Source organism: Pagrus pagrus (assembly GCF_965226575.1).
Source record: "Pagrus pagrus genome assembly, chromosome: 4".
NCBI lineage: Eukaryota > Metazoa > Chordata > Actinopteri > Spariformes > Sparidae > Pagrus > Pagrus pagrus.
This window is the reverse complement of record NC_140188.1, coordinates 15,765,840-15,892,907: the sequence shown is the minus strand read 5'-3', so window position 1 is coordinate 15,892,907 and position 127,068 is coordinate 15,765,840. Positions and strand designations below refer to the sequence as shown.

At 41.8% G+C, this 127,068-nt stretch overlaps 8 protein-coding genes and 1 long non-coding RNA gene across 20 annotated transcripts; 2 read left to right on the top strand and 7 right to left on the bottom strand.

Moving 5' to 3' along the window:
• Positions 1-10,674: 10,674 nt before the first annotated feature.
• Positions 10,675-24,446, bottom strand: pde9ac (phosphodiesterase 9ac). The gene is made up of 20 exons (XM_084350937.1): positions 24,260-24,446; positions 23,682-23,852; positions 21,703-21,773; positions 20,433-20,510; positions 20,207-20,250; positions 20,041-20,095; positions 19,730-19,800; positions 19,525-19,612; positions 19,355-19,436; positions 18,981-19,055; positions 18,805-18,891; positions 18,552-18,656; positions 18,350-18,432; positions 17,928-18,084; positions 16,873-16,986; positions 16,510-16,614; positions 16,232-16,360; positions 16,048-16,143; positions 14,062-14,144; positions 10,675-11,448 (listed from the first exon to the last, which is right to left on the bottom strand). The coding sequence occupies exons 2-19, from the start codon at positions 23,748-23,750 to the stop codon at positions 14,094-14,096; spliced, it is 1,560 nt and encodes a 519-aa protein (XP_084207063.1). The 5' UTR covers positions 23,751-23,852; positions 24,260-24,446; the 3' UTR covers positions 10,675-11,448; positions 14,062-14,093.
• A 3,328-nt stretch (positions 24,447-27,774) lies between these two features.
• hepacama (hepatic and glial cell adhesion molecule a) lies at positions 27,775-36,070 on the bottom strand. The gene is made up of 7 exons (XM_084350772.1): positions 35,800-36,070; positions 32,991-33,338; positions 32,402-32,683; positions 30,180-30,270; positions 29,859-29,926; positions 29,659-29,729; positions 27,775-28,583 (listed from the first exon to the last, which is right to left on the bottom strand). Exons 1-7 carry the CDS (start codon positions 35,900-35,902, stop codon positions 28,218-28,220), a joined length of 1,329 nt encoding a protein of 442 aa, XP_084206898.1. The 5' UTR covers positions 35,903-36,070; the 3' UTR covers positions 27,775-28,217.
• Positions 36,071-39,405: 3,335 nt separating this feature from the next.
• Positions 39,406-43,523, bottom strand: LOC311255520 (neurogranin-like). 3 transcript variants are annotated; one of them, XM_084350076.1, is made up of 3 exons: positions 43,363-43,523; positions 41,721-41,925; positions 39,406-40,366 (listed from the first exon to the last, which is right to left on the bottom strand). In XM_084350076.1, the coding sequence occupies exons 1-3, from the start codon at positions 43,375-43,377 to the stop codon at positions 40,311-40,313; spliced, it is 276 nt and encodes a 91-aa protein (XP_084206202.1). In that variant the 5' UTR covers positions 43,378-43,523; the 3' UTR covers positions 39,406-40,310. The 3 variants fall into 3 exon arrangements, with proteins under 3 accessions (XP_084206202.1, XP_084206203.1, XP_084206204.1); XM_084350077.1 differs by having other exon boundaries at positions 41,721-41,922; XM_084350078.1 differs by having other exon boundaries at positions 41,767-41,922.
• A 160-nt stretch (positions 43,524-43,683) lies between these two features.
• On the bottom strand, positions 43,684-49,102 carry LOC311256189 (uncharacterized protein; the record flags this gene model as incomplete). Its single annotated transcript, XM_084351038.1, has 4 exons — positions 43,684-45,394; positions 46,637-48,353; positions 48,492-48,596; positions 49,089-49,102. The coding sequence occupies 4 exons, from the start codon at positions 49,100-49,102 to the stop codon at positions 45,299-45,301; spliced, it is 1,932 nt and encodes a 643-aa protein (XP_084207164.1). The 3' UTR covers positions 43,684-45,298.
• LOC311255519 (sperm surface protein Sp17-like) lies at positions 49,005-49,874 on the bottom strand. The gene is made up of 3 exons (XM_084350075.1): positions 49,475-49,874; positions 49,302-49,381; positions 49,005-49,180 (listed from the first exon to the last, which is right to left on the bottom strand). Exons 1-3 carry the CDS (start codon positions 49,626-49,628, stop codon positions 49,133-49,135), a joined length of 282 nt encoding a protein of 93 aa, XP_084206201.1. The 5' UTR covers positions 49,629-49,874; the 3' UTR covers positions 49,005-49,132.
• Positions 49,628-54,904, bottom strand: LOC311255518 (uncharacterized protein). Of its 3 annotated transcripts, none has more exons than XM_084350074.1 (11): positions 54,848-54,904; positions 52,974-53,279; positions 52,786-52,839; positions 52,638-52,673; positions 52,391-52,507; positions 52,259-52,283; positions 52,100-52,140; positions 51,959-52,009; positions 51,731-51,840; positions 49,898-50,361; positions 49,628-49,666 (listed from the first exon to the last, which is right to left on the bottom strand). In XM_084350074.1, exons 2-10 carry the CDS (start codon positions 53,257-53,259, stop codon positions 50,230-50,232), a joined length of 852 nt encoding a protein of 283 aa, XP_084206200.1. In that variant the 5' UTR covers positions 53,260-53,279; positions 54,848-54,904; the 3' UTR covers positions 49,628-49,666; positions 49,898-50,229. The 3 variants fall into 3 exon arrangements, with proteins under 3 accessions (XP_084206200.1, XP_084206198.1, XP_084206199.1); XM_084350072.1 differs by lacking the exon at positions 54,848-54,904 and adding an exon at positions 53,387-53,517; XM_084350073.1 differs by lacking the exon at positions 54,848-54,904 and adding an exon at positions 53,387-53,517 and having other exon boundaries at positions 52,391-52,504.
• LOC311255517 (uncharacterized protein) lies at positions 54,401-110,423 on the top strand. 4 transcript variants are annotated; one of them, XM_084350070.1, is made up of 103 exons: positions 54,401-54,442; positions 54,556-54,664; positions 54,825-54,912; positions 55,210-55,398; positions 55,881-55,986; positions 56,081-56,314; positions 56,407-56,508; positions 56,697-56,888; positions 57,036-57,143; positions 57,689-57,881; positions 58,001-58,137; positions 58,537-58,761; positions 59,334-59,475; positions 59,627-59,750; positions 60,132-60,323; positions 60,454-60,591; positions 60,741-60,923; positions 61,022-61,216; positions 62,021-62,169; positions 62,260-62,428; positions 62,550-62,684; positions 62,838-62,990; positions 63,578-63,779; positions 64,046-64,186; positions 64,295-64,480; positions 64,635-64,706; positions 64,829-64,955; positions 65,043-65,176; positions 65,544-65,741; positions 65,844-65,993; positions 66,603-66,782; positions 68,224-68,340; positions 68,935-69,084; positions 69,180-69,332; positions 69,553-69,762; positions 69,964-70,068; positions 70,660-70,804; positions 70,927-71,138; positions 71,286-71,504; positions 71,696-71,802; positions 72,564-72,717; positions 73,167-73,266; positions 73,497-73,669; positions 73,910-74,146; positions 74,301-74,488; positions 75,000-75,120; positions 75,445-75,595; positions 75,800-75,939; positions 76,507-76,653; positions 76,987-77,115; positions 77,524-77,679; positions 78,743-78,859; positions 78,957-79,118; positions 79,271-79,489; positions 79,771-79,941; positions 80,257-80,391; positions 81,978-82,193; positions 82,879-83,057; positions 83,683-83,785; positions 83,875-84,033; positions 84,155-84,317; positions 84,998-85,101; positions 85,181-85,360; positions 85,439-85,636; positions 85,993-86,172; positions 86,326-86,517; positions 90,117-90,266; positions 90,387-90,490; positions 91,507-91,709; positions 93,410-93,630; positions 93,770-93,916; positions 94,017-94,181; positions 94,618-94,769; positions 94,984-95,152; positions 95,358-95,466; positions 95,932-96,068; positions 96,184-96,309; positions 96,600-96,779; positions 97,340-97,564; positions 97,708-97,828; positions 97,983-98,182; positions 98,279-98,491; positions 98,590-98,735; positions 99,175-99,302; positions 99,444-99,588; positions 100,526-100,658; positions 100,789-100,950; positions 101,046-101,172; positions 101,263-101,474; positions 101,581-101,743; positions 102,276-102,364; positions 103,541-103,701; positions 103,812-103,926; positions 104,816-105,012; positions 105,097-105,145; positions 105,236-105,388; positions 105,500-105,835; positions 105,976-106,073; positions 106,159-106,265; positions 106,362-106,441; positions 108,407-108,435; positions 108,525-108,656; positions 108,958-110,423. In XM_084350070.1, the coding sequence occupies exons 6-103, from the start codon at positions 56,104-56,106 to the stop codon at positions 109,510-109,512; spliced, it is 15,669 nt and encodes a 5,222-aa protein (XP_084206196.1). In that variant the 5' UTR covers positions 54,401-54,442; positions 54,556-54,664; positions 54,825-54,912; positions 55,210-55,398; positions 55,881-55,986; positions 56,081-56,103; the 3' UTR covers positions 109,513-110,423. The 4 variants fall into 4 exon arrangements, with proteins under 4 accessions (XP_084206196.1, XP_084206195.1, XP_084206194.1 ...); XM_084350069.1 differs by having other exon boundaries at positions 97,702-97,828; positions 105,503-105,835; XM_084350068.1 differs by having other exon boundaries at positions 97,702-97,828.
• On the bottom strand, positions 105,024-106,407 carry LOC311255521. Of its 2 annotated transcripts, none has more exons than XR_014622380.1 (3): positions 106,341-106,407; positions 105,572-105,705; positions 105,024-105,321 (listed from the first exon to the last, which is right to left on the bottom strand). It is a non-coding gene; the product is annotated as an uncharacterized lncRNA (long non-coding RNA). The 2 variants fall into 2 exon arrangements; XR_014622381.1 differs by having other exon boundaries at positions 105,572-105,702.
• A 4,805-nt stretch (positions 110,424-115,228) lies between the features above and the next one.
• Positions 115,229-126,855, top strand: scn3b (sodium channel, voltage-gated, type III, beta). Of its 4 annotated transcripts, none has more exons than XM_084351499.1 (7): positions 115,231-115,653; positions 115,743-115,971; positions 117,644-117,816; positions 117,914-118,142; positions 122,352-122,490; positions 125,136-125,219; positions 125,832-126,855. In XM_084351499.1, the coding sequence occupies exons 1-6, from the start codon at positions 115,642-115,644 to the stop codon at positions 125,197-125,199; spliced, it is 846 nt and encodes a 281-aa protein (XP_084207625.1). In that variant the 5' UTR covers positions 115,231-115,641; the 3' UTR covers positions 125,200-125,219; positions 125,832-126,855. The 4 variants fall into 4 exon arrangements, with proteins under 4 accessions (XP_084207627.1, XP_084207626.1, XP_084207625.1 ...); XM_084351498.1 differs by having other exon boundaries at positions 115,740-115,971; XM_084351501.1 differs by lacking the exons at positions 125,136-125,219; positions 125,832-126,855 and adding an exon at positions 119,728-119,773 and having other exon boundaries at positions 115,229-115,653; positions 115,740-115,971; positions 122,352-122,436.
• The last annotated feature ends 213 nt before the right edge of the window (positions 126,856-127,068 follow it).

The window sequence follows — 127,068 nt, the reverse complement described above, 5'->3', positions numbered from 1 at the left end:
AGGATTGCAGGAGCTGAAATCAAGCTGCTCTCCACTGCTCTGATGATATTTTCATATCTTCGCTCCCCTTCTTTTCTTCCCTCTAACTGCTTTTCCTACAGTGTGTCGGAGCAGCGCTGCGGCGCTGTGAGCTCTCCGCTGTAGGCCGACTGAGGAGATATCCCCTTACACATGTGGGGCTCTGGGGCCAGAGTAACCCTTTTGGAGCACAGGCACGCATGGAGGAAAAGTAGGGTAAGGAAGAGAAAAGTTGGATGATGATGGGGACTACAGGAAAGGCAGAGCAAGTTATATATATAGAGAGCACATTTTTTACCAAGGGGGAACCAAACGAGCTTTAGAAGAAAATACAGAGGGAATACTAACAGTCCTAATAGTATATGAAAAGTAAGTCAGTGGTTGAATTTACTCAAGTACGGTAAGAACAAATCAGAGGCGCTTGTACTCAACTTAGTACTACCACGTCATACTTGTACTTCACCAGGTTTGGCCCCACCTACCAACCCAAAGCATCAATACTTGACGATCTGGGAATGACTGTGCTTTCATGTGGTCTCGGAATAATCAGAAAAAAAAAAGTTTCTTCCAAGTGGGAATATTCACGTGAACACCCTTCCTAGTCAGACCAACACCTCTGAAAGTCGGAGAACATTTTGATACACCATTTGCAGAGTTGACGTCATATGATGCTGAAACATGGCGGGGGAGAGTAAACATTGGGTTGACGGTGGAAAACTTTAATCTGAGTCATGTATTGCATTTACCACTGGCTCACATATAATCTGTAGTATGGTATTTTAGGCTGCAACTGTTAATCGCTCGGAGCAATAAAATGCAAAACTTTTTTGGCGTCCATGTTGCGCGCACTTTGGAAGAACCGCTTCCCAACTCGGGGAGTGGGAATCAACAATCAACTAGCTAAGTATGACCTTTAAATGAAATATTGTATCTGTGTTGTTGCCATTCTTGGCAATGCAATTTTTCTAATAAATAAAACAGCCATCTACTTACATGTGACTAAATATATTTATATTGGCACTTTTGCTTAAGGTAAGGACATGATCACATCACTGGAGACTGGACACTTGTTAGTCCTTATTCAAGCACACGAGAATAAAAACACGAAGAAGAGAAGAGAAGAGGAGAGAAGAGAAGAGAAGAGAAGAGAAGAGAAGAGAAGAGAAGAGAAGAGAAGAGAAGAGAAGAGAAGAGAAGAGAGTCTGCCAGCGAGCTCATTTGCTTTATTGCTTGATGATCATTGCTTACATAATCCAAAGTACACACATTTTTGAATGCTGTTTAGTGATTGTACATCATTAACTGTTACTCACTGCGAGAGTGGCATCCAGATGTTTCCGTGTCATCACTAGTGGGGGCAGAGTTCAAAGGAAAAACATGGTGAAATAACAGAGGAGGGATCGTTTAACCCCTGCCTCTCCAAGGAAAGCATCACACCCCCACACATGACTCCCTTGTCCCACACAATCACTTACATTACAAAAGAATTCCATGGAAATTCCCATAAAGTTAATAACAGAGAGAGACGGGGAAAGAAAGAGTAGGAGATAGAGGAGGGCTCTTTTGAATTGTAAAAACAAATAAACATGTTTGGGCTTATAGCTGGGCGCATGAAACCCCACAGTGAGAATCTTTCCTGGCAGAGACCCAGCAGGAGATGAAAGACAATCCCACTTTAAACACATGCGTAGGAACGTATCATTTATCTTTCCCCATTATGGGAGGACAGACCTGTTATGATCTAATAGCTGAGGTGGAGCTACCTCTCTCGTTCTTTCTAGAAAAGTCATTTACAAATACTTTGAGCATCCACCGTAGGCACGCATAGTAATTTTAGAGCGCAAGCTTTTATGCAGCCTGTGTGTAAACACCTGGCAAACCTTTTCACAAACATAAATACATCCATCTCCAAGAGCCCTTAATAGAAACTAAAGCTACAGTCTGAGTCTATTGTTGGTGGGAATACGAGGAGCTTCAAGGTAGATGATACCGGGCCAACAATCTCCAACAAGTCTGCCTTCATCAGATGGAGTTGATTAAAGTCTGAGGAAGCACATGACTCAGAAAACATCTGTTCAGGATACAGAGAAGATCTCCTCGGTATTTAATTAATCAGACTCACTGGGTTAAAGCAGAAATTACTGCTAATTCTCTGTAGGGGGTTATTTAATAAGGTTGTTTGGAGTCACTCAGAGGTGAAACACTAGACACGATTTACACAGCAGTTAAACCTCCTTTTATACCGATAAGACCTGCTCATATTTTACTCTGTTCACATGCTGCTCTGCTAAACACCAGCTTCACTGACTCTAGCTGTAGTTACAATAATCTGCAGTGCATCTATTATTATAATATCGGTTACAGTATGACAATGACTGGGTTTACAGTGTGACCATCCTTGAGAGCTGCCACAAGTCATAAACAAGTGTATGTCATCGTTTGCTCAGGTGTCTGATATCCCAGCCCAGTCGCCAGAATAAAATGTCATCATTGATGTAGGTTTCATTTGTATCATATCAAGATTTCTAGAGTCCGTTTCATACAATGTTGCATGTATATGAGCTGACTTCCTTTATCAGGTGGAGACGGGGGTGGCGGATGGTTACATCAACAAAATTGGGTAATTTTCCAGTCATATTTGTGGTGACAAAACCAGGTATTTTAAGCCAAGACATGATCTTTTCCTAACACTAACCAGCCTCAACCCACCAAGACATAAAGAAACAGGAACAGAAGAACAGTAGAGTTCAATGTGTACATGATTTGCAGACGTTGTCCAGAAGCAAAGGCTGACATCCAATACAATAATCATTCCAATATTACACAAATACTGAGTCAGTATCGCTTTCTTGCTCAAGGTCTTTTGCAAAAAGCATTTTCAAGATTCGTTGTAGAGCCATCTTCTGCCTCACGGTGAAGCCCCTTGCTCTGAGGTGAGGTGAGGTGAAAGTCGTTCTTCCAAATAATGGAGAAGAAAAGGAGTCAGCCAGTTTGAGCCAACAGAACTGAACTCACATCGTGTGCTGTGAGCGACTCTGAGTCTCTTAGAGTCGCTTTTAGTTTAAAGGGAGCTCTGACTGCCAACGTGACACAACACGGGCTTGACATAAACTGAGAGAGAACAACAGAAACAAGAGGATCTGACTGCTGATTGTGTTTATGTGTACAAAGACAGTTCCCTTCAGCTCTCACCGCTCTCATAGCGTTAGTAAAGCATCATAGTTTGGAGTTTAGGGTCAGTGACCAAATCGGCTGTATCTGACGAGCTAATAGAGGCATTCCCAAAGCTATAATTTTAACCTGTGTGACAAGCCATCCAATGACCGGACTACATGCTGGGACAATATCAAAGAGCAGTTTTTAATCACCAATATATAAATGGAAAGCTCAGAAAATAATCTTTTCATAGTGATTAACATCACTTAAAGCAAACCGTAACCCAATTCCACTCCGGACTGAGATTACCGAGGGAAGACTTTAAGGGCACTTTCTGTCGGCGGCCCTTTTTTTGTACCCATACTCAATATGTCCATCTGTCATTAGGCCTGCTATTCACACAGATAAGAGGCCAGTGTAATTGCCGTGTGGCCCGGCAGTCACGGCATGGCCGCTGATGTTCTGCCAGCACACAATCAAGATGCCTGCTTCAGATTATCACGCTGTAAACAAACTGATGCGGGCCTCTCCCTCAGTGAATTATCAGGCCTCTTTCATGCACTGGGATTAGCTTTTCCGACTGTCAGCTGCCAGACTGGGCTCACTGCTTCTCTCCTGACATACTGAGGGTATGTGTCTGGAACAAATGAATCAGATCAACAAAAATACAAAACTCAGCCAATCAGCACCCCATGAGACTATTAATTACTACGCAACATATTTGTAATTATGGACCCGACTATGTTGCTGAATCTTTCATTCTTGTCTGGTTCTCTGTTGCTCTAGTCCACTGGGGGAACTATTAATTTAACTGCCTCTTCCCAGAAAAACAGCGAACCAGTAAAATGTCTGTTTTTGGAAGGCTGTAAACTGTAAATGAGGGCAGACATTAAGCCTATCTTTTATGACAGTGATGCTTTCGCTTTTTATGTGTGCAGAGTTTCATTAAACTAACTTTAAATAGTAAATATAGGATAATTGCCGCTGCTTCAACGTGTACAGAATGTTTAAGCATGGAGAAACAACCACAGGGACTGTGACTGCAGCGTTTTACAGTATTTTGTTGTGCAAAGTTTAAGTGGAAGAAAATGTGCCCCGAAGTTTCACAACAGCTGTGACAACTTGTGGAAAACAAATATCCTTCCATGTCTCAATTTTTTGTTGTTTGCATGCTTCTAATATTCACTTTAAACCACTGAGCTCCAATCTGCTCTTATTTCTCTCCGAGAAAATAAATATGCATGCAAACATACTGTATGTGACAGGCAGAAAAGAAATCCAGTTTGATCAAAAGGAAATTAAATTAGGCGGACATTTGTTATGTCCATCTTGTTGCCAAAGCACAAATGACCTTTGCAGCCACAAAGTACAAAATCTGTATAAAGTTCAGCCTCTTGCGTAATACTGATGAAAAAAAGGACACATTTCAGGACAAATACAAACGAAGAGACCGTGCAGGCTTTGTAAAACCACTCTCAGACAACACACATCACTAAAAGTAACTAATATAGGGGTCTAGCCTGCATGAGGCAACTGAGAAAGCTGAGAAAACCGACTAAGCGATGCTGGTATTCAGGAAAGGGATACTCGAGCTGCGACAGCCTCTGTGTACACAGCTCTTTGGAAATCAGATAAGTTCAATATTTACTTAAGCCAATGTTGCCTTTGATAGTTCAAACTGCTGTGACCTGGAGATCAGACTGTAGGGAGTCAGGTTGACATGTGATATTATGATGGATGATGCACACAAATGTGTAAGTCAAATTACAAACACACCGTAAAGCGTGTGATCAATGTAAGCGCTGCATGGGCAGTGATTTCGTGAACGTGTCCTCGCATGGTTTGTGCCTTTTATTTCACCTGCATGTGAAAAAGGAGGGTGAGGACGGTGATGTAACACACTTTCTGACAAATGGAGGAGTGTGGGTGTTGCACGTCAGCTGTTGGTGATGCCACTACCATGTACCATTTATCACGCCTAGGGCCTTGTTGCCACTAGGGGGGCCAGACAGATGGGAGGAGAGCTAGCTACTTTATATACATTTTTAACATACCTTTTACATGGTTAATCAACATTAAAATATTACAAAAATCTGAAAGACTTATATTGTATGAAAACGTAAAAAAAAACCCAGATACCCTAAAATACATAATAATAATTATTATGTGGCATTTAAGTAATTTTCTTTATTTACCAAATATCAACATGTGCATATAGTGGAGCCCCCTGAAAAAAATCTTTCTAGAATAATCCCTCCATTTATACGTTGATGCTGTTGATGGCATTACAATGAATTGACTATTTCTTTTTTCCCTTTCTCTCTTAAATGAGTCATATTCTGCTGATAGCACTTTACAGCACCATTAAGTTTAAGACCTGTTTTATCAGGATGTAGTGCAGGTGTCTCAGAGTCCTGTGGCTGAATGCGTGAGGTCTTCCTCCCTTGTAAAAAAAAATGTAGCTGTTAAAGCAACTTGTGAGTTTTTGGATTGGGTTATTCTCACAACTAAGACCAGAACCATTAAGAAGGATGTTCCAGGAAAGGCGAGAGGTGGGAGTTCATTACCAGAGGCAGTTACTTGCCAGTCACTGCCATGGTGGATGTGTTTTTTTTAAAAGAGAAAGAAGAGAAAAACAGTTGTTTTTGTGCCCAGATTTGCACCATCAAACACCACTCTTTGTTTCGTCTGCCACAAAGTCGTCACTGACACAAAAATGCAGCACCAGAATTTAGGGTCAACTCTCGCGTCTGACCTTTGACTTCTTGCCATTCTTGTCAGGGATGTAACTGTCTTCAGTAAATCTAGCTTGTGTCCTCACAGTCCAGCACTCACACAAGGAGCCGGGCATTCTTGAATGTGGGAGTCAAGGGAGAATGGGACATCCCTCATGATTTAACTGCCTCTTCCACAAGCGGGGCTTTGTCTGGATGCGTGTTTGCTCACATGAAACAGGTCTGGGCTTCGCTGTTGTCTGGTCAGCAGGGAAAAAGGCTTGTGCGGCTGACTCATTGCCCTGACCAACGCCACAGTCTAATCCGTGGTGCGACAGAAGATAAATGCACGTGTTTACTTAGACTTTGGCGGTGAATCCTACACTCTAAACATGTGAGCATGTTTAGATTGGTGAAACAACTGTGAGACAAGCTGGAAGTACTCTATGAAGAACAGATTAATGGACAGTAAGGTAGTAAAACAGGTAGTACTGCAGTTAGAATTTATTCCACAACATGTGTTTTGTATTTTGCCCAGGTTCCCATGAAACTAGGCCATGGATCATCCACGGCTTCCTGCTGCACACACACACACACATGCACACACACACACACACACACACACACACACACACACACACACACACACACACACACACACACACACACACAGTGCCCTTTTACCTCAGCACATGCTGGGAGGATTTCTCCACGGTTAGATCCGACCTGGGAAAGCAGTGAATGAGAAAAGGAGAAAACATGGGAGGAACGGAGGAAATAGAAAGTGACATTTTCCTCAGTGGCTGCCAAAAGTCTTAACTACACCTGTAAATCTTTTTCTTTTAATGAGGATTTTGCAAAACTCGCATGAAGTTACAGCAAAAGAGCTTTTCAGAGATCGTCCCAAGATGCCTTTTAGATTATATAACAAATGAGAGAAAGGGTTTCAATTTAAGCACTTTCCCTCTCTACTCCCTTTGACATATGACTGACTGATTATACTGCGGTCAAGTCAAAACAGGCTCATCTCACAGCAAAAACATTTAGAGGGCAGTACACTGCAGACACAACAAACAGCTCGTGCTTTTCCTCTCCTCTCTGTGCTGCTTTGCAAACTGAATATTTTATCAATTCTGATCAACATTCCTGTATACGTCTTTCACACAAGCTCTTGACCTGATAAGCTGCTGGAAAACTTTGAGGATCAAATTACGTTTCTCTTTCTCAAGTTTCAAAACTTTCCCCGCAGCTCAGGATCAGGATTTTAGACCACCAGTGGAGATCTGTGATCCATGATTCAGAGCTCAGTTGAAGCTGTGTTTGGTACCTGTGCAGTGTAGAGAATTTGCATCAGTGCGAATGACAATGCTTCTAACCTGTGACAGCCTCTGATAAGGATGCAGAGATCTGAAAAGGATTGTAAGTATTAATAATTCATTAAATAAAGAAAAACATTAATAACTCTCAATTCAATCTGTGCCAACTTGAAGAAAATGAAGAACGGAAAGTAAATTAACACAGCCCTCATTGGACAACACGAGAAAATAAAGGGAATATAAGAAATAATGACAATTAAAGCCACTCTGGATTTGAACATTTCTAAATTTATCGCCATAAAGTGGTAGGTTTCAACCTTGATGAATGCCTTCAGAATAATTTAAAACAAAAGTAAAACCCAGCTGAACAATTAAAACATTTGAATAGTGTTTTCTGTGGCTCTGCCTTCCAAACGATGTTGGCTCTGGGATTAAAAGTCATCTTATTTCGGCCTCTTGTGCTCCAACTTTGACTGATTTACTTTTATACGTTTCTTGTGAGTCTCCCAACATTATGGAAGTGCTGTACCAAATCACAGGACTGCCACTTTAACTAGCAAGGACACTTTGAAGTGTTTGGAGCTCCCCAGGCAGAATGTGTACTGTCACTGTGTGCCACTAGCAACTGGCTGACTGTCAAAAGTCATCACCTACCTATGCACGTATGTCACTGTAATTTAATGACACCACTGCTACCTTGAATTAATGTTTGCATGGATCATGTACCAAATCCCGGATCAAATGTCCCTGAAAAAGTGCCACACCTTCCTCTGCACGCTAACGTTCGATATCGTGCAAGCCCAGTGAAAACCACTTGCTCGTTTAACCACCATCAAGCTTTTGCTTTTGTAGTAGGTACAGTATTCACTTTCACGTCGACAAACAGGCCCATTGAAGTTTTGTGGCAGTTAACCATGATGTGACTCCCAGCCTCAAGGCAAAGCGAACGACTAAAGGGTTGCGGCTATCAGTTACTTTAATTAGCGTTGCACTCATGAAAACATTTAACAGTCTACTGAGTCACAAGGTAGCGTCGTCTTTTGATGTGGAGAGGGGAAGAGGTTATGAGCGTCCATGCGTGCACCGTGTTCTTATTCACTTACAGAGGAAATAGAACCAAGAACCTCAACAAACCCTCTGCAGTTCTCATAAACAAGCAAGAAGCACTAATATATATTAAAATTAGGGCACATTGTCTCAGCCTGTCGCAAAGAAGCTCCTTTAATTTACGAGTTGCAGCGCTTTTATCATCGGCCATGCAGCAGAGCGCCGGGATCATTTTTTGATAAGACAGCGTGTTGTTTCATCAGAGCATTCCTGCAGGCTAATGTCAATACACTCTGTCACGCTATGTGGAGGAGGTGATGGGTAATTACATTCATTCAAAGAACACTCGTACTAAGATGTTTACTCACTTTCTCTTTCTCAGCTGCAACAATAAGACTGGTTGTCTACTGTTTTTTTTATTGCTTTGAGATCATCAACTTATAAGTAGGGGTTGCAGTAGTATGCACAACAAAAGACAATGACATGTGAATAGGCCTTTTGTGATGCATGCTGTGCTCTACTCTGTATTATCAATGTGATTTCATCAGAGCTGAGTAGGTGGTATTCTGTGTGTAAAATGAGGCCAGCAGGTGAGGCAACACTTGTTCTGGAGAAATTGGCAGCATATCACAAAAATCCCCGTAGTAATAAAAACAGTACGGAGTAGCTGGAGGAAAAAAAACACCCAGATCTGATACAGCTCAAAGGGAAGCTGTGGAGTGAGAGAGGCGTGGCACAGGTTGAGATAAATGGCACCTTTGGGTGGTACACAACTGCATAACTAGTCATATTTCAACACATGTCGACTGTATTTAAGCCCTCGAGTCTAAAATATGCCAACGAAATGAGTTTCAATCAAATGATGGGCAGATAAGCATGAATGAGTGGTATGCACACTGATTTATGATGTAAAGATCATGCGGCCTTAAACATGGAGTCAAATTCAGCATCAGTCTGTGTTGTCAAAAGAGAAAAGTTTTGGGTATGTTGTGGTGTTGTGTTACATCCAATTTACCCATACAGACACATCTCCTATTTACGTGAGGCTTTAAATTATGTGTCATTGTTATGTTTTTAAAGATATATATAACATTTTTGTCTGAAAACGAATAGACCTTAGTTATATATCAGAGTATGGTTGAGTTGTGTTTTTACGTATCCCAAATGTTTCCAACGATGTTAAAACCACCGGTCATCTGTCACTATAACTGCCGCGAAAAAAAAACATCAGGTGATGCATCAGAAAGTAATGCTGTGACACTTGCTGTGATGTGTTATGGTCTCTGTTCAACACTATTGGCGTTTTTTTCCGGATTTGTATCACATGGTCTTCATCAGTGACTAGAGCTCACTGTATTTTATGAAGATGGATCCATTTACAAGCAAGCTCAGTAGCTGCTATGAGTTTTTCAAAAAGGATGAGGAGCCCTTGAAGTAAAAATGGATGAAGTCATAACAGTAACTGAGCTTGCACGGCAACAGATCCATCTCCATGACAACTGAGCAAACTGATGAAGATGAAATGCAATACGGTTGAAAGATCCAGGAAAAAGCTACTGTAGGTGTTATTGTTTCATGAAACTACTATTTCCAAGGTCTTTCATGTTTATTTGCAGTAATATGTAACAAGTCATGTGGAGGAGCACGGATGTGGGGTTATTCATGCCCACCAGTTGTACTATAATTTATTATGTTATTAGATAATTTAATCCTTTGGTTACTGACGTCAGCAGGCCAGTTTTCAACTCAATTCAACAAGAACGTGCTTCACTCTATGTGATCATTGTATGGTCCTCTTAAGGCACATTGACTGTAAATTATCATATAAGTGCATCTTTAACTTTCCTCCCGGCCACAATATGTTGTTTTAAAGGAGACCTGTTATGCTTTTTTGTTATTTCCTTTCCTTCAGTGTATTATAGGTTCTTGTGCATATGAAAAGCCCACGTCCGACTAACAGGAGCTCCTTTCTCCTACAGAAAACACTGCTCCTGAAAGTCCTTCTTAGTAGCCCTGCCTTTAATTCTGTGACTTTGTGACATCACACTACTTCACCATGTCACACATTTGCATAATGTATGCCTATATTCAGAGTAGAAGTGAAACTAACTCTGAAAACACACCCGGAGACATGGTGAGCAGTGCTGGCTCAGTGCTGGTTTTTGGGAGGAGGGGCCTTAAAGAGACAGAAGCTAAGACAGAGCATTTCAGACGGAGGGGGAATACAGTGCTGCAGCACGGGTCAGTATGAGAAAACTGATATGTTTTTTGAGCATTAAAGCTAGTAGTAACCCAAAATTAAATTATGAACCTGAAATGAGCATTACACGTCTCCTTTAAAATCCGTTCTATTTCATAAAGGGACTGGAGTTGACCTACTGTGGAAACACAGTTGCCCTTATAAGAAAGAAGACACTGGAATGTGTGTTGTGTAACCTTTATGTATAAAGACCGAACAGACATATAAACCACTGTTTTACATGTATTGTGAGATATTAAATCCTTTTTACAGAACAAATTATGTGACACCTTGGACAATATATGCCTCTACTTGGCTCTCTTTTGGTAAAAGGTGTAGAAGGTAAGAGAATACACGTTGACTTGTGATGGATTAATAAACTGATCTTTGTGTGTGAACAAAAAAATAAAGGTGCAAAGCTGCATTCTTCTTTGGAAAACACCCAGTGGACCATATCAATCAAAATCTTATTGCTACAGTGAGGTGAAAACATCCCAGTTTGGTGCATTTTATTTTTCTACTGGAAAAATTGGGATAGAATAAACAATCATTTGCAGATTGCGGTAAATATTTTACTGCACCTTTTGTCCATGAGATCTATTCTGCAGCCATTTTTTATAATGCATGGTTATCAATCGTTTTAGTATGTTTTTTGGAGAAACTGGTCCTTTATACTCTCACGGCACTAGGATATTTAAAAAAAAGTAGGGAGAACAACATAAACACCATAAATATATATATATAAGTTCACCAGGTCCCTCTCTGTTACATCCAGTGCAAAAGTCTAAGTCAAAGTTCAAGACATGCCACCATGATGCCTAAGTTTAGTTCAGTATGTAGCCGAGCAGTCTCTTTTCTCTCCATCTGTCATCTCCTGAATGCAGCGCAGAACGTCTTCACTGAGGCCTCAGTCACTTTTTTTGAAGTCTTTCTTCAATTTGAATACAAACGAAGGCTCCTGAAAGAAAGTAAGGGCTTGGATCAGGCAGAGAAACTGCGGCATGTTAAGGACAAGGAGACTAAAACTAGGTTTAAAACGCAACTCATTGACTGAGAGCTGTGCCTAGATCAGCACAAATGACGCCTGACCACCAAAAGTATGTTGTCCACCACAGATAAAGGCTATTGGTCTGAAGTTGCCTTATAGAGCTGTGAGTGAGGATTGGCGTCCTTGTTTGGGAAGTCAAAACTTGCTCAGAGTCGATAGGCAACTTCAGTCCAATAAAAGGTTATAGTTCATGTGCAGAAAATGTTGTGTCTTGTCACTGTAAAAAACAAAAGGTAATGGAAGTTTAAGAGGGAAACGAATAAGCGACAATTTCAGCACTTTGTTTTTAGTCCTGACCACAGAATAATGTCATACTAAGTCATATATAAGGAATAAAATAGAGCTAAAATATAAAAAAATTTGAATATTTGTACTTGCGAATTGTGCTTGCTATATTTAATTCATTCTGTCCTAATATTAAAGGTCCCATATTATAGCAAGTGAGATTTCCATCTTCTTTTTTAATTATCAAACAGGTGTAGGTGCTGTAAAAAACACTGAAATCATACAAAGCACTCAATCCACAGAGAAATACAAACAACATATATTCAGAAAATTGCCTTCAAATGAGCCGTCAGGACTTCTGTAAGGTTGTAATGTCACATCTGCACAGCACTGCCGTGGTTGCAAAAACACCAGGAAAGCTCACTGTAACTAATTTTGGGCTGTTTCAACATAAAAAAATTATAAATTTAAGTGCTGCTTTAAAACTTAACTTGAATAATTAGTTCAAAATTACTTTAGTTTGAGTTTTTTTGTGAAAACAAATTTTAGTTAGCTGAACTTGAGAAAACACGTTCAAAAACCTTAAGATATTTAGTTGAACTAACAACTGTTCAGTAACACTGACAAATATTACGAACAAATTTAATTTCCTTTTACATTTTCTCAGTTTGAATATTGATTTAACACAAAGAACAGCAGCAGCTCTTCCTACTGAAGCTACTTTGTTCCAGCATTGGTCCAAAGACATTACGTGGAACTGCTCTCAGCTAAGTGTGAAAGTGTGAGGCAGTAATGACTGAATTCAATACTACCTTTTATCATGTTTCACATTGTTTTCGTTATTGTAAAAAACAAACTACCATGACTTTTGTTAAATGTATTAAAGACACAGAGCCAGCTAACATTACATGTGATTTCTTTAAAGTATGAAAAAGAAGGTTCTAGGGACAGTTTTAATTATCAAACATTGTATGCTCGGAGGTCTGAACTCTGTTCGATCATGTCATTATAATAAGCTCTGAAATGGTCTGACAACAAAAAAGAAATAGTTGAATCCACTAATTCCCTGTATGGTTTTTCTTTGTGATGTGGAAAGTGATGCTCAGGTCTGTGAGAGCTGACCAATCAGAGCAGGCTGGGCTTTTTGAGAGGGGGGCCTTAAAGAGACAGGCACTAAAATGGAGCAATCAGACAGAGGGTGACAGAAGTGGTGGAGCAATGGACAGAGAAAAATAATGTGTTTTTTTTATATCAAAGATGTCATATTATGCTAATTTTCAGGTTCACACTTTTATTTGCGGGTCCTGGTAGAATAGGTTTACATACTTTCATTTTCAAAAAACATTATTTTTCTCATATGGTACCTTTTTACACACCGTTTTCACACTGTGTCTTGAACGCTCCGTTTTAGCTGGGGAGTGAGACATCCCGCCTCTGTTCAATCTTTGCTGAGAGTTACACATGCGCATTACATAACTTGCAGGATGTAGCCAGTCAGAGGCAGTGTAGGGCGGGTCATGCCGAGCAAGGTAGTGTGATTTAAAATAACCCTGCTACAGCAGTAGCAACTGTATGTCTGCTGACTGACTGGAGTGTATATATAGAATATATATATATATATATATATATATATGTTATAACGCCTGTTCCTTAGTGAGGAACACAAGGCTCAACTCCAAACCAGGCAATTCAGGCAGTGCAGGAGCAGTGTTTTCTGCGGGAGAGAGTGACTCCCTTTGGTGTCGTCTTTGGGCTTTTTTACTTTGCATTCCTTTAACATTCACAAAAATGCTAAATAACACAATAAAGGAAAGGCAAAAAAAACCCAAAAAGCAAAATATGACCTCTTTAAAGCATGTAAACATTTTCTGACAGACACCCAGAATAAACCTGAAAGTGAGCATAATATGGGACCTTTAACTTTAGGAATTTTTTAAGGGGTTCTTGAATGAGCTGTTGAATTTTTCTTCTTTGTAAGCTGTTTAACTTTGAAACAACCGTGGCCTTCACACTTGCCAAGAATTTCTCCCGTTGAACCAATTTATCTTGAGCCTACTAAACAGGATTACCCTTTTGGGTTTCCTTTTCGTGAGAATCTTGATATGAACTCCTTGGTGTTAACTTAAAAGGTGAATCCAAAGTGATGAAAGTGCTGCACATTCACAAAGGTCTGGCTTTTGAAGAGAGAGTTCAGTGTAGAGGAGAGTTGCTGTGGAGAGGCCAGAGAGAGGCAGAGACAGAGCGCACTCATGACACTAACACTAAAACACAACCAAGGAGTCCGTTGCTTTTACTTACACAGATATCACTGCACTCACTCACTGCACAGCTTACTTCTTCTTCCCGCCTAATGACATATTTTCAGTTTTTTTCTTCTGTGCCTCATTGAACAAAAGACACACCTTCATGTTAGCAAGTGGTTTTGATGGGCGTGTGCATGCATGTGTGTGACCCCACCCATGAGAAACAAATTGCACAACTGATAATTTGTAGTGTTTGGTTACTCCAGGTGAAAAGTTTAAATGACACCTTGTTGATTGACTTGGATTTGTTTTCCTATTGCCTCCTTCTCACAGCAGGAAACCTGTAATACTGCCACTGTTTTAACCGCTCAGACCACTTGGGTTACTGTAAGTTCTTTCAAGGCTCCAAACTAAATTTAATTATATAAGTCCCCACAGGCACAATGGCATGTTTGCAACCACGCAGCAGTGTCACTTTTGCTTGTGATTACTGCATGTATGTGCAGGCTCAAACCAGTCTTATTCCCAGCCTTTTTTCCCCTGAGGTCACCAAATGAAAATTTCCCCATATGATTGTTGCCAACAAAAAAAAAGACGAATAATATCTTGATGACACTGTAATTTTGCAGGAAACAAAAATTAAGAATTTCATTTAAAACTTATTCCTTACATTGTTTATGCTGCTTTAGTTTTACATTACCAAATTCACAAGCACAACCTTATCATTTTGGGAAACACGCTTTTTCACTTTCTGGCGAAGAATTATCAACATCAACGTCAGTTTTACAGCAGTTATGTACATGACTAGTCCTTGGCTGGGACCCGTAACTTCCTGGAGTCTCTGCTGGTTGCCTTATGGATCGAAGGATAGAGGCTGACCAGATTGTAAAGCATTTGGCAAGTGTCTGATTTGTATTTTCGTGCTATTCACTTAAGTGTACCACATGTTCATGTATTCATGTATACAGGCACTGCAGCCGTTTTCTTCGAGCGCACCACTCAAAACCATGGACACCGTGAAAGCAGCTTTTTTGTTACTTACGAAGGAAGGGCGAAGTCTCATGGAGCTTTTCAGAAAAGACCAACTTTATTTTTGGCATTACAGCTAACTGTTAGCATACTGACAGGTTCTGTCAGAATGAGCTGCAGGATGATTCATCGGCTAGCAAAAGCCTTGACAACGACACAGTGATTGACTGACACATATTGGGTTAGCTAACAATGAGTGGGACAGGACATGATAAATGTCTTTGTAAGAAAAATTGTGGTAAAAAAAAACAATTTTGGTGGGGAATTTTGAAGACTGGGAAATTTCTAAAAAGATTTTTGTCTGGACTTGGGTCACCCAGCTTGAATCTGGGACGGTCCCGGACAAACATGGGACATCTGGTCACCGTACTATGAGCATTTAATTGACTTGATTTGACTTGAATACATCGTTGTTTGTACAGATTACAAAAAAAAGTTCCACAGAACACTGTTTGAAGCTAGAAAGGTGGCAGGGTCCGCCACATAATAAACAAAGTAAAATAGTATGAAACTGTGCTGTTAAGGTCGCTTTGTTTATTCAGTCATGAAAATGAAGAGTTTGTTTATTAAGATTGTTAAAGTCAATGGAGATATTTTTGTACTAATAAAAATGTAATCCACAAAAACTACATAGTGCACCTTTAATTAGTGAGCTTTGGAGGTGCTGGACAGAGCGAGGCTAGCTGTTTTCTCGTGTTACCAGTCCTTGTGCTAAGATAAGCTAAATAGCTGCTGCATGTAGCTATATATTTATGGTGCAAACATGACAGTGGCATTGATCTTCTCATCTAAGACAGCAAATGAGCGTATTTCCCAAAATGTTGAACTATTCCTTTAATTTTTTTTGTTTTTTAAAGTAGCAATCTGGCTCATATTACAGTGACTCCAGCTTTGCTACTGACCCAAAAAGACTATTTTTATGTTATGTTATACAACATTGTTGATAGATAGATAGATAGATAGATAGATAGATAGATAGATAGATAGATAGATAGGGCAGAATAGGTTCTACCTCTGTCATGGCGTCATCGATCTGTTTCAGCTCCTCATAGTGGTCACGAGAGTCTCTCAATGGTTGAACCATGATCTCCTCAATCTGAGGGAAAAGCTGTTGGACACCACAGTAAGAGCATTAATTGTTGTTAATTAATGTGGGTGTATATATAAGGGAGCGCATCTTACACACATTGTCCTACCTTCATGACAGTCTCAAACATTGGGATGAGGACAAACTTGATGAATCCGATCTGAGCGGTGGGTTTGGTGACTTTGTCTCTGTCCATGAAGGGAGCCACGGGGAGACCCTCAGACTTCTCCCTGTCGCTCTGGGAAGCACACATGGAGATATTTTTTATTCAATACAGCTAAATTCACCTCTCATGGGTAGCAATGTACTTTTCCCTTCACCCGAGTCGACATGTAGGATTTAGATAGTGGATTTCTGGAGTTACGTGAATGCTCTGGTTGAAGTCACCTGCATGAAGTACTCCTCCAGGAGGCAGTCCACCCATGGCTCAGCTACCTCAGTTGGCCTCACTTCGTTGGAAATATCGCAGCACTTGATCAAAACCATCTTCAGCTAAAAACACAAACACATATGAACAAACATACACGGCCCTCACACAGGATAAAGAAGCCTATTCATCATGCATCTACTGTATCTACGTGACTGCATTCCCAATTACACTAATACAGTCTGTTTGGCTCCTGCTGATTACAGCCCGCTCAGCAGATAAAGGCCTGCTTGTGTTCAGGTCACATCTCACGTGCAGTACAGTAAGGAGCTGATGTCAGGTGGAGATGCAATGTGATCTTACGAGACTTAATGTATACATACACATGTCACATGCTCTTCATTGGTGAAGTCAAAGTTGTCCACTTTTTGTTTAAAGGAGTCGAGTATCTCGCCATGTCGAGCCATGTCAGTGGCCAGGATGAGGGTGATAATTGCCTGGAAATAAAAGACCAAAAGTGTTTGAGATGTTTGCATGCTGACATTTAAGTGAAACCAAATAGTCTTCTGATTGATATGTAAATATGTGTCAAAACCATGTATTAAAGGGACAGGTTCCCCCAAAATCAAAATACATATTTTTCCTCCCATCTGAAGTGCTATTCATCCATCTAGACTGTTTTGGTGTGAGTTGTCAAGTTTACGAGATACCGGTGTTGACATGTCTGCCATCTCTTGAATTTAACAGAACTGATAGCACTCAGATTGACGGCACTGATCACAGATTGCAACCTACAGACCTTGTTGTGAGCAGTTTCATGGAGTTTACAGGAACTTTTTTCCTTCCGACCACATGCCTACCATATCTGTGTACACCTATGTTTTATTTGCCCAAGCACGTTTGACCCCCAAAGTCCAGTTCGTTTGACTAGCGTGAGTGCACCATATCATGCACATGCATGAGCACAATCATGGGTACGCAACGTGGCACGTATGTACAAGTGGTGCAGGCCGTCGGGGGGACTGGGGAGGAGGGACAATCATGCTTCAGCACACTACAGAGCAACTGGGCCAAGTGTGAGTGTGACCTTAGCCTGTTTTTTCCCTGCAGTCTTTGTCAGTTCATCTGTTTCCAATTTTCATAAATGTTTACATGCTGCGCTGTCATGACAAGCTTCTTGTCCAAGAGTAGATGCACACTTCCTTTTGCGTGATGATACAGAAAGAAAATAGTTCCTACATGATTATCTCAAGTGACTGGGTCACGATTTCTGAAAAGAGTCATTGCTGTTGAATTTTTCAATTTGGGCGTCTAGTCTTATATTCGAGAGAATACCTCTCCTGTCGATATCACCAAAACTTTGCAACTAGACTTTTGGGGTGAACTGTCCCTTTATGATAAAACTAGACGAGCGAGAGCTTTACATTCCACATCTCACCTGTCGGATCTGTTTGAACGCCTCTGGATCCACATTTGCAAAAATATTGCACTCAGGAAGAGAGAGGATCTGGAAGGCCACGGCACAGTGATGGTTCTCCAGCGGGGAGATGTCGTTGTAGCGCACTGCCAGCTCTGTGCGGGCATTGATTTGGTACCTGATAGACGACACAGGTGAGTGAATTGATTGACTGTACTCCCATGAAGCTTCACTGATAAGAGGTCCTCGCCTTCCCTTAAACTCTGACAACACTATAATCTGCTATCACCGTGTTTTCATACCTGAACTCTCTCCATGCCGAACTAGTTTCACAGTTCATTGACAACAGTGTTGTGCCAAGGGTGTCAAAACACACTGGGGTCAATGGGCATTTGCATTGCTCTATCTGTCAACACCTCGACAGACCGAATAGTGAGTCTTACGTGTTGTTGTAGCCAGGGTGGTCCAGGTCGTGACACACAGCAGCTGTCATTAGAATTCCCATATCGGTGAGAGTCAGCTTCTCCTGGACAATGGAGTAAAATGAAAGGTGATAATGCTAAATGTCCAGACTGGAAATGTATTGGTTGGTATTTCAAAGGCAGATGGTTGCAAGAAATGGTGTTTAATCCCATAGCCACAAACCTGCAGGTTGCAGAGGTGAATCATGCCGTACATCATCTGACTAACGCAGAAGCAGTGGCGAAAGTTGTGGAAAGGGTTGTTACGGTAGTTCTCCTGAATTGCCAACTAGAAGACAGAAAATTATCAAAATTCATCAAAATCTTCTAGCACTGATTCGATTCTAATCAACACTTCTGCTTTTAAGTTAAAATCTAGTTTGAGATCTGCAGTGTGCACTGCAGGATACAGTATATCTCCATGTGTGCTGTCTTACCAGCCAGCGTTTGAGTGTGATGGGGTTCATGTTGAATTCCTTCACCAGTCCCAAGTCATGGTACATATACTCCAAACAACTCAGCATCTGCAGCCACAAAGGAAGAGAAAAGAAGTTCAGACATGCGTCACCTGGATCACGTGGAATGGGAAGTGAGTTATGGAGAGACAACAAACCTCATTGTGTTCCCAGTGCCAGACGTCAAATGTTGGCTTCTTGAGCGCTTCAATCGTCTCCTGAGACAGTGTGTACTGGATAAACGAAATAAAAAACAAAGCCATCAGAACTACCAATTTGTAAGACAGTTGATTTTAGATTCTCATTCCGAACTCGTCAAATACTGACGCTTTGGGTTTCTGATCTCTTAAAATACCGACGCTTTGGGAGAGGGGCCAATCCACCTACAATCCCAAAGTGTCAGTGTGTGACGAGTTCGGAATGAGACTCAAAAATCAACTCTCTTACAATTAGGACCTTTATGAAGACAGTATAGAGATTTAAAGTTTGCTCTGTCTAATAGTAGTAAAGATACCAGTCCCAGTGGACATACCTTTGGGTAATTGGGGACATCTCGTCTAGGAGTGACCTTCTTCCCATCGTCTGAGAAGTTGTATTTGCACGGACAGTTTACCCTGAATTTCAAGGGAAAGGACATTTTACATTACATTTGATAGTTGTAGACACATGTTGCAATATGTCTAACTTTGGTCTTCATTTCACCTGCCACCACCTCTTGAAGTCATCTCATCTCGTAGCTTCTTCAGATCATTTTTACACCTCTCAATCTCCACCACCTTCAAGCCCTCCACTGAAACAAGATGGCAAGGCATATCACAGCTTGATTTCACTTGAGGAACGTGTTTGCATTATCTGTATTTCATTATGTAGGTTGGGCATCCTTTTGTTGGTCAAATGTACCACTTACGTTCCACTCTCTTCTCCAGCATTGCTAGCCTGTTGGTGACCTCAGTCTTCAACTCGTTGATGCGAAAGGCTCTGTGAGAGGAAGGCACATGATAAGAATAGAAAATGATAAGACAGTTGCGTGTATTTCACACAGTTCAGTGGTCGTAACGACAAAATAAGACAAGAATTGTCTTACTTAACTTGCCTCTATGGGTTGCAGCATGTGTTATCATTGAAAGTCACTGGTGTCGGGTATGTGTGTGAGGTATGTGGGAGGGTGGGGAGGGACGGGCTTCAACTATAACATAACATAAACAACTGAGGTGTTACCTGCTGAACTGCTCCGCCACCTGGGACAGCACATTCTGAAACATGTCCTCCTTCTCTGCAGACACAGATACACTGCCGATAAATCATTGTGAACAGCGCTAACCTTGTCAAGGTCTGGTATTTTCAAGCTCATTAGTAACGGAGAATAAAGATGTTTACAGCTTACCTCCAAGCTGACCAGTGGACAGAGGGACAACTTTGTACAGAGAGCTGTGAGGAAACCAGAAGAACAGTTATTATTTTTAACTCTCAACATCAGCCTTACTATTCCTTTATACTGGTTTTATTTCAAAGAGGTTCATTTATTAACTGATTTTGGAAAATATGAAAAGAGAAATTAAATAATAATTTGATTTCTATACAAATTCAATCTAATAATACTGGTGTGTTACTTTGGAGAGTTGGTGGGCATGGTGGGATCTATGGAGACCAGGGCGCCTTCTGGGTCCACCATCATGATGGCAGTGTTCCTGTTATGACAGGACAGAAGTAAAAGTGAGAAAGGTGGAAGTTTTTCATCTTGAAAGGCAGCTGCAGTTGTGAGATCAAGCGATCATGGGATCTTGCAAACCCATCGTTCCAGGTTTCAAGCTGTGGCAGAACACAAAATGGTTGAACCATTCAGCAACCAAAACGGCAGCTACAGGTGTGAGAAGTGACTGTTTGAAAACAACAATGGTAGCTCCTTTGGTATAGACGCTGCTATAGCATAAATCATATCAGAACTGGAGAGTTTTTTAATTGGAAGTAGAGCAAAGAACGGCACTGAAGGCTTCCCTCGATGGAAAATATGTTTTTGCTCTTCTCTCAACTGGCTGGTGGGTGTAAGCGATTTTCTTCTGTGTATCTTATGCTTGAAGGTCCTAGTTGTAAGAAAAGTAGATTTTTGAGTCCCATTCCCAACTCATCAAATACTGCTGCATTGGTATGGTGGCCGACCCGTCCTACAATCCCAAAGTATTTGACGAGTTGGGAATGAGACTCAAAAATCTACTTTTCTTACAAATAGGACCTTTAAAGTTAGCCTGTGATAGACAGATGGTTCACCCGATCGCCTGCCAAGCATTTTCTTAAAGTGCCTGCCCTTTTCCAAACAATTTCTAGTTGCCTCCTTTCTGATGAAGTATCCCTGTTTTCTACAGTTGGCTAGATTTTTTTTTGCTATGAGTGAAGCTGCATATATGCCAAGAACGTATCTTCAAAACAAAGTCTCCAGAACAAGGGAAATAGAAGAGTGCCGACTGAAAGAATGGTGTAAATGATTTATTTTCCTTGATAACAGAACTCAAAGAACCATGACGACAACCCCTTCACTTTTGTAATTGTCTGCTTTGATGTGCGTCTGCTTATTATTACATGCAAGTATTTGTTGTGTGTTAATAGCTGTTTTGCTGCATGATAATGTTGCTATGTTGTGTGATGTTTGTGTGCAGCTTTATGTGACGGTTCTTTCTTCTTTATAGTGACAACAGATGCAAATTAGCTACTAACTCTGATGCAATTGCTTTTAATTGTGAGCTCTCCCTGTAAACATAAACAATAAAATAAAACATTAAAAGGGCCATAATGTCCAGAAATTATATTCAGTGACGCGGATAAATAATGAATATAGATAAATAAATAAACCAATGAAAGAACAAACAAATTAACAAAACCACAAACCTGGGAATGTTAGATGAGGAACACAGAAGCTCCTTGATGTCACATGGGCTGCAGTGGCGACTGAACACCACCTGTGAGGAAAACATAGATCTTTAATCGTTTTTTTTTATTCAAATACAAGAATGTTTCTGGTTTTGTATCAATATGCATATGAGAAGAAGCTCACATGGAAGTGGTACCAATTATCAATACGCTACATGTTCAGGAGTAACCTCCTCTGTGGCCCACAAATCCAACACAGTGCGATCTGTGTCTACGTGGTTTCCAAAGGCACACCTGCACACAAACAGCTGCTGGTTTTGATATAAGGCCTCAGTTGTTCTGACGGGGTCGGAAAGTTATCAGATTTCATGTGTTTTCCAGACAACCGAGTCACATGGGAGTGAAAAGTAAGGGTCGGTTCGTTTTATGGTTGAATAAGGTCAAGTCAGCAGAGAGAGCAGTGAGGGGAAGAAAAGGACAGCTGGAGTGTGAGAGTTTATGGAGCTCTGGAAGAAAGCAACATTATCCACGCCTGTCATGCAATCAGACTTAGTACAGTACAAGTATAGAGAGAGTGCTGCTGCGTGAGTGCAAAAACTGTGATCTCACATCTTGAAGGGAGCAGGTGTAGCAGACAAACATTCAGCCTCAGGCCGTGGGCTCGGGGCTCTTGAAAAGACATGTGTCATCGCCAGCTCTGTACTTGAAGCACTCTACATCACCAGATCAGCAAGTGCTGCATTTATCCGTATCTCAGTATGTCTGGAACGCTGAAACATGAAACTCGAGCCTCGAAACATTTGTCACGACTGTTAAAATGATGACCAAGCTGTTGTTCTGCTGTCGTTACAATTAAAAAGCTGAAAGAAGACAGCATTTTATTTCATTTGCACTCCACATTTTGTATTTTTTATTATTCAATTTAATCAACACCGATTAAAGCTTAAATTCTGCCTCTGGAAACCTGATCTTAATCCATATTTTCACTCGAATACCCAAGGGCTGAAAGGCAGCAGAAATTACTGGTGGTGTGCAAGCTGTTAACAACAGGTGTTTGGTTCTGTCAGTAACACCTGTAAGGCAAACTGCATCGTGGTTTAATTGTAGCACCTCCTCAGGTGAGGTTAGTCTGCAGGGAATACCTACTAGTGACTCAAGAAGGTTGCCATAGTTAAAGTTTATTATGGTTGGTTTTGTCATTAAACAAATCATTAAAGGGGCTCTGAGGAGCCGTTCTGTGCAGGAAGCCAGTCTTTAGTTTATGTTAGCGAGCTCCATTTCTAAACTAACGTTAGCTACTGTTGCTCTCTGTTAGCGGAATGGAGAGAGGCACTGAGATGAGCCATAAAGTCACATCCTTTGGACTGTCGCTGAAAATCTGACCCGAGCCCATCACAAAGAAATCTGCAATCCAGCAGCATTAAACAACTGAAACAGATCATCCACAGGCTTGTATAGGCAATCGAGAGAGACAGGGAGGGTCTTGTGTTTTTGCGCACATATGACCACTATAAAAGTGATTAATACATATAAATTCCTACAAATTTTTACATAGAGCCCCTTTATATCTCTAAATGTCTTCTAATCCAATAATCCAATCATATATTTAACCATTACATTTATTTTTACTGGATTAGTCTGAACTATGATTAATTTAAACATATTTTGGATGGTACTGCCTGCACAATTAATTGATTTTCTCTACAGTTAGACACCTAATATAACATTTCCTATATGTTTATACTTTAGATACAATATTCCAACAACACTTACAGTGTAAAGTTAGCATTTTTTGCTTCATCGAACCATTAAATCTGTTTCTGTTTCCTTTTATTAATCCCATTTACATTATATGAAACTGTTTACTCGGCAAAAAAAAATTTAAAGAAAAAATTCTATATTCTGTATGAAGCCTAAGTTTTCAGTCACAGAATTTAACAATGTAAACAATATTAAAGTTTGAAGAAAAATAGCGTTTCCACTGGATTCGGACCCACCTTTTGCACTTTCCCATCCACATCCAGGTAAATGGTTTTGGGGGCATAGGAGGAGGAGCTGGAGCCCATGTTGACCTCCCTCTCCTCTCTTACACCCGCAGAGTTTCTGGGTTAGAGTCCTGACTGGCAAACCTGACGAGCCAACAACCAGGGTCTTTTCACAAGGAGTCACTGAAGAAACAAACATTGGGGAAGACACACACTTCATTTCAGTATATTCATGCAGATAATGCCTGATAAATACAATTCAGGTGAGCATGCTCAATTTAACTGCCAGCAAATTTGACATTACATAATTTTTTATACAAGTTTTTGCTGTTGCTAATGTCCAGTTAAAAAGTAAGAAAAACAAATAAAACATATAGGAATACAAATGCCAAAACATTATCCTTGAAACTAAAACACTCACTTTTTAAAAATGCTAAATAAACTGTAAATTTACATGTATTATATCCATGATACACAGACAGTTTTTCACGCTCCAATCAAACAGTAAAACATTCACCTCCAATTAATCATTAAACATAATAAAACATATAAAATCGCAGTCAAAGCAACAGCAGACCCGTTTAACTCACAGTGTCAGCGGTGCAGCTTCCCCTGTGGAGACCGGAGGTAATGTCTCAGGTGCTGAGGATGCAGCCGACTCACATGCAGACTCACACTCGAACGTACAAAGGGAGAGCTACAGGGGAGGAGAGAGAAAGAGAGAGAGAGTGAGAGAGGATGTGAGTGATGAAGAAAGAAGTGAGGAAGGGGATGTGTGAGGGAGCCAGAGGGGTGAGGAGTACTATGAATATAACTGGCACTCTTACTGATTGCCAGGGGACTGTTACTATGGAAAAAAAAAAAAACAGACATGTCTTAAGTGGTGTAGGGCTTTTACCTGCCCCCGTCACAAACTGCTTATCTACATAGTCTGATTCACTGAATCTCATAGAGGAAAAAAGCATACAAGTACTGTGGCTTAATCAGATACTGAACACAAATCGTTAACTACACAGATATCTGATAGAAACCTAGGTAGATTATTATATTACACCTGCGTTCTGTTGAAAACAGCAGTTGTTATTGGCCCTAAAAGGCACACAGTGCACAAACTAAACACTGATTAGAGCACTCAATGATACATGGAAAATTATATCTTATCAGACGGACTCCACTTCTAACCCTAATTTCAAGTGTTTGTTTGTTCTTTTTGTCAGCCGCTGAGTGCTACTTTATGTATGTACATATGTGAATGTGTGCTATGATTATTAGATATGTATTTGTGTTTGTTTTCTCTGTATGTGTAAGTGTGTTCGTGTGTGTGTGTGTGTGTGTCCACTTATCCACTTTGTTGTTGAGAGCAGGTCCAGCAGATGGTTCGGTCAGATGAACTCAGCAGAGCACTTTAGGACATTCTGAAGTGCTTTCTTTTTTTAACAACATACATACAAATGTATGTATCAAAACATGTTTTGATGAAATGAATAATGACATGTTAATAAATTGCTAAAGGCCTGTCTTGTCATTCATTGTGGATAAGGAAAACTTCACAGATAGGGGGAAAGGGAGACATCTCAGGAAGAGCATCAGGAGAGGTGGAAGAAGTATTTAGATCTTTAAAGAAAAAGTGACAATACATTAATGTTACTCCACTGCAAGTCCTGATTTCATAATTTAGCCTACTTAAAGCTGCTATAAGGAACTTTCATTTTTGTAGATTCTGGCGGCCCCTGTGGACAAAAGTGGTATGAGCACCGCTAGGGTCACAAAGATCATGATCCTCCTATCACATGCATTTGTTTTGAAAGCGAGTGAACAAAAAGACACAACATGTTACTGTGCAAGATTGATAAGCGTAACATGACTAATGTGAAACAAAGTAAACGTTGTAAACCGCTAACAAATGTGGTTGCTTGGTAACTTTGTTGAGCTAAAGCTAAAGTTATCAACATTTCCTCATAATGCTTGATTTCATGGGGAATCCACCTACATGACAGGCATTAAGTATGTCTATTTAGAAATTGCAAATCTACCACTCTCTTCTCTGTATTTTTGCTTTTTTGTAAAATACTGTACCTAAAACAGTTATTTAAAGGGTAACTTCACCAATTTTACACATTAAAGTGTGGTTACAGGTCTTGGCGAGTACTACTGGATAGGTGAAAAAAAATTGTTATGAGCCAAAAGATTGGAAACCATTATCTTAAATTATTGTATTACTTGTATTTATCATATATTTAAATATAATTGGAACAAGTAACTGTAGCTTTTACATAAATGTAGTCGAATAGAAGGTACAATATTTGCGTCTGAAATGTAGTGGAGCTAATGTATAAAGCAGCACAAAATTTACTAGGGCTTTACTACCTGTTATGAACTGCAGGTCCTGCTCTGTGGAGACAAAAGGCTGGATAAGAGCTTCCCAACAATAAAGTCACCCTCCTCTACTGGGAATTTCACATCAACAGGCTGGTGTGACAAGGACATTAGTGAGAAGGCTCGGCCAGGCAGGAGGAGGAGGTAATTAATTAGCGATGTAGAGCATCATACATCATCTCCATTGAACTGATAGGACACCTTCTCCCCACACATGGACTCATACACATGTACTGTATGCACACAGATGTGATCCTGCTCCCCAGTGTCTAATTACTGCCTCGGCTTCCAAGCCAGGAGAGGTGGAATACGACGGGGACAGACTGTGTGACTAATAAAAAATGTGAGATCAAAATAGATTAAAAGCAATTTCCAAGCTTAATAACAATGACCTGCTTTCATTATCTGAGGACATTTAATTTTCCACTTACTGTAAGCCACAAGTGATTATGCGCGTTTGTGTGCCCATGACGCTGTATGCGTATTCATGAGTCTCTGTGCCGAGGAATAAATTACGTTTCAATCAGAACAAAGCCCAGATCAAAACAGGCGGATCTGATTTGCTTATGTAACCACAAGACTCATCACACCTTCAGTAATGGAAGACACATTGCAGGATAAAAGCAATCAATAAAATCATGCAGATTTTCATGACAAAAGATGTCCAGCTGGACCTCAGAAGGGAACACATTATCCTGATAATAGTGACGGACCACGCCACTGTGTGTGTGTGTGTGTGTGTGTGTGTGTGTGTGTGTGTGTGTGTGTGTGCGTGTGTGTGTGTGGATTAGGAGAGTCTTTCACAAGCTTGTACCTCACAACTGAATACAGTTCAGCACAACCTTTAATCATTCATGTTTGTGGTCTTTTTATCCCATGCTCCTTGCATGTGCAATGGAGAAACACAACATGTAGCCTAAACCCAATATTAAGTAAAAAGAAAATTAGCCATTTGATAATTTCCAGGAACAATTTGTCCATAATCAAGATGAGTGTACTTATGAAACCAACTGGAGCGACAGTTTGACAACAAATGGCTGACTTAAGGATTCCTCTTGTCGTTAATTTGCTCACAATTTCTACCCTTATTATTCTTCTTTGAGCTTGATCCCCACTGACCTTCAAATGTCAAGTAATTGAAGCTTAAGAGGCACCTTGTCATTAGCTAACCAGTTGCTCATGGCTCCCATCTTTTGGAAACAGTGGTAACACATCCAAAGCATAAAACACTGCACAATATATTTAAAAAATGTCAACTACACTTTATGGATTAAAAAAGCTAATGAAAATTGGTAATGTTGAAATGTATTTACAGGTAAAACTTTCTTGTGGTAAGTTTGCATTGAAATATAGGATTTAAGGAGATGTGTGGGCGACACCTAATGGACAAGAAAGGAATTACAATCAATTTTTTTTCTATCCAACTGTTGATGAACAAATTATTTAGAAGTGCACTGTGCTGTGCTTTGGCTCTGATGCAGCAGGTAATCTGCTTAGTAACTAGTGACTAATTTAATATCAGACACTTTAAGACTTTTACCCAAGTACTCTCTGTATGGGTGACATTCACTTTTACAAAGGTAATATTTTAACACAGTCTTTACTTTTACTCACGCATGATTTGTGTTTATTTTTTACAACACTGCTCTCTTGTGTGTGACACTCTAATAACAAGACAATGTATTTATACTGGTGGAGAATGTGTCAAAACTGATGACAAACAACAAAATATTTAAACTGTTTTTTATTACCTTAGGTTGTACGATGACCTACTGTTGAATAAGAATACACTTTGTGGTTTAATTGTCCAAAAGAAAAACCTGATCCATAACTATTAACTTACATACAATATGTACAGGCACTTATCAAAAGTTCCCAGTAGAATTTATAATTCGTCAAGAAGCAAAATATATACCAGAGCTGTAAATTCTTTACCGGTTCGACAGGATATAATTTTCTCATGACAGGATATCATCAAAAGACTACAGAAATACTGTGCATAGAGAAATAGATGATAAATAATGGAATATAAAGACACAGTTAGCTGAAAGTGAACTCATCTCTTATCCTAGTGCATCGAACCCTTTATCTCTGTGGCAGGATGCAACAAAGACCAACAATCTATACATGTACTTTACAATCACAGAATGAACACATACATCCAAGCAGCTGTCACTGCTGTGTTGGACACTGAGTCTGATCACAAGGCTCTGCACACTCCGCCTCTACAGGCAGGTGGCTGCTGGTGGGGATTCCCACTGGCGGACGGGCTTTTCTTATCGGACTGAAACTGCGTGGAGAGGAACCAGGGGAGTGAGCCGGTGAGCGGATGGGGCGTAGGGGAGGACCTGGGAGGGGTTGTGCGAGAAGCTGTGCCAGTGGAGAGGGGCTGCGGGGGTATCTGCGTGGGGCAGTCCAGACAGGCCGCTCAGTTCTGTTGTTGGAGGGGGGAAGGACCGGAGCATAGGTAGCAGGGATATTCATTTCTGATTGGCTGACAGCATTGCTAGAACATTCTTCCAAACGCTCCAGAGTCTCCTGAAATGAGATTGTGATACACATGCTGCAGTCATCATCAAATTTGGTGTTGTAATGATTTCATCTTAATGGAGCCATATAAAAAATCTAATGTTTTTTGGCTTTACGGATGGCAATGTGGGTCCACCATTTTGTTCCAGACTAAAATATCTCAACAACTAATGGATGGATCGGCATTAGATACTGTCCAGACAGTCATGGTTCCCAGAGGGTGAATCCTAATGACTTTGGTGAGCTTGAGGTACACTAACCATTGTCGTGAAATTTGGTACAGACATTCATGCTCCTCTCAGGATGAATTGCCACAACTTCAGTGATTGTTTAACTTTTCATTTAGGGACATCATCAGGTCAAATTTTCAATTTAACTAGAAGGGCACTTCAAGAGCGCAAGACCAATGATCCATGCTTCTATGATATGCAAATCTGCAAGCACAACCAATATATGTCTGGCTATATTTACAATTGTACCTGTTCTCCCATGAACCACTGTCACACTGAGTGCATGAACCAGCAAATGTGGATGATGATGGAGTCATTGTATTTCTACAGTTGACTATGTTTTTTCACTACTGAACTTTACTACCATCTACTGGATTTTAAGATGTATGCCATTTATTCAGCCAATGCCAAAGGCCCCATCGTAAAAAATAATTTGTGTATCCACCCTACGATTTGGATCTGCTCCAAAATGTACTGGCTTCTTCTTTGGCCCATTCAGTTTCATGAAAATTGGGTCAGTTATGTTGTCCTGCTGTCGAACAAACAAACAAACAAACAAAAAAACTGAACCGAAAACATAACCTCCTTGGCGAACGTTATAATAATGATAATCTCATCATCCTCTGCTGTGCTTTGTGCTAATAAGGCAATGTAAGCAACACGCTAAACTAAGATGGTGAACATGATACAAATGAAACATCAGCATGTTAGCATAGACGCTTCAATGGCAGTGGCTAGGATGGCTCTTTGTCTTGTTTCATTGCAACGCTGTCAATGGCTCCTTTTAAATTACATTCAGTTTAAATTTAATATAAATGCTAAATGCAAATTTAGGTCATGAAAGAGTGACTTACATCTTCAGTGAGAACATAAAGAGGCATGGGACTCCTTCGACCGAGTGTAGATGGTTTGGGAACAACATCAACTGCAAAAGATAGATATTCATTTTAATATTGTGTATTGTAAATACATGTTTCAAGACTAATTGCAATATGATAATAATATATATATAGGTGTACACATTTAAAGATGATCGACTGTAACTGTTGCTCACCATCATGGCCGTTTTCACTCTGCTCCACATAGATGGGAGCTCTTTGGGGGACGGGTCGATGCTTCTTTCTACAGCGGGGAAAAATAAACAGCGTAGAAAATCCAAACCGTGCTGTTAAATGACTGTTCACATGAGCTACAGGTCACTGTGTTCGTACTTTTTCACTAAATGTTCAGGTGACACCGTCGACCTACTTATTGAGATTCTAGTCACATCCTCAAGTGCATTATCAAAGCCAAGAGAGGTGGGGAGAGAGGAAGAAAGAGAAGGGGGAGAGAGAGGAGAGGCAAAAGAGGTGCAGGAAGAAAGAGTAGCTCTCACTTGGAGGGTTTCCAACAGGCACACACTGTCACCAGGGTGATTAGGAGGAATATGCCACCGGTGGACAGGATGATGTATAGCGAGCTCCGTCCTAAACCAGAGTGATACAGAGGGGTAGATGAGAACAAGAAAGAAAGAAAGAACGATGGAGAAGTTTGTGTCAGTAACAGCCAGGCATTAACAATGAACCAATGACTTGTACCTTTGCTTCACATTTAACTTGACCTGCTTTGTAGATAATGGAAAGTTTGCAGGATTAGCTGAAGTGTGTCTTCTAGGAAATACATTTAGAAAATCCCTTTTTTCTTTCCAGCTGTAAGCTTATAATGAAACATGACCAGGACACGGAGCATCCAGAACATTCGATTCCTTCTTTTTTGCGTGGCTTTTGCCAAGTCTTTTGAGACTGCTGGCATGAATAAGGTGCAGTGAAGTAGCACATTAGGGTAGTCACTTTGAGACTTTGTGCCGTGCTGCGATGCATACAGAGGGAATAGAGAGCAGTTTGAGGGGCCTGTAGCTGTTTCCTCATGCAACACATCACAGTACAGCAATAATGAAGTGAGGATTACTGAGGTCCACTGAGGCAAAGCGTCCTCCCCACCTGCCTTCTTTTTCTGCTCCGTCCTCATAAATAACTGTCCATTCATTGGATTAGATGGCCTCTCCCTCTCTCTCTCCCAGCCATGACATGCGGCTCTATACTGGCGCCCAGTAACAGCCGCTCTGGGCCAACTCTGCTGCACTCAGCCTGGATTTGCACTTGTTGTAAACAACATTGTTAGAGAGGCAGGCATGCTTGTGTATGGGTCAGCATGAGATGATAATTGCTTCTGCTAGCTACTGAATTGGATGGCTGTCTAACAATGAGCTGAATATGAGCAGTTTTTATAATTAGATTCTGAGGATATGTACAGTATACATTTTCATATGGGTTGTTATTTATCAGAACTAGAAACCAGTGCTGAACTGTTATTCAATTCATTTACTCAAGTACTGTGCACAGTCTTAGAGTACTGAACTTGAGTATTTTTATTTTATACTACTTTACTTCTACTTTGCCAGATTAATGTATTCAAACTTTAAAAAATATGATGATCACAATGATGTGTAAAATAGTTTACATTAAATCCACCTCAACCAGCTACAACAATAAATTAAAATTCATGTCGTGTCATGCAGTTCAGCTTATCTGTGAAACTTAAAACTAAATTATGGAATCACCCCCAAATGTATACATATTTAAGATTAATGGCCAGCCTGCGTGCTCAGACTTGCCAACAGTATCTCTTCTAACCCACTGCATGTTTTAAATGGAGAATACCAATTACATTTATTTCATACATCAGTCTATCCTGTTGTTAAACCAAAACGAGTGTGGCTAAACAAGAGCTGGATCTGTATGTCTATGGTTATGTGTCATATGTGTAACTATATGTCTAAACGGGGCTGCTTTAACTATACAAAATAAATATGATAAAAATAATAAAAACTGACAGTAAAATTGTATATTATCGCATTGCTTCGCATCGTATCATATCATATCGTATCGCATTGCATCGTATGGCATCATATCGTATCGTAATCTGCACAAGCTAATGAATACCCCATTTAATACTTAAAGAACATTTTGCTAGTAATACTTCTGTATTTTTACTGAGGTAAAATCTTGAAGGCAATTTTTGGCCGGACCTCTCTCCAAAGAGCTGCGTGGCTAGAGAAAGGTCTAGCTGCACGAAATCTCATTTTGGTATAGGGGAAAAAATAATCCAGCTTGTCTGTACTTCTTTTAACCAATCACAGTTTTCTTGGGTGACGCTAGAACCCAGGAAGCATCGATGGTACCCCCACAAAACAGCATTGGGGAGGATCTTGTTTCACACGTGGGGAGGCGAGCCCTGGCATTAACTTGTGATTTTCTGTGTGTAGGCCAAAAATGCAAAGCCAGTGAGCCAGTGTTTGGTAAGTCCATTCTGGCCTACTGTAAAACAAGGCGCGCAACATGGCACACTCCATGGAAGAGGACCCTGCCCCCTCTGTAGATACATAGTAATAAAAAATGTCTCATTCTAAGTAAAAACAACAACACAAACATTTTAGTTTCAGGTGATTATACAGTTATGAAAACTTCTTCCACCTCTGATGTTACTTTACCACCATCTCTTTATCCTGAATGTAAACATGTATAACTTGAGGTCCTACCGGTGTAACATGCCACCTACTGTAGACAGTGAGCTTGACAGGTATGCTCTTCATGCTGCTGATGGGGTTCTCCACCGTGCAGGCGTAAATGTCATCATCTGACATCAGGACACGTGCGATGGTCAGCACCTTTTGGTCATGTGAGAGCAGCAGTCGTGAGTCATTGCTCAGCACCTTGCCTCCCTTCAGCCAGCCGTAGATGGGCTTTGTGCCGTTATCGTGGGAACAGTGGAGGTTAAAGTGCTCGCTGTACTCCAGCACAGACGAGGCCATCATCTGGATGTAAGGTTTGGACACAGGAACTGAAAATGACAGGACGAAGACACAGGGGGGATATGAGAGGCTGGTTGAAATCTAGTTATATATATGATAAGTGAAATCCCAGTTAGTGTCTTAAAAAGAACACAGCCAACACTGTGAATCACTCTGTATCGTGATCTGAAAAACAAAACTCCAGTATTACTATTACACTCTCCAGGGTGAGATCATGTATTTTCAACCTGTATTGATTTTCTTTTAGCTCTTTACTCCTCTTCCAAGTCCTGCTCATATTGCTCAGATGTTTTGAAATATGAGAGACGTCAGCTCTGTAAAAGGAATCCTGCATACCGTCCACAGTGAGCTCAATGTGGCGCTCTCCAGTGAAGGTGTCATCAGTGATGGAGATCTCCACCTCGTACGCCCCTTCGTCTGACAGCTGCAGGTTGTGAAGCAGCAGAGACCCGTTCTCAAACACCAGGATGCGGTTGCGGTACTCCGGCCTCAGGTTCCCTATGATGTCTGTTCCTATGGACTGCACGACGGTGATGGGTTTCTCTTTGTCCCTCTTTATCTGCCACTTGATCACAGGCTTGTCGGCGCTGCTGCTGGAGTAGCTGACCGACAAGAGGGCCTCTTTGCCTACCGTGCCCCTCACCACCTCGGTTTGGCTGGTCACATTCACCCCTGACACCTCACCTGGAGGGAGGGAAGAGAGACAAAAGGTGAGATCTTGAACGGAGGGGCAGATAGAGAAGGATACAAGGATAGTAAGAGGTTGACTGGGGACACTGAGTAAACAAAGGGCGGTCACTTTGCAACCTTTGATGCTCTGCCAGTGGGCAGAGAAAAACAATAGAGGGCTTATGCAAAAACACACTAATTACTGCTTCACTAATTACTACTCTCCCTACAGGAACAAGTATTGAGGGGATGTATACAATGGCTCTATGCACAGACATTTACTGTACGCAGCTACAGTGAAAGTATAATATTAAGGTTCATTTTACTTGAATATTCCTATTTGTGAGACTTACTGTTGAATTATGTATTAAAAATATTGGACTTGTTACATTTATTGAATTTCAACAGTCACTCGTTCATTCATTTGTTGAAGTTAAAGTTGTTAAAGTTTGAACGCCCGTTCAGCATGTTGGTTTAAAAAAGTCAAACGAATTAAAACATTGAAATACATGTTGATGTATCCATAATGTTATACGTAAACTCTACTTTTATTCTTAATTGGTAATAACCACCACAAAATGCTCAGATGGTAAATGACCTAAAGCATCAAACGTGTAACAAGAAGACTTTCCACACCTTTGAGGTCAAAGGCAAGTGTGTTCTTTTCAAATCACTTTGGTGGTAACTGAAATAGAGAAATGTATTATTTTTTCGTTACGCCTTTGCTGTTTTTCCAGCATGTTTTTCACCATTGCTAGAAACTTTGGAAACTACTATATGAGACACAGTAACATTATTAATCATCACTTTCTAGGAAAACTCCAAAATGCACACATTTTTGATGTAAACGATAAAACATTTAATACAATTCAGAATAATTGATATCGATAATTTGATTCCATTGTCCAGTCACTCGGCTCCAGCTAATTAGCTAACTACATCTACAGTTAGCAGCAGTTAGCAGTCTGTTGATAGGCCCCCTTTGCTTGTTTGGAGTAATAACTCGACAGGTTGCCAATTCTTACTTATTGCACTTTAAATATAAAGTTAGACTGAATCATTTTATTATAAGAAGCTGAAATTCAATCATTTATTATACCTTGATGCTGTCACTAAGGGCCTTCATCCTTTATGCATTAGTCCATGGTGTTAGTCCTTTATTGGAGATTATATTGAATAGAAATTCGATACATTTTTGCATTAAAACTAAAAACTAAATAAAAAAATTACTCATCTTACTTTATCTCACACATGTGAACAAATTCAATAAATGCACACTCTTGCTTTTACCCAGGCCTCATGATAACGTCTTGATCACTAATCTGTTTCTCAGAAACACCCGAGGAATTCCTCATGACCCCTAATAGAGAACAAGTAATGCACTAATTTTGATTTGTGTTCCTCAATTATCCTCTAGCCCACCCCCCAGCCCCCCTGCAGGGATACAGGGATAAGGTATTACAGCGTGAGCCAAATTTCATCTTTTATAGACGAACCCTGTCTGGGAAACCAAACACAGCAAAGCTATTATGTTCACAGTGGAGGTTCCTATAACTCAGCTGTAGCCGGACACATGGAGGCCTAAACATTGGCTGCATGCCTCTGAGGGGCATCCTACTGCTAGGCCTCAGTGATAGAAAAGATCAACCCAGGAGAGCGGGAGGAGAGAGAGAGAGAGAGAGTCTGCACTGTTCACTATTCTTTGCAGCGAGGCAGTTAGCAGGGCATCGCCTCATTGCCGTGGTAACCATTTGGTGCGCCTGACAGGGGTTGCCAAGGCGATAAGACAAAGGGCATGATTGTTGGAACGAGTTTCCTCCCTCGAAAAGAGTGAGAGAGGCAGAGAGAAAGTCTTTGTCACTGGTGAAGTTGGAGATTGACACAGGATTCAGTGATTCCACCAAAACCAGCCTCACTGGGTAAACTGGGCCCATGGTACGGTCATTCAGATGAAATATTTTCAAACCAAAAACACCACATTCTAATCTTTTGACACCATTTTTACCCCTTGAATGAACTCATCTAAAGCTTCCCACACTCAGAACAAAAAAAAAAAAAAAAGCAGACCATGCCCTCTTCACCTGCTCTCCACAAAACTGGATATCACCACACTTAACCTAACACATCCCCTCCTTACACACCTACAATGGCCACTCCAGGCTCCTTTGAGCTGGAGATGGGGGCCCAATATAGAGCGCCACCCATGAACGAATCCATTGTGCCGCCAGCCCGTTGAACACAAAAACATCTGCGACTAACTTAATCTGGATTAACTTCAAAAAGTGTAAGAACTTGTGTTTTGTTCCGGGTTTTAGTGACAGAATTAATATGAAGAAAGAGGGTGAAGCAAAGACTGTAAAACGCCGTACAAAGACGTCAACTGAAAGGATGATTACTGACTCACAATTAAAGAAAAATCCACCTGTTTTGTCGTCGTCAGAGAGGTTTTTTAGCCCTGACAAATGTTTGGACTTACCTGCGAAGAGAAGGAGGAGGAGGAGGAGGCCAAAGAGCGTCAGTAGTGGAGGAATGTCTGTAAAACTGTCGCCCGTAGAGGAGGTCTTCCTCTCCACCTTCATCTTGTGTCCTGGGCAGAGTCTTTCTCCCACTCAGTGAGCATGGTTTATCCACCCTGGGCACGTCTCTGCGGCTCAACACTCTCTCCACTGCCTGACTGCCTGCAACACTGGCCTCTGCCTGGTCACACTGAGCCCCACTCTCCTCACAGCACCCCAGTCACAGCCAACAACAGCCAACTGTGTGTGTGTGTGTGTGTACAGTGTGTGTGTGTGTTTGTGTGAGACAGAGACATAGTGTAGATGAGCTCCTCTCTTCCACTCCACATTGCCCTTTCAGAGAGGAGCTCAAAAGACATAGTGTTTGCCTTTTTTTTGGCGGTTATTTATCTTAAAGTGTCTCCCTGTAAAAAAAATAATAAAGCGTTGCCGTTCTTACATGATTTAAGAGTTGAATTCAATATCGAGTTGAGCTACTTCGCAAGAATTCCTGCTGGGAAGATCCACTGTACTTCAGCCAAAACAGTGGCTCTGAGAGGAGCCCACTTAAAGGCTCTGAAATGTCTGAGTTTGAAAAAACAACTCACTTCCCCCCTCTTTGGCCCACTTTTGTCACATTGTGTAAACTCCTCTCTGGACTGGAGCCTCACAATAAACTCACCATTTGTCACCGGGCAACCAACCGACCTGCTGTTGACGCAAACACATTTGCTGCTAGTTGCTACAGGAGCTGTCGGGTGCATGATTCATGGTAGCTTACCTGCCTGAGAGCTACATATGAATATGAGCAACACATAAAGGAAAGAAATGAAAAATAGAGTGTTTGTACCTTATTTGTCCTCCAGGTGGTGTAGAAGCTACATTAAGGTACAGAACTGATGGAGATGTCAGGAGGTAAAGCTGCCAAGTTGTGGATTTTTCACTGTAATGTTGTTATTGAAACATCTAACATGAGTGTGAAAGAAAAGGAGTGCATCATATGAACAAAACAAGAGGAAAACAGTCTTCAAGGAAAAGACCGGAAGCCTGACACGAAAAGAAAACATGTCTGACTTCAAAAAGTCAAAAAACACACGTTTGAATCATTTAAGGGGCACTATGTAGATTTGGAGTTTTAATATTTAAAGTATTAATGAGGTAATAATAAAAACTCTTTTTTACATGACTGAATGAATGAGCTGTTCTCAGAGGAAAATAAGGTCCGCAGACCACTGTTTGAAGCTAGAAAGGTGGCAGGGTCCGCCACATATAAACAGAGTAAAACAGTATGAAACTGTGTTGACCTTCAACGTCAGTTTGTTTATTAAGTTTATTCAGTCATGAGCACAAAGAGAGTTTGTTTATTCAGTTTGTTTAGACATAAAGAAAATCAGTCGGTGAAGATCTTTCTCTTCTGATTAGAATTTCTTTCCCAAAACTACGCAGTGCACCTTTAAGCATTTAAAGATCTAAAGCACTCTTAGATGTTTCTTGCAAACAGAACTGTCACTTTTCATTATATCAGACATGATGCCATGTGTTACATCAGTCACGTCTTTTAGGGATTAAAGCAATAGCTTGTTTGCGCTGATGAGTCAGTTGCATCACAAGTCATCTCTCCCACTTTGAGAAAGCCGTCTTTTCTTTTCGAGTTTGTTTTTAACTGCGTTTTGTTTGACAACAAAGGGAGGGTTTGATGCAGAGGAGGAAGCACGGTTGATAGAAAGCTGCAGGAATGTGGGAACACAGCTGCTGTCCACCGCCGCTCTCCCAGGCCTCAGACGCCTGTGTAGTGGGCCATCAAAGCCGAACCTCTCCCCTCCACCTCTGCCCTCGGTAAAAGCAGCGCCTCCCTCTTCTTCTCATCTTCTAACACACTCTAAATCAAGGGGGTGACTCTTTGCAGTCGGTAGAGGAAGAGAGAAGGCGCACAGACGGTGCCTGTGTGTCTCAGTCAGTTTGGGTGACAGAAAGCGTTGGCACGTTTAGTCCACAGCAAGACTGATGTCATCCTGTGTGACTCAGACACACAGATGTGACAACATGTATAATAATCCATCTGATGTTATTTATGCAGATGTGCCTCTCATTTATACCCTCGCATTGCTGCTAAGTTGTGTAACCTACTTAGTATTAAGGGCACTGCATCTCCTAAGATGGCCAGGCCAGTGGCATAACCACTGGAAAGCAGATAATTGCGCCCCCTGCTGTTCATCCTGGCTTTTTCATCTCTAATTATCACCCAGGAGACCACAAGGTTTTTTTTTCTCTCACTGACAAGCTGTCTGAGGCAGAGAACAACCCAACCAAGCAGATCTCTCATATGATCTACTCCTAAAATAATCCACGTTCCACTTTAACAAGTTGTAAAAGCGATGGACTTAGTATTCCCTGCTTCACCGTGGTAAGTTCAAGGATGCAAACGTGCTCACATGACACTCTCGAGGATTTATCAAGACCCCATCCAGCTCGAGTTTCATGTTTTTTTTTTTTGGTTTTTTTTTTAACATGTCTTTTCCCTCACTCTCAGAATTCAATCTACAGCACCAAGTGGGTGTTGTGCTATGTTTGGAGGTGTGCAGATTATTGATTGTTCACCCACAGTCATTAAAGAGACAGCAGAACGTGGCCATGGCACCTCTGGGACTGAGTAGGAGAAAAGAGAATAGGTCCATATAAAACCCATGGAGGATATTTATGAGAGCGCGGCGGAGGAGGAACGTCAGCCTGAGAAGGAAGTGCTGTGCACTCTGGCTCTGCAAAACCACAGAGACTAAGGCTGGTGCTGGTTGTCCTATCTCTACAGCTGGTGACACAGCCAGCAAACCGCGCGTGTGTGTGTGTCTGTGCATGTGACAGTGAGTGACTTGAGTGGGATCTGCATGCTGAAGTATGGGTTGTGTTTTTCCTGTGTGTGATGCATGTGCAGTCTGAGTTTGTGCAGAGTGCTGTGTGGCTCAGATGTGTGTAGGTGGGCTGAGTGGGAGCACTGGGAGACTGAAGATGCTCGAGCCTGTTTCTCATAAAGCGAACAAGACTGCCTGGGCAAATGAAGCAAAAATTGCGCTGTTCTTTTGTGACTTAAACAGCCTTGTTGCAATAAAGGTGGCCCAAAATATCCGGCCGGTACATGCATCACTCAGTGTTGTCCGTGTTTATGGCGATGCACTTGTTGACAGGATAAAAAACATGTGATAGTTCACTTCATCCTGCGTATGTAATTATTTAAATTGCCCTCTCTAATAGCTATTATTGGTAAAAACCCAATTAATTTGTCTAGTGTAACTGGTAGTTGTAAATATGAGTAGTGCGGTTTCATGTGATGAATTATTCATGTGATTCCTTGTGCAAGAGCGCCACACGGGAGACAAAACACTGTTGCAGCTTCATGGAAACTGCTCCCTCCAATTAGCAGCCCCGCTTATGTGGCAGTGACAAAAGAAAAATGAGCAGCTTTGGCTGCTGTGATGCCGCACAAAAATCTCGACTTTAGCACTCGGAAGAAAGATGGAGGTGACAGATGACATAAGAGGTCCTGTTTGAAACTTGATCTTGAATTAATGAAGTGTAATACAGACATTTCACCGTATATTTGAGGTGGATTTATTAGTGTAATGCCATGACTCTACAGCAAAGTTCAGCAATGTACTATTCAGTTAAATTGAAAGCATGAAGGCTTTGACAAAGGAATTTCACACACCTGATTTAACAAGTCAAACCCACCAACACAACAACAGAACATATTGAACCAGTGTCTGTTTAGGTAAAGCTGTACCAAATGCATCTGGGAAAAAAAAGAGTGTAGTTACTGCATGCTTACTGTTCTGGAAGATCAGATTTATAGAAAATGCTTGAAAATGTGAAAACTTACTTATCATGTGATCAAAAAAGACAATCAAGGCAATTGCAATCTGAATGATGTAACTTAGAATAAATAGAACATACATAGCTACTTCTCTTGTTTTTGATGTTTTAATCCGTTTTGTAAGCAAGTCAAATAGATAAATAATAGTCAAGATACAAGCACACCAGAAAACAATGCAAAACGACAAATAATTGAAGCCACTAATCACGCAAAGTCTAATGCTGATGCATACAAGGTTTATACACAGATGGTATGAACGGATCCATCCAAAATAAGCCCTGTTTAGCATTTAGAGGACATTCATTTTCACATTCACAGATCATCATCTAAAAACTAGCACACTACCAGAAGTTTCACAAGTACATGCAGTGAGTTGCAAATTCTGGGTCAAAGACATCCGTACTGCTGGAGGAGCAGAGAAGGAGTGTTAAAGTTCACAAAATTCACAAAACACACCCTCAAAACTGTCGGTTCATTTTCTACTGCTAATTTGTGTTGAGAAAAAGAAAATGACTCCTGGGGTAAAAAGGTGTGCCTGAAAGCCAGCCCAGCCGGCTTATGCCAGCCATCTCTCGCTACCTTGCTTCTTCCCCTCTTTCTCTTCATCCAGGTCAGGACAGGGGGGCGTCACTGCTCTGGCACAGATGTGTCGTCTCTCTCTACTGCCCCCGATCCTCCTGTCTCTAAAAACAGAAATAGGCAAGGCGTAGTTAAGCACTGCAGAGCCCGGAAAGAACAGTTTCTGTGTACTCTCCTGTCGCCAAGGTGAGCCGACTCCAATGAAAAGTCACAAACTGCAAGGTTACATGTGGGCGGACCTATTTTAAAAACACATTTGAAGAAAACTTGATACAGAGAATTAATTTTCAAAGGAGGTGAAACTTGCTGTATTATGTAAATATCATCTGTCTCTATGATTTCATTTCTAAGTTTTAAAGCACTTTGCAGTGCTGAGAAGTTGGCAGATGAGCTCAAAAACCCAATTGTACTGTGAAAAGGGGGTCTCCCCCAACGGGAGGTGCTTGTAATGCTCTGTTCCAGCCCGACAGGTCCATTAATTCTGCTTGGCCCTCTGAAGCACATTGTACCTAATGCACCTGGAGCTATAAATATATCTCCTACATGAGGATGCAAGGCAGCCAGCAACTGGGTTAGGGAGAATCATTGACGACCGTCCCTTGTGTAAGCCTCATCCCCGAAGAAAAGGCTGCTTGGTCTAACAGGAGAAGGGTTAACATTTTTACCTGTGTGCATATCTGATGTGAATACGTGGTGTTCCAAGTAAAATATGAAACGATTTCACACTCGTTTTCTTTATGCGTCGTCATTTTCAGAGAGGTTTAAATTTGGTTTGTTGAGCGTAAAATCAAACCTAAATGCAACCTTTGCTCGTGTTGAAACAGCGGGTTCCTCCCCCCCGGCTGTGTAGAATAAAAACAGGCACACTCTGTGAGAAAGTATCTTGACATTTCCCAGGTAAAAAACTTGAGCGACTTAACCGCACATCTACAAGCAGATTCATTTATAATTCCTTTAATGGAAAAAAAAAAAATAATTGAAAGATTCAATCATCTGTTGCCGGAGACCCTATGGGGTAATTAAACGAGTCACTCAGTTATGTGTTGCATTAATCACACTTGGGAGAACCCATAAGGGGCTCTAATAGGTGTATTCAATTATGTATAGCTTTTAAATGGTTTCTTTTCCTAGTGTGTAAAATGGTTAATCAGCTTGTGTTCGCTGTAATGCTCAAGTGTTTGACTCTGAGAAAAGGTTATAGTCACACAGTGTTCCCTCTAACATCTTAAAATGGAAACCAAAGACTAATGCTCGACCACTAACATGCAGGACGTCCTTATAACATCAAACTATGATGACTTATTTTACTGCCTTATGCCTAAAATTTTCTTTCTCATAAGTAAATGCTCTCCATCACTTACCTTTTTGTTACCTTCTGATGGGAGCCTCTTTTCCATAATGCCCTCTTTAACGGCATTATGTGACCTACTCTTACCCTCATGGTTCTACACCACTGACCTGTGTCCCCCTGGCTGCCGTTGAGCACATCCCCAGTGCTGCTCACCTCCTCCCCTTCTGCTTTGTCCTCCGGCTTCATCTTCTTACGGGTCATGTGGCCACGGAAGCCAGCCTGGATCTTGGCAGCAGCCCTGTTGGCCTCTGGGTCGTCCAGGGGGATGTCCATGATGTCCTCCTCCTCCTGGGGCCGGCTGCAGTCCTCCTGCTGAGAGGACCAAAAAGTGGTAGTTTATCACAGAGCGGTGGCATATTACGTGATCACATCTGGATGATATCGGTGGGAGAATCTAACCTCCAATAAATTGCGACAGCACATTTTTATGTGCAACAACACTATCTTTTAAACAGTAAATGATGTGTGCTTATTGCTGAGTGGCTCCCCTTGTTACATGACTTCAATAGGGCTCTCAGGAGGTCAATAACCCACATTGCCTCCTTTTTCTCTCCCCGTCTCCTCTTGTCACTTACTGAATAATACACTGCTGGCAAAAACATGTCTGAGTCAGCCTAGTTTCTAATGAATTATCACCGTCTACTCTTGCTACCATGGAAAAGGTTTTAGAAAAAGCCATGAAACTGCATATTTAGCAGACAAACCGAACAATGGTCGATGATAATAAGATCATTGTTCATTAGACATTAGAGTAAACTTGGTAAGAAACAGGTTTGATGATTGATTTATGACAGTACGGTTAAAAATGTGTTAGGTTTAGGGGAAAATAACTTCTTGCGCTGCAGCCTGGGTTGAAAACGGATGACCCAGCGAAAAAAAAAAGCTGCTGTCGTCAACACCAGCAGCTCAGTCAGTGCCTGAAAGTACAGCATCCACTGTCCCAAAGGAAACTGGGGGTGGGCGGAAGAGAAATTCTGGCTTGTCATAAAGTGTCAGTGGAAAAGCGCCAAGGCTGTCGACGAGTTATGTAAACACCAATTCAGATGCTGTGGCGAAACACATAGCAGCTACACCCCGTGCTTTGCTTATGGATAACAGATTGACGTTTCATACAAAGGCAGCCCACAGAACGAGCCCACTGTCATCCCACTACCTTGGTGAGAATCAGTGCATCATGTCTCCAGTGAAACCCCTCCAGTGTAGGAGTGTGACCACCCACCTGTTCAGCCAGCATTCATTAGCCTCCCTGTCTGACTGCTCACTGAGCAGCCAAAAATCCAGCTCTCTCTCTTGCAGCAGAGATGATTGACTGATGCACTGAATGTTTGCTGGCTACACACCTCCCCAGGGGTCTCGTTGTTTTTTATTGCCTTAGGGTCCTTAGACTTAATCTGACATGAATTCTTTTGAAATATGCTGATGCAAATCTCAATCAATATTATCCATTTATGATGAAAAAAGCTTGACATCTGTGTTAAATTAGTTGCCCTTGGGGCTAAAAAGAATTATCAATTGTGAGTCATAATTATCTTAATGATTAACAGAATACATTTCACTCTAGTAAAAGGACAAAAACAACAACACACACATGCCAGTAAGCAATTTGACAACAACCAAACACTAGCAAATACCAATATAAACTATCAAACTGTCTCACTCAACAAACTGTATTTGCATTTACCTACTACACTGATCAAGTGAAAAAAAAAACAAATCTATTCAAAAAGTTAATCTGAAGCTTCTACTCACATTGTGACAGTCCATGTCTCACTCAGAGGTCTTCAGGTGGGCTGACCTAGTATGACTTGTGCGCCTTGGTTTTCTATGTGGACCCAAGCAAAAGCTCTCTTTAAATGAGTCTCCGGTATAATACAGATGCCTCACTGGCTCTTACTAACAATCACTGTATGTTCAGTAACACCCGCTCACGCACAGAGTGAGAGAGAGAGGGAGAGAGAGACATACAGTCGGAGAGGGGGGAAGAGAAAAAAGAGGGAGGGAGGGAAAGAGAGACCTCCTACAAACATGACAGCATGTGTTCCATCTTTTCACTCTCATTAAGGCTGCTGACCTACTGTGTTCACATTACTGCTGCAGACCTTTAACAGACAGTCACTGAGTTTCGCTGAAACGCTTAGGTAGTAACTTAAATAGGGCTGAATAGAGAGTATAGTGTGCCAGTTAAAGTTTGAAACAAGTAAAAATGAGGGGCTACACGGTCTGGATGTAAATTAAAGTAACTGCCACAGCACCAAGCATCATAAAAATCCACAAGTTGCAGTGTTACTAGTAAAAAGAAACAACAAAACTCACAGGAATAACAGATGACCGACACAGAAATACTACGTAAAGCCATATGGCCGCAAAACAATAAAAACTGCTGACTTTCAAATTCCACTAATTGCGTGAAAATAAAACTGTGTAAGCATCTTGGGCTGTTTTACACTAGGAGGTGTTATAAATTTATTAGAGGCAGAGTGAGCTAACAGCCCTCTCCATCCCTCTGATCCCAGCTGGTATGGCCGCCCACACTCCTCTGCCAGCCTCAGAGACAAGACGGAGAGGGAGAGAAACAGAAAGCGTCCATTTATCTGAGTTATATCGCTGACATTAACGCTCTTCCTGCTGCTTCGCTCACCACCTATTCAAACAGTACGTTCAATTAGCCTCACGCCTGGTTTCACTTGCTTTATCAATTAATTCCCTGAATGATAGCCACTGTGATTACATTTTCAGCAATCAATCATGATATAGTAAGCCTGCTCATATTAGCCTGATCATTAGTGTATCTAACACATTGTTTACTCTCCTAGGATGATTAGAGCGTAGGAATATTGTAGTGGATACTTGTAAACAGTGAGTTAAAGGCAGGAAAATTGAAATAAAAACTAGACATCTGCTGAGCTTCTGCAGCTAGGTCACTGTCAGAAAGATGGCCTATATGCTGTATTGTACAGTTGTGGTAGATTTACTAAAATTCTGCCTCCAAGCAGGCAAAATGTGAAGAAACAGAAAGTGCTGTTTTACTGTTCAATCAGTCAGTCAGGGGCTGCTATTAAATGTAGATTACTAATACAGATGGTGCATAGCAACTATCAGCATCACCATCTCCTATTAATTCCATGACGACACTAAGAGAGAGCAGGATGGTGAGGGGTTACCATGGTAACATTCTTAGTACCCCTTCCTACACTCCCGCCCCGCGTGTTTGGAGCCCTGTTGGTCCAGACGAATCAGACGGGGCTAACTGTGACAGCACTAAAAATGTTAAAGGCCTAATTCACAAGACGAATTGTTCAGTCTGTCTTTTATGATGATAGGTGGCAGAATCAGGCTTCAATCTGTGGAGGCTGTGGTGGCTCCCACGAGGAGAGTCGATCTGGCACTAACAAAGCCACGGTATTACAGTTTCATGAGCAAGGCGGCAGAGAGAAGTCCTCAAACAGCAACTTGAACATGCCAGCGTATGAACAAAGACACAGATTATCAGGGTGAGCGCTCAGACGGATATCTCGGCACATTTGAGAGAGGAAGATTTGGATTGTGACCCTCTAGGTGACATTCAAAGTTTGTCAGAGCAACCGTGTGCCATACATCATCCAGGAAATGAACTATTTTGGAGATATTTTCAATCACCTACCCCTAGAGAGTCCAGGAGGGGAAAAAAAGTGAGGGCCACTGTTGATCAGACTCGTCCTTGAAGGGGTTTATTTATATAGGCTACCTGAGACAGGAAAGGGAGCAGAGCAGCAGACTGTAGCCGAGCTAAAGATGCATCCGTCTGAAAGGGAACATTCATGATAAAAGTGGACGAGATGCAGTGATAAAACGTAACTAAGTACATTTACTCAAGTGCTGTGCAGTTTTGAGGTACTTCTACTATAATTCAGTACGCACATTTTCTGCTTTATACTTCCACTTCACTACATTTTGGAGGAAATATACTTTCACTCCACTACCTCTGCCAAGGAGGTTATGTTTTCAACCGTTTCCATTTGATGGTTGGTTGGTCAGCAGGCTCACACAAAACCCACTCAACGGATTTCCACAAAACTCGGATGGAGGATGGGTTCTTGGCCCAGAATAGACCTCATTAACTTTTGGTTTGGGTCCAATAAAGGAACAGATCCAGATTTTTTCCCCCTCACTTTCTCTAACATTGAGAAAGTTTTCTACATTTTCGTTATTTACTCAGGGAATAATGCATGGATCTTGATATAAAAAATAGGTGTGTGCATTTAGGAGGCTGGTATCTATGATTGAGTATAATTTGATGCAGATCCAAATAAAAATCCAGATCTAGTGAGATTTTAATATGTTCTATTTGATACTGGATTAGGCTTGATTGGATTAAAGGGGACTGTTGGTCATTGGTGGAGGTATACACTCTATTGAGTGCCATTCTAGTTTTCATATTTATTTATTTTTATGGCAATCGGATAAAAAAAAAAAAAAAACAATAAACAAAAAAAACACTGATTCTGATAGTCAGAAATGCTGAACGTTGGGTACGATAATCGGCCAGGGTGATAATCGGTTGACCCATAGAATACAGCACATACATGTACATTTTTTTTTTTTTTTTTTTTTTAATCCCTAAACAAACTAAATAAACAATTCATTACTGAATAAAATGAATAAACAAACTGACCTTATAGGACAACACAGTTTCATACTGTTTTACTTTGTTTATATTTGGCGGACCCTGCCACCTTTCTAGCTTTAAACAGTGTTCTGGGGACCAAAATAATTCTGAGTTTGTATTATAACCTCATTAATATTGTAAATATCAAAAATCTGACTTTGAATTTCTTCTCCAAAACTACATAGTGCCCCTTTAAGTACATTTGTTGTCATAAAATTACTTTTGATACATAAGATATTTAATATCCAATGCTATTCTATTTCATTTAACTCAAGCATGACTTTTGGGTAAAAATTTTCATTTATTATGTTAAGGCGTACACAAATGTGTGAAATACGGTATATATTGCCTATTTTGAGAGGAAGCATAAACCTTTACCTTGTCACCACTGTGGCCTTCAGGCTCGGTGGTGTCCTCTTCAGAACCAAGCTGAGTTTCCTCTCCTTGGTGGTCATCAGCCAGCCGATCTGCACTCTGAGTGTGGCTGATGCTGCTCTCTTCACACATTGCATCACTCTTTTCTTGTATTGCAGAATCAATCTTTCCCTCTTCCACAAGTCCCTCTGCTTCTGATGTTCTCTCCTTTGAAGTGACCTGTTTTTCTCCCTCTGCATCCTCTGGCTGTGACTCCACAAGTGTTCTCTGACTCTCCTCGTTCTCCTCTGGTAGTTGCTCTAGAGTTTCACTATCTGCCTCCATTGCAGCAGTTGATATATTTGTCTGGGTTACTTCTGACGAGTGATTTCCTGCACCACCATCATTTATCTCTTGGTCCTCCACCTCACCGTGGCCTTCTGTACGCATGTCCTCCTCTTTGTTTCCTCCTATTGTGTCTGTCTTGTCTTCTTCTTTAACGTCAGGGTCGTTCGACTCATTCTGGTGAAATTCGCCATCACTTATCTTCTGGGTTTCTTCAGTTTTAAGATCGGTTTCATGCTCCGGGCTCTCTGCTTCTGCCTCGCTGGTGGGCTGATGTGACGAGTCGATGGTTTTAACACCTTCTCCCTTCTCATCATCCTTACCATCATTTAAATTAGAGTCTGTGGTGTCCACCTTCTCCTTCACTATATCAGATGCCTCGTGTTGACTTTTCATTTCCTCACCTTCAGGGTTAAGATCCTTTTCAGCTCCCACCATTTCAGGTTCATCATGGTCTTGTGTACCTGATATATTTTGGTCTGCTGCTGCTGCACTCACTTCCTCAGATTCTTCCTCCTGTAGCATTTCCAATATATTAGTGTTTAAGACCTCTGGCTGTTTCTCCCCAACTTCTTTATTCTGCTGAGCCTCTGGAACATCTTCAAAGCTTATCTCAACCAATGAATCCTCCTTTGGTATAACATTACTGTCTAAATCACCCTCTATATGAGTTAAACTTTCATGTGTTCCCCCAGAAGGAGTCTCAGTCTCTGTTCCTTCCTCCTCCTTTGCTTTTTCTGCCTGGTCTTCTGCTACTTGTTGATTGTCTTGCACAGTTTCTTCAGGTTGGGGTTTTGAGCTTTCCTCTTCAATAACAAGTGTATTATCTTCAGCAGTGGCTCCTTCCACTGTCCTCTCTGCTCCTTCAGGCTCTGCAGCACACACGTCTACATCAGTTAGCCCAGAATACGGATAGACCTCCACTGGTTCTTCAACTTCCGTTTTTTCCTCTTCTTCCGAGTCTACGATCTCTTTATCTTCAGCTGCGGTCTCTTGTCTATCACCTGCCTCATCTTCCCCCGTTCTTAACTCCTGAGCACACACATTTACGTTTGAAATCCCTCCGAACGAAGACGAGTCAGTGGGGCTGCTATATTTTTCACTAGCTGCCCTGCCAACTTGATCCAATGTTGTCGGGTCGTCCTCCTCTTCTGTCCCACTCAGTTCATCTGACTGTGCATCTGCAGCTCGGAGCCTTTTGACTGATTCCTCTTCTGAAAGTCTCTTTTCCGTTGAAATAACATGTTCCTCTGTAATATCATGTGTTTCATCTTCTTCTCCTGTGCTTTCAGTTAAATCAACCTCTTCAGACACATTAGGTTGTGTGGTGGAAAGATTTGAGGCTTCTGCTGAATGACTCGATTCATCTTCAGTTTGGGACTCATTTGATTTTTCTCTAAAACAGAACATCAAAATGAAAAACTCGAGATGAGAAACATTTGTTATGACGATGGGAAAATTGAGGGGGTTATTGTGGCTTAAGTGATGCCAAACAAAACAATGTCATAACGCCTTTATGGCACTCATCTGAAACCTGTGACTGTCTTCCTGCAGCTCTTCAGTCTTGCCTTTTCCTCTCACCCTTGACACTGCAAACTTGAAAGTGCTTTCATCACTGAGCTCCTGTAAATCAGTCACACTTTGTGTGTTTTATGTGTCATTGTGCTTGCTTTGAAGTGTTTTGTAAGTGCTTTGCTAATGAACAGTATTGCTGTTCCACTTTAAGTCATTTTAATGTGTCTATTGTAGCTGCCATTACACCTGGCCAAGGACTGCATGTGAAAATTAGCTAGGATGGCTAAACCGGCATTTTTACAGAAATGTTCTTAATGTGCAATGTCCCTGTAACTCTATACAATTTATTTATCTTAATAGAAGGTCTAATGGTTTTAAAAATGACACTTAAAATGAGGTTGGGACAATGCGTGTACTGTCTGTCCAAGCCCCACTGCAGGCGTAGCTGTTGAGTGATTGTGCTGTATGATAATTGCAGCTATGCGGTCAAACTTTTCTAAATTTTCCTAATCAGGGCAAAAAACCACAAAAATCTATATTGAAAACTTTTAGTAATATAAAACAAATAATATTTTATTCTCATTTCTTCTTCACTTGTCCCTGAACTTTTCTCTGCCTCTTGTCCATCATCCTGGCTGTTAATAGTTCATACGTTGAGACTCACTTGGAAATGGTCCCCTCTGCTGCAGGCTCTTTTTCAGGACTAGCCTGTTGGGGGGAAAAAACAACCACAAAGGTGTCATGGTAAATGAATAGAGACACACTGAAAAACAGAGAAAAGATTTATAGTTATGGTGAGTTGGTCTCTAAAGTAAGGTTGACTTAGTACCCCAGTAGCCTTGAATGCATGGTTGTTGTAGAATCTATCTTCCAGTTTAGCAGCCCACTCAGCAGGGTCCATGCCACTTTCTACAAGCACAATTAGAAAAGAAAATCACTAATATTACTTGACAGCATTTAATGGCTTTAGTCTCACTTTACAACATATAAAGTCGCAGTTACCTTCTCTTTGTTTGAGAAGAGCATCGAAGTACAGTGCAGCATATTCAGGGATGTCTCCAGGCTGGTCTCGCAGGACTTCTCGGGCCAGTCCCTCTAGGATGGTACCAAAACCTCGCGGGACCCGCAGGTGAGTGTTGGAGAAAGGCACTGACATTTTTTTTTTTAGATATCTTCAGTGACAGCGGGGGATATCTGACCAGGAGAAGTCGAAGTTTTTGCTTTGTATTGTACTTTCTTCCCGATGTGTAGCATGGAAGTGGAGGAACGCTAGCTAACACTGGGCACTTTATACAGACAAACGTTAACTTAACATTTGTAGATAAGCAGCGAGGTTGTCGTCTCAAAACAATTAAACTGCTTAATATATACGTTCACAAAGATTAAGAAAATATCAAGGCACAAGTTATTAGTCACACATGTTACCTGAATTAATTGCAGTTCGTATCCACCTTTAGTTTTGAATGCTACAGCTAGCTTGCTAGCCACTTGTTGATAGTTGTTCCTAGGCAACGGTTCTAACTACGGACACTGACAAGGCTCAAACGTCATAAAACTCATAAGAGAGAATCTTTATTTGTAATTATGAGGGTTCGTTATTAACACAAAACACAACACAGAACATATTGATAAGTAGCCTAAGTATAAAAAGCATTACAATTACATACAGTTAAGGTGTATTAGCACGTAAAGCATAAATTCAGACGTGTGTTCTCCTCCTCCGCCTCCTCCTCCTCCTCCAGCAGCAGCGAGCTCAGTCAGGCATATGTGATGACTGCATACTCAGAGTTGGTGCTCATCTTGCGGCTGACCTCTCTGGGGTGGGGGACATGCAGTCTGTCAGCTGACCGTGAGGCATGCAGATGAGACCTGGATTCATCTCCCCACCACTGGAGGAGAAGCAGAGGGGGGGAAAAAATCACACATTATTAGCTGTGAAAAATAACTAGCAGACCTGGCCCTCCCCTAGTGTGCTATAAATCAGTGTACATAAAAATACAGAAATCTGGTTGCATTGTGTGGTGTGTTTGAAAGCATCAGCAACACATTTACTCTAGGTAACCAGTTGTTTTACTACAAAAAATGTGTGCCTTTATGTGTTACCCAATGTGTTATAGGTTTTCATATTCATCATGCAGTCTGCAGATGTGTACGTTAAAATCAACGACAATAATAAAGTAAGCTAACTTGGAAAAATGGAAACACAACATACATTTAGTTTAATATAAACAAATAAGACAGTCTAACCCAAAACCGCTGCATTAACCGGGGGTGGAAACTAATTTCCTCAAGTCTGTAATTTTACCCAAACTTAAGCATGCATTACACTGCGTTATCTTCTCAGTCACTTTTAAAGTCATATTGATCAAATCAGATCAAAGCAATTTCATTTATACAGCCCAAAATCACAATCACACTGCCTCAGTGGGCTTTACAATCTGTACAGTCAACAACATCCTCTGTCCTTAGAGCCTCGATAAGAGTGAGGAATAAATTGCCATATTCGAAAAGAAAAAACCCTTCAAAAGGGAAAAACAGATTGAAGAAACCTCAGGAAGAGCCTCAGAGGAGGCACCCCTCTCCCATAGATGTAGATACAATAGAGTATCTGATACAAGTGAATTATATAAAATATATGTGAAGAGCAATTAGAGTACGACAATTTTGAGTTAAAATCCAAACCTTTCAACTGCATTTTTGTAGCCAATGAAGCTATCTGATCACAAACAGGCCAGTGAAAACCCTGACATATGGACAACAAAAACCAAACTGTGCAGCAGGCCCAGATGTGGAAAGGTGACCATGACACCCCTTGGATTGAACGCCTGATATATTGATAATGCATCAGAAATCAATGGTTAGAAAGTATAAATACTCTGAGTAGTGTCTGAGTGAATACTTTGTACTTTTTTACTTAACAATTATTTTAACACCACAAGTTTTACTTGTAATTGAGTAATATTTCAGTAATGTTACTATACTCAGATTTTGAGATTATACAGATTTTCTGTACTCTCTCCGCTGCTGCATGAAGATTATGACAGTTGTTTGAAACTGTTTTAGAGAGGTGTTGATTCAAGTTCATGGTTATTTGTAGGATGGTGCTGTTGATTTGTAGTGTGTTGTAGTGAGTATACTGATACTACTATTAAATCTGTGCTAGAGGATGTACATACCTTATAATATGGCAACTGACTGTTTATTTATACAATTACATGCTTATAAAATACATAAAACTCCAAAAGTCTCGCCCCTCACCTCTTTTTGATCCCCAGGAGTATAGCCGACCTGACTGAGCTCTGGTGTGCTGATGCCGCGGACGGTGATCATTATGTCAGCATAGGGAACCTCGGTGTCGCTCTCGTTATCTAAACCAAAGAAATGACTCAGTATATCAGTAATTGTCAGACTTTGCATTGTTGACAGCAGTGCTGTGTCACTTTGGAAACAAGAGTGGTGGGACTGCTGATCCATAGATCATCTTACCTGGTGTAGGAATCCTCAGAGTCACCCTGTCACTTTGTGTTGACAGTAGCCCTGGGGAAGATGACAGGTATGAATGGCAGGGCTGCATTCGGTTGCTAAAAGTCTTGCACTCTATTTTATTTTATATTTTAAACTGTTTACCGTTCACTGGTGAGTGGACAGGATGAGGAGGCAGAGGTGATCTGAAACAGTGATAGATAAAGAAATTCACTTATAAATAATCTATGCAAAATCATATATTTTTAAGGGTGTTTGAACACAGATTCAGCCAAATTTGTTTTCAAATTAAATTGTACTCACGCTGACCTGGAGACAACTGGCTCCCCTGGAATGTATGACATAATTAACACAATTATACAGAGATAGTCTGTATTTTCTTTTTCAGAAATTCTCAATTTTAACAACAAGTCTATGTTCGTATTGAAATATCACCTTTACAGTTCCAGTTCTGTTTGTTTCGGTTCAGACACAGAAAAACAGCCAATGCTGTGAGCACCGTGGCCACAGCGACGGTGACTGCTGCTAAAACCTTAATTCCAGTCAATTCTGCTGATAACACAGACACAACAATATTAAGTTGGATTGTATGGACAACTTTTACATTTTAGTTCCACACATAGAATTAGATAATCATTGGAAATATATTCACATATTACGCTTAATTCAAGTGCCATCTCACCTCCACTTGGATATTTTGGCTTAGCGGGAAGAGATGCTGAGAAATGTAGAACATAGTATGCATAAATAAAAGTACTGTGTAAAAGAAATGTATATTTACAATTGTGGAATATATATTTTGTATTTTTCTGAGCATACATGGTCCTCACCATTTTTAGTTTCAGTCTTTGGGGAAACGGTCCAGTTTGGGGCACGTGTTTGGCCTGAAAACAGCCAACAAACATCGAAATGTAATCTACTGTCGGCTACACGACATTTGTTTACTTGGTGCCTTCATAAAGATTGCCACAAACAAGATATATCTTATAATTATTTTCATGTAATGATATTTATCTACCTGGAAGTTGCAAGAAAACAATTCGCTCGATTTTCTTTGGAAGTTTAACATCATCTGTAGCTTCTGTGTAGCAGGTGTAGTTCTTCAGATCTTCAGTGGTCACATTTGAGAGATGAAGAGACGCTGTGCAAAAGGTGCATTTTTTTTCGTTTATCCCACGACAGCCAGAGTTTCCCGAGGCTTTGCTCCAAAATCCACGAACAAATCCACTGGAGCAATTGTAGGTGCAGTTTAACATAAGAGAGTCCCCTAATGCTACAGTCAAGATATCAAAAGGCACCTTCATATTAACACAGCTCACAAAATCTGCAAAGAGAGGAAAAATATTATCTACTTCATGGAAAAAACATCATATTACATCAGCCATAATAGACGAGCGCATGTAATATACTCCAAGAGTATATTTACTCTACCTTGTGTCACCCAAAAAATGAGCAATGTGAAGTGGACTGAGATCATCATTGTTGTTCCCTGTTTTCTGATTCCTGCTGCTTTAAAACATGCAATCAAATGTCTTGTGCTTTCGTAGTCTAGTGATGTTTGCATCTGCAGAAAAATGCTGAAGTACCCACACATCTGCACAAACCCTAGGGTTAGGGCACAGGAAGTGGTATGCGAATGATTTCAGAGTACGTGTGTAAAAATAATTCAGAACTTTCCACTCATTGCACCTGACTTCCTGCAAAATACATTTCTGTTGGAACTAGCACAAAATCCTATTCTCAGATGTGCATATACATAAATGATACATACACATTATTCAATGAAGAACAGTTTACTTATGTATTAATATTGCAAAGCTGTCTTGGAAAAAAAGATACAGTACATGATGATGTGGTTTGCACATACATCTGCAGCTGCATTGTTGCAGCTCACTCTCCGCTTGAGCAGAGGATGTGTCTGACATTCATTTGAACTAAAACTGAATAATTTATTTTTAAATTCTCACCCTTTGAAGACAAAATGGATTTTTTTCTGACAAAGCATTCAGCGTTAGCACTGGATTAATTTGATTGTTTCCAAAAATGTCTGTGTGATTCTTCATATCACCCCCATATTTTATTCTCTCTATAACCTTTAAATGAATTACACAGGTAGCATCAATAATTGAAGCGATCCACTAACGGAGAGACAATATCTAGGTTAGCACATGCTCATGCATTATAAAAGTGGAAGGTACAGTTACAGAACATCATTGCGCTCCGTTGTCAGCAAGAGCAATCACATGGGAATCACATTTCGCACTCATGTTTCACTTTCAGTGACTGAGGGCCTCTCACTTTCATGCCTTTAAACTATTAGTCATGTAGGCTCAGACCAAACAGTCTTGAATGAAAATACACAAAAAAGGAGCAGTGTGGATTTGATTAGAGATTCAGTGATGATGTGCTCATGGAAAATAATGCGTCTGTTGTGTTTTTCAGTTTCTTGGATATTTCTGCTGCTGACACAATCTGGACTGGCCTCAGGTAAGAACAAGGACTGTTTAAAGACGTATTGTTTATTGCAGTATGTAACACATTAAGCTTATTTAAGACACAACCAGTCGAACACTGACCTGATATTAATCTATGAATTTAAGAATCATCTGAAGGGAGTGCAGACAGCAGTGAAGAGACAGGCGTTGATCAGTGTCCAGGAGGAAAATACTTCTCCCACCAGCTTTGTTTAGAGTGTCCGTCCGGTCATTTGTAAGTTATCAACTATCTTCAAAATGACTCATCTGTAAACTTTTACTATGAACTGAATACATAGATTTTTTCTTCTGCACATTGCATGTAAGAATTTTATATAAACTTTAAAAAATGAAATTGGTTACAGATGTTAAACTGATGCATTTCTGTTATATAGTTGTCCTGGCAATGATTCTGCACCTCATAGATGTCCAGCAGGAACATTTAACCTCTACACGGGGAAAAGCAGTAGCAGTGACTGCAAGGTAAGAGACAGCTGTGTGTAACAAACAATCAATATACAACACAGCGGCTCCCAAACTTAAGGTTTTATAGTCTTTGACCTGCCATAGTAGAAAAAGCACATGTGGAACTAATGACAATAATTAGCCCACTGCTCCAGCTACTATTGCATCACAGTGCAGCGATTAATGATTAGTTACACCTGTGTCTGACAAGTCACAATGTGAAAAAGCTTTACTCAATTCTGCTTGATGCTGTGTGGCAAAAAATATTGTTGTCATGTTACTGGTTTTTTTTTTACTCATTACTGTTCATTGCAGCCTTGTTTTCCAGGTCTGATCAGTTCAGAGGACAGAGTGGACTGCAGGCTGTGTCCTGCAGGAATCACGTGTAATCCAGCCAATGGGACCCTATCTTTGTGCCCTCCAGGACAACATTCTCCTGAGGGGGTCCTACAGTGTCTGACCTGCCCTGCAGATTCTGTATGCACCTCTGGATTTCCCTTTAAGGTAACCAGGGACCCTTTTTACTACAAATATTATAATTTGTCAAAGCAGGAAAAGCACACGCTCGACCAAAAACTTAGCTCTGTTCTATTAATTGTCCCAGTAAGCCATGTCTGTGATACCAGAGCCCTAGAGTGAGCTCACCTAACAGAATGCAGACATAATTAATGTCATCAGTCCCTTTTCCTGCTGTGAAAAGGGTCTGTCACAGTAGACTGTTTCAATGTCCTCCTCTAAAATGTGTTGTATCCGAGAGAAAAATATCAAGGTAATTATGGTGCCAAGGTGATTCCTTTTTTCATTAAACATCACAGAGTAACATAAGGAAATGAACGTTTGTAGTTTGTTCATGTGATACAAACATTATATACATAGCCAGTAGGCATAAAAACACAAACTGCAGGTTGAGTCTGCCTAAACATTGGAATTAAATCATATGCTTTTTCTCCTTGCTCCTTTGTTCATCTCTTACATATGCCTCACAGTGTGGGCCTGGCCGGGAGCCCAACGTAGATCACACTGTGTGTAATGACTGCCTCCCGGGCTTCTACTCCACTGTGTGTACTATCAAGTGTCTCCAGTGTCCAGCAGGTAGTTCAGATATATCTAATCTGCTCTCAATATTATGTTTCATAAGTGAGAAGACTTGAAGTAAATCTGTTAATGTGTCCTTTGCCTGCCATAGGAAGTTACTGTCCAGACAGTGGGATGTCACAGCCTCTCCCCTGTCCTCCCGGTCGCTCTTCCACACCAGGACAGACTTCCTGCCGTAGCTGTAACGATACGTCTTTGCTGTGTGAAGGGGCTGGTGCCCCCCGCTGGAGCCAGCCGGTCCACAGGTCCAGTCAAACGATCACCTGTCGACCAGGAACATACCGAGACACGAGGGAGGAGTTAGCATGTGTGGTCTGTCCAATAGGTTAGTATTTATCGCTGCATACTGCCATTTATATTGCCTTTCCTTCTGTAAGACGCCTAATGTGTATCTGTGCATGTTTCTGTTCACCTCAGGTCATTACTGTGTGGGAGGTGTAGCTGTACCCTGCCCTGCAGGGACCTATGGCTCGAAGGAAGGTCTGCAGAGGCTGAGAGACTGCACAATCTGTCCTGCTGGTAGAGTTTTGAAAACCTTCTTTCAGTTTCACGTCTAAAGACTAATATATATTCATATCAGTATGTACCGTATACCCATTACATTACCTCGGTTACAGGCTAATGTTACTGATGTCTTTACTATAAATACATTATCCTGTGGAAGTAAAAACATCTTTTTGAACTTATCTATAAATTCTTCTCTCAAGGGTTTTACTGTCTGGAAGGAGGCTCACAGAGACCCACCTCCCAGTTCCTTTGCCCACAGGGCTATTACTGTGAGGAGGGCACCGCCACCCCTCATGGGTCACCTTGCCCTGCTGGTACAGCGGGGGAACAACTGGGTCAGACAAGTAGGGCAGCCTGTAAGAGATGCAGAGAAGGACGCTTCTGTCCTGCAGGTAAGTCTTAGCACTATTATGCTGAATTCAATACTGTGTGTCACAGCAGAAGATAGATTTTATGGTGAAATGTCACTGCACTGTGCCCACTCTTTTTTCATTTTTCTATGTAATGCATATGTGTGTGTGTGTGTGTGTTTGTGTCAGGCTCATCTGGGCCTGGCTTGCCCTGTGCTCGGGGGAGATACTGTCCTGCTGGCTTGGAAGAAGTGATCTGTCCTAGAGGCACCTTCACCCCTCATCAAGGAGCAATAAGTGAGCTTATATGCCGTATTATTACTTTTTTATGTTCCCCATTTATTCAGGCATATTTCATATTCACAGTCATTGATTTTTTTCCCCCAGCATACCAAGTATACAGCTCAGGCTTGCCATTTATTTCTAAGTGGAATTGTTATTTGTGAACAGCCCCACAGTCCCTTCGCAGCTCAGCTTGAAGTATTATGGCTCTATAGCAGTCTATCATGGCAAAATGCAATGGTTATATAAAGATATGAGTGCTGTTCCCATGAAGAACTGGAATATATGGATGAGAAATTGCAACAGATGGATGCCAAGAGGGCAAGGACAGGTTTTTAGCAAGAAAGAACAACCGTCGATGGTAAGCTGGAACTGTGCATGCAGTATGAAAAAAAAAAAAATGACTGTCTGTCAAAGGAAAACTTGACTATGTGCTACATGAGCATGCACTGTAAAACACAGGTGGATCATAAAACTCCAATATATTGCATTAAAATGAATCTAAAAGACAAACCTAATAATATTCTAAACATACATTCATTTGTAACGGTTCCCTGCAGGTGTGAAGGACTGTCTCAAATGCCCGGCAGGTTTTTACTGTCCTGAGGGGACAAGCGACCCTGTCCCTTGTCCACCAGGCTCCTTTAACCCCTTAGAAGGTCAGGACGAGTTGGCTGATTGCAGGGAGTGCTATGCAGGGAAGGCCTGCACACAGGTAGCTCTGAGAGCCCCCGATGTGGACTGCATGCAAGGGTGAGTGACCTCTTCAGATTCTCCTCAGCCACATGCTTTGTTGATACTGTAAGCTTGTGTTTTAATCCTGCCTATCCAGTCAATCTCTCATTTTGACCAATCTGCCTGAATCTTAACAGGTTTGTGTGTCCCCCTGGTTCCTCCAAACCCAACGCGCTGACCAATGCCTGCCCACCGGGGACACTGAGCAATCGCACTGACCTCACTGACCGCTCACAGTGTCAGCAGTGCCCCGCACGATATGCCTGTTTTCGAGGTGACATATATCTTTCTCACATAGACACATTCAGTCAACCTTCAAAAGACCCTTTTTGACATTTTGTAGTATAAGACAGAATTATTCAAGTTGTTCATACGAAATGGAGCCTGGTGATTTATCAGTATAATATATATTTTTTGATATGAGTCAACATATTGATATAACTTCAATGTGTGTTTTCCTAGACTTAAAGGGTGCATTATTGTATATTATACACATTTTTGTACTTACTTGACTGCTGTAGAGAAATAAAATGAACAATGATTAGAATAAATAATCACTGAGGTATCTGGTTAAACATATAGTGATATTTAATTGTGTCAACATCACCAATAAAATCATTAGCTTGCGGCTTGTTTTCCCACTTTAATGCCTACATTGTTTATCTTTTATCAGGAACTGGTGGTATCCAGAGACCGCCACTCTCCTGCTTTGCAGGGCATTATTGTCCACCTGGAACCATGTTCCCCACCCAGTACAAGTGTCCTGTGGGGACATGGAGTGGTCAAAGTGGATTGGAAGCTGAAAGAGAGTGTCGCCCGTGCCCACAGGGCTGGTACTGTTTGGCTGGGTCTGGAGCTCCGTCAGGTCGTTGCAGCTCTGGACACTACTGTCCTGAAGGTACGTGAGTGTGACATAAATGTTAAAATACTGTGGCCAGTTTCCAAACTATATTAATATGTAGTCTTGTAATTAAAGCAACTCTATGTAACTTTTTGTAGAAAGATGAATGATTATTGAGTCTCTTTCCATCCATCATCTATAACCCACTTATCCTTTGCAGGGTCGCAGGGGGCTGAAGTCGACCCAAGCTAACATTAGGCGAGTGGCGGGGTACACCAGTCTCATGGGCATCAAATGCCAATCAAAGTCAAATACCGAATTTGGTCTTTGGCGGACACAAACCATTAACTCAAAGCATTGGTATTTGATGATCTGGTAGAAGACTCAACAATCGGCTATCGTTGTCCAGAACTACTTTAAAAGTTACATAACGTTGCTTTAAGATGTCAAAAATCGTACATACAAAAGTATCTTTAAAGTATTTAAATGTTTTCTTTGCAAACTGTTCAGGCCTAAACACAGCTCTCCGTGTGAAATCGATTTCATGAGAAAAGATTTTTTTCTCTCTCCAAGAGCTGATATCATGAGTCATTCATGTGGATATAACTTTTTCGATGTTGCATCACCAGGGACTGCATATGGCACCCAGTTTCCCTGCCCTGCAGGCACCTACAGCGTCCAAATGGGGAACAGACACAGAGAAGACTGTCTGATTTGTCCTGAAGGCTCATTCTGTCAACAGGGAACCTCCAAGCCGTCACCCTGCCCACCGTAAGCTGTAATTGTGTGCTGAATGTCAGAGGGAAGATGTGAGGATGATGATGAGGAGGAGGATGCATGGATGTGCCATATAGAATAAAATGAAGGATAAAGCTGGTGTTATAAGTATGATTTAGTATATTCACTCTGTCCTGTCTTCCAGCTCCACATTTCGCCGCCTGAAAGGAGGTCGAAGGCTGGAGGACTGCTCTGCCTGCCCTGCCGGCTATTTTTGTCCCCACTCAGCCACTGTCAACCCCAGAGTGTGTGGAGCTGGCAGCTACTCTGTAAGGCCCCATCTATAACACAGTCCACTGTGACTGGTCAACTCACTGAACCAGTGGGAACCAGAGCCAGCGTATAAGTCTCGTCCTTCTGATTGTCCTATTTTTAGATTAGCATTTTCAGCCCACATATCGTCTTACATTACTCACCATGTATGTACATCTGTAAATGTCAGCAAAATGAGTTGCTAAACTCAAATTTCATAATAGTTCATCTCTTGCTCTCAATATATAAGCAATATCAGTGTTCTTCCAGCATCTTGCAAGTTCGATCCTCCTCTCCCTCGAGTTTCCAGTGTGTATTTTGCGCTGTCCCTCCCCCATACTGGTTGATATCTTTAACTTAAACTCCCTGAATCTTCCTTCACGTTCTCTGGTGTGTAGGACGAGGGCTCTTTGGAGTGTTCTCCATGCCTGCAGGGCCACTACTGCAGCAACGAGACCACTAGCGAAGAAGCCATGTTGAGTGTCATGGTGTGCCCCCCAGGCTTTCTCTGCTCTCAGGGTTTGGCCAGAGACCCCCAGCGCTCAGCCACCCTCTGTCCTCGAGGCTTCTACTGCCCCGGAGGAGGCATTGTGAGTCGAAACGATACATACAGCGAAGGAACTATGTTTTTTCTTTATTAACATGTACAGTATGTTTTTCAAATGTCTGAAGCACTTTTGTTTAATTAAATTACCTTTTTAAATGTTATTTCCCTCATAGGATCCCAACCCCATTCCTTGCCCCAATGGTACCTACAGTGAGTTTCCTGGGCTGCGTGAGGCCAGCGAGTGTGTCCAGTGTCCTGAGGGGAAGTACTGTTACTCCCAGCAGCCGCAGGAGCAGCCTATTACCAACCCTGTGAGATCCAAAATAAATGAGATATACAGCATTTAATATGAAAAAATATATTCAAGTATTTTATTACATTTTTTTTCTCCCAAATTTGTTTTGATATCAGTTTAAATACTGAGCATGAAACCATTTGACTGTATGCTGTAATCTCTCAGACAGGAGTGTGTCCTCATGGGCATTATTGCCCCCTAGGGACCGGCTACCCCTACACCTACCCCTGTCAGGCTGGCCAGTACAGGAACAACACACTCGGCCACAGTGGAGGGGCGTGTGTGTTATGTCCACCCAGGCATTACTGCGACAGCCTGGGGACTCAGATGCCGTCAGTCTGCCCTCAGGTAGGAATATCCAGCATTTTTGAATAAACTGTGTTAACACATGGATGAGGCAGAACAGTATAGATGTGAAATCTCTCGTCCTGTCACTCTGTTGACAGGGCTTTTACTGTCCAGGAGGCACTTCTTCTCCCAAGCCGTGTCCTGAAGGCACCTACAGTTCACGCTCAGCTCTCAGTGATGGGTCTGAGTGCTCCCCCTGTGGCGGAGGCCAGTATTGCGCCGGTGTGGGACTCTCAGAGCCCTCTGGAAGCTGCAAAGAGCGCTTCTACTGTCGAGAGGGAGCCAAGTCTGCAGTATGAAAATACTATTTTTAATAATTTACTAAATAGAGGTTGCTAGTCATTAATTCATTATTCTTTCCTTGATGTGTTTAACCCTGATTAACTTCCATAAAATAGTTACTAGTCATCCTGAGGTCCACGTGCAAATTCAGGGAAATAATTAATGACATCTTCTCTAAATAATGAAGTCAAGTAAACTTATCAGTAAAACATTAATCCTCTGAACTCCAAAAAGTTTCCTGATATTTTTTTGCTCTTGTCACATTTGTACTCTGTGAACTCATTTTTCATGCCCACACATACATACAGTTTTTTATAACGTCTGCCTTATACCCACTCCAGCATCCACACATGGATTACAACACACACACACACACACACACACACACACACACACACACACACACACACACACACACACACACACACTAAACAAATACCAAAAGAGAAAAGAAATGCTTTTAAAAGAAGACACAGTTGCAGCAGATCTCAGGTCACCCGGCAGTTCCAGAGAACAGCTCATTACAGTGAATAAAAACGCCATCTCCGGTCTTAGTTTTTAATTGTGGGTACATTCAGGAGACACAATCAATGAACTAAGGGCTGTGACTGATCTGACTGAAGAGCTACTGCAAAAAAGATTAGAGGAACTTTCTATGTCGCTCACCCTTCCTGACTTTCGGTCTACTGATGAAGCTCATATTATGAAACATTACTTTGCTATGCATCACATTCCACTACTTCAGTAATTAAATCATTTCTCTACTCACTGCTTTTTAGCTCATCTTGACATGCATGTGCTGTAACCATTTCCAGACTCCTGCAGATGGGCCAGCAGGGGGTTTATGTCCCGCAGGAAGTTACTGTCCTCTAGCTTCGTCCTCACCCCTCCCGTGTCCCCCCGGCGCCTTCAGCAACAGCACCGGCCTCAGCAGACCTGAGGAGTGTGTCAGCTGTCCACCAGGGTAACGCCACGCTTCTTAGTATTCACTTATGAGGACTGTGTTAAATAGAAATCTGTATTCTTTGTGTCAATATTTTTCTCTCCCCGTCAGTTTTTATTGTTTAGGTTCCAACAACACCTCACCCTCAGGCCCTTGTTTTCCTGGTTTCTACTGTACCGGTGGCTCAGCTTCGCCTGTTCAGAATGAAGCACAGGAGGGTTATTATACCTCAGAGGGGGCAGCCAGGGCAGAACCATGTCCTCTGGGCACTTTTCAGCCGGTAAGAAATAATCCTTACAGAATACCAAATGCCATTCTACTGAAAGTATGCAGTTGAAAATAAATAATGAAAAAAAACCTGCTCTATGTTATTCCCTTGTCTCTACTCTGAATCCTCACAGCGACGAGGTGCACAGTCATGTGTGGAGTGTCAGGGAGGAAGAGTTTGTAACCAGACAGGCTTGTCCCAGGCACCGCTGTGCCCCACAGGACACTACTGTCCTCCAGGGTCCTCTGTTGCTCGACCCTGTCCTCCAGTCAGTTCTGCATCTGTGTGTGGTGTAGTGTTGTGACTGTCCATCCGGCTGCTTGTCGTTTACACGTTTTACACCTATGCTTCATGAATTGCATTTACCCTGATTCAAATGTACATAATTACTGTGGTAAAATTTGAGCATCTTATTATTCAGGGCTCGTACTCTGACCAGCCGGGTGGCGACACTGTGCAGCACTGTCGGCCATGCGAGGCCGGTTGGTTCTGCAGCAGAGCCGGCCTCTCTGCCCCGCAGGGTCTCTGCAACCCAGGACACTACTGCACCTCTGGAGCCTTCACTGCCTCTCCAGTAAGTTGAATTGAATAATGAATTTTGAAATCTTGGCTTCTAACAGCTTATCCAAACTGATGTTTTAGTAAAAAAATAAAATAAAAACAGTATGAAATTTGATGTGATGTAGCAAAAATGCTTCTATGCCCTCCATATGTGCCATGTCGACATTTTGTTTGCTTTGTTGCCTTTTGTTGATTAACTTGCTTTTTTTCTCAGGTGAGGCAATCCTGTATTTTGTGAGCGTATCACAGCAGTAAAGATGTAGACATATCCTGTTTTTTTTTCAAGTGGAATATTTCAGCTTTCGAAGTTAAAGCTGTGTAGTTGATTTGATGGCAGCCATTAATTTCCCACACACTGTGACTGCTGAAGTGTTTGTCATTGGATATGAATATGGATTTAGGTGTTCAGTTCAAGTTTGCATCGCTTAAAAAATAATTATTTTTCAGAAATGCTTGTTGGATATGCTGCTGGTAGTGCGTGGGAAATGAATGACAGCGACAAACTGCCAACACTTTAAACTTTTAGACTTCTAACTATAGCTGAAAGCCAAGACTAGCAAAGTTTTTTATTTTCTGTTGATTACTCCAACGTTCCCGCAGGTGGCCGTGGCGTCTGGCGGCGTGTGTTCTGCAGGATACGTCTGTCCGCGAGGGACCAAGTATCCACGGCAGCACCCCTGCCCTGTGGGAACCTGGAGCAGCATCGTAGGAGCTCAAAACCTGTCCTCCTGCTGGCCCTGCCCTCCACGACTCTACTGCAACAGTACTGGACTCAGTCAGCCCTCAGGAATCTGTGAGACAGGTGTGGGAATTAATTATCTGGAGGAATGGAGGAGTTTTTAAACTGGCACTTGTGTTTTTTTTATATTTATCCACTGACTTTCCAAACTATTACTTTATGGGTTGTGTAGATGTTTGTCTGCTATTTTGTCACTTGTTACTTAATAATTGATGTCAAATAAATGATTTTTTCACACAAAAGTGATTCAAACTAAAAATATTTCAGTCAATTGAGCATCATCACATCTGTGTTTTAATTCTGTAAATGTCATATCTACTGATTTTTAGGGTATTACTGTTCAGGAGGGGCCATGTCTTCAGTGCCCTCAGATGGTGTGACAGGGGACATTTGTCCAGTTGGACACTATTGTCCCACGGGTTCAAATTCTCCTGTGGTCTGCCCTGATGGGACGTACTCAAACACTACAGGTATGGACAATTCATTCCATGGAACTTCGTAAGATATCAAGTGTCATAATCTGAAATATAAAACGTAGGCATAACTTCACTATCTATATCTTCCTATGTTGGGTGAAGGGGCGGAGGCGTGCGAGGACTGCCCCACAGGGACATACTGTCTGTCAGGAGAGGGTGTCCAGCTGTGTCCAGCAGGACACTACTGTCTCGGCGGTGGAGTTGAGGGTATCCTGCCCTGCCCTCCCGGCACTTACAGCCCTCAGTTTGGCCTTAGCCAAGTGGAGCAGTGCCTCATTTGTCCAGCAGGTGAGAGTATTGTCACATGGTTGTCGTCACTGCTCTGCAAGACACTGCAAAGTCTATTTCTAGTCTACTTATTAATTACAGGAGGAAATTATGATTTCCACACCTTGTTTTTTACTGTGGTGGTGTTTTCAATTCTCCACGCTGTGCTTCACAGGGTTCTTCTGTGAGGACTGGGGTCTGTTTGAACCCACTGGACCCTGTCAAGCTGGTTACTACTGCATAGCAGGTACACATGTGGGAAAAAATATCATCTATCACTGTAATCTAAACCTAAACAACTGCTACTGTATGAAAGCTGTGCTGCTGAACTGAACAACTTAACTTATCTTACATATGCACGCTCTCAAGGTGTAAACTTTCAGAACCCAGATGGAAACTTCAGCACAGGAGTGGGAGGAGCATGTCCACAGGGGAGGTACTGTCCCGAGGGCACCAGTCTTCCACTGCCCTGCCCTCCAGGAACCTACTCTGACAGGTTGGACACCCAAAATAGTACACAAACATATTTCTATGAAGTTAACCCTGTTGTTTTACTATGTATGTGACATGTGTGTGGTTGCAGTGTTTTTCTGACAGACGCCTTTGGCTGTAGCCCGTGTCCAGCGGGTCAGTTCTGTGGCGCTGCAGGTCTCACTCGTCCATCTGGACTCTGTCAGGCAGGATTTTACTGTCCAGGGGGAGACGCAACAGCCACAGGTAGAAATATTGACATTGTGCTTGTTAGATAATGGCAAAGTGACTCCATTACTCCATCTTTTCTGATTTGTTGATGTGTCATCGATGTGTTGATTTCAGTGATTAACAATGGATGTAGCTCATACATGATAAGTGCCAGTGTAGAGCGGGGGTAATATATAATGTGCGAGGAGAATTCTTATGAATAAGCATAAGATAGAGGAGGAACAGATGCTGATAAATGCAGCAAATCTGAATGTGTGAGGGTGTTTTGTTGAATGGATGATTGCTGAATTAATCTGGGTTTATCACTAGAATCATCACATTGGGGGCTTTGCAGTCACAATCTCACTAATTTACCACATCTAATTGGATTTTTCCTCTCCAGGCTCTGAAGGAGGTCTTTGCCCACCAGCTCATTACTGCCCCGATGGGAGCGCGAGCCCACTGCAATGTCCGGCTGGGACCTACACCAATCTCACTGGGCAGTCTGTGTGTTCCCGGTGCCCTGCCGGCTACTACTGTCCAGAGAAGACTGGCAACTTCACCAAGTTCCCCTGTCCACCTGGATTCTACTGCCCTGATGGTATCCAAAAAACTTTCATGGTTGTGTTTCTTCATGAATTTATTGAAAACTTAAATGCTACATATACTAAAAGTACTGAAATCTGATTGTGTTATACGCTAGGTACAAGGCATGCCACCCAGTTTCCCTGTCCTCGTGGATACTACAACCCCGAGCCTATGACTCAGAGTCTTGACAGCTGCTTGCCTTGTCCTCCAGGACACTACTGTGAGAAGGAGAGGCTGACCAAAGTGTCTGGAAAATGCAAGGCTGGTCAGTAACAGTGTCTTTGTTTATTTCTACCAAAGATACAATCGCAGCAATAGTTTCTCAGTGTCAGGACTTTGTCCTCTGTACCAGCCTGTTTGTCTCCAGGGGCCGACAAGCCAGTCCAAAGCAGTCTGGAAGACTTCGCGGTCAGGAACAAAGAGTGCACATTAAGCATGAAACGTCACAGCTCAACACCAGCCACATCAGTCATTACTTTAGTTCCCCTCCTTACTCTTACTCTCGCACTTCAGCACTAACAGCAGCGTTTAGATAATTCCCTGTGCATTATTCATGTATGTGCAAATGCGCAGAACAGCTTGGCTCCATATGCCACCACACAATGCACACAAGTTTCATGCAGATATTTAAAAAGTAGCTAGCAAGTTTTTTTTTTTTTTTTTTCTCACCAGTGACTCATCTCTCTCACCTTGCTCTGTATTGCTGCTCTGTTTGTGTGAGAAAGTCATCATGTGATGTCTGCAGTGATATCTCTGTGTGTCAGCAGCAGCAGCAGAGTGTTTGTATATGACAGAAATAGACAGCAGTCACAACATCAGTGCATCACTTTCATCGTCTCTCACTCTGCGTCCTGCTGTGTCTGTTTCCTCTCAGGTTGGTTCTGTGTGTCAGCAGCATGGAACTCGCAGCCTTTTGACCTGGACAATTACACAAATGCCAACTGTCTGTGTCCAGCTACCTCCACCGGGGGGCGCTGTCAGGTGGGCTTTTACTGCCCTTTAGGTAGCCAGGAGCCCCTGCCTTGTCCAGCCGGAGCCTTCTGTAACATCTCAGGTATTTGGACATTGATAATCAAATATCCATACGCACTGGCCACTAATCCACAGTTTAAACAACACGCGTCTAATATTTCCAGGTAACAGAAATGACCTTGAAACAAAAGGGAATGTTTGAAACATAAGGGAGAATACATTTGAATTTAACAATATGGTAACTTTAACTTTTTGGGAATTTTGAGTTCCAAGTATTTCATTTGATTTTGAAGGTATTGCGCTGATAGTAGCCTATAATATAATGGAAACATCTTATATTACCTACTTATTACACCATTATTGTCACCACGTTACCATTTTCAAACTATTACTCCAGTGTTACCATATAATTTCCGAGCTGTAATGTAATGTGCTACCTAGAGGGAAATTAAGCAGTTGACATTGTAGTGTGTGTTTGTAAAGTAAAGGTACATTAGATTCAACAAGAGGTCCAAGGCTGGACTTGTAATTTAGAAAAATATACAGGCAGTATATTAAAATGTATTTAAATGCACAGAAAGACACACTGTAATTGGAAACAATTGTGTGAGATGTTACAAATATATTAGTGTATATTGTCTGAAACAGTATAGGTATAACAAATATATCGAATATGAAGGTATTTCTGTTGGATTAAGATGATGGATATATGACAGGTGGCCATAGGTGGATATATGATATTGATTTCATTTTGATTTGTGCAGATATTGTTTAATTGTTATGGCCACTAGATATATGATTAAAGCAACACCACTGTCCTAAATACAAATCCCAGGTCTATAACAACTCATTGCATCATAACAATGTTATGTGTTGAAAACGCTGTGATCCTACCCTCTCACTGAAGTTCCATAGTGCAGAAATAACAAATCCACATCCTATAATCTTTTTTTTATTGAGATGATGGTGTAGTATTTACTGTATAAAGAGTGAAAGGGTAGATAAGACAACTTTGGGGCAATTTGAATCAAGGCCTCTTAGCGGCTCACTGTTAATTATATCAAAAATGGACTGAAACGCAGCTTGGATTCAGATTTTTTTCTGAAGGCAGGCAAAAAAAGGCTGGCAACAAAACAGAAATAATCCAAGACCAACAACAAAACATACAAACAAAAACTAAACTAAGTACAAACCAGGATAACACAAGGATACAGGCAGTAAACAGGAGTAGAAGACATGACCAGGACATAGATGAGAGAAACAGCCGAACAAATGAAGATTGAAGGAAAAAGAGTGAGGAAAAAGACAAAGACAGGAAGTGGAAAGTAACACATGACACGTGAGGATATAATCTACAAAATAAGACATAAAACAACTAAACCAAAAACCATGACACTCACCCATTATTCTGCAAAAGGGGATATCAGTCCCAAAGCAACTTATACATAATATTTTTGGGCAAAATCAATTAAATAATGTTGACAAATATCAAATAAAAAAATACTACTTATGTTGCTTGAAAGGTTTGGCTCTGCCGATGGGTCCCTGCTCCCCTGGATATTACTGTGTTGAAGGGGCCACTAATGCCAGACCAACAGATGGAGAAACTGGCAGCATCTGTCCACCTGGGACATACTGTGGTAAGCCCTGATTTACCGCCTTGGAACGAGTGTATCAATAACTTGCCAACAAAGTTTTTAAGCCTCTTAATAGTTGAATAGTAAAGTGCTCGGAAGACGTGGACAGACACTAAAATAATCAATTTTAATAGGAAAAAATATTTACTTATTCATGATATCACCACCATACATTAGTTTTTGGTGCGCAACTAAAGAGTTAACCCACAAAGTGTAAGAATTTCTGAAGTCTTATCATATCTCACTTCATATTCAGCAGGAATTGTTTTTAAGGCAAGAAGTCATCAGCCTTTAACATTTGGGGTTTTCTCAAGAGTCACCATTGTCTTCTCTCTGCCCAAAGACATGCAAATTAGATAAACTGTAGACTCTAAAGCTCTGACTCAGGTGGACCGAACACCCTAAATTACTCATGGGTATGAGTGTGAGTCATCTTGTGTCTATTTGTGTTGACCTGCGTAGGGTGTCTCCACACTTTTCTCCCCAAAGTGTCATGGTGTCAGTCTTCATACCCTACAGCTCAGAATAGAAATGTGTACGTAAATGCAATGAAAGATTAGATGAATGAATGACTACTCAAAGTGTTTCTCTCCACAGTTGAGGGCTCAGGAGAGCCAGAGTTGTGTCCAGCTGGTACTTTTTCCCCCGTGCCAGGTCTGACCAGTGAGGCTGGCTGTCAGCCCTGCACCGCTGGTTTGTACTGCAGAGGAGCAGGTCTCAGGGCTCCGACTGGACCCTGCAGCCAGGGTCAGTCCATACACTGTGTTAGATACATTCTTTGCTCTGCTCCAACCTCGTTTCCATCCTTTCACACTGTGTTGTGTCTCTTGTCACCTTGGTAGGCTATTGGTGCCCTCCTGGTCAGACTGTGGCTACAGCTCTGCCATGTCCTCTAGGACACTTCTGCTCACAGGGCAGCGCAGCTCCTGAGCCCTGCCCATCAGGAACCTATCAGGACAGAGAGAAACAGGCAGCCTGTGCTGTCTGTGAGGCAGGTAGGAGCCTCTCAGCAGAAGCATATATTTATTTTCCTTTTTAAAAAACTCTTATTTTGCTGAAGAGGCTGTAATGAAAGCGGCTCTCAATAAACCCTTCACCCAACGCTTTTATTTACTGAAGTTAGTGGCTTGTTCACATGCACATGTTCCATTTATGATACAGCACTTTGCAAATTGAAATAAAATATATTGAAATATATGTTCCTCTTCTTTCAAGGTTACTACTGTGATATGAGACTAGCCAATGCCTCCTTGCCGAGGCCGTGCCCTAAAGGTCACTACTGCCCTGCAGGTACAGCTCTGCCCAACCAACACCCATGCCCCATAGGCTCCTTCAACCTGAGACAGCGTGCACACAGCTTCACTGACTGTATGCAGTGTCCTACTGGACAATACTGTCCTTCTGTGGGACTGTCACAGCCAGCAGGTGAGATCTCCTCTCCTCTCCTTACAAAACTTCACCTGACTTTTTCATTGGCACAGGGGTGAGTAGATAATGGCTGAATTTAAAATTTTCTAATGTTCCTTTAAACTCAGAAAGTGTAGTCTCTAGCCTGCATTATGCAGCTCTAGATGTATCTTCTTTACTGTCTGATGATGATGTGTTGTGATGTTCTTCCATCCATAGGACCATGCCATGCTGGTTACTGGTGCAGAGAGGGAGCATCCTCTCCCAGCCCACTGGATGGACTCTCAGGCTCCCTGTGTCCACCCGGTCAATACTGCCCCTCAGGTTACTGTCTTGTCCTTCCATAATAAGCAATCGGCCACCAGCAGCTGCTTCAGTGCTGCTATACTGTTAATACCTGAAATCTATCAAGTGGCAGGGGTCCACATTTTCAAAATAATGTTTTTTTGTAACCCGTTGCTGATGTAGCTTGTTTTATAGGCTAATGCAACCAAATTTATTCAGTGTGAGGCTATTAACATTGTACCATATTATGTTGAAGGGCTAAGATGTTTTATTCATACTAATTACCATTTGGTGGCCTCTAGGAAGTTCTGACAACATTTATCTTGTAACTTTGATACAGTTTTCTTCAAATTAATTTGTACACTTGTTCAGTCTGACTTGGGGCACTGACCCGTGCTTTAAAAATGCTGTAGGGTAAACTCTGCCTCGTCCTGAGTTGCTCAATGCTGCATGCAGGAATTGGAGCTTTCACTTGTTTTGTTGCACGTAATTCTGCTTACAGTGTGTAAAACATTGTCACACGATATTAAATTGCCAAACCTAACAACTACATATTTCTTGTGGAATTATTTTTAGTTTAATACATAGACGGCTGGGTTGAAATGTAAGCTGTTTGTGTCATCTTTACAGGCACCACAGCCCCTGTGGCCTGCCCTGAAGGAAGCTGGTCAAACAGCTCAGGCCTGCGTGTCCAGGAGGACTGTAAACCCTGTCTGGGAGGATTTTACTGCGACTCTGCTGGCCTCACTAAACCTACAGGACCCTGCAGAAGGGGGTACACCAGACTCTGAGGAACTTAAGAAACACATTACTTGTGTCCTTGTTATTATTTACTTTAAACTCATGAATACGTGCTTACCGGCTCTGTTTTATAGTTTTGTTATCGCTCTTATGCAGATATTACTGTGTGGAGGGAGCCATCACATCCACCCCTACTGATGGAAATACAGGGGGACCGTGTCCTGAGGGTTCCTACTGCCCAGAGGGAACTGTTCAACCTGTGCCCTGTGATCCAGGGACATATGTGGCTGTGACACACGCTACTCAGTGCGAACCCTGTGTGCCAGGCTGGTACTGTGTGTCTGGCTCTCTGTACTTGTGCCCCGCAGGTCTGTGTTTTACTATTTTGTATACCCTTATTTTGGAAATTAATTTGCATTTGTATGCTAATTTTATGAAGTTATCAAGTAACAAACAGAAACAAACGCTTCCTTCATATTTATGCATCTCCTTGTGTTTTGTTTTGTGGCCTCCAGGCTTTTACTGCCCTGAGGGAACTGGATTTGACTTGAGGGGCTGTCCAGAGGGAACTTACGGTCCTGACCCCGGCTACTGGTCTGTCTCTCAGTGCAGGCAGTGTGACGGCGGCCATTACTGCTCTTCCAGAAATGGCACAGCTGTCACTGGACCATGTCAGGAAGGATATTACTGTTCACTTGGAAGCACTTCTCCACGACCTCTCTCACAGGGTGCAGGTAAACAATCCTCTTCACCAGATGTGTGCTTCACGGTCACACGTCCAGGAAGGTCTGAGCCTACCACATTGTTTCCTACTAATATGTGAGAAAGTCGAATTGTCAGCTGTATGATCATCTGTTGAAGTGTGGAAGTATTTCTATTTTGAGATGGTTGACGGATGACAGCTGTTCTCTGTGTCTCTCATCAGGAGAGGGAGGGCCATGTCCTGCTGGTCATTACTGCCCCCAGGCCACTGTCCATCCTCTGCCCTGTCCACGTGGGACATTCTCCAACCTCACCACATTAGTCTCCCAGGTTGCTTTGACTCAACACCACACTCATATTTCTTCTTGACAATGACTGAGAGTAGTCATTCCCCTCAAAATTAAACCAGGATGGATTTTTTTTGCTCTGTTAGTTGTCAACAAGGATGATGAGATAAAAAAATATTTGTCAACAACTACATTTTCTTTTTTTCTCTGCAAAAAAATAAATAAATTTACTGGATGTGAAATGAGATTTTATTTCTTTTTTACTATTTATCTGTTATTTATTTCATGCCATGTCTTATTTGTATTTATATTATTATTTTCTAATACTGAAAACATTGCAAGTTACTGTGTATAGGGATGGTGTAGCAGAACTGCTGACCGTAACATTGTTTTCAAAGTAGAATGTGATAGACATCTATGCAATGCTGTCAGGAGATCCAGAGAGGCAAGAGGGGAATTTTTTTTGTATTTTAATTTGCTGGTAAAGTCTGATCTAAATTGTTTTCTCTTCTGTATTTATGACTGGTGAGAAAAGGTTTTTCCAGGATAATCTTTCCAAGTTCCTTAAATATTTGTTTTCGTCGAGAAGATTGTCAGCAGTCCTGCTACACCATCCCTATACACAGTAACTTGCAATGTTTTCTATCTCGTTCATTGTGACAGCCGATCAATTTCTAATCCCCAATCAATATTTCACCTTGTGCACACTTTTTTTTTTTCCCATTTTCTTACTGTCTCCTTCTCTCTCTGTCTTCCTCTCCGCCTCTTCCTTCCTCTTATTGTCTCTTTCATTTCCCCTCTCAGGAGGATTGCCAGCCATGTCTCCCTGGTTACTATTGTGATGCCGTGGGGCTCTCTGTGCCGTCAGGTGAATGCTGGGAAGGTTTCTTCTGTCTGGAAGGTGCAGATCGTCCTGACCCTCCTTTAAGGGACAGACGGGGTGGACCGTGCCCAAAAGGTGATCAGATCCCAGAGAATTTAGACATCTGCCTCCAGATTTGTTATTTTTTTCATAGTCGTGGTGGCCCAGTGGGAGCACCTAACCCTGACCCCTAACCCAAATATCTTTTTAAAAACTTGACTTAAACCTTTTAGGCATGTCTCCCTAAAAATATTCTGTTAAAGAGGTAGCAGCAGCACAGACGCTTATAATGATCATGGAAGTATGGGAATATAACAGGAATACTATAGGCAGCAGTGTGCATTTTGAAGTACATAATTAAGTTTAAAGTTTACATAAGCTCAGAGCCAGCTTAGCGAACAGGTAAACAAAACACTCTTTCAAGTTAATAAGGCTAAACATAAGCAGCTGCTCTGCTGACACTGGAAATTGAGCCCCGTTCACTGTGGATTGTGCATGTGTGCCTGACTGTGTCTCTTTCATGACTCTTGTTTTTACACAACCAGGTTATTACTGTTCTGAGGGCTCTGTGGCTCCTCAGCAGTGCCCCTTGGGAACCATCAGCACGGAAGACGGCCAAGCCAGCTGCAGCGCCTGTCCCCAGGGGTATACTCTCCTATCAGCCACACGCAGTCATTCAGCATCTTAAAACACATACACTTCCTCATACAGGAGCATGATAGATTATGAAAGAACTGTAACTATACGTACAGTATTTTCTTTTGAAGCGTACATGCTTAAGTCATTTTTTTCTCTCGCTTTGTATACACACACAGACACAAGTACATAAATGCCACTTTGACCAAAATGATTCCTTCCTTGTTTTGTCTGGATAGTTTTTATTGTCCTGGCAGACACAATGGCTCTCTGTCGAGAAGTTACGACTGTCCAGTGGGTCATTACTGCCCGTCCGGGACCTGGTCCAAACACCAGTACCCGTGTCCAGCTGGATCCATCAACCCCAACACTCGTATGGCAAAACTCCAGGACTGCTTGCCCTGCCCTCCAGGTCACACATCACACGCCATTTACTGCGAATGATCATGAGTTGCTTTAAGGTTAAGTAGTTGAATCGGGGTTAAGGCAGGCCTTGAAAGTAAAGTAGCTAAAGTAATTGGATAAATTCTGTGTCTCACCTGGGACTAATAGAGTATACAGTTTCTTGTTCTACTTTCTTTGTTTCACAGGGTCATTCAGGGTAATGTTCCAATCCGCTGAGTTTCACAACCAATTTCTTCTATCGAACCAGGCTCCTTCTGTGCGTCCCCTGGGAAGAGTATTGCATCAGGCCAGTGTGGCGCTGGGTACTACTGCTTCTCTGGGGCCCGGTCACCCACACCAGAGGATGGAGGGGCGACAGGTGACAGATGTCCTGAAGGTCATTATTGTCCTCAGGGCTCCTCAGCTCCACTGCCGTGTCCCATAGGACATTACAGCAACGAAACCAGAAACAGTCATCTCTCCGACTGCAAGCCTTGTCCTCCAGGTCGGAACTAATTAAGCACCTTTTACATAAATTAATTACATGTCTTTCTATCTGCCAGAAGATAAATCTTTTCATTACATAACTTGATTTATTGGTGGATAATCACTTCGCACAGTGCCTGTGGCTGCTTAACAGCGTTCCCTTTGTTTTGCAGGTTTCCTCTGTGTCACCAGAGGGCTCTCTTTCCCTTCTCATATCTGTCCAGCTGGAGCTTACTGTCCAGGCAGAGAAAACAACAGCCAGCAGGCCTCTGTACCCTGCTCACCTGGAAACATGTGCCCACCTGGATCTAAGAGACAGATACCCTGTTCACCAGGCACCTACCAGGATTTACCTGGACAGGTGAGAAGGAGGCCCAGTGTTCCAGTGTGGACCTGTGGCCCTTTGCTGCATGTCAACCCCCCTCGCTCATCCCATCTCCTGTCACTCTTCAGCTGTTCTATCAAATTAAGTCATGAAAAAAGCCCCCCCCCCAAAAAAAAACAGACAAAAAAGACACCAATTAGTTTATTAGGTTTCCATTAGCTATAGAATATGATACAGCTGTTCTATGAAATAACCTTCAGTAGTTCTTCAGTCTCACATAGTATATGGCTTCTGTAAAAGATGGGGTTTTTTAATGTATCATGAGGCCGTGTTTATCTTCGCATTATACAGTAAAGCGAAGTTATGGCTCTCCTTATGTTCCAGCAGGCCCATCTTTCACCAACATCTGTGTGCCTTGTATACAGTTTATAGTTTAGCTGTTTAAATCTCCAACACAAGCACCTAAAGTGTCCATGTCTGTTGATATTACTGAACATCTGTACTCATAAATTTGCATTTGTACTGTGCATAATTTCCTCTTCCACAGGCCGAGTGTGTTAAATGTCCAGCAGGATTTTACTGTGCTGGCTCAGTGGATGCTGACACTGGCCATGTGTCTGGGACTCACACTCCCATGCTGTGTCCTAAAGGACACTATTGCCCACCAGGTAGGATACAATACTGCAGTGCCTCGAACACACACATTCATGATTGTTAACAGATAATGTTATCAGATGTAAATGTATGTGCGACATAATTGATGCTCCAGGCTCAGTGAGATTGATTAATTATAATAATGTGCTGGATTGCATGAAAAATGTATTTTCCTGTTGTGAGCACTCCTCTGAACAAGAGGCCATAACAGTAAATGGCTTTCTAATTATGCAAATGGACATTATAGTGCATAATCAAGATAAGGATTGTCCTCACGAACTGCTCTGTGATGTTTAGTCCTGGACCATCTGTAGATATTATGCGCTATTTATCTACAGGAACGCAGTCTGGTGTAGCATTCCCATGCCCAGCTGGTGCCTTCGGCAGGCAGATGGGGTTGTCCAATAAGTCAGGCTGTGAGCTCTGCCCTCCAGGGAGATATTGCAGTTCCCCTGGACTGGCTGCTCCCACCAGGGTCTGCTCTCCTGGGTAAACACAGGCGGACTGAACACATACTTCATCATGCTCACTGATAGACTGTGAAAGATATGACATCCTGTGTCTTTTTAATTCTGTCTCCCTTGTCTATAATTAAACCTCCCTCATGCTCTGTCTCTGCCTCTGTCTTTCTCATCTATCACTTTCTACATCCCCTTCCCATCGTCTCTGTCCTCGTCATCTCTCTGCTCCTAGTTACCTCTGTATCCACGGTTCTGCTTCTGCCCAGCCAGAGGAGGGCCCGACAGGAGGCCGCTGCTCTGCAGGGTCCTACTGCCCCCAGGGTACCAGCTATATGGTTCCCTGCCCTGCAGGCACCTTCAGCTCCATAGATGGTGACCTATAATAATTACACAGAAACACTGTCGCTGGCATTTGAACATAATGGGCTCACTTAACTGAGGGTATTGGCAGGGTTAAGTGTACTTTCTTTTTTTTTTTTCTTTTTTATTTACTGAAGCAAGACATAACAAGTGAGACAAGCCAAGACTCAACTAGGCACAATATGAAACATGACAGATTAAGCAGAAAACAAACATTGAATACAGAAAAGGGCGACATCAAAAAACTGAAAAATGTACTGGGATGTTGGCGCTGTATGTCGGAGAAATTTTGTGGCAGTTGGTGTGTTTGTGTGTTGGGAAACAATAAGGGGGAGAAGTTTAGAGGTAGCTGGAAATGGAATACGGGAAAAAAAGTAAAATAGATAATAGTAAGTCTGAAAGAATCCAACAATCAATACATGCATAAATAAAATAAAAAATAAATTAGTATTAATTTAGTAATTAATGATAATTGAATAAAAAAAATATTCAGGGAAACTCAACCTGAAGTAGGGTTATTTCCCTTGCCATATTTTATCATTTAGTTCAAACGTATGAGTTGTGTTTTCGGTCTTCCAGGGGCAGTTTCTATAGAAGTATGTCAGCCCTGTTTGCCCGGCCATTACTGTGCCGAGGTTGGCCTTTCCTCCCCATCTGGGCCATGCAACCCAGGCTTTTACTGCACAGAGGGATCCAGAACGGCCACACCTTGGGGGAATACCACAGGTAACAGAGATTCTTATTGCCCTTTGCCTGTGTTAATAAATGCATGGCAACATGCACAGCGGCGTATTTTAGAAAGGGTAAAAATGTGCAGGGTACTCTGCAGAAGCCTTAGAAATACTGTGTGTGCACCATTTCCTCTCGATGCTCTTCTGTTTTTTTTCCAGGGCCTTTGACTCCACAGTCCTGCAGAGGTCTCCACAGAACATTTACCAGTCCCCATTGCTTTCTCTTAGCAGTATTTTTCTCCCAGGGATTGCACAAAATGGCTTTGGCCTTTTGGTTCACTCTCTAACCTAATGAGTACTGACATCCAATAAAGGTCTATTGTCTCAGTTACAGGAGATACCACATCTCCATCCCCACTTCCTGCTGATTCAACCCTGGGTCAGTTCCACGGTGATGTGTGTCCTGCAGGCCACTACTGTCCTGAAGGGAGTGCAAAGCCAAGCCCCTGTTCTCCAGGTAGAAAATCACGACACTCTGAGGGAAGTGGTAATTATTTCTGTTATCATGAACCTGTTGCTAAAAAAAAGTCCCTTTTCATTTCCTCGAATGAGCTACAGTATGTGTCTGACCTCTTTTTATTACACTGCCACCAAAGGTAGAGCCACAGAGCTCCCAGAGGTGCAGTATAATGACTTTATGTATCCAGAACTTTAGAGGAGGTTGTAAAACTTAATGGGAGTCCAATGAAACTGTCATAATGGTCGGCTAGCTACTTAACCAAGTGAGTAAATGGATCAATCTATAGTACGCATAGCTAACACAGTTATGCCATGCAGTTTTTCTTCTCCTGTGTGTGTGAGGGAGAGATAAAAAGAAGAAAAGTTGGTGTTATTTTTACTCACATAATTTGTCTGCACCATGTAGGTACTTTCTTGGGGAGGTCTGCAGCTGAATCTGAGGCCGACTGTGAAGCTTGTTACCCGGGTTCTTACTGCCCCTCATGGGGTCAGACCTCTGTCGACCTCCTCTGTCCCCCGGGGTGGTTCTGTCCACCGGGATCAGTGTCTGGACGTCAGCCAGGTACAGCACACATCATCAGTGGTCAGCCCAGGTTTAACCACAGTAGTCTTTGCACTTCATCATTTTCTTTTTTTAACACAATGTCTGATCACGTACAGACATTGTAAGTCTGACTCCCAAATAGTTCTGCTCACATGATGGGATAGGTTGATAAGATCAAGCTTAATCTTAATTCACTCACTGTAGAAGGTAATACTGTAGTGCAATTTTACATATGAATGATGTTGCACATTTGTTCTTAAAGAGGATGAAGAAAAAACATAGAAAATGATTTTATGAGGTGTTCCTTGTTTGTTATTATACATGTGCACAATGTTGCAATACACATTCTTGCCACTGCCTCCACACCAATCTACAGATTAGGACAACACACCAGCAATTTGCCAACAGAGGCAGTGAAGAAGGAGAAGTGTGTTGTCAAGTAGGCGTGGATGTAAACAATGCAAGTTTAACATTTTTTTTTCAAGAAATTGGCTTTGCAAATTTTTCGTTATGAGAAAATGCATTCATCACGTTTGTTAGTAACTCGGAATAAAACATTACCAGCAACTCCATGCTTGGCACCATAAATGTAACTGGCTCTGTGGATGGGTAGCACTTCATCAGTTATTTTACAAACCATACTCTACATGTATCAGGGAGGTGATTTTATGTCTCATATGAGCTTTCCTCCTCCTCTTATATTATCTCTGAAAGACATCATTGTCACCTCTTTGCCTTTGATCCAGAAGACGTTTCGCTAATTTGAGTATGAAATGGCCCAGAACCCATAGAGTCTCCAGCTCGGCGCTGTCAGATCATGGCACCTGCTGCGTAGCCTCCTTTCTCTTCTCCTTACCTCCCAAAGGATTTCCATACAGGATGAATGCTGCTCAGAATCACGCTCTTCTTCATCACTTTGTTTCCATGGCACCACATACAGCAGACATGTTTTCTTTCATGGATAATTGCCACATCAATAAAATGACATGTCACATTTGTTTTCTATGCGCATTACTCTTGTTTCTGTTGTTAACAAGAAGGCACCAGATGATAGTTTGAACTTTATCTGGCTGTGCTACAGGATGTCTGTGCCCACCTGGCCATGCGTGCCCGCATGGTAGTGCTGAGCCGGCCATCTGTATCCACGGCACTTTTCAATCTTCATCCGGGCAATCCACTTGCAACACCTGCCCACCAGGTAATTAAAAAAAACCACCGGTGCACTCACATGTGTTCACTGAAGAAACAAAGGTGATTAAAGCTTATTCTAAAATGTGACACACCACCTTACCCAGGTTTCTACTGCATGGAGGGTTCATCTGTGCCATCCCCGTGTCCAATTGGCAGCGTCAGTGCATCACCCGGCAGGACGTCCCTGACCGACTGCTCCCCCTGCCCCTCTGGCTCCTTCTGTAACAGCAGTGCTCTGACTGAGCCGTCTGGACCCTGCAGCTCAGGTCTGACCGTCCAGCATCAACATGGGAAATGATGACTGAGACTTGATCTACAAGAGTGTTTTTCCGCTACTGAATAACACGGTTCACTTATTCTACATTATAAATGCTGCAGTGTTTTTCTGTGAGACATCTAACTAAATCGTCTATCACAGGTTATTTCTGTTCCCTGGGGTCCTCTGAGGCTTCTCCTGTCTCCCAGCCTTATGGAGATGTTTGTCCCATGGGACACTTCTGTCCTCAGGGAAGTGGGTCACCCAAACCCTGTCCTGTTGGCAGCTTCCTCCCAGAGCCTGGAGCTTCCTCTCCCCCTCACTGCCATCCTTGCCCCCCAGGGAAATACTGCTTCAATGCTGGAGGCTCACAGCCGACAGGTGGGGGATTTCACCAGGTTTCCCATTCGTCAAGGACATGCTTAGTGAGCATAGAAGGCCAATTGTGTAAAATCCACATTTCACGTTTCAGTTGTACACATCACATTAGCATGTTTCCAAACCCCTGAATCGCTGCCTGCATTAACAAGATTTTCTAGGGATCATGTTATGAGTAGTGAAGTGAACCTTCATGACAATTCATGTCTGATTATCAAACGAGGATCACATATAATGAGCTAATTAATTCTTGCAATCCTTTTTCCTATATCTCCCTGTGTTAGGTCTGTGTTCTGCAGGTTTCTTCTGTTCTGAAGGAGCCGATACCCCCACACCCCGAGCCAATTCCTCTTTGTTCAGCTGTCTTTGTGAGGTACTGGAGGCGTATACCACAAAGACAGGCGCTGCCTTCTGGATGCACAATCTGTCCTGCATCAGTAACTCCAGTAATCCTGGTAAAATATGGGTTTCTCCAGTTTGTAATAACACAATAAATACTTCCAGTAAAAGGGCAGTACATCAGTTTCTTCAAAGCCTTACTTGTTGTGATAAATGTCGCACAAAGCAGTGGCTTTTCAGTTTGACCTTCCCTTAAAGTATTCTACAATTAATCAGTGTCTTACGTTGTTTAAAGATGTTGTTCCCTTGGAAGTCAAAACCGTTAAATCAGCATGTAGAAGGAGAAGAGTGGCTCCTCTTTGGTTTCTTGTCTGCAAGACACGGATATTAACTCAGACATCTTTCATGCTTTATCAGCCGTTCTATTACAGGAGGAGACACGACCTGGATCGAAGTGGTAGCGGCGCCACAGGCAGATTCAGACCATATTGTGACACACCCACCGCCACGTCTCAAGAGTCCACATTACGCCTGTTCCACCTACAGAGGGGATATATGCCCCAGGGGTGGGTAAATCCTGACAGTAAACTTGTGCACTCAATGTGATCCTTTGATCATTCCCTCAGGCTCACGTGTTATCTTCCTTGCTCATGACACGGCAGTCATACTTGCTGTAATTGTTGTGACATCTGACTGATTTCATCTGTGTGTGTGTGTGTGGCATATTCCAGCTATAATAGACTGTCACTTTATCTTGGTTTTATTTGGACACTCTTTAAATGTACTTCAAGTAACTTTTAATCGGTTATGAATCAGTCTCAATCTAGTACCGTTGCCTCTATATGACCTACATACACAAACGAGGCCACCAGTGAGAAGATTCGCTATTCCTATATCATAATTGGAGTCATCAGTAATGCCTGTCTTCAGGTTGGATAAGTCGTAACATTAAAGCTATTTTTATGGCAGAGTGCTGAGACTGAGTTGAGGAGTCTCTCACAGCCTGAGGAAAGACGCAGCTCTGTAGTCTGGTGGTACAACACCAAAAATAAAATTAACTTTGTTTCACCCTCGTCACATTACAGTTGTTAATCTTAAACAAATAGATACATGATCTCACTGCTCGCTTGCATCCTGCAAACAGCTGTTTAAAAAAATATATAAAAAATATGTGGGCTTGCTCCCTCACTTCTCTCGCCAGATCAAGATCTCAAGCCAGAATCAAGAAGAAATAAAAAAAGTTTCTTGTAGCTGTTTTGAGAAAAGGATGGCTGGAACGACACAAGATTGAATGCCCAGTTTCAAGAATTACAGAATCAAAGGTGCAATATGCAAGAATTTTAGGTGAATATATAAAAAAATGTATATATCGACAGTTCTGCTCTATGACGTCTATGTAGTGTGTTGAAAAGATATCTACTGAATTTAACATGCTAACAAGCTAGCCCTGACACATCCTGGTCTAAAGCTCCTGAGATAGTGGCGTTATTCAGGTAACTAACAGTCCGGACTGCTAGCTGCATGGCTAACTCAGCTTATAAGCTTATAGCTGCTACAGTTAGCGGCTATAATATCCTGCCCTCTCCTTTTACTTGGGTATGAATCCAACAGGTGGCCAGTTCTTACATAGTGCTCCTTAAGTCAAGATTTACAGAAAGGGCTTCGCCAATTATTTCCATTGTACTGTAAATCAGCAATGGCAGCACAAGATAATTGCTGATGGTTATGCAAATATAATTCCTCTTGCAATTAAACCCCCTGAAGAGTCGAATTTCCTCTTTTAAAGACCAAAGAGCTGAACTGCTTGAGCTCGACCTCCCTCTTGAGGAGCTGGAGGTGGTTGGGTGGTGATGCACATTAAACAGCAGTACTGAAATAGCAGCTTATGTCAAACCAGTAAGGAGCAGGTTTAAAATTCTGGCAGCAAAGTAATTACTGCCTGCTGGAACATAAAAAAAAATGTGATGGGTTTACTGTAAATAGAAGAAGCTGAAATGAGGAGTGTGGGAATAAAAAGTTCAGAGAAAAGTTTTGAGAAAATCCTGTAACTCCAGAGGGAGCTAGTGCATGAGAACAGTAATCCTCCTGATTGGACTTTTTGCCTCGCTGACGTTGATTAATCTCAGTGATACTTTTTTGGGCTATTTTTCAGGTTTCTATTGCCCTCTTGGTTCTGCCTATCCCCAGCCCTGTGAGGCTGGCTCTTACTGTAACCAGACTGGACTAGATGCCCCAGCAGGGCCCTGTGCTGCAGGATATTTCTGCCCTAAAGGCTCCTTAGACACTCATACCACCTTTTGCCCCACTGGACACTACTGCCCTCTTGGAACTCCTCTTCCTCTGCCCTGCCCTCTTGGAACCATAAAAAGTGAGAAATTGCTCTTTTGTAATACAGCTGTAATTGTTAGATTCATCTAAAAGTCGAATTTATTGTTGTTTTTTTTTGTGAACAATTTAATTGTCTTAAGATGCTGCTTGTGCTGCGTGTTCTTTCTTCCTTTGAATAGAGAAGTCAGTTCTCCCTTCCTCTTTGCCGATCATGAATTAATGATGACTGAATGAATCAGGCACAATACTAAAGTGAGAAATACAACTCCTAATCCTCTTTGTTGCAAACATTGTCAGTTTTTCTCACTAATGTCCTCACACAAACTGGTGTCTATCTTTGGAGTTCAGTCATGCGGAGAAATATGAAAACTTCCATTGAAGCCCTTTTTTCCCTCCCTTGGGCGCCTATGAATAATTTCAGTCACAAGGTGGTATAATCGTGTAATTGTATTCTTGTCTCGCGGCAGACAACTAGAATCCTATTAAAATGTGCTGTAGCTCTTTTGTGTGTTTATGAATTAGAAACTGATGAGGTAATAGGTATGTACTTTGCATCGCGTTAACATTGTTATTTATTTTAATTATTTCATTACGCCAACTTATAAAGGGATTTGGTGATTATTTTGCAAGTCAGCAAAGACTGTTTATAGATAAGACACCAAGCAAAGTAAATCAATTTATGAATTCATTTCAAACTGATGTGTATATTGTGTGCTAATCATTAGGTTCCCTCGGTGGATCCACTGTCGAGGCTTGCCAGCTGTGTCCTGCGGGTCACTACTGCCACCACAGAGGACGAGCTGAGCCAAGTGGCCAGTGTGCAGAAGGCTACTTCTGTCCTGAGGGCCAGAGCTCAGAGAGACCACAGCAACATGTCTGCTCAGTAGGACATTGTTGTGAGAAGGTCAGCCATCCAGTATTAGTCCTCAAGCTATTGTCGGTCATCAGTGCTGAATATTGTTTGCATCTGCATGAGTCGCCTTCCTCGGCTGTGGTTCTCAGTCAGGCAAGAAAAGTGCATCCCTGCATAAAATAAGCAGTGTTGGAAGAAGTATTCAAATATTTGATTTCAAAATAACGTTCTAAACTAACTTTTAAACATACCCAAGTATTAGCATTAAAATATACTTAAATAATTACAATCCAATAAAATGAACATACTTTATCTGTAGACACAGCACTGATGCAGCATGCAATCTTCAAAGTAACTGGTAACTAAAGTAATCACAGAAATGTGGTGAAGCAAAATATTTGCCCCCAACAAGTAGTGGAGTGGAAGTATAAAGTAGTGGAAAATGAAAATACTCAAGTAAAGTACTAGTACCATTACTTGAGTAAATGTACTTATTTACATTCCATCACTGACTAAATTGATGTTCTCTTCCCGTTTTTCCTGACGGTCTCTCTCCTCTACCGGTGATGCGTCTGTCTCTGTCTCCACTGCCATTGCTGCACCATGATTACGCCTGATGATGCATGTTATTCCCTTGATATAATATCTAATAAAATCAATTTAACCGTTGCTCCAGGGCAGTGTCAGACCGACAGCCTGTCTCCCAGGCAGCTACCAGTCCAGACAAGGCCAGGGCAAATGCGAGACATGCCCTGCTGGTTTCTATTGTCAACATCAAGGTAACACTGATGGGCTGGACAATCATCGGATAACAAAGCATTGAGCTGCTGGGAACATAAATGTATTCTACACTGTATCTGCACATCAGGAATGACGCTTCCACTTCCATGTGAGAGAGGATTTTACTGTCCCAGCGGAGCAGCAAATCAACAGCCATGTCCAGCAGGGACCTACGGAAACATGTCAGGATTGATTAAGGAGTGGCAGTGCTCACTGTGTGACCCTGGGATGTACTGTAAAGAACCAGGTACAATACATCCTCCTACCCTATATCAGTTATTTATTACGTATATGTATCGCAGATATCTATTTTCGGTGTAATCCAGAAACAATTAGAGGGAAATGGCTGCTCTGTTATTTCTTTAAAGGAAGGACTTTCCCCACTGGGCCATGTGCTGCAGGCTTTGTTTGTGTAGGAGGAGCTGCTGAACCTTCACCACTAGACAGTCTGAGTGGATTCCCATGTCCTCCGGGCTTCTTCTGCTCTCTGGGGACTTCAGTACCAAAACCGTGCCCGAAAGGAACATTCAGGTGCATATCTTGCAATATGTCTGTATACTATTTCATCTTCCTCTATTAATTGCTGAGCAATATATCATTATATATATTTTTTATGTCGTGATATGACATAGGTGTTGTCTTTTTCTGGTTTTAAAGGCTGCATTACAGTAAATTTTCTTAACTTATCAGACTGTTCTACTTGTTCTGATACGTTTCTTTACCCATTACTGATGATTATTAATCAAAATCACATTGTTTAGCGCAATAAAGCCTAAAAATATCACAATATTTTAAGGCAACATCGCCCATCCCTACTTCTAATAACCACAAACAAACCATAATGAATTATTTGACATGATAGGATTTGAACTCTACAACTAGACTGATACGATGATGATGATAATAATTACAGTGCTTCAAATAAATGCAAAAACACAATAATACCATTGAAGTAATGACAGAGAAATGAAACTAATAATAATTGATTAATCCCATTTAAAAAAACAAGAGAAAAAGTTACAACATCTAAATTTTGTGGTTATGTAATCACATCCATGGACATTCAAGCAGGTAATGATCCATGTTTAACTTTGTTTAAGGTAAGGTAGTGTCATGGAGTTCTGTAAGTGATCAATAACTGAGCAAATAGGATCTGAATTACATAAAAATCCCTTGATTAGTGTAGTAAAAATGTTCACATCTCTGGACAGTGAGCAGAGCGGGCTTGTGGATGAGTCTCAGTGTCGCAGCTGCAGTCCTGGCTTCTACTGTTCAGAGACGGGCCTCTCCGCCGTCTCTGGACCCTGCCTGCCAGGTCAGAAATAAGACAGATAATTTAAGTTGATATGAAAATGATGCTTTTCAAACATTTTATTGGAAGTGTTTCTCCCAAGGTTTCTACTGTCTTGAGGGATCCCAGACTGCCATTCCAATGTCAAGTGTATCTGGAGGTGTTTGTCCAGCAGGCCACTACTGCACAGAGGGCAGCAGCGTACCCTCACCCTGCCCAGCTGGCTCGTACCAAAATGAGACTGGAGGGAAAGGCAAAGATGACTGCAAGCCATGCCCGTTTGGTAAACAAGAAGCCGTACTATATGAACTGGGCTTTGTGCTATCGGGAGATGTCCTCACTGTTTGAATGTCTTTGCCAGGCTGGTTCCAGGATTTATCGGGTCAGACAGAGTGTAATCCCTGTCCTCCTGGGTTCCACTGCCAGTCACAGAGTCCCAGCCCCACCAGCCCTCTGCCCTGCCCAGCTGGCTATATCTGTCCCAGGGAGAGTCCAGACAGCCAGCCACTCCCCTGCCCCAAAGGCACCTACAGTCCCAGTCAGGGTCTCACCACCACAGGTACAAACCCAAAAAACGTGTGAATTTTCTTGTGCTGTTGTCTGTCTTTTTCTTGTTGACTGAGCAGGAGAGTGAATTACTTGTTAGGGCAAATGTTTTGTTTTGGAACAGTCAACTACTGATTATTCAAATCAAATTTTCCTAATTTTCTAATCTGCAATCAAATAAAACAGTTTTAAAAACCTACAAAAAAAAATAAAAGACCCCTTCTTTTTCTTCAAATGATCTTCCTTAATTTATTTTGCAGACTTGTATCAGTGTGCAACCATCTGAGACACTTGATGATTGATCTCACCTGGCAGGTAGCTTGTTTTGCTGTTTGGACTGAGGTAAAAGCTGTCCATCTGTGTTTGCAGGTGAGTGCCTGATGTGTCCAGCGGGTCAGTTTTGTGGGTCTGAAGGTTTGGTCGAGCCGTCAGGAGCGTGTGCTTCTGGGTTTCTTTGTCTGATGGGTGCCACAGTGCCGAACCCGACTGACAACAGAACTGGATCTCTCTGTCCGCCTGGAGTTTTCTGCCGACAGGGGCTGAGAGCAGGTAGATGGAATAAAAGAACCCTCGTATGATAAAAGTAATGTGTAGGTTTTTCAGTAAGTTTCAATTTTTTGAATGCAATATTGTGCTGATTTGATTCATTTCAAAGTTAGTATCCTCCACATGAGTGTATTGTTCTCCCTTTTTGTGCCAAAGGTGATTGTTGGGCAGGGTTTTACTGCAACTGGGGATCCAGCAGAGCAGATGAGGCTCTGTGCCCAGCTGGGTTCTTCTGCCCCAGTGGAACACCAGTCCCTATGCCTTGTCCTGCAGGAACATTCAGCTCTGAAACAGGCAACATGCATCAAGACAACTGCACCACCTGTACCCCTGGATACTACTGTAATGGTAGGAAACATTGCCCTTAAGTTATCTTACACAAGAAGAGCAAGAGAGTCTTCAACAACTAAAATCAACATTTATACTGGGTCGGGGATGTAGAGATGATTATTTATTTTCCAGTAGTAGTCATAAAAGAATAATATACTGCACATTACTTTTGCTCAGCATCACAATTTATTGCTCAAACTAAGGTATTGTCCATTTTGTTTTAATAACTGGCAGTGACAAGTGTACAATCTGTCAAGATATATACAGAATATAAGAAAAGAAAAACAGGAAAAGGTACGGAAGCCCTAAGGGGCAAAAGAGATTTTTTTTGTCTTTTTTTTTTTTCTGGTGAGTCTGAGCTAAGTTGTTTTTCTCTCCTCTGTTTATGACTTGAGAACTGATGGAAAAAAAGCTTCGACAGGATCATCTTTCAAAGTTCCTTAATTTTTTTTTTGTGAAATGTTTTTTTTTTTCACAAAAGTTTTGTTTTTTTCATTCAATTTGACAAAAGGAAAATTCTCCTGGGGCAAAAACAAAAGCAATGTTTGTTTTGTAGTTTTTATTTTTGTATTTTTTATTTTTTTAATTCCCCTCCTTGAACCGACACCTTATCGTGGTGGAGGGGTTTGAGCACCTGAATGATCCTAGGAGCTATGTTGTCCGGGGCTTAATGCCCCTGGTAGGGTCTCCTAAGGCAAACAGGTCCTAGGTGACAGGTCAGACTAAGAGCGGTTCCAAAGCCCCCTATGAAAGAGATAAGAACAAGGAAGTTTACGTCGCCCGGAATGGCGTCACCGGGGCCCCACCCTTGGAGCCAGGCCCGGTGTTGGGGCTCGCAGGCGAGCGCCTGGTGGCCGGGTCTTTGCCCACGGAACCCGGCCGGGCACTGCCCAAAGTAGCGACCTGGGCCCGCCCTCCAGTAGGCTCACCACCCACAGGAGGGTTCAGAAGGGGCTGGTGCGGTGTGATTTGGGTGGCTGTCCTGGGCGGGTGCAACGGCGACCCAATCCCCGGACGGTGACTCTAGCCATGGGGACATGGAATGTCACCTTGCTTGGGGGTAAAGAGCCTGAGCTAGTGCAGGAGGTTGAGCGCTACCGGCTAGAGATAGTTGGGCTCGCCTCCACGCGCAGTCTGGGCTCTAGAACCCAACTCCTTGAGAGAGGCTGGACTCTCTTCTACGATCTATGTTCGACTTTGTGGTCGTGTCATCTGATCTCCGGCCGTATGTCATGGACACTCGGGTGAAGAGAGGGGCTGAGCTGTCAACTGATCACCACCTGGTGGTGAGTTGGATCCGCTGGCAGGGGAGGAAGCTGGACAGACTTGGCAGACCCAAACATATTGTGAGGGTCTGCTGGGAACGTCTGGTGGAGCCCTCTGTCGGGGAGGTCTTCAACTCCCACCTCCGGGAGAGCTTTGACCAGATCCCCAAGGAGGCTGGGGACATTGAGTTCGAATGGACCTTGTTCTCCGCTTCCATTGTTGACACGGCTGTTCGAAGCTGTGGCTGTAAGGTCTCTGGTGCCTGTCGTGGCGGCTATCCCCGAACCCGGTGGTGAACACCAAAAGTAAGGGATGCTGTCAAGCTGACGGGTACCAGCAGGCCAAGATTGCTGCAGCGCGGGCGGCCGTGGAAGCAAAGGCTCGGGTCTGGGAAAAGTTCAGGGAGGCCATGGAGGAGGACTACCGGTCGGCCTTGAGGAAATTCTGGCAAACCATCCGGTGCCTCAGGAAGGGGAAGCAGCCCTCCACCAACAATGTTTACGGTGGAGGTGGGGAGCTGTTGACCTCGACTGGGGATATCATCGGGCGGTGGAAGGAATACTTCGAGGATCTCCTCAATCCCACTGACACGCCTTCCATAGAGGAGGCTGGGGACTCGAAGTTGATCCATTCGTCACCCAAGCCGAAGTCACTGAGGTACCTCAAGTCTCTGGATGTTGTGGGGCTGTCTTGGCTGACACATCTCTGCAACATCGCATGGCAGTCGGGGACAGTGCCTCTGGACTGGCAGACCGGGGTGGTGGTCCCTCTATATGAAAAAGGGGGACAGGAGGGTGTGTTCCATCTATCGGGGGGATCACACTCCTCAGCCTCCCTGGTAAAGTCTATTCCAGGGTACTGGAGAGGAGAATTCAGCCGATAGTCAAACCTCGGATTCATGAGGAATAATGTGGTTTTCGTCCTGGCTGTGGAACACTGGACCAGCTCTATACCCTCCGCAGGGTGCTCGAGGGTTCATGGGAGTTTGCCCAACCAGTCCACATGCGTTTTGTGGACTTGGACAGGGCATTCGACCGTGTCCCTCCTGGCATTCTATGGGAGGTGCTGCGGGAGTACAGGGTCGGGGGCCCTCTGCTAAGGGCTGTACGGTCCCTGTACGACAAGAGCTGAAAGAATAAGATCCCGGATACAAGCGGCCGAAATAAGTTTCCTTCGCAGGGTGGCGCGCGCTCCCTTAGAGAGAGGGTGAGGAGCTCTGTCATATGGGAGGAGCTTGGAGTAGAGCCGCTGCTCCTCCACATTGAGAGGAGCCAGCTGAGGTGGCTCGGGCATCTCTATTGGATGCCCCCTGGACGCCTCCCTCGGGAGGTGTTCCAGGCATTCCCCACCGGGAGGAGGAGACCCCGAGGAAGACCCAGGACACGCTGGAGTGACTGTCACCCGGCTGGCCTGGGAACGCCTTGGGATCCTCCTGGAGGAAGTGTCCGGGGAGAGGGAAGTCTGGGTGTCCCTGCTCAGACAGCTGCCCCCGCGACCCAGCCCCGGATAAGTGGAAGAAAATGGATGGATCGATGGATGGTATTTTTTAAATTCAGAAAGATTATCCTTGCAAAACCTTTTTTTCACCAGAAAATTTGAAAAAGATCTCTGCCCCCTCAGGGCTCCTGCAAAAAGGTGAGGCACCATGCCACATAATTAAGTCTACTTGCAAGAATGTTTCCAGAAATTGATTGATTAATGAATGAAAATATCAGTGTTTCATGGGTCATTCAAAATCTTGTCATCATATAAACTACATGTATTCGAGTGTACCATAAATAGATCTGTCAAATACCCGAAATCCTTCGAGCATGACATGCCATGGAATCTCATTATTCAGTTCTTTGGGAGATAAACTTTGCAAAGTAAATTTCAGTGTACTCGGTGTAGTCAGAAAAAGTTAGCATGCAGATCTGCAGGACATGTTTTAATAAGTTATGTTAATAAGAGTCACCACTATGATCAGACATGTCAAAAGGACACGGATCATTGTCTGGCTACTATAGCTGCCGAATATTAACAAGCCCCATATGTTCAGTTTTTAATGAAAACAACAAATTAGCTGAGATTCTATGGGGATTGTCCAAAGTCATACTGGAAAGCACATGCTTTCACTAATTGAAGCAGAGCTGAGACATCTCGAGGTAAAATGGGGACAGCTAATTTAAGTTGCACCTCTCTTTATCTCAGACAATCTAACTGACAACTGATTTCACAGTGTCAGTGTCAGTTTCTTTAATTATGCAGCTCTGTCTTTTCAATGTCAGAGACTATCTAAAGTTATGAAAATACAATTAACTGGTCTCATCAGATATCATCTGTTTTTATTAATTCCTCTGTGTGTGGCTCAGTTGAAGGCACTGTACAGCCTGCACTGTGTCCTGTCGGATACTACTGTCCTCAAGGAGTGACTCTAGGACTGGAGTTCCCTTGCCCAGCTGGCACTGTGCAGAGCCAGCTCGGAGCCTCCAGTCCTCAGGCCTGCCTGCTCTGCCCTGCTGGTATGGAAAAGATTTTGTTTTGTTCTACGTCATCATAACCTAACCTGGATAAATCCTTCTGCATGTCAAGTCAGTGTGTTTTAAATCCTCATCACTTTATTCTGTTGGTGTTTCCTGCAGGAATGTTCTGCTCTCAACCTGGTCTGTCCCAGCCAACAGGACTCTGTGAGGCAGGATTTTACTGCCCTGCTGGATCAACCAGCCCGAACTCCACTGAGTACCAGGTGCTGTTCTTGTTCTCTGTTGCTTCTGTAACCTGGTGATGTTGATCGATCAGTACTTGTTCCCAGAGAATGATTCATAATGACACTGGTGACCCCGTGACCTTTCATCTAATGAAATAAGAAAGAATGTTATAGGTGCAGTTTGTAAGAATTTCATTTAAAAAATGAATTAACATTATCAATAGACTGTGAGGTAATAACAGTTTTGACATTATGTCAAAGACGTCTATGTATTGTGTTGCAGAGATATCTATCAGCTAGCCCCGTAGCCACTTTGTACCTCAACACCAACACTCTCCTGAAGCTCCCCTGAAGTGCCCAGCATGCATCTTACATATTGCACCTTTTTTAAGATTTCAGTACTCCCACAAGAAATATAATCAGAGTAGCTGATTGACTGAGCACATTCACTCAATACTTTCCTTGTTTTACAGCCTAGTATCATTCTTCTAAAAGCACCATTAGCTTAAATGTCATTTTACTTTAGCACACAAAATATAAAAATATGGTTTGGGAAATTTGCTCTTGTTATTAATGGTGCTTTGATGATGAGTCACTTTTCCTCTAGAATTATTAAAATCTGACTGAGATTATCATTAATTTCACCAAAGACATTTCTGCTCCTTGGTCACTTTATAAGCTTTACTCAGTATCCTTTAAGGCCAAACATGTTAGACCTCACACACACACAACATATTGTGTAATCAAAAGGGACTATTGCCATACTGCTGAGCACATTCATACTCTAATGGGAATGTGTTGTTTTGATGTAATGACCACATGACCCCCTCCACATCGCATTTTTAGTCTCACTCCGTGGAAGGCTCTTTAAGCGCTTTTGTATTGTGCAGTGTAATAAACATTTCAGCCTCTAGAGACCTCAGGGCATTAGTAACCATTAGGACTGGTTTCTAAATGCATGCTTTACAGAAATACCAGAATGCATTCTCAGGAAATCAAGCCATCAAAAGTACAGTACAGTGTTTCTATGTTTTTATTTTTCTCCTTCTTCTCAGGGAAATTCTACCAGAAGCCATATTTGTCCTTCCGGCCACTACTGCCCCTCTGGCACTGGCTATCCACTCCCCTGCCCCACAGGATCTCTCTCCGTCTCCTGGGGACTGAAGGGAGATGACGAATGCCCCCCCTGCCCCCCTGGACTTTTTTGTGACAGGCCTGCAATAGCAGAGCTCTCAGATGCTCTCCCGTGTCACGCTGGGTAAACACTTCTGCCACTTCAGTTTCATCTCTCCACTCTGAGTGTAAACACTCACAGTTTTGCCATTTTTCCATAATAGGTATTTACTTTGTTGGCTTGACTGATTCCATCTGTGGAGAAAATGGTCAAAGAATTGTTTATCTTTTCTTGAAGAAAATCTTTCCGAGTCTTTCTTTCTCTCCCTCTGTCAGTATCTCCCTCATGTCTAATGCAAAGTGTTCTCACCTTATAACTTAAAGCATTTTGGATTTATGTGTAGGATTTGTACATGGATTAAAGGGATCAGTACAATATGCCAGCAAGATATCTTATGTTCCAAAAATCAATAACAACCCAGTGTACACATAAACAACAACATCAGACAGATAATCGAAGACAGCAGATGTCTTTTACATGAGTCTGTTTAGTCTCAATAGCAGGGGGAGCAGGTGTCCTCAGCAGGACAAGATCCACACTTGCTAACTGTTGCAATATGCTCTGCAATAAATACTTAGAGATAAAAACCCACTTCAAAGCACCCGGAGCACTTCAGTGTGTCTGCCAAGGGAGTTTAATTCTATTCAGTTTAAAAACTGTAAATAAGAAGATCTGATGTAACCTAGGGGAAGTACAATTAATATTCATAGTAATTCAATGACAATAAATAAAACATTAGTTTTAGTGTATCTGACACAAATCACTGCCAGTTATTAAAGCATTTATCTCAGGAAACATGCTACACTAAGCAACTGATGGTGCTTATTTCTGAATAATTAGAAACTCATATGTGAAATTTTAAAGTATAACCCTGAGTGTAACGGTAACTGAATTAAAGGAGACATATTATCCTCATTTTCAGGTTCATAATTTTATTTTGGGTTACTACTACAATAAGTTTACATGCTTAAATACTCAAAAAACACATCCAGTTTTTTTATGATGTCCATTGCTGCAGCTCTGTATTCCCCCCTCTGTCAGAGATGCTCTGATTGGTCAGCTCACACACACCTGAGGCAGCACCACTAACAACAACAGAGCAGCTGTGCTAAATCAATTCTTACGTGCCAAACTTGGCCATAGGGCATAAATTATACAAAAGTGTGACATGTTGACTTAGTTTAGACCCTGTTGTAGGCAGGACTTCTGACGAGACAGCGTTCTCTGTGGGAGAAAACTTAACTTTAAAGGTTGTTTACATGCACAAGAACCGATAAAACACACTGAAGGAGAGGGAAAAACTGAAAAAGCATAAGACTGCTTTAACATCAAATCAAAGACAATTAACATCGTCAGTATCTGCACTGTTGGGATTATTTATGACCAACTGATTACTAATTCTAACTGGTTACACTTCCATCCAACTAAATTGTATTCATTATTATGATCATTTATTATTATTTGATTAATTATGTATAAAATTAGGCCTTCATGCACTAAAATTAATCATTACAAGAGAAATTCTGCCATCAGAAAGTATTTTTATGGAGCACATACTAATAGATGCACATTGTTCACCATCACAGAACCAGTAATTGTAATAACATCATTTGAAGTCTGTGGTGGACTTACCTGAGGCATATCATCATATTCAATATGTCCACTGCAATGTTTTTCTCAAACTTTTCCAAATTTCCCCACTGACCGATTGTTCAACTTCTCTAATAGCAGCTTGTGGCAGTATCTGTAATATTTTTTTTTTCCTTCACTGTTTATGCCTATAGGTATGTGTGCTTCGGTGGCAGTTCCAGTCCCACCCCGTCTGACGGTTCCCATGGCTACCTCTGTCCTGCTGGCTATAGCTGTCCTGTTGGCTCAGCAAGTGAGGTGCCCTGTGAGCCTGGCACTTACAGTCCTGCCCCTGCAGCAGCCCACTGCATAATATGCCCTAAAGGGACTATGTGCTCCTCCTCAGCCACTCGAGAGCCCTCTGTATGCCCAGCTGGTGAGGATGGTGAAAATAAACTACAGTCTATAAACCAGATCATTTAACCTTCTACATATAGCAGCAAACCTCGCCAGTGGTTAAATGGCAAATTCTGCAGTTATGATAAACCAATATTTAATAAAAGCTCTCTTCCTAGGTCATTTATGTCCTGCTGGGACAGCCCTGCCTCAGCCGTGCCCTTTAGGGACTTTCAGCAACCAGACAGGAGCCCACTCTCTCTCTGTCTGCACACCCTGTACCTCTGGATCCTACTGTAACTCACATGGAGCCTCAGCACCACAAGGTGACCAGACTCGGAGATAATTGGGGACATTATTTCAGTCACGAGTTAAACCATTTAGAACAGATAGGTGAATTGATAGTGTCTTTCTATTTTTTTCTAGGTCCTTGTTTGCAGGGTTATTTCTGCCAAGGTGGAGCCACGGAGCCGACACCCCACAGCTATGACAACTTCCCCAGGAACGGCCCTTGCCCCGTGGGCCACTACTGTCCAGCAGGGTGCCTCTACCCAATTCCATGCCCTCTTGGCAGCATACGCAACACCACCGGTACACTGACACACATTATGAAATTGCATTTTCTGTCACATCATCGTGTTATATCCAGTAGTGAATGTAGTAGAAAAGTACATTTACTCAAGTACTGTACTCAAGTACTGTTAAAATCAGCTCAAACTGAAATATCTTCAGCAGTGAAATGCAAAATACACGTTATTTTATTATTATATCATTGTATTATTATATTTTTAATCCAAAAACGATAATATATGATAGTAAACCACTGATACGGATCACTTTACTGCAGAATGAGTACTTGTACTTTGATACATTTTGCAGATAATGCTTACATACTTTTACTTAACTGTAGTGAGTGAGTTTGCATTCAAATTTGAAAGAGGTCCTGGATTTTGTACTTTGTGTGTCTGATCTGCATCACCACTGTACCCCCTCACTGTTATCTGTCCTGTTTATCCTCCTGTCTTAGGAGGTGTGTCCATAGAGAGCTGCTCTACCTGCCCTGCAGGTCACTACTGCTCCACTGAGGGTCTGGCCAGCCCCAGTGGCCCCTGTGCTGCTGGTTTCTATTGCCCCTTTGACTTCTCTTCAACCACTCCTTATGCCTTCCTCTGTCCCAAGGTAAGGTTTATTCATTCATGCTTTCATTCTGTTTCTCTCTGTACTCCCTCTTCCAGTGAATTGCCTTCCCCGTCCTTCCCCTTTCCTTTGTTTTTATTGTTTTCCTCACAGTATCTCTCCTAGAGACACGTGTGCCATGTTAATTATTATTTATGTCCTGGTGCATTGAGTGCCAGCCCTCAGTTGCGCCTTTGTCACTTCCATTCCCTCGTAGGGCCACTACTGTCCAGAAGGATCTGCCCTGGCCCTGCCTTGTCCCACAGGAGAGTACCAGCCGAACCCAGGCTCAGATAGCTGCATCCCATGTCGACCTGGATTCTACTGTGAGGAGGCCATAGTGGGAGATCCATGGCCCTGCCCGCCACACTCATTCTGCCCTGCAGGTCCTCTAAAAGGATGATTTTGAATACAGAGGATGGCAACTTTAATAAATCGATGTATAATATTATTTAGCATCACAAAGAATGAAAAATGGACTAAAAATGTCCTCAGTTTTGTGTTTCACTGAAAAAACACCTTCCTTTGTAGTAATCACCATGTAATATCATGCTGTCAGTCTCTGTTTTAATGTAATGCATTTTTTATCAGGCACCATGGTGCCTCAGCCCTGCCCCAATGGGACATACACTCATCCAAACCAAGGAGGCCTACAAGAAGAGAGAGAGTGTTTACCCTGCCCTCCAGGGAAGTTCTGCAGGTACACCGTCTGCGTCAAAGCCCCAACCTATGCATGCAGAAGCTCTCAGAAGTGCTCACGTGTCACACGCTAATCAAAAACATCCAGAAATACACATTCACGTAAACGGACCGACACACTATTATGCACAAGTGCATCCTGTACTCATGCATACAGATGCAGACACATGCTCAAAGGCAAACACTCATCTCTGCTTTAATTATACTCACAATTAGCAGAATGCAGGAGTGTATCATGTTCGGGATCCACGTTTCACTGAGCAGCCAAATTAACACCTTAATATGTATGAATATAATGAATGTAGATATGAGTGTGGGAGGTGAAATTATGTAATTGTCATTCTATTTATCTAATGAAGCATACAATTTAGTGTCTTCCAAATGGCCTTGTGTGAACATGTGTGTCTGCGCAGTGTATATTATTATGGTTTTGTAGATAAACTAACCTTGTGTATATTTTCTTCAGGGCCGGTAGGATCCAGGGTGTGTGTGCTGCAGGCTTTCTTTGTATTTCTGGGAGTGCAGATTTCACCCCTCAAGGACACACATTGAACCTCTCCCAGTGCCAGTGGGGCATGCAGTGTGCTGGACCATGTCCTCCAGGTATTTACACAGATTTTCAGACTTTATTCTGAGATTATTTTACCTGAGAGATCAGAAGGTTAATCATTTTTTCTTTAAACTATTTAAAATAAATTGTTTGTTTTCTTTACTCCAGGTTTCTACTGTCCACTGGGCACAGAGGAGGCTGAGTTGTGTCCTGCAAACACTTTCAGAAGCTCCCCAGGAGGCGCCAGTGTACAGGACTGCTTACCCTGCCCACCTCAGCACTGGTGTAAACCTGGTATGGACTGAGTGTTTTTAAGAGCTACTGTAATCAGGTTTTCAAGGTAAAAATGCAGTATGAGATACAAGATTTAGCTGTGAAGACTCAAAGCGTGAAGAACATTGTATAGTTTGAGCTCTGACAGAAATATTCAGTGTTTTTTTGGGCCTACTGGGGAAGCAATGTACTGTGTAAGTAAGGTGTAAACCAGCAGGATCCTAGTACTTGGACCACACATAAAACCTCAAGTTAAGAATTAGAAACATGCTTTAAGAATAAAGACTAATCCTAATCCTGTTTGTTTGCAGGAGAGCCAGTCCTTCGTCTGTGTCCTGCTGGTCATTACTGTGATGGTCTGCGTGGCAGTGACTTCAATGGGGGGACAGGACCCAGACCATGTCCTCTGTTCACCTATCGAGCTTCACCTGGAGCAGGCAGCAAGGGTGACTGCCTGCCATGCCCTCCTGGTTCACACTGTAACAGCACAGGTCTGAAACACTGCATCTCACACAACAGAAGATGAAAGATGAAAAAAGATGAACTAAAATTACATCTACAAATGTAACCAAGTCCTTTCCATTTATTCCATTTATTATTGAATTTTGCAAGGATATTTAAAGAAGGAAAATAGCCTTCTGAAGTTGTATTAAGTTCAATAAGTACGCAGACTATTACAGCAGTGCCTGAACCTGTGCCCGGGATAAGAGTGATGGATGTGTAATGTGATTGAGTACAATGAATTTAAAACTTGTGATACCTGAGGCTACAGTTCATGATTGAGTGTTGATTTTTATAAAGGAAAAGCTTTTTTCTAATCCCCCTCAAAAGTGTTTAAACTTATTGAAAATTTAACCCGTATTGTTGAGGTTATGGTCTCCCTCTCTTTGGTTCTTTTGTATGAATACATAAGTCATTTTAATGATAAGCTTAAAGGTTCAGGTGTTTTTTTTATATAAGGTCACTCGCAATGTGTGAACGATAATCCGGCATTTATTTCTCCTGTGGTTATATTGTGTGAAGGGATGAATGTTTGTGATTTATTTTCCAGGGCTTACAGACTACTCCAACAGTCCATGCCCACCTGGTTTCTGGTGCAGCGGGTCTGGATCCCCCATCCTCTGCCCTGCAGGAACTAAGAGACCCCTTCCTGGAGCTTCCACACCCAGCCAGTGTGAACCCTGCACAGGGGGAACCTTCTGCCCAGATCCTCGGGCTACAGGAAAGCCCAATGTGGAGGGGATCCCCTGCAGGCCATCTTACCAATGCCCAATGGGTAGGTTTATCAACACAGTTTATAATGTTAGGAAAGTATATTAAATTCTGTATATATGACTTTGGATCTTTTACTTTGATAAATTCCTCTCTCCCTGAGGGCGGTTCTGCAGTAATGAGTTTTTGCTCATCGTCCAGGTGCAGTCTCAGAGATGCTGTGCAGAGCTGGCTCATTCTGTGGCCCTCAGACTGCCAAGCCTCAGGTCTGCCCTGAAGGGTATATCTGTCCTGAGGGATCCCATTCATACCAAGCCTCCAAACAAATGTGAGTGCATATCCTAAAATCTGGCATGTTTTGTAAGATTGACATTGAAATGAGAGGCTTTAGCTGTGAAATGATGAAAGCCTAATGGGTTTGGACTGATTCTACACCATGTGGGTTGAAGTTTTATAAATAACCATGTTACTATGCCCCACAGCTGTCCGTTTCCCTTCTACTGCCCGGCCAACAGCTCTGCCATGAAGTCTTGCGAAGGGGGTTCCATGCCTGTCAACACTAGCGGGCTCAGAGGATCCAAAAGCAGCTGCTGTAGTGTGTGTGATGGGGGCACTTATCGTCCCTACCACTCCCCTATCCAACATTGCCTTCCATGTCCACCAGGATACTTCTGCCCCCCAGGTACCACAAATCGTTCCACATTTAAATTTGCGTGTACAGTATTTGTTATTTCATGACGAACTCTAAATAAAATATGAATTTGTTTTAATCAAACAGGTACAGACCACTACAAGAGTAACCCTTGCCCCCTTGGGTATGTCTGTCTCATGGGATCCACCCAACCAATGCCCTGCCCCCCTGGCTCCTTCGGTAACCTCACTCATGCTGAGTCAAAGAGCAACTGTCACCCATGTCCAGCTGGCACCTTCAACCACCTGGCCGCTCAGAAGGCCTGCTTTCCCTGTGGCAGCTCCTCCACCTCACCAGCAGGTTAGATCCCATCAGATACCTCAATTAGTGTTAAGTTACAGCTTCAAAAGAGTTAATCTGTACAGGAGGAAATCTCCATGTCACACCTGTTTCCTTAGGGTCTTCGTCTTGTACCTGCATTGGTAAGAACCGTGCTTTCCAGCACTCGGATGGTTCATGTTTGTGCCGAACGGGTTTTATCTTCTACAATGAACTGGATTTCAAAAGCTCCACCTCTGACAGTGAACTGGACTGCCAGCCTGAGGTCAGTAGTAGATAAAATGTTTTTAAAAATATTTTGTAATTGTTTGAATTTGTCATTTCATTCTTTCTACGACATAAAAAAGCATTCGCACAGCGTTTTTCTCCCTATTTTTGAATTTCTTCCTTTCTAAAGTTTTCATAGAAATGCACTTGAATGTGTGGATGGTTGAAAGTCTGCCAGAGAACTGTGAAGTTTCCCAGAAGCATATTAACGACCCTGACACCCCTCAGTGTTGACCATCACAAATAAATAATCAAACTTGTGGAAAATACTGCCTCCAACTTACCTGTTTGCAATGATTTTACTTTATAATTGTGTTTTGTTTTTTCAGACGATTTGGAAAACAAAACACTGAGATGGGTGAAAAACTGTGCTAGTTTCATCATGAATGATGCAATGAGCAGCAAGGTCAGTGTTTGTGTGTGTGTGTGTGTTGTAGGTGAACAGGCGGTGTGCCACAGGACAAATACGTCTGGCAGCATCCAGAGAGTGTGTGTCACCTTCCCTCCACTCCTGTAATATCACCTGCGGACCACATGGAGGAACTCTGGATGTGGAGATGGGCATGTAAATCTCACTGAAGTTTTTCTGTTATAATACTATTTAAACCTGTAAAACATGTTTACTGAATACTATCCATATTCATTACATCAACCATTAAATAGCTTGACATAGTATTTGTCCTCCTGTCTGATCCTGATGCCCCAGCTGCCGATGTGAGCGATACGTGTCTGCTGAAGAGCTCTGCAACACGTCCTGCCTTTCCAGACTGCCTCAGCTCTCTGCTCAGTTCTCCCCAGATGGCCAACTGCTGCTCAGCCTCAAAGAAAGAGGCAGCATGGTCTGGGCCAGGGTAAGGTAGAGATGGCAATGCCATTGGCCATAGTTTACAACATAATGCATCTCATTTTTACCTGATACTTACTAATCAATGACACTAAATGTGTGTATAAGGAAGGGTTTTCAGTATCTGATCCCACCAGATAAAAATAGCACAAATCTAACATTGGTATTGTACTAATGGAGCCAAGAGACTTCTCAGACTGTAGGTCTGGGTCTAACTGGATCGAGTAGTTGGTGGAAAGCCAATGCCGTGGCATTTATCAGGGTCTTGACCGGTCTTGGTCTCAGTAGGACAACTAGAAAAACGTTTTTACAGATTTTGTGATATCACTGCATTACAGCGAGGGGAAAGTGAGAGATATTGAACTCCTCTCGATGCAAGAATTTCAACAAAATAGCTTCTTGGTCTCATAACTTTTCACTGGTTTCATCATTTAATGAATATGAATGAAATATTTAGCACCACTAACTTTTATCCTTTTTTAGAATATCATTTCAACACAGTAGTCTTCTCTTAAATACAGAGCATTTATCTACTCTTCAAGCATTTTGTGTTGCCATAATTTCCATGTTTAGCTCTGGAAAACACAATTTAAATTGTACAAAAATGCAATTATTTAAAGCAGACATTGCCTATTGCAACTTTACCTCTACTGACTATCAGATTCAGTAATCAGAAAAATACACTGTATAGGTAATTAATGCAGAAACACAATATTTCATAGTTGTTCTTTATTGCTTCTCCAATGAGGGGAACATTGTACTGCAGTATTATGTTGTGTTATGTTTATTATATGCAAAGGGATGCCTTGACAGATTAATGAGCGACAACATCTCTCATATTAGTTATCGATAACTTGTCATTTTCTTCCTTGAATTTATGTAGTATTCTGTTGTATTGTGCTGTAGTAGCAGTTCTTATTGTGCTTGTTTCTGTTTACGTCCAGGCTGTGATGGATGTTTTAGGACCAGATATCCATGCAAAGAATATTGGTAAAATCCATTTGGTCCAGTTTGACTCTGAAGGAGTGTTCGGTTGGATTCCCACACGGAGAGAGCTTGTCAATCAGTTTCTGTCAGGTGACGAGATCTAACATGTCATATTGATTCCATTCATTTTTCTATTGCTAATGCACACATTTGCTTTCTGTATCCAGTATGACTTAACAGTAAAACGTAACTGATTTATCAATGATCTACCTCTGCTCAGAACCAATCGAACTCCTAAATACAAGACCCAGAAGGAGAAGAGAAACAGAAGATGATGATGATGCTGTTGCCGACGTAGCTGTCCTTGCTCGTATCCCCAACCCCATTGCCTGTCTGTCCTCTGGTGACATGCTCATTTTCAACCTCACCATCAACCACACAGGTATCAGTGGTTTTCTTTGCTTTAATGCTGGTTTTATCATGACAGTGTGATTTATTTTTCTTAATCTCATGCTAACTTTATTTTATGTCCCGAAGACCGCCGTCTCAGCCACTTCCCAGTGTATCAGAAAGACCACCTGTTTAACAGTAACCCCAGCTGGGACTTTGGTGCCTTCAGACGTCTGCAGATACTCATGATGCAGACAAACTTCAACTCCACCAGGTAGTGGCGAGGCTTTACTGCAGTAGAGACTCAAGTGTTGATTATTTGAAACCCCACTTTGTGACCATATCTGCCCCTTCCTTTTCTCAGGTTTGCTCATGTGTTTACAGACACAGGCAAGTATGTGTTTGTTGACAGCGCTGTCCCAGAGTGGAGTATGGTAGTGGTGGTCAGCGAGGAGGGGACAGAGTGTGACCGTCGGGCTTCAGTCTTCCAGCCCATGACCCCGGTACAGCTGGTGAAGTATGGGATTGTCAAGCAGCACAGACTCAACCTTCTACCTGACTGGGGAGTGATAGCAGGTGTGTATCCCTACTGCCCACTTCATATTTTATCAAGCAGGTACATGACTGTAATGAGTTAACCCCTGCTTTTTGTTTATCATGACACAATGCTAACTGTGTGTAGGGATCCTGAGTCTGCTGCTGGTTGTTGTTGTGGTTGTGACCACCACAGTGCTTGTTCTGCGACCTGGCAAAGTCAAACTTGTCTCCCAGTGGAGGACAAAGCCAAAGTGGCGCAGCCTCGGGGAGCCCTTCTGTCCAGTGGATTGTGTTTACAGTGGAGAAAGGTGTGTTGGCTTGACATTAGAACTGATGGTGTGTTTCGTCAATGTATCAGGAGACTAATGTTGGGTATCCTAGTAGCACAAGTCTGCAAGTCAAATTCCCCCTCAGGGACTTTAAAGCTTTACCCTTCCAGGGATGTTGGTAACAACTAATTTGTTTTAAATTATTATTAAATGTTTAAACTAAAATGTAACTTTAGATGGGTCAACGAGCCTAAAAGTAAGAAAACAATCAGAATAGTTAAAAACTGAGCACAATGTAATCTGTCATTTTAAACACTGAAAAAAATGTCTAACATCTTACAAACAATACTTTAGTTACATAAAGTAGTTTGACGGATGCCCGTTTTTTATGAAGCAACATTTAACTAGAAAAGATGTAACATTTTAGTGCCCCTGATGTCAATATGTATTTAAATGTATATAATGTTATGTTTACTGACTAGAATTTCTGGTGCAGACTAGTGAGATTAACAACTTTCAATCTACCAGTCGACCAATTGCATAAACACGTGGCTGTGTATTTGCGTTTCAGCATAGCTGTCCCAAGTCTAGGAGACTTCTTAGGCAGTAGGGGCGTAGGAGAGGGAGCAGAAGCCGAGGAGCCTGCTGTTTCAAAAGGAGGTAAGCTCACCGTTTCTGACCCTGTGCTGAGAGCCCTCCTCCAGAAACATGATCAAACCCCCTTATAAATTTAGGGTAGCAATGTAAAGAAATCATGGTGTGTGCAGTGGGTGTGGTGGAGTGCACAGTGAGTTTGCCAGTTGAGTCCTAGGAATTTATCTTGTGATTTTGATTCTGTTGTATGCTGAAATGGCCACAAAACTTTAGATTTAGAAATTCTTAGCATTTACAGCACATAGTACAAGGGATTTTATTATAAGGGTCGACTACAGACAGCCTGTGTGGGGGCAGCTGTGCCCCAGGAGGTAGAGCGGATGTCTACTGATCAAAGACTTGGTGGTTCGTTCTCCACCTCCCCCCGTCCACATGTCGAAGTGTCCTTGGGCAAGACACTGAACCCCAAATTGTTCCCAATGCACCCTGCGTGGTAGCTCATAACCCTTGTCAAGCACTTTGGATAAAAGAGGTATACAAATGTAGCCATTTGCAGCCTTGAGCGTATTTCATCATTACTTACTGCAAACATGTTTTGCTTTCAATAAATAAAAACAATAATTTCAGTATTTTCTACAATAACTTGCTCATAATTCCGTCATTGAAAATGTTTCCAGAAAGGTTTCACTAAAAAAAACCTCATCCTTTTCATCTGACTGGTTTTCAATTTATTTGCCATTGTTTCTTTCAAGTCTGTGATAATATTTGAAATGACCATGAGCTAGACTTGACTTGAATGTTTCTCACGTAGTGGCTAGTGCATTATTTATGCAGTTTGATAAGGCATTTAACTGTCCATTGGCCAAGTCATTATAAAACCATCACGCATGACCCGGTAGCAGCAAACAGCCTTTTCCCCATTTGATTGATGATAAAGAAAATAATGGCTAATATAACACACTAATGGCTTGTGCTGTTATCTCAAGCTCTCTAGATAGCCTCTGTGCAATTTGAATTCAAGTACTCATCATCCTTTGCATGCTCCATCCCGGACGGATGGTCTAAAGGGACTCTACTGAATTATCATGGAGCCAAGTGAAGGGAAGCTTTTGATTTCGAGGGGCAGCCATTCATCACAAGAGTATCTCCTTAATTCTTAAGGACGGCACACTGAGGGTTTGTTCTCTTGATTTCTGCCCATTTCTAACTTTCACGTCATTGACATTTACTGCTCCCATTTAGGAAGTGTGTCAGGCTACTGTGATTTAGAGGACTTCAATGTGAAGACTCTGTACGACAAACTAGAGGACCAGAACCTCCACATAGCCTCACAACTGGCCCGACATCGCAAAGACACGCAGGAGTTTTATAGAAACATTTGTCAGCAGACTGAAACCCTCAAGGTGAGTTTAACTGTAGCACAAAAAAGAACTGGCCATTATATATCTAATATTGAAAATGCGTGACTCAAGTGTCACAAAAAAATGATGCAAAATTGTATTTCTTCTTTCAGAATGTCTTTGAAAATATGGATAATAAAAAACTGAGTCATCTTAAGGAGCTGCTAGTCCATAATGCAATGAGGGATAAACCATCTAACAGCATCGCAGGAGAAAGAAATGCACAAGGTAAATAATGAATAATGGTGACACGGTATGCAATTTCATCAAAGAAGCTGATCTGAAAAATGATTTATTTTTCCATTAAAGAAAAAGGCAGCCACGACTAATTATTCAACCAAGATGGTTAAAGAAATGTGCCCAGGGTTTAGTGTTCCCCAGATACATACGTACATGCATACATACATAATGGGAACATGAAAATGGGTCCTATGCTCCCCAGTTCTTCTTATGTTCTCTTCCAGGTTCATGTGTTCCCACGGTTCTATGTGTCCAAGATTCTGTATTTCAGGCTTTGGGTTTATGGTGATGGTTATTGCTATTCAACCCAAACACTGTGTTAACAGAAATTTGAACTGGGGAACTTAGTACTCTGGAAACATTTCAGACCTTGGGTACTTAACACCCTGGGAGATTGGGCCCTGGAAACATAGGACATCAGTAAACTTAGGACTCTAAGAAATTAGAACCCTGGGTACATAGAACTGCGGTAACTTGGGACCATAGGACCTTGGGAACTTCGGACACTGGGAACATTGGACCCTGGACATACAGTAGGAAGTTTGAGAAATGTAAATTTGTGGTTTTCCAGCAGGTTGTATGTTTATTCATCTGATGGGATAATACTTTTTAAGGGAGCTTTAGAGTTGCTGGCAGGTGAACTGTTATGCTCAGACAGAGCCAGGCTAGCTGTTTCTCTCTGTTTCAAGTCTAAGTCTTAGTAAGATAACAAACATAGTATTAACCAATATTTAAATTCATTATCCCATTTTGTGCCTGAATTTATGAAACACATGTGCTCAAACTTCTTTTAAGATCACCTGTTGTTGTGCTTTGAGAGGCTAAAAAAAACTGTCACATCCTTCATTAAATGTTTTTCTCATCACCATCACCCCAGCTGAGGCTTCTATGGCGTTACTGGGAGCTGTTCTCAGGTCAGTGGAAGCTTTACTATGCAGGCTTACAGGAGAAGCTTGGCAGAACCAGGATTTGCCTGTTCACCCATACTGTCAGTCGGGTCCTCATGATGGTAGGGAATGTGAGCAGCAAGCTGGATACACACATCACGGTGACACCAATATGTGCTATACACAGGTACTGTAGCGTAGTCTTCTGTCTGCAGCATATTTTGGAGTAATTAAGTCGAGAATCATTTCCGATTCCAACTTATGTCCTCAGTTTTCATCATTAAATATGACCAAAGCAGAAGCTCTTCCTCATGAACCAGGTAAGGAATAAATCCGTACAAAGGTTTGTTGCATTTCCAAGAGCATCAGCATGTTATATCACCACAGTGAGATGATTCTGTCTTCCCCAGTCCATCTACATGTACAGAGCACAGCTCCCTGTCTGAGTGACCACGACCTGTCCAAACTGGTCAGCATATCTCCTTTATTCAAGACCCTGCAGGAGATCCAACAGTCTTTACAGGACCTTTCCACAGCTGAGTTGAATCAGCATCTCCGCAGTGGTACAGAAAGTCCCAGTACAAGACATTATAAAGAGCAGTTGAAGTCATAATGAATGTCACCAAGTATAGTAAATATGAAGCCTAAAATAGATTATTTTCCATCTGTTTTAGCAGCTATAGAGCATTCTGTCCAGGAGAGCAACGATGGGCAACTCATCCCGACTGCGCTGGACAACCTCTCACCTCAACACTCGGCCGTTTTCCTGTTCGGTTGCCAGGTGATGCAGTTGCTTGCAGACTGCCCCCTGTTCCCCTCTGTGCTTCTGCTGCTGGCCAGGTCACTCCCCGTGTCTTCATCCTCCTCTAATGAGCCTCTGCTGGCATATTGTTCAAGGGACTTTTATTTTGACGCCACCAATCAAATCCTTTATCTGTCGGAGGCAAAGCTTCAGCATGTGGGACATTTCATCGCTACTATTCTGCAATCCATGGCACACATAGCATCGGGTAATCACATAGTAACAAAGAGTCCTGAGACCTAATATTGTGTCATGGTTTGCAATCATCTTTAAAAGCACCAAGTATGTAATCTTCTTTGCAAATAATATGATATTTGTTGTCTTTTTTTCCCCTTTTTTTTAATCTAGGATCTAAATCCCACAGCTTTATGCAAGCCCTCCATGAGGCTATTTCAGCTTTAAGCCTTCAGCTGTTCAACTTTTCCTTCAAATGGAACACAGCAGAGGTGTGTAAGAGCTATTTAAGCCTCACACATCATACTCATGCTGCACGAGCGGGGACATATAACTGTTTATGCTTTCTTTTTACAGCCAAAATTAGATGCCTCAGAGGGGCAGCATGGTGCATTAGTTGAGGAATTTCTCAACATCAGAGTTCCCACTGAAGCGCAATTCACTGAGCACCTACTAGCTAGCAGGTTGGTGAGAAAGATGCAACCTACAGCAGAGAATAGTATGCACTCTGAACGAATTCATGCAGTTAAATAACTTGCCTGCTCATCTTCCAATTTTAGACTTGAGAGATACAAATATTTCAAGTTAGAGCAGCTCATCACAGACCTCCAACAGCATTCAACCGGGGACAGAAACACAGGTAAGACAATTAATAAGAGGAAGTTATACAATGTGCACAATCAATGAAAGCAATGGCTTTGGCCAAAACCATTCACAGGATATTTGACACTATGTATCTCTTACTACAAACTATGTAAATATGGAAACTGTAACAAACATGCAACATTGAAAAACATAAGTGATTTGTGCATTAAAATTCATCACCACTCATAAGCTGGATCATTGATAAAAAATTTGACGTTCATGGGCAAGGCCACGATAAAAACCGTTCTGTATGAAGCACTAAATCTCGACTCTTGATCAATAGAAATCCTATTAAGGTCTATCCAGCAGTCTTGTACACTTCCCTCTCTATATGAGGCTTGTTCGAATGCTTTCTAACCACAATTTTCCGTCCCTGAGCCACTGACCCGTAACGGCGTCGGCAAGCTATCTCGTAAAAACACCCATGACATTCACATACTTCACAACAATAATGCACTCCATATAAACTAATGAACACATTAAATAGTGAGGTAAGGTGTTAATGTCAGACACTCATCCATTTCTCCTCAGTCACACAGGACGTAAACATCATTAAACCATTATAGGAAGCCCTGTAGAGCAAAAGAGTCGATTTCACCTCCATCACCCAAAGAGCTTTTGTTCCAGAAGAATGGCCCAATATCCTAGTACACACAGTTCATGACTTGAAAGACAGCACGCCGATGATTACTGACTGAAGCTATTCTGTGGGCACTGGAAGGTTGGTCTCCAGCTAGACAAACAATTATCACTTACAACAAAGTGTTTCAATCGTAGCGCTCTGACGAACTGGCGACTTATCCAGGGTGTATCGCGCCGTCGCCGAATGTCAGCTGGGATTGGCTCCAGCCGCTTCACCCTGAAAAGGATAAGTGGTTTCAGATAATGGATGGATGGATGTTTCAATTGTTGTGGCTTTTCCATCAATACCCATCGCGATAACACTTTACATCATGCTATCAAAAGGCAATATTATGATTTCCCTAAAACAAAACAACACTTAGACTCGTACATTATCCCTCAATCAAGACTTATAACCCACTACAAGTGTTTAGTGGTGTCTGTATCTGCAGAGACCCAATCCTATACCTTGCATTTTCTTAGTATTTGCTGTGTTCAGCACATTTCTGAGCGCCATCCTTTGGGCATTGGTGTGTAGTCTTCAGTCAATAAACAGTGTGGGGTTGGGACTATATAAAAATGTAGGGAAAAGGTCCATTTGACCGAGGGTGGGGCGACACACGTGCAGAGCAGAGAGGCGTACAGCAGACGGGATGAAACATGCACTTTGGCTGTATTCACACAAAATCTGTATGGTTGTGCGAAGGTGTGTGCTTAAACCTAACCAGAAAAGACACCACTCTCCTCCCTTCATTCGCTCTGTAGCTTGCTGGACCTCAGTTGCTTTGCTTTCTCTCTCTCTCGACCGTTGGGCTTGGGAGGAGGGGCCAAGTCTGAATGGTGTGTTTAGCAACAGCAACCAACAAATACTACAAACTATGCCGTAAACTAGTTGCTTTTTAGCATGCATAGTAGTCTGTTTGCTCTTTATTAGTCATTATAAAGCACTTACTGCCTAATTACTGCTTATCTAGTAATGCACTAATTATGATCTTAATACACTTTGCCCAGTATGGACCTTTATAGGTGGCAGAACAACAATAGTCTTTCTACTTTAAAAACACTTCATAAATATGGTCTATTATGTAACAAAACACAGTGCTACAAGTTTTAATAGTGTCCAAATAACTCAAAATGAAGTCTTTCTAACTCAGAATATGTTCCCCATTATAAAGTGAGATCTTACTCAGAAAATATTCACAAGTAGTTTGACACTTATTAACCCACACAGGTTCTTGTACCCTAAAATAACGTTTACCCAGATTCCAGATTATGACATTTACCCCAAAATCATTATTTTTAATTCTGAAGGATCAAATGTCTTGTTTAATTTCTGCAGGTTTACCACCAAAAGGGACGCCAATGCAGGTATCTTGCCCTCAAAAATCACAGACTTTAAGAGAATCACTGTCCTGAAAGCAGCACTCATCCTACTTCACCATTTCCCTTTATTACAGATGTCCTGTGTAGAGGAAGAAATTGACCGCATGAATGAGTCTTTCTTGCACCTGAGCTTGCAGCTACAGGAGAGAGCTCAAATGAGCACACGGCTAAAGGAGAGAGAGAACAGTGCTGGCAACCATTCTGTGGTAATTAGCTGGGATATTACATATATAATTGCAGAATCCAGAGAATGATTCTGAGTAGTAATTGTGTTTTGAAGGGATTAGAAGTGAGCTCTTAGTGTTGTATTTCCCACAAATTTCAACATGCTGAGATTTTTTGTTTGACTCTCTCGTGTTGTGAGAAAAATGTGTCGGTACGCATGAATACGACGTTTGCCTGCATTTGCATATTTGCATCAGCGCTTGTGACGGTATGCATGAATTCATTTATCTCCTTTAGCACACATCATCTCCAATAGAATATCTGTGATCTACCATTTTACAGAGGGCAACACCAACAAGCATGCCAAGCCTGAGTCGTAATGGAACAACCCTGCTGGAACTGAAGAGACGCCACGTATCACAGCGTCTCAATGAGCTCCAAATCACATTAGGCCAGATGAGACGGTGCCAGCAGCCTGACAGCAAGTCGAGAGACGGGACAAGAGGCCGTACTCAAACAGACAGCAGCACCACTCAGCAGGAGCAAAGGAAGCATTATCCTGGCATAGATGGCTGCAGTCTTGCTGTCGGCCAGCAGCAGGACAGTATTCTAGCTAGCCAGAGTCACAGCCAACAAACTTTAGAGAACCTCGGTAACTATAAAATGGAGAGTCATATTTCTGGGCAGCAGACGAGTGGCACTGTCCAGAGCAATGACCCTGATGCATTTTCGGACTGCCAGATGCTTGAGAGCGAAGATCGGCTAAATCTCAATGTCACAGGAGAGCAGGAGCTTAACAGTCAGATCACAATAGAAAATACAATTGGACACACAGATATTGATGACATGTGGGGGCCTACTGATCAGAAACTGGATCTGAATGCCGATAAATGCTGAGAAATGTGTTGTTTGTGTGGGTTTCTCTCACATGTAGGTCTCCTTCCTCTTTGTCATAATTATGGTTTTACGAGAAGCCTTACATAATCTAGCACCTGTATACAGTATATCAGTGCCTATGACCTAACAAGAACTCTTGGATCTTCCACAAAGGTCTTTTAAATGTTCCTGAAGTGTCCAGTAAGAAGTCTGATGAAGCTGCTTTCTTTTAAATTGGCCCTAGCTGGGGAACATCCTCCCCGTGGATCTAACAACAACGTAAGACCTAACGGTTTCATTTGGCTTTTAATTTGGGTTAAACATACAACAAGGAACATTTAACCGGTTATGAAACAATCTCAATTCAATGCTGATGCTTCTGTAAGTCCTACATAAGCAATTAAGACTATCAGCGAGAAGATTGACTATTTCTATACTATTTCTATATAGTTATCATAGTTACTGTATTGTTGATTACCAAAATCAACAATACAGGTTCCTTGTAGCACCTTTAACTTTACTTCTATCATTATTAATGTTTTATTGAATTGTTTTCAAACTCTTTTGTTTGGTTGCTTCTTTGTTTTACGCTCAATTATCACAATTTAATATAAAATGTTAGTGTTTGTATCAATTTTATTTAAAGGGTGACTCCTCCAATTGTACGTATTGGAGTGTTTACAAGTCTTGAGGAGTACTCCTGCATATGTTTAAAAAAGTAGTATAAAGCCTTTTGTGGCTCCAGAGGAAGCTGCATGTAATTCTGATAAATTGCCTCCAGAGATGTCACTCAGTAACAAAGTTGCATTGTGGGTAATGTAGGCGGCAGAATAAAAAAGGTGAAATCATTTGTTTTTAAACTCTCCATAATAATGAAATAGGAGTGCACTGTGAAACCAGTGGACTGATTTTCAAAACCTGGTACCTACATTAACCACAATGCAACTCAGCCACTGAGTGACATCACTGGAAGCAATTTATCAGATTACATGCAGCTTCCTCTGGAGCCACAAAAGGCTTTTTTCACATATGCAGTAGTACTCCCAAATACCGGTAAAAACACTTATAATTGTAAAATTGGCGTCGTTACTGTATCCTTTAAGCACTTAGGGCTGCATCTTTCCATGAACAGTGCTATACAAAGTCACTTTTTATTATTTTGTCCTTCTTCATGCTCAGCCTAGAATAGCTCGGTAATCAATGTACAGTATAATCTTCCTTCTTGTTTGTCGAGGAACGATTCGAGTGACCTCGGTCTTAATTTGCACCAGCTTTTAAACAACTCGGCTGTGTTCTTTTTTAATTATCTGTGATCCCTGGCCAGAAATAATTTCTGGCAACAAGCAACTGTGTGACACAGTTGGTCCCCTTGTCCAAATAGTTTCTCATTCAGGAGTTAATACTGGCCTCTAAGACAGGCTCTGTTCATTAGCATATTCTAATTAAGACAATAAACTTCAGCTGAGTGAACACAAGGTAACACTCCTGCTTCTGTGTCGGCTCCTGCTCACAACAACCCCTCCCTTGTGTAGAGGTGATGACCCACGTCTTCGTGAATATTTAATATTAAACTACAAAAACTCTCTTTTTCTCTGTCTTGCACAAGGTCCTCTAACATTGCTTCTCCAAGCCCCTTTTCAGTGTAGTGAGGTTTCTCTATAATCAGCAGTTCAGCCAAGTGAAAGCAAAAGTAGCGACTGAATTTGAAGTCCTGTTTGATCTGCTGCAGAAGAGAAGTCTATGCTGCTCGACTGATGCAAGAGGTTCTGGGTCTTATAATAGAAAGTGAGTATTCCTACAGGGGGCTGTGAGCCAAATCAGAAGGTCAGATGGAACAAGTCTTCACTTACTATCAGTGTTAGCTTCAAGCTCTGTGCCAAGTCCCCGGGGTTGAATCTGGCAGTGCCCTGCGGCTGTGTGTGTGAGTGTGTACTTATATGGGGTGTGGTTCAGTGGCTGCCTGAGATTATGTTCCTTTATCAATTAGATTAGCTGTTATGTGCCACTGATCTGGCCTGTGCGTCTACCTCGCAGTGGGACAAGGCATCATATAACTCCATGCTGGGCTGCTCTGGAGCAATGTGCGTGTGAAGTCTTTGTGTGGTGATCTGCAGTGCTACAACATTATGCTTGCTCTAGTTGTTTAGATCAACATGGGGGTTATTTTTAGGAAGACTGTCTTTGTGTGATGTTTGTGTAAGTATATGCACATCCTGTATATTCATATGTATGAGGACTTTATTTGCAAAACAGATAAAAGCCACTTTTTAAAATGAATAAACAACACCAGTTTGATTGACATGCCTTTGAATGCACTGTAAAAATAAATAAATAAATAAAAATAAATCAAGTATTATTATTTGAACATGGAAAAGAACAAACTAACGCTAACTGTGAAACAATATGGGAAGATGTATTACTGGTATTGAGTACATAAAAATGTTGGTTTTATCTTTAAAGCTACACTCTACACAACTACACTCAGCTTACTCAAATATATATATGTATTTCTGTAATTTCACATTGAATCAGGACAGCACAGTGCAGGATGTATAGATACAGATGGAGCAGGAATAAATACAGGCTATAGATGTTTAGAGAGATAAGTAAACTCCCGCATTAAGAGGTTTTTCTAGCAAGCTGCACATGAGCCTTTACATCTCGGTTTCCAATATGATTTACCCGTGGCTGTCTGCTGTAATCATGTTATAATCTTGAAATCCTTCCAAATCCCTAGAAATCTGGACAGCACATCCTCGAGGGGCCCTGCACACACACCCACAGATGTATACATACATGTGCAAAACACACACTCTCTCTAACCCACTTGTTTATACACACAGTCACTTTAATTATTTACTCCCTTATGTAAACCAGTGATTATCACTGTGCTTGACTGTAAATTCATCACAAAATGTCCTCTTGCTCTCCTGTTTTAGAGATACAGGTGCTCTATTTGAAGCTCTCAGACCTGACCACAGAGCGACACTTCTTGAAGGATGTTAACACATTATTTATTCACCTTTTTCTATTCGAAGACAGTGAGTCAAACACATCGGAAGCCTGCGAACAAGAGAGGAGGGTTGTGTTGTTGTCCTGAGTCAGTCGCTAAGCAGGCCTCCTCCTGTAGTCGCCATGGCACTGCATTACTGTTGCTATGGTTTCCTTATCTGCAGGATGTGGTTCAACCAGGCCTGCCATATTTAGTCCGCTCCTCGGAGTGCCAGCCTACTGCTGATGCTGACAGCAACACAAGAGTGCACTCAGCTGCCTCTCTTTGCTGTTCTTTTCACATTAAAATCTGCACCAATAACTACTGGAAAACCTGTGGATTCACTCCTCCAACAGTTTTTCATGTTTACAGATTTAAAAAAAAAGATGGAAAACAAAAGCAATGTACAGTTTTTAGTTTTTTTTCCCCTCGTGCCATTTTAAAAGAAAAAAATAATACAACGATCGCTATGCTACCAGTGAGTAATCCTTTCGCTACTCCAGATACAATGGCTGCAAGATTAAATGCCGTGATGTCAAAGTGAGATTATCGTGGCTCTTTCAAGCTCGAGGATGCTGGGTCACGTGGTTCATCTCAACCTATTTTTCCTCTGTTCTTTCACAGAGACGGAAGATAACAACATCAAACGTCACAGTAATCCGGCTTTCTTGGTGTGCGTCTTGGAAACATCGTGGATGGGAAAAAAAAAACATTTGAAATGAAGGATAAGAATTTAGTATGTGACATATAGACCAAAATATAGATACAGAAGAGCATCATATATACTGAGTGATTTCCTTTCACATATTAAAGATGATTTTATATTCGATTAAATTTAGATCGCTGAATAAAGAAAAAGTCGCTTTCTTGTGAACATATCAAACAGACGAACCTGAAGTATTTGAGCATATACAGTAATCAGTAATCTTTGAAAGGTTTTCTTTAAAAGAAGCACAACCCTTGTCGTGCAGAAGGAATTACATAAAGAATCAGAAAATGGAGATCTGGAAAAGAAAGGAAATTGTACATTAATATTATATTCATATTCAAATTGGATGTACTGCAGGTCTTTTGAGCCAAAAGAGTCGGAATAAAAGCAAAGAGTGTATTAGTCTGTTGGCCATTTCACTGTATTCTCAACACATCTTTCAGCCTTTACAAGAGCGTCAAATTGCTGCAGCTTTCAGCGAGAGGGGGAAAAAAAAGTGATATAATTACACTGTTCAGCAGTCACTTCAGTCCTCTCTGCTGCAGGTTGTGTGGGTGTGATGGACAGGAAAAGGTTTCAATCTTTTTCCTACCTGAACCAGTGAATCATTAGACTGGATGAGTGAAAAGATTTCATCTTTATTCTTCATATTTAGCATCTCTTATACCTTAAAGGTGCAGTATGTACCTTTTTTAGGAACAATTTTGGTTTTACGGTCCTATATTCTTGAACTATACCATAACCCACCGTAACTCAAAGTAACGCAAAACACAAGCCTGTTGTGCTTTAACATTTACAAATTAAAAATATAAACATTTGGTTCTAAAGGTGCAATATGCAAGAGCTGGACAGTTGTTGGATTCATACTTAAAACAAATAGGGGGCAGCATATCGCCAGAGTAACTTCTAACTGCTGCTAGCTGTAGCGGCTGTTAGCCCAGTTAGCAGTGCAGCTAGCAGTTCAGACTGGGAGCTTGGAGCACAAAAGGAAGTGTTGGTGTTGCTTACACTGCTAGTATAGACGCTTCGGACCACTGGGAGGAGGTTTTCAGGCCCGGGATGGCTGGACTGGGCGGGGAATGCTGACAGGGAGTATCGCCATGAAATTACGTCAGAACTCTTATTTAACTGTGAAAAACATTTTATTGATAAAAATGTTTTAAATCGTTTTTAAGCTGAAATTCTTACATGTTGCACCTTTAAAGGGGCACTATGTAGTTTTGAAACTCTGAATTTTAATATGAGGTAATATTACAAACTGAATATTGGATGAACAAGCTGTTCTCAGAGGAAAATAAGGTCCCGAGAACACTGTTTGAATCTGGAAAGGTGGCAGGGTCCGCCACATATAAACAGTATGAAATTGTGTTGTTCTTTAAGGTCAGTTTGTTTATTCAGTTAATTCAGTCATGAAAACAAAGAGTTTGTTTAGGCATAAAATTAAATCAGTCAATGAAGATCTTTCTCTCCTGATTAAAATTTCTTCCCCACAAAACTACACAAAAGTGCAAATGAAATGATGAGGGAATAGAAGAAGAGATTGTTGTTTTTAGAAAGTTTATACCAAACATAGACAGACTATCACAGAAAAGGTCAGGCCCTTTTCAGTCCAGAGAACAGATGATCATTAAATTAGCAGATTGTGTCCTGCACAGTACTTTATCAGCTTCATCGCTGCAGGAAGCCAAAGATATAGATCCGTCTGCGCATTCACATGACTCCAAATTACAGAGCCAGGCCAGAGCACACTTTGTAAAGTGGGGAAATGGGAACAATGCGAGTGTACTGATGTGTAACAAATCTAATGCATGGGCTCTGCTAGCAGCTGCTAAACCAGATTACGTAACGCATGACACGCTGAGTTGCGTCTCATTGTTCTAATAAACTGATTTGCACGAGGTTTCGGGTTTCACGAGTGTTTGTTTGGCTCCTGCGGTCAAAAGCAAACAGCCTGGCGTGACAGAGCTGGCCTCGGCCTCCCCTAAACGACAATAATGTGCTCATGCTCACTGTAGAGTAGGAGGGAGTGACTCACGCATGCGTATCCGCAGCCCCCCGCTCTGCCGACGCTAAGTGACTGCTGGAAAAAACAAAGGCAGAGAGCCGCGGCTGGGAAATGTCACCAGTCATCTTTAATGGAGGAAACGGACTTGAAACAATCAATGGAGTTATTCTGTGAGAGGGCTGCTGTTGCGGCTGCGTGCGCGTGAGCAAGACTCGGCAACAAACAGTGAGTGGCTGGATCGGCTTGTGAGAATCCACAGGTCCCTCCTCTTCGCTTGTTTTTCTTTTTGTCTCCTTTCTGGAAGGATCCGGAGTGGATGACAGCAGTTTGGGACGAGGGGACTATTTTATTTATTCCGCCGAGTGGAGGGGATGTGGTGAAGTTAGATCTGTGCAGATAGATGATGACTGGCGTGTCAGGGGGTTTGCAGGAAGACTCCTGTGTATGGATGAGCAGGTGAAGACTTCTGCAACTCTTTAACAGTTTGACATCCTGCCCTTTTTAAAACATTTTTCTTTCTTTCTTTTTTTTTTTTTCTCAAGAAGACAGTTTGGGATTTTCAGTCGCACCTGCGCGCTCATCTACCGAGGAGAGGCGCTGTCCGTGGTCCTGAAGTCATCTCAGCAACTCCTCTCATCTCGCTCCTGACACAACTTCAAGTGCTACTCCAGCAGTCAGAGGGACACTGTTCACACCAGCAGCCCCAGAAAGAGCCTAATATGATAACTCAAACCAGAGTTCATCTGCAAACTTTGGTACTTTTGTTTTTTGCAGGTAAGAATATATTAAAATGTCAAGATGTCAAATGTCTGTTTGTTGCGTCATCGCAGGCCTTGTTGGTGTTGGTGAACCTTCCTCTGAACCCAGTCTGCACAGGTCCAACTTTGCTCACTGCTGTCAGCATTTAAGCGTTTAAATCAATGCAGCCATTGAACAGAGGACAGCAGGGTTAAGCTTTTCCTTTCCCCCGTTCTCCACTTTTCCCTCCCCTCTCTGTCTCCTCGCTGCTTCCATGCCCTCTTTTCCATGTGTTTGCATGAGCCCTCAGTGAAAAGAGGAAAAAAGGATGAGATGGAATCGATGTTGTCACTGTCTGCCCGGGGGGGCTGTGGGTTATGTAAGAGCACTGGACCCAGCAGGGCAGCAGTCACACAACACAAAGACATCCATGTGGCGAGCTCACTGAGATTACATTACACTTCCCTTCACAAGAAATCCCATCGTTGTGTTCATAATCTTCCTGTAATTATTCTTTCTCTTTTAATGTTGTTATTTTTTTCAATCACTTACTCCTCTTCCTCCCCCTCCCGCACTATCCAACACTACCAGCCGCCCTCCCTCCCTTTATCCCTCCTTCTGCCAGCTAATAATAATGGACAGAGGCCATCATTAGTGCTTACTGGCCTGGATGATCTTGGATTTGCTATCAGTATTGTGACTCAAGTCTCCCCACTGCTCGCGGAGCTGAATAATCGAATTTGTGCCTTTTCAACGCTCACTGAGTTTTGCATCTGGCTCAACGTTGGACTCAATGTAAGCGCAGAGTGCAAGAGCTCTTGACCTCCATACGAAAGGCCGGGCCATGGGTTTATTAGTGCAGATTAAAAAAAACGCGTCTGTCGCGGTCATTGGATAAAGGCTGAAAATGTCACTGTACGTGATTAATAGCTGATTTTATTTTTGACGTACTTTTGAATGTAGTCTGAGGAAAACTTCACGTTCAGTGACAGGTGTTGAAGAGCTCTCTGAAAACCTCCAAAGTAAAACCACTGCAGTCTACTGTTTAGTTCTCCTCCACTTAAAGTTCAACCACGTCTCCGTGAAGCTCGTCCAGGATGATTCAAGTCCCCAGAAGCCCCGAGAGCCCAAATTGATTTGAAAGTGTGCATCAAGACTGTCCACTTGACATAGTGCGCTAACACTTCTGGCCTAGCAGCTACGGTGTCGACTTTGGCTTTAAAAGGGTGAAAATAACGTCTTTTCAAATCAATGTGGGATATCAGGGCTTCCAGAGACTTGGATTACGCCAGACGAGCTGCATGGAGCCATTTTATATTCTTGTTTTGGTTGTTTCTTATGTTTTAAAACAAGTCAGAACAATCAATTGCTTAGGGGACTTCAAAACTTCACGTCCCCTCCACCTGTTGACACAAAGGTCTGGTCATAAACATGTGATGTGAACGTGATGTGATGTGCTGTCAGAAATCATCTTGTACTTTGTCACCTTACACTCAGATTTGAGGTTAGCACAAACACACTTTCACCCTTCAGCATGCGCGTGTGAAAACAGCCTTCTAGTGTCAGAGTCTGCACATGCCTCGTTCTGCACAGTGCAGCTCAAACATCCAAGTGGAGCAACAACTTGCCTGGAGCTGAACATTTTGACTGAGTTTTCATCAGGCTGGCTGCTGAACTAAATGTCTGTAACATTTCCGTGCTCCTCCAGTCCATCTGAGCCAGCCAGTATGTGTGGAGGTCCCGTCGGCTACAGAAGCGGTCGTGGGGAAACCCATGATGTTGACCTGCATCGCCTGTTTGAGGAGGGAGGAGATCAAACCCAAGACGACTGTGGAATGGTTCTTCATGCCAAACACAGACATCCCCGAGGACAAGACTCCTGTAGGTTGCTGCTGCCTTAATGTACATGACATGACACGTGTGATCATACTGATTATATTTATTTTATGTATGTCTGCATGCCTTTCCTCTCTGCTAGATATACAAGTATGAGGATGAAACCACGGTTGAGTTGGACGGGCCATTTAAGGGCCGTCTGGCCTGGAAAGGGAGCCAGGACCTGCAAGACGTCTCCATCCAAATCAAAAATGTCACCTTCAACGACAGTGGCGTCTATGAGTGCATCGTGCTTCGAGAGTTTGAGTTTGACTTCTTCACTCCATCAGTCTCCATCTCCAAGGACATCAAGTTGAGGGTGAAAGAGAAAGGTGCTGCTAATAGTTTTCCACTTTCTTATATGTTTTTCCACCCTGCTTGTGCTTAGCCAAGTGCTTGGTCGCTGTACGAGTACAGCTCTTTGTTATGGCCGGCTGTTATTGCAGCTTGTGCAGCGAGGTTACTAGATGAGGTTAGTCAGACGTCAGACCGGAGTTTGCCGTGTTTCTCAGGCGAGGTGAGGCTCCAAAAAGTCCCAAGAAATGTACAACTTAAATGTGACACTGAAGCTGTCATTTTAAAGGTGCAATATGTATAATTGACCACATGTCGAATACAAAAATAGGGTTGCACCGTATCACCAGAGTAACTGCTAACTGCTAAATGTAGCTGCCATTAGCTAGTTAGCTCAGATAGCTGTGCAGCTGGCACTCCTATTAGCTGAACTGGGAGCTCGAAGCACCGGGGTTTCATTTTGTTTACTGTCGGACTGTCAGTTCATGAGGTATAAAGTTGCTACGGGCTAGCTGGTTAGCATGCTAATTTCAATAGATATATCTCCAACACAATAGATACACAGATATCTTTGACACATGGTCAAAACTGTTTCTGTGGATATAGTTAGCTTTAGTTCTTTTCTGAAGTCAGTTAACTAAAATGTTTTTTCATACTTCATTTGTTTGGTTTAGTTTTAGTTAAAGCTGCTGTAAGCGTCGTTGTCGCTTTAGTTTCGACAGGAAAGGAGTTCTCTGTCCTGATTTGTTAAAGTGGGCGGGAGTGCCAGAACATTTCTTTTCTCTATTACTGCTTGAGCAGGAGGAGGAGTGACATGGGTTACTGACCTCTCTGTTACAGTGATTACAATATAGAGATATATAGAGATTAAACATTTGTTTTTGTGAAAACATCGCTTACAGCAGCTTTAAAGCAACAAAATGTTAATTTCCGGAGTAAGTTGAGTCTCATCCCCAATTTGTCGCCCAACCCGAAGTGTCACTATTTGACAACCTGGAGATGAGTCTCCTGAAAGTTAGATTTTGTTACTTTAACTATAACAACCTCAGCTGAAACAGAAGTGGCTGTACTGCAAAATATGTCAAATATCTACCTAGAATCTGTCTGCAGTATATTTATCGTGCATGCTTTATAATATGAGCAGAACTGATTTGTGTTGACAGCAAATTTAATCTAAATGATTTGCTCTGCAGCACCACTCGTGTTTTCACTGCAGTAATGCACATTTAAACACTGAGTGGCCCAGCTTTCACGTTAAATGATGATGACAGTGATAATACAGTTGCACACAGTTTATTCTGAGAAGCTCTGACGTGTTGATTTATAATCCCTCCTGGTAGAAACAGTCTGTGTCGTGTTGACTTCTGTGTATTGAGTCTTCTCTTTGTGCTGTACATGCATCTCCCTCAATTTGTTTATCAGACTGCTTTAAGTGGGTTTTGCAATTTATTATATATTTCCGACTCATTCTCACTAAGTGATGCATCAGTGTGAGGGCAGCCTGCCACTAATAACGCCACTTTCCTTCTCTCCCCTTTTGTTGTGACTGTGCTGAAGAGGAATAATTGTGTGTTGTGTTTTGTCTGCCTTTTATTGTTCATCAAAGCTTTCTTCTGTTGTCAGTGAAGGGGTTAATTCAAACCAACTACTTTGCTATCTAATATAAGGGGTAATGTATTCTGCTTCCTGAATGCTTGGCTTGCTGAATGTGTCATTTTCTACAATGATCGAATATACAACACAACATGTATATTTGGAATTACTTACTTCTCCCCATTTCTTTAACTTCACATTATTTAAATCTGCCTGCACGTGGTATATAGTTCACTATCAGAGGCATATAAAGACAGGCGACTTGTATCCCAGAGAGGATTTGTACGATTTGTAATTGGATTGTGATTATCCTCCGAAGTGCAACTTTCAAAATATACTACAGTTTGATCTTCTCTACATATATGAAAGCCTCTCAGTCACGTCCCATACAACCGTGGTATCAAATTTCACAAAGCCGTCATCAGTGTACTGTACATTACAGCTTGGGAATCATGTTACAGTAATGATGTCCATAGCAGTAGAATGGATTAGCTCACAGCAAACATATCTGTGCTTTTCCATCGAAGGGATTATGTTACACTCGGAGCCTCTATTTGCAGAGGCTGCAGAATCAAATCAGTGAAAGCTGTCAACTGTCCGGTCAGCAGGCTTTCTGGAATTTGGTGCACGCTCATTGGCACAGTGGTTCACAGTGGCTTATAATCACGTTTTGATGGTTCACATTTTTTAAAGTCCCATATGTACATTGGAACAGTTTGCCATAATTATTCCTCCTGTTCGTACTGGCCATTAAAATATCCCTTAATAATGCATTCATAATGTAAGTGATGGAGAAAATCCATAGTCCTCACTCGCTGTTTCAGATTTCAACCACTGGCAATTCATAGTTCATAGTAGTTTACCCAAAATTGATGAAAATTTGGTCATTATGTGCTCAACCTCATGGCAATAAAAAGACGAGTGAAGTTTCAGCGGACGTAAGTGTAGTGTACAAAACAGTTCTGTAGCTTCACAGCAAAATCGCTTGGCGGCACTTTCCTAAACAACTGAAGTAGACGGGAGTTGTTTTAAAATATAAATAAATAAATGAAATCTTTACTATAACTGGGTGCAGAAGCTTGACTGCATGTCGAGGGTGAAGTGTCATTTTTGTGTGAACTTTTCCTTTGAATAAGCAAAGCAAACAATTAAAATATCATTCAAAACAGAAAGCAATAAAACCAATAATAAAAAAAGTAATTAAAGGTGCAATATGTAAGAAATGGCCCCCTGTTGAACTGATACTCCAAACAAATAGGGGGCAGCGTATCACCAGAGTGATAATCCTAACTGTAGTTGCCATCAGTTAGCAACGAAGCTAGTGGTTGTGTTAAAACCACGAGCACAGGAGCCTTGGACAGCCATTGCTAGCTTGCACGCTTCAGTAGATTGCTCTGCAATGAAAAAAAGAAACATCTTTGACATAAAAACTAATATTTCTTAACATTCTGTTGTTAATTTGTATTAATTTTTGACTGTTTTGGAGTAAAATTCTTAAATGTTGCACCTTTAAGATGAAAGTGAATTAAAATAAGCAAAATAAAATGCAAATGGAATATATACAGTAGAAGTGCAGTAGGGAAATCAATCAATCAAAGCCAGGGAAGATTTTCTTTTTTCTTTTAACTCAAATATTTTATTTTAGATTTAATTTAGTCTGAATCAGAAGACTTTGTAGTGTAAAATCCTCCCTCCCTCTGTTACTATTCTTACACCATAGCTGCAGTGAGGAACATTGTCTGAAACACAATGAGGGAATTCTGTCCTAAAAAGAGTGCAACTTTGGCAGATACCCACAAGATTTGATGAACTTCAGATAAACTTTGGACCTGTTTTTTTTTGCACAGACTGTTTGATTTTTCATCAGAGCGAATGAGTGTTATAAGACAGACTTGAAAAAATGTGAGCCTATCACCTTAATTAAATGTAATAATATGACGTAATTCATTGATAATGCTTTTACATTAGTATACCTGAAACTAGCATTTGAGCCAAAATGAGGTCATCATATGTCTAAACTTAACATCCGTGCCGTACCCTGAGAACCACTGTGACTTTGCATTTTCATCTTAGTTCATATTCAAAGGAACCCTGTGGAGTTTTTGAAAACTAGTAGAGCTGTGAACAATGTTTATTTATGAGCGGGTCCTCGTTTCGAAAATCAAAAATCAACTAACTAATGTTTTGTGAGGAAGGAAACTAACATGTTTGTTAGACCTTATGGATACGCACAATACATGTGTGAATGAATGTAAACATAACTTTTGTTTGTTTACAAGAAAACTCCACAGGGCACCTTTAACTCCTTAGGCTCTGCTATCATTATATTATAGGTATGGTCATAATGTTCTGTATGCAACATACAGTAGTTAGTGCACCATTTGTGGTGCATCTTCTAAAAGGATGCACACCAGAAAACATGACTTTGCTGTGCTTTTACTTCAGCTGCATAGCAATGAAACATAGAAATATTGCCTTACCTACTATGCCTGACAGTTGATTATGGGTCAGCGGTGTTGCACATACAGTAGATGACCGAGCTCAGCATACTTTCTTAAACCTTGTCTCCCTTGCTCTATTCAACACATAAAACACTCACAGGTGGGATGCACGCTGAATAAAACATGTTCCTTGCTGTTGTTTGTGCTCTGCAGCCAGCACAGACACCACAGCGCTCTACTCTGAGATCATGATGTATGTGCTGCTGGTGTGCTTGACCTTCTGGCTGCTGGTAGAGATGGTCTACTGCTACAGGAAGATCTCCAAGTCTGATGAGCAGACACAGGACACAGCGTGAGTCCCACACAAAATGCACAGATGCACAGTCAGACACAAACACAAATAAGAGTGAGTCAGGGCACACTGTGCATACTGAAAACACGCCTATTATCAACAGATGCAAAATGTGTACTAACTTACTCTTTGCTATGACTTTAAACGCAGCAAGGCAGTGTGGGCAAAATAAGTGAAAGTGTGTACCTGTGTGTGCCCGAGTTTCTGCTTTATAAAATCTCAGAAATATGTCAGACAGAGAGATGTGGGAGGCAATCAAGAGGAAGCGAAGGCGGCACAGAGAGGAAGGGAAAGAGGCAGACAGGCAGATAGACAGACAGCGAGGTAATTTGGTCTAAACTGCATCAGTTTGTAACCCTCCTGCAACAGTAATCTGTCTTTTCACTTAGACTGCCTGACAGGCCTGAATAATTCTAAGCACTGCTGACTGCTCTTTTTTCCAAACAACCTCTTTACATCCGCGGTGGATTTGCAGCTCCCTCAGAAAGCCACTGTTTTGCGTCACCCTGTCAGCACTGACAAAGGCCCGACTGCACCTGTATAGTCAGCTCCCACCGGATTGTCCTGTTGTTGACGAGGCCAGTCGATACAGGTCGACAACTTTTGAACAGGCAATTTACGGAACAATCACAGATGACACGCTCCACATGTGCTGATCCAGTTATTGTGGCTTTGCAGACAATTAACCCTGATCTCAAATCCCAGATCTCCAAGACTCCTGCAGTCACACAGAGCTACGCTGCAAAATGTATTTCTAACATGAAATATACCGGGTAAACACAGTAGGATACGATTGTAAGGTGTCTTTGTTTACCTTGTTGTCTTCCAAAGAAAACAAAAGGAAGCATTTATTTTACAGGCTGGTAATATCCTGATTACTTCCAAGAACATTTAATGACATTTGGTATTAATTCTGGGAAAAATAGGGATTTCCTTCAAAGAAAAGATCCGTTCCTTCCATTCATTGGATTGTATGAGGTCAGAACTATGGGGGGTTTAGTGAACATTTCTTGGTGCACGCTATTTATTTAGCTAATTATGCTTTTATAGAATAATGGGGATACAATTGGTCAATTCAAAAAGTGGTGGGGACATGTCCCCAGCTTGCCTCATGTAAATGACCCCTGTACTCTACTATACTACAATAGCAATAAACTGGAATTAAGTAATTGAAACTACCAATTAAACACTTTATTTTCCCTGTAACAATTCTCTCCAGGGAGTTGTTTGGAAATGATCAGGGAATTATGTGAAAGTTGCAGACCCGCAGACAAAATGACTTCAATAAAATCTACAAAATAAATACAAAACAACACCACTGTGACTATGGCCTCAAAAGCCACTAGACTTAAGAGCTGAAACAATTAGTTGATCAACAGAAAATGAATCAAACACTAATTAAAGAATTGGATAATCATTTCAGTTATTTTTTAGTCAAAAATGCCAAAAAAAAATTGCTGGGTCCAGTTACTCAAGAGTTCGAATTTGCTGCTATCTTAGTCACATATGATAGTTAACTGGGTATTTTTCAGTATTTTATAGACAAAACTAATTAAATTAATACATAATAATAATCTGTAGTTGCATAGACACCTAATTAACATCTGAATCAACATAATTTGAACAATATGAAATATTAATATTTCATATTGTATTTCTATTTCTTATATTCCCAATGATTTGTTAAATAATGTAGTTTAGGGTTAAACATTATTAGAACTCAGCAAGCAACACAACATAAATATTTCTGTGTTTTGTTGAATTTGGAAACTAGAGTAAAGCCTTTTGAAAGCAGTCCATTATGTAAGGTAATGTACAGTTAGATACAACATTTACTGGCACATTTAATTTTTTTCAGTAGAAATGACATTCCACTTTGCCCTCACCATTCATTGATCCATGCACGAATCTGGAGTGCACATTAAGTTAAGCATCAACTAATCGAATGTGTATAACTTCATCGGTGCCTGCAGCTGAAAGAGTTAATGGCATGAGGCCACCTCACAGCCATTATTGACCTATATGACAACACATCCCGCGGTGAGGAGCTACACCCACTCAAAGAGGCCGTTCTGTGCTTCCTAATGGAAAAGTACCACGTCTAGAACATTTCCAGGTGACATTTTCTGATGCATTAGCAGCTCTTATGAGTCATGTTACTGAGGAACAAGATGGAAAGCAGCAGCAATAGCAATAATCAAAGACATATAAAAATATATATATATATTTGAAACTTGCTGACGGAGCCACAAACCTCTTTCGCTATTGTGAACGTTGCCTCGTCTACACAATGTCTGTGCAGCTCTATTGAATCGGGCTCCTATTTAGTGTTAGTTTGCAGTTAAATACTGGGTGTCATATCTTCCTGATGTGCAGTGTGTGCTAGTGCCCCACTGCTCACATTACAGGGATGGTTCTTATCTTTTAAAATTAATTCCCTCTGGGGGTGTACATTGTTGTGGCATCATGAATTATGGACAGAAAAGCCTCACAGTCCAAAAATGAAGGACAGTCTGTCATGTTCATCCGTGGTGAGCGCTGTTCAAACCTTCACCAGCACTACTCTGTGGTATTTGGTGGTACAGAGGGACCTACCACCTGCTCTTAGACACTCCTCTGTTCTTTTTCTACCAATCTGCCTGCAGGACAAACTACCTAGCCATTCCCTCTGAGCAGAAACCCCCTCCAGCCGCTCCTGTTACCGAATAAAAGTGGTTTTCAGTGACACGGTATTTTATATGTGACTCCCTCACCATGAACCAGAACACTGAAGTCTCCTTCCAACTCATTGTTTGTACCTTTATTTCTCATACATGTGCAGTCCTGTTGCTTCAACACCCCCTGTGTCTGCTCTTGCTCGTTCCCTTCAAAAGAGCTTTCATTCCTGGGACTCTCACCTAATCATTAGTTGTCCATTTGCACTTTCCATTCAGTAGTCAATCACACTCACGATGAAGAATTTTCCATTAGAAATGTATCAAAATGAATATATATGATGTAGGGTCATTTGTTTTAAATTATACGGTATGCACGCTAAAAAACTGGTGTAATTTGTTTCAAATGTCATACAACAGTTTAATATGAGCATATGCAATTCAAACACAATCTCCTCTGGCATTGACCTGCATGGTGAAGATAGTAAATTATAGGCATGGGAAACGAGTGGCATTTGCATGTATATGAAGGGGGGGCTCCTGAATCATAATAATCCTAAAGGACAGTGTTGTTTATTGGAATTAGATGTCATTTTTGTTTTTAATATTGCAGATGCAACACTGGTTATTTAGCATATAAATCATTCCATGTTGAATATGATTGAACATGTCATCTGCTCTTTTTAGGTATTAACCAATCCCGATGGGACTTCAGTGTCATGTGACAGAAAAGGGCATAGATTCCACGACCCTCATCTATGCCCTGATGAAGGTGTCATCGCTCCAAGACAGTCATGGGAATCCTGCCAACCAACCCTCCCCTATGTATCCACTGCGTCGTGTGAAAAGCCAGTCAGAACTGTCCAAGTGCTCAGTTTTTCTCCTCCTCGCCCTGTTGTTTTTTTTGTTTTACCTTCGTGCCAGGCATCTGAAATCAAGTGCTTTCACAGATACAGCAGGTTAAAAAAAATAACAAACATGTCAGCGTCTTGCACATATTATCAGATAAATACCAGCCTAATTGCTTTATTTGGACCCGCCAGTGTGTAGAGTTACGGATATTTTCTTCGTAGTTAGTGGTGCCGCTGTGATTTATAACCTATAAACAGAAAACACCCAAGTAAAGTCGCTGTCCTACTGCTCTCCAGGCTGTTATACACAACTTAGATACCGACTGTGTAGTGTTTTTTAGTTTGTTGTTTTACTACAATTTTATAGACCACGCTGAGACTTTAAGTTTCGTTTGTATCTCTTTTTGATGTATTTTTAATGAAAATGGATTGCATCGCTTTTATACTGTATGGATGTGCATTTCTCCCTGTTTTGCTGTGTGCATCAGTGAAAACACGGTACAATGGAAAATATACAAAAAACGGTGTATCAAGTCACTTTATTTCAGTTGATCTGAATTCATCTAGACGCCTTTTCCTATACTCTCCTCTGTATAAATCTTTAATCCGTGTTCAGCACTGACGTCAATCAGTAGGTCTTACTGCATACACTCGCTCTAAACTTTACTCTTAAGCTTCGACTGTTGCTGGTGTTCTACAGTAGCATTGCTATCGAGACTAAATGTGTGCCTCTTTCTATAGTACAACACTGTAGAATTGTATATATATATATCGTGACTCGGTCATAACACACTGTTCTTTGTCTATATATCTCCTGTGTGAGTGAGCTGCTTTTGATCTATTAAATACAATGCATTCCACTCTTTGTGCCGAGGCTCCTCTGTTTTCTGAAAATGTCTTACTTTTGCATTGAAATAGCCAAACCAGTCGCCCAAATAGATGTTGGCAATGTGTGTTTCTGCAAACCACGCATATGATGAAACATTACATGTCTTTATCTTGCAACTGTACATTTTCTTTTGGTTCAATTTTCAGCTTTATCGTGTGCCACTGTGTCACTCGCGTGACGACAT

Bases quoted from the DNA above. Each gene is read 5' to 3' on its own strand.
- pde9ac (XM_084350937.1), bottom strand. From the start codon at position 23,750: ATGGGCTCCAGCTCCTCCTCCTATGCCCCCAAAACCATTTACCTGGAT. The intron at 18,892-18,980 runs GTTTGTTGTCTC...TTGTGGCTGCAG, and splicing joins GGCACTGGGAACACAATGAG to ATGCTGAGTTGTTTGGAGTA. The intron at 16,987-17,927 runs GTGAGATGTGGA...TTTTATTTCCAG, and splicing joins CGTTCAAACAGATCCGACAG to GCAATTATCACCCTCATCCT.
- hepacama (XM_084350772.1), bottom strand. From the start codon at position 35,902: ATGAAGGTGGAGAGGAAGACCTCCTCTACGGGCGACAGTTTTACAGAC. The intron at 32,684-32,990 runs GTATGCAGGATT...TGTCATTTTCAG, and splicing joins CATTGAGCTCACTGTGGACG to TTCCTGTGTCCAAACCTTAC. The intron at 29,927-30,179 runs GTGAGAGCTACT...TCCCCGCTGTAG, and splicing joins GCCTGTTGGAAACCCTCCAA to AAAGAAGCATCGACCCGTCC.
- LOC311255520 (XM_084350076.1), bottom strand. The intron at 40,367-41,720 runs GTCAGTGGTGTA...TTCTGTTTTTAG, and splicing joins CGGCAGCCAGGGGGACACAG to AGACAGGAGGATCGGGGGCA.
- LOC311255519 (XM_084350075.1), bottom strand. From the start codon at position 49,628: ATGTCAGTGCCTTTCTCCAACACTCACCTGCGGGTCCCGCGAGGTTTT. The intron at 49,382-49,474 runs GTAACTGCGACT...TTGTGCTTGTAG, and splicing joins TCTTCTCAAACAAAGAGAAG to AAAGTGGCATGGACCCTGCT. The intron at 49,181-49,301 runs GTACTAAGTCAA...TCCCCCCAACAG, and splicing joins ATGCATTCAAGGCTACTGGG to GCTAGTCCTGAAAAAGAGCC.
- LOC311255518 (XM_084350072.1), bottom strand. From the start codon at position 53,435: ATGATGATCTCAGTCCACTTCACATTGCTCATTTTTTGGGTGACACAA. The intron at 52,674-52,785 runs GTGAGGACCATG...TACATTTCTCAG, and splicing joins AAAGACTGAAACTAAAAATG to CATCTCTTCCCGCTAAGCCA. The intron at 52,508-52,637 runs GTGAGATGGCAC...CTGTGTTATCAG, and splicing joins GCCAAAATATCCAAGTGGAG to CAGAATTGACTGGAATTAAG.
- LOC311255517 (XM_084350068.1), top strand. From the start codon at position 56,104: ATGTCACAGCCTCTCCCCTGTCCTCCCGGTCGCTCTTCCACACCAGGA. The intron at 75,596-75,799 runs GTAAACACAGGC...CTCTGCTCCTAG, and splicing joins ACCAGGGTCTGCTCTCCTGG to TTACCTCTGTATCCACGGTT. The intron at 86,173-86,325 runs GTAGATGGAATA...TTTGTGCCAAAG, and splicing joins CCGACAGGGGCTGAGAGCAG to GTGATTGTTGGGCAGGGTTT.
- scn3b (XM_084351498.1), top strand. The intron at 115,972-117,643 runs GTAAGAATATAT...GTGCTCCTCCAG, and splicing joins GGTACTTTTGTTTTTTGCAG to TCCATCTGAGCCAGCCAGTA. The intron at 118,143-122,351 runs GTGCTGCTAATA...TGTGCTCTGCAG, and splicing joins GTTGAGGGTGAAAGAGAAAG to CCAGCACAGACACCACAGCG.